General features: G+C 41.9%; 1 protein-coding gene across 1 annotated transcript; it reads left to right on the forward strand.

Moving 5' to 3' along the window:
- The first annotated feature begins 41,272 nt into the window (after positions 1 to 41,272).
- LOC127655020 (myosin-IIIb-like) lies at positions 41,273 to 89,537 on the forward strand. Its single transcript, XM_052142612.1, has 9 exons — positions 41,273 to 41,316; positions 41,593 to 41,629; positions 43,107 to 43,169; positions 64,020 to 64,203; positions 64,760 to 64,894; positions 80,147 to 80,251; positions 80,744 to 80,843; positions 81,689 to 81,765; positions 89,388 to 89,537. Exons 1-9 carry the CDS (start codon positions 41,310 to 41,312, stop codon positions 89,535 to 89,537), a joined length of 858 nt encoding a protein of 285 aa, XP_051998572.1. The 5' UTR covers positions 41,273 to 41,309.
- Positions 89,538 to 144,179: the final 54,642 nt, after the last annotated feature.

Below are 144,179 nucleotides of genomic sequence, written 5' to 3' on the forward strand. Positions count from 1 at the left end.
TCATTCTCTCTTTTTTTTTAAATATATATATAATATTTTCTAAACAGAAGAGAAAAATAGAACAACATTCACTGCACACTGCCTAACTGATTCTATCTCCTAACAGAGGAAAGAAAGTTTTGACAGGGTGTGTGAAACACACAGAAACAGAATCGCTCTGAAAAAAGAGTTTCTGACGACACCTGGTGACGTATCCATTTATAGCCTGGCCTCAGGTGCATCTAATGATTACATCAACCGAGGCTATAAATTCCGGTCAATGTTCATTGACGTGTTCCACACATTATTTCAGATCGGCTCACAGCGAAAGCTGTTCCCCGTAGCGCTTAGCAGCGCAACATCAAAGTGAAGCCTTTTGTAAAGGGAACTTGTGTTTCTGCAAGAAGGGACAAAGTGCGACAAATTGCCGACCTTTTGTGTGTGTATATGTGCAAACAGACATATCTCATGACTTGTGTTGTCACACCCATGACCCATTAGAGGGTATAAAATACAAATACAGTTTTTGTTTTGCAGATCTGTCTACATTTGTATATCAAAATGTTCTTTGCTTGAGCTCTAATAAAAGCCATTCTTTGAAGCCCTTCATGCTCAGCCTCTTGTGTCTTCTGGTTTAAGAGAAACATCACTCTGCTCCAAAACCTGTCCTCCAAACAGTTCCAATTTTCGACTCATCAGTCCCACAGAACATTCTCCCAATAGCTTAGAGGTTCATCGAGGTGTGTTTAGACTTAATGTTCTTCTGGGTTTGCAATGGTTTTCACCTCACCACTCTTCCATGGATGGCATTTTTTGCCAGTGTCCTTCTGCTACACACCAGAGCATGTGAGTGGTGTGACACTCTGCTCAATAAACTGCTCCATGCGTGTGTGCTCCACTCAACCACTCGTAGCCCAAACAAACGTTCCGCGCATGTACCACTCATGCTCACTTGTAAAAAAGCATTCACTCAAATCCCGCTCTGACATTAAATTTATCTGGTTCCAACCACATACACAGAGGGTAGCTACAGTGGCCCGAGCAACTACCCCTTTGACCACATGGGCTGAGGTGCCCCTCTGGGTGAAATATAGACTAAAGGCCAACATTTATTAAATTATCAAATGCTTGGTAATGTACACATCTGAAATTATGTGATTGTATTGTTGTGTTTTAGTATATAAAATGTTGCTGTTTATTATTAACTGGTTTACAACTGCTGTTAGATAATCGGGTCGTCCAGACCTTCATTATCATTTATAATCAGTCAAATATTTCTCTGTTAGCACATATGTCATTGAACATCTTCAAATAATGCCATAACATTTGTTTCAGTTCAAATGACCTTTATTTACTTTCAAGAAGTCATCAAACATTTTTTACAAGTGATAAAATATCACTTGTAAAAACCGTGCATTGGCACTGAAACTGGCACAAAAATTTGCTGTTCAAACTGGACCGAGTGATACAACCGACCCAGAAAACCACAATCCGTTGTTTGGGTCTTTTATGGCAATAATGTAAACATGGACTTATACCAGGAAAAATATTACAGGTAAAAGTGAAATTACAGACTTTGGGTCTGTAAATTAATATGAGCAATTTCTCATCCTAATTTTGTGTTCAGTTTTATAGGGTGTATTAATATATCCAGATAAGAGCAGTGAATGTTTTTCTGTTTTTCAGTGTTGTTGTTTTATTAATATTCTCTACAATTTTATAGGCTATGTACAAATGAAATGCAATCTAAAGGACTATCGTTAGTTATATAATTATGATGTTACAGTGCGGGAAAAAAGTATTTGATCCCCTGCTGATATTGTACGTTTGCTCACTGACAAACAAATGATCAGTCTATAATTTTAATGGTAGGTTTATTTGAACAGTGAGAGACAGAATAACAACAAAACACATGTCAAAAATGTTATAAATTTAATTGCATTTTAATGAGGGAAATAAGTATTCAACCCATCTGCAAAATATGACTTAGTACTTGGTGGCAAAACCCTTGTTGGCAATCACAGAGGTCAGACATTTCTTGTAGTTGGCCACAAGGTTTGCACACATTTCAGGAGGGATTTTGTCCCACTCCTACCTGCAGATGTTCTCCAAGTCATTAAGGTTTCGAGGCTGACGTTTGGCAACTCGAACCTTCAGATCCCTCCTCAGATTTTCTATGGGATTAAGGTCTGGAGAAGGGCTAGGCCACTCAAGGACCTTAATGTGCTTCTTCTTGAGCCACTCCTTTGTTGCCTTGGCCGTGGGTTTTGGGTCATTGTCATTCTGGAATACCCATCCATGACCCATTTTCAATGCCCTGGCTGAGGGAAGGAGGTTCTCACCCAAGATTTGAAGGTACATGTCCCCGTCCATCGTCCCTTTGATGCAGTGAAGTTGTCCTGTCCCCTTAGCAGAAAAACACCCCCAAAGCATAATGTTTCCACCTCCATATTTGATGGTGGGGATGGTGTTCTTGGGGTCATAGGCAGCATTCCACCTCCTCCAAACACGGCAGGTTGAGTTGATGCTAAAGAGCTCGATTTTGGTCTCATCTGACCACAACACTTTCACCCAGTTCTCCTCTGAATCATTCAGATGTACATTGGCAAACTTCAGACGGGCCTGTACATGTGCTTTCTTGAGCAGGGGGACCTTGATTCGTAACACCAAATGAGTTTAAAAAAATGTAAACAGCACAAGGGTTAATACATGTTCGTGGTCCTATTGTGCATGATTAATCAGTTAATGTAATTCCATTGAAAACATTTTTTTAACATATAGCAGAGGGGGAATATTTGGGAAACATGTTTGAAGATTTTTCTATTTGGTGAAAAATTACATATGTGACCGATCACGGAAAGTAGGGACACAAGTCGGTTTTGGGGCATTTTGAGTTATTCACAGATTCTGAAAGTGTAGTCTCCAAGCTTTCCAACGATTTGTAACACATGGAAATCTGACAATATTTGGAGAAGTTGTGGCCATTTGAAGGTAGGCACTCAAAAAAGCTAAAAGGGGAGAAAACGGCCTCAAAAGATTGTGCAGTTCTCACCTCTCTCTGCTGCTGGGAGTGACAATAGGGCTCATTTACATCTCATTTAGATAAGCCATACCCCTGTAAAGCTCCCCTGTAAACATGGACTAAACATGAGATAACGTGTACGTGTTCTTAGAATGAACAAAAAACGACAAACTTTGATGTTTATGGAAACTCACCCCATAAGAAACAGAAAAGTATTCTTGCAGATCTCGTTGCCTCCAATGAAATAAGTCGCTCGGGCACACTTTCTCTTTGTCGGGTCTTCTTTGTGGATGTAACCATCTCCGAAGTTTGCACTGTGCGCCTGTTTGCCTCTAAATGTCCAATAATTCGCATGACGCCAGTCCGATACATTCTTCCTCGTCTTCATCTTCGCTCAGTTGTAGATTAGGGATATTATTCAGTCTTATCATGCCACTTTCATCGCCGCTCAGATCGCCTTTCAGAATCAGTGAACGCTTGTTCATAAGCATCCGGCTTGTCGAAGAAGTACTTCAAAACATTTTCGTTGTAATGGCCACGGTTCAGCTCGTCTCGCGACATTCTTTGCGGCGCCCATCTTCATTGAATTTTGATATCAGATAGAGCCGGCTAGAGCTGCATAATAAGTAGCCACGCTGTTAGGGGCGGGGGCAAAAGCGCCGGCGCTATTCAGTACGGAAATACACACAGACAATGACACGCCCTACTGCATGCTAGAATCTCCGAAAAACAAGCCGATTTCAACCTCAAAATGTACGCTTTTAAATATACCAATACTGTTATCTCAAACATGGAGAGGCTTCTTCATGATCTCAACTAACAGATTCTGCAAAAAAGCGGAAATCACCAATTTTGGAAAAAAACACTTGTTTCTCATTTTGCTCACAAGTTGTGCTGCCGACTTGTGTCACTGGTTTCCGTGACGGGTCACATATTTCAACTTTCAATTATTTATGGCTGGTAAAGTCAAAACATTACAAAGTGAAAATATTGTCACTTTAATTAAAGCCGATGTTACGGCAACATTTTCTTTATTCTTTGCTCTGAGCTAGAAAGAAGTTTGAAACAGCTGAGCAATGGTATAATGTTTATGAAGAGATTCAGACACCAGCTATGCCGCTGGGAGAGAAGTTTAGAAACCTGGGTTCCCTGAAAGGAGGAAACGGGATGCTGCATCAGAAGCTGCTATGGGAGCTCTTACTTGGGGCGATGACCTTGAAACCATATGCCATCAAGCCAACGTGATTGCCTGGTGGTGCTTGGCGCCTTAACAGCGAAAGATCAGTAGTGTGGCACAGCTACAGTGTCTCGTTCTCTCTTTTCAAGAACCGCAGTTACACTCGTAACTGAGACGTTCCCTTTCAAGTCGGTCACTGGCAAGCTGTTTCAAACCACACAAACTCAAAAACAGATTTTGGCCAGATTTTGTCCAAAAAATTATGTCACAATTGCTCTTTCATTATTGTCGCTAGAAGTACTATATATTGGCACTTTAACAATGAATCGTAAGTTTGTTTTCTCTCTGCAGTCTCTGTTAGTTCATGACCCTCAGTGGACAGCCCCTCGTCTACTGCAGCTCCCAGAAAAATACAACACCATCTTCCAGTACTACCACAGGAAATCCTGTACCAACTGCGGCAAGACCCCCAAAGACCTGTGTCTTGTGTGTGGAGCATTCATCTGTCTCAAGGGTCACTGCTGTAAGCAGCAAGGTGTCTGTGAGTGTTTACTGGTGAGTATGCTGTTTACAGTACCAGTTCAAGTCTGAATGACCCAACCTGGTCTCATAGAACCACGTCACTATACCTGCATTTTTCCAAAATAATTTTTACGTGGCTTGTTGTAGGTATCGCGGCAGTTTTCCTGTGAAATGAACACTAGAGGTGCTACAACAATGACTTTTATTCCAGTTCACACAAATCACAAGTAAAATTATCAGTTCATGAACACTTCATTGCCCTGTTCTTCACACAATGCTATCGTATGACATCGAAACACTTTTACTATAGCACATGACTTGTATGGTGATACATTTTAGCAGGGTTTTTCCTGGCTCAAAATAAGGCAGAGGTGGTACCATCCTGATCATGTGCACACATGCACTTGTACCATGCCTTCCACCGGCTGAAGCAAACACTTACAAGCAACATATTTTAGGTGTTCTAATAACTAGATGATTGAAGAAAGTGACAATTATCAATTTATAGAATATTTAATTAAAAAAGCTAACCTGATCAACATTAAATTAATTAAATTCAACATAACAGCTAATGTGTTCATTTATAGCTAACAAACAGCAAACTTGATTAACCTCTTAAACCGATAATAAGATCATCTCTGATCTCTGGTATGTGGGTGGGTATGGTGGGAAGGGACAATGTGTAGAGACCAATCGGCCACTGTTTTACAGCTTTAATTGGACTGATGGCTTAGATTGACAGGTCTTGTTTTACCATGCACACAACTGAAACAGTGCTGGATCTTATTACTTGTTACTTATTCTATGTAATTATGTTTCTGGTTTATTGTGGCATTTACAAATGTAAGTAGTTCTTGGATTCAGTAAAACCCTCAGATCACTTGTTTGGAGAGTTTTTGGACTTTTGATCAAATAACTTGCATTGAGATAACAATACAACATTTTGCCCAGATACAGCTGACATGATTTTAATCATCATGTCGAGCATGAATAAATAAACTGCATCACTTTCTCAGCAGTGTTGTAACATAAGAGCCTCCAAATATAGAGAGGTACATGTTTGCATTTTTGAGAAAATCAAGATTATGTGTGGTTAGTAATTTTTATATCACTGAAATAAGGTCATTAACCATATAATAGATTTTGTAGACTCCAGTTTTCACTCACAAAATAAACTTTTGTGGGACACTTTTTGTGTTAGAAAGGCCGTATCGGATCACACACTTCTTCTGAGGTAAATTCACAGCGTGTCTTCTTCCCAAAACAATAATGAGCTCAAACGGGAAAGACTGTACCTCTCGTTGGTTTCATACGTATTACACAATCAGAGAATATTTATTTTTGATTTAAATTGGTTAATTTAAAAGTAGACAATTTAAGACTTTCTATAGACATATTTTTGATGTCTGCGAAGCAAATATACGCTGAGTTTCGGTTCATTTTCATGACGCCCTCCAGACAGAAGTTTACAGAGACCGAGATGGCAGAAAGCGCATCCTGTATGATAAATAAAATATATATTTTACAAAACCACAACGTTTTGTTGTTAATGTGAGTGTACACAAATAAAAGTAAACCCTTTATAGTTTCGAATGATGTCTTACTCTTATCTGGATGACCAAAAATTACGGAGTATTTCTTTCTGCTGTTATCAGGGGAAAAGTCAGGTTATCGCGCCAGCGCCTCCGGTGACCACAGAGGATTGACTATGTTATCAATATAAAAAAACAAGTCAAACAGGAGCAATTAAAATATTGAATTTTGGGGGCATTTCCTGCACGATGCTATGTTGAGCCAACGCCTGATTAGCTTGCTTGTTGTTAAGCTTAATGGAGGGCTATTGCCTAAGTTCTGCTGGCTCTATGGAGATTTTTTTATAGAGGTTTAATTTCATAGCAGTGGCAAACAGTGTCGAAGTTTAGGGCAAACAATATCCTTACCTGGCTGTCACAAATGAAGGCTGGTCAGGTAGACTTCGATGTTGTGTGGAGGCTGTGACAAAGAATGTCAAAGAGGGGGAGGGGCAGGGGATTGCGTGGTCTCACAGAATTACAATTTAAATGCAGATGTTGGGCACACATTTAATTGAGAATTGATGCCAAGACCCAAATTTAAATAAAAACTAAAATGTAAATTAAAAAATAAGAAATGACTTGCAAAAAGGTCACTTATCTAGTAAAAGAGGGCAGGTGCTTGAGCACCACTTGGGGTCTCTATCTGTGCACGTGACTGCCTGCCTGAGTTTCATTGACAGTCGAGGCGGCATGAAATTTGCCCGAGGCGGCCGCCTTATAATTCTCTATGCAGGAAAAACCCTGCATTTTAATGTTTGCAGTACATAAACAACTACATTTACAAGCTTGTTGAAGTGTGATCAAATTGCGCAGTTGCTCAACTGATAGAGCACTGCACTTGTGATGTAGAGGACTGGGGTACGAGTCCTGAAGAGCATGCAAGTGGACACGTGAGATGAAAGAGTAATAGTGGCAACATAAAGCCTTCAACAACTGTGTTTTTCATGTCACTTTTATGACATTATTGGTTAGGTTTAGGGTAGGGAGGTAGATTTAGTTGGTTTAAAACTCGATAGATAGAGCATTACCTAGAGAACATTAACTGTATTTTAGCAGAACATAGTGGACATTTTAGCTTTCAGCTGCTGCGATATGTGTAATGAACCATGAAATATAATTTCGAAAAAATTCATAATTTTTATGGCATTAGGCTGGAATGACCACTATACTGATGATGATAACTGTTTATAATCTGTAGCACTCTCAGCACTGTGGAGCGGCGACGGGTATTTTCCTCCTGATAAACGCCTCTGTCATCATAATCATCCGAGGCCATCGCTTCTGTCTGTGAGGGTCTGTGTAACTGGATGCTCATGGAGAGGAGGATAGAGACCTACGGTACACTTACACCTTTCTGACACACCTTTTCATGCTATGATGCTCAGACGCTGGCTCTAGATTTCAGTCTGGGGATATTACTAAAATATATTTTAAGTCTTGATTTTTGGATGCCTTGCTCAGATCTAAACCCTAGCATTTTAAGGCATCATAGGTCATGTTTACATCTGGTGTTAAGATGAATTTAGACTAGGGTTGCTCCGATACCGACATTTTGGCTTCTGTACAATACCAGCCCTGGTACCTTGGTATCGATACTATAATCAACAAATAAAAAGCCTCAGATATTTGATGAATTACACAGAAATGACTTGATTAAAAGAACTGCATAAAGTCTAACAGATACAAATTATTCGTTTTCCATTAAAAAAATTCTGGATTCCATGTTAAAGGTTTTAATTAAATGTTATGATCAAATGGTGTTTAATAAAATTGATACATATGCCTTTAATCAAATATAAATATTTATATATATATAAATGTCCACTATTTTCTGCTAAAATACAGTTAATGTTCTCTAGGTAATGCTCTATCTATCGAGTTTGAAACCAACTAAATCTACCTCCCTACCCTAAACCTAACCAATAATGTCATAAAAGTGACACGAAAAACACAATTGTTGAAGGCTTTATGTTGCCACTATTACTCTTTCATCTCATGTGTCGACTTGCATGCTCTTCAGGACTCGTACCCCAGTTTTTACATCACAAGTGCTGTAAGTGCTTGCGCAACTGATATACATATATATATATATATTTTTTTTTTATTATTGCAAATTTATTTTTGGTAAATTAAAATGCTGCACAACAGAGCTTCACAGTATTAATTAAAACATTCATGAAAAACAATCTGATTACATGTGGTACTTGTCACGAATTGCAGACAACGAAGGCAGACGAAGGTTGAGGATCCAAATGCAGCTTTCTTTATTATAAACAAAACACAAAGGAAAACCCTCAATGGGGAAATAAACATGAACAGAGAACTAGGGCAGGGAACACAGACCAGGCTAACTACATTAACAAACATTCAACGATAGACAAGGACTGAACCAAAAACCGGGGTATAAATCAGGGCTGCCAACTCTCACGCATTGGCCGTGAGACACACGCATTTGATTGGTTTCACATGCTCACACCCCCGATTTCTCACGCTTAAGTGTCAACACGGTCGGTCAAATGCCTGAAAGATGAGTTTATCTATGATCTACCTGTTGAGCCACTCGTGATCGACTAGTTATGCTTTCGGTGAGGGCGTTCAAGAGCGCCCCGCCCTGTCTGTGGAATTTGCGACATTTTCTCACATGCGATCGATCGCTACTTCACAAGCCATCCCAGGCGCATTTTCCCTCGCATTTCCCCCCGGCTGCATGTAAGTATTTATTTTTATATTTATTTATATTTATTAAATATATGCTTGAGTATTTATGCTCTTAAACTTTATAACGTTTGCTTATTCGTTTTATGTGAGTTCAGTTGTTATATTAAAGGCATTTTCGAGAGCTTTGTGAATTGTGACCCTGCACAAAACCAGACTAACGTTGCACGTGTATGAACTTGATTTACCAAAAATCGCCTTTAAAGTTGTTCATTTATGTTCAGCGATTGTGCTGCATTCACTTACAAAAATAAATGTTTTATATATTTACGGTAGGAAATTTACAAAATATCTTCATCACATGTATAACTTGATTTACCAAAAATTGCCTTTACATTTGTTCATTTATGTTGGCAATTGTGCTGCATTCACTTACAAAAATAAATTTTTCATATATTTACAGTAGGAAATTTACAAAATATCTTCGTGGAACATGATCTTTACTTAATATCCTAATGATTTTTGGCATAAAAGAAAAATCTATAATTTTTACCCATATGATGTATTGTTGGCTATTTCCACAAATACCCGTGCGGCTCATGACTGGTTTTGTGGTCCAGGCCAGGGTCACATTTTAGTAAGGGCTATATACATGCTGTAAATGATACATTAGTGTATGTATTAAACATGATCATTTAAATTCCTGAAGGTTTCAAGTATGCCCCGCAATAAGGCAAGGCCAGGAGAAAAGAGGAGTAAAGACATTTTGTTTTTTTTTACTGAAAGATCAGCCACAGCAAAAAAGAGCCACGCAACAGACAGGACAGCCCGAACGACAGACCGAACGACAGACAGAAGAGCAACAGACAGAACAGCGACAGACAGAACAGCGACAGCCAGAACAGCGACAGACAGAACAGCGACAGACAGAACAGCGACAGATAGATTTGCTTGTTGCTGATTCTGATTTAGAACAAAGACAGACAGAACGACAGGCAGAAAACCACCAACAGCAGCAGCCCGAGCAGAGGTCGAAGATTAGAGCCTTGTGTGGAGCTGCAACGTATAGATGCACATTCAAGAATGAGTGGACCACAAAATGGCCATTCATCACTAAAGGTAGCCTCAGCACACATTACTGGTGTTCTGTATGTCGTGTGGAAAACACATGTTGCCACCAGGGTGTTTCAGATATTTTGCGACATGTTAAGACCAAGGGCCACCAGGAAAAAGAACGGGCCATTGAAACCACCACTAAAATTGACAGATTTTCAATGTCCGCTCCCTCAGTTGGTTGGATGTCAGACCAAGAGGCTAAGGTATGCTATGTGTCATGGATGGTCCTGTCAAGGTTCAAGAGTTTTGTGTAATATACTGTTCTGTCATGGTTTATAGTTTTGACTAATTTACCATCTTGTTTAGGTTTTGTATTTCTGTGTTCTATTTCACAGTCAGGTTTTCTTAGTTTTATCTCCATCTCCATCTTAATTGCCCATTGTGTTCACCTGTGCCCTGTTGGCTCTGGTGTCTATTTAAACTCACTTTTTTTCTTACAGACAAGAAGGGCTGAGGTTAAAATGACAGCAACATTAGTTCAGCACAATGTGCCACTTGCGTTGACTGACCACCTGGGCCCTCTTCTGAAGGAGTGTTTCAAGGATTCCAAAACAGCCCAGGAGTACAAGTGTGCCAGAACCAAGAGTTCATGTATAGTTAACGAAGCACTGGCGCCACATTTCATGAGTGAGTTGGTGGTACAAATGAGGGAAGGGCCATACACCCTCATTACAGATGGATCCAATGACACAGGTATTTCCCAAACTATTGGACATGATGATGTTTTTCTCCTTCTCCATAATAATCAGGCATGATATAGTTTTTTAAACATGTATATAAGAAGATGGAAGGCTTTATATGCTTACATGCTGTCATTGCAGGAGTAGAGAAGATGAACCCCCTGACTGTCCGGATGTTTATGAAAGATAAGGTTGACCACCGCTTCCTGGAGATGTGTACTACTAGCGGTGTAGCGTGGCCACATAAGGGGATGTTTTATATTTGGTTCAATGACTTTAAACTAATTATGTTTGTCATTAATGCCTATTTGTTATATTGCTTTCCCCTGTAATCTGTCATTCCCCTCAGCTGTTGTGTGTTGTTCCCCGATCTCTGTTCACGCGAGATCTTCGCGTGAATTCGTCTTACGTGTTTTCCTGCCACGTATTCAGGAAGTTACTTTCAGTTTCTATTTAAAGAACCGCTATGCCGATAAACGGGGCTCATTTGCGAGTACGCTCACTACAAACCCGTTCATTCACGTTGGATTACTTTGGTGACCTACCTGGAAGCGCTGGGACGCCGTTCCTCCTGGAGGTATTTCGTTTGGCTCGTTGCCAGGATTACCTTTTTATCAGAGGACATTGGTTTATCATCAAATTCATCACTCCATCACTAGATCGATCCCAAGGACCCTACAAACACCCGGTGAGACTGATCCGATCACTGTAAATAACTCTGCGCACTCTGGACTTCACTATTACATGTACATACACCTTGTGTTGTTATTATTGTAAATATTGTTTATGTTGTAAATACACTGGGTTTATTGGTATTTACATCTGTGTTGATATATTTATTTTTTCCATTCTTTTACACTTATCAATAGAAACAGTACGGTAGATCCCAATATTAGTGTAAACTCCTCTTTTATATATTGGAGAGTGTTACATAGTGGTGGCCCGTACGGGGACGTGCTGTTTCTATTTATTGATAGTGTTTTTTGTGTTCATGAATATGGAAGACATGACACAAGCAAATGGAGGAAGAATGAATGTAAATACTGATGAAATTGAGACTGATGTGAATGAGTTAAGGTGTAGCTCGGTTGAGACTGAGGATGCTGATTTCACTGCGGGCCCGTTTGTTACCAGACGTAACCCGACAGATGAAATAGCATCTATTCTTAGTTCTTTGTATAACTCTGATGAAGATGCTGATGATGATGATGATGAAAAAGAAATGGTTAATATAAATGTTGTACAGACAATGCAGATGGAGATCGATAAACTTAAGGTGGATTTATTGGCTCTAAATGTAAAAATACAACATAATGAACAGGAATTACAACAGTCTGTAGAGAGTTCCCTGAATAGGGAAACTAGTTTCCGGGAGTCAGTGGACGCTAGCTTAGCAGACTTAGAAGATCATTTTCAGAGGTCTGTAGAGAAGTTGGAGAGAGCGGTGGTTGATTGTTTCCTGCGGAGAGATGCTAGATGGGAAAATCAAATGAAAAAAATAAGATTCACCAGTACCCCATCTCGATCTCAAGTACAGACTTTTTACCCTGCCTCTTCCCCAGCTACAGCTAATGTCTTAAATACTCCCGTACCAGCTACCAGACGTAAAGTCCCCCCGGTTAACAGAGACAACATTACCTATGACGTCACTGCTGGAGCACAAGTAACTAACCTGGCTCACCCTTCATGTATGCCCAGTATGTCATCTTTCTGTGGGAAACCTCCTATCCGCCTGGAATTTCCTTCCTTCGGTGAGTCTAGCGAGACATCCGACGTACTTCATTTCGTCGAACAGGTCGAAAATTATCTGGCCATTAGACCCCTACCTAGTGTGGAGCTCATTGGCACCCTGAGTACAGTGCTCAAAGGACCCGCTTTAAGCTGGTGGAAGGCAGAAAAAAACAAGGTAACAGATTGGCAATCTTTCAAAGATGCTTTTATGTCTGCTTTTCTCCCAGATGATTACCTCACTGAGGTAGAGGACAAGTTAAGATCTCTGGTGCAGCAACCCAATCAGCGTTTGAGAGATTTCGCCTATGATTACCGAGCCCTCTGCCTCAAATGGAAGCCAGCTATCACTGAAGAGGAGATGGTGAGCTGCATTCTTAACAACATCAACACAAGGGTTGCGGGTTGTCTGAGAGGGACGGTTAAATCAGTGGAACAGCTGGTGAAGGTGGGTTCGATGGTAGAGAAGGACTGGATTGGAGCAAAAGATTACTGGCAGAAAGTGAGTAAATTGCACAGCAAAGAAACCACAAATAAAAGACCACCTGAACGCCATACCTCAAAAAATCTAGCAGGGGTATCCATTGCTCAACACCACCCAATGACCTCCCTTCTACTAGTGCCAGTAACTATAAAAGGACGAGAGGTGAAGGCGGTACTGGATACGGGGAGCACATACACCCTTATTCAGGAAAGCCTGTGGAGACAATTAGGAGGGGAAACAAAACCTGACACTCCCGGCCTTCTTCAACAGTTCATTATGGCTGATGGAAAAATGCACCAGGCGATTAACAAGAGATCAGTCTGTTATGAGTGGCATGACAAGGTATGCAGGTTGGACACCTATGTTATGAAGGATGCTCACCTGGCCTTTCCCCTTATAGCTGGTCTGGACTTCCTGAGAGCCGCTGATGCCATAGTGGACGTGGGACACTGGAGATATGGTCTGAAAATGGGCAAAGGATATGATTATCATCCATTCCTAACTGCACTTATAAATCCAATGCTGTCTTCACATCTGATGGGTGAAAGTTTAGGCACGACTGCTGCTGCTGTGAGTCTATATTATGCCTTACCACGAAACCTGGAATCCACCCACACATGTCTTACCCACACAAGTTGTTCCCAGCTGGGACTCCGACAATCAGGATGAATTAAAAAGGCTGACGGAAAATTGGCCTCATACCACCTCTCAAGTCCTGGGAAAAACGTCTGTGGAACAACACAAAATTATACTTTCTGACGAAATGCCCTTGAGATCCAGAGCTTATAGGGTCTCTCCATTCAAGAGGAAGATTATTGATGCACAAGTAGAACAAATGCTACGAGACCATATCATCGAGCCTTCTTTCTCTCCTTGGTCATCACCTGTGGTCCTGGTCCCCAAACCTGATGGGTCCTACAGGTTCTGTGTGGACAATAGGAGGCTGAATAGTAAAACCATCCCTGACGCTTATCCAATGCCAATCATCCACGACATCTTGGAGTCCATGGAAGGCGCCTCCTGGTTCAGCACATTGGATTTGCAGTCAGGGTACTGGCAGGTTGAGATGGAGGAAAGTAGCAAAGCCAAAACAGCCTTCATCACCTCCCAAGGACTATTCCAATTCTGCTCCATGCCATATGGATTACGGAATGCCACTGCCACCTTCCAGAGGCTGATGGAGAAGGTCCTAGCAGAGTTGAGAGGGAAGTTTTGCTTTGTCTATATTGATGACATCATAATCTATTCAAGGTCTTTATCAGAACATGTCCAACACCTGAACACCATTCTACAGAGACTAAACCAAGCTTCACTTACACTAAATATGAAGAAGTGTCACTTCTTTAAGAAACAGCTGAAGTTTCTTGGACATATAGTCTCAGAGAAAGGGGTGGAGGTCGACCCTGAAAAGACCCGAGCGGTAGCTGAATATCCTCCTCCCAAAGACATTAAAGCCCTCCAACGCTTCTTGGGATTAGCCGGGTGGTACCACAAGTTCATTCCCCATTTTGCCCACATCACAGCTCCCTTAAACAATCTAAAAAAGAAAGGAGTTAAGTGGGATTGGACTCCTGAGTGCCAAACCAGCCTTGAAAACATCAAACAGCTGTTACAAGACCCACCTGTATTGATGCAGCCTGACCTCAGTCAACCGTTCCAGGTTCATACAGACGCCAGTGAGGTGGGCTTAGGAGCCATCATTACCCATCACACTCCAGAGGGGGAACGGGTAATAGCTTACGCATCACGAACATTGCGTGGACCTGAACTGAATTATTCTACGGCTGAAAAAGAGTGTCTGGCGGTGGTCTGGGCAGTGGAAAAGTGGAAACATTACCTGGAAGGAAGACACTTTGACATCTATAGTGACCATGCTGCCTTAACTTGGGCCTTCAACAGTCCTAAAACCTCCTCTCGGCTGACCCGGTGGACTCTTCGGTTGCAGCAATTCATCTTCCAAGTACATCACAGAAGAGGATGTCTGAACCTGGGACCAGATGCCTTGTCACGAGTCTGTGAAGCTCCTGAAAGTGAAGGTGTGCCCTGTCTAGCCATAATAAAACCAAAATGTGCCTCTGACATACCCCACACGTTACAGGAAATCTCACAAGCACAAAGTCATGACAATACGGTGTCTCTCCTCCAACTGGCCCAAAAAACCAGAAAGGTTCAGGAAAACCAAATAACCTTTGAGGTCCACCAGGGGGTGCTATATCGCCGAGTTCCTGTCAAGAACAATGGAAATAAATTCCAACTGGTTGTTCCTCAGGCATTAATTCCTGGTTTCTTGCACTACGTACATGATAACCCACTGGGAGGACATCTGGGACGACTAAAAACACTGTTGAGGCTCTTGGAGGTGGCGTGGTGGCCAACTGACCGTAAGGATGTCTGGGAGTACGTAAAAGGATGTGAAACATGTCAAAAATACAAACATGACAATACAAAACCCAGCGGTTTCTTACAGCATACACAAGTGACAGAACCAGGTCACACTTGGGGGATGGATTTCATGGGACCTTTCCCGACCAGTAAGAAACGAAACGCTTACTTACTGGTGTTTGTGGATTATTACACCAAATGGGTAGAGTTGTTTCCCCTTCGAGACAGTAAGACCCCTAAGATTGTCAAAATTCTCAGGGAAGAGATCTTTACCTGATGGGGGGTCCCAAAATATCTCATCTCGGACAGGGGGGCCCAATTCACCTCCAATGTGCTTGCTGAGCTCTGCAAATCCTGGGGAAGTATTCAGAAACTCACAACCAGTTATCACCCTCAGACAAACCTGACAGAGAGAGTTAACAGGACGTTAAAAACAATGATTGCGTCATATGTGGGACAACATCATGAGAGATGGGACCAGTGGTTGCCTGAATTAAGGTTTGCCATCAACACCGCACATCAGGAAACTACAGGTAGAGCACCTGCTGAATTAATGATGGGCAGACAGCTACATGGTCCCCTGGAGAGGTTGATCCTCAAAAACCCCACTCCTGACCAGACCTCGTATAACCTAATTGATAGACAGAACACCATGGCAGAGGAGGTAAAGCTTCGAGTAGGAGTGCAACAATCTAGACAAGCTAGATACTACAATGCCCGACGGAAAGATGCGCAGTTCCAGCCAGGAGATCTAGTCTGGGTTAGAACTCACCCTCTCTCGTCTGCCTCCAATAAATACTCTGCTAAGCTAGCGCTCAAATGGGAGGGACCAGCTGAAATAATAAAAAAAATGGGGCCAATAAATTACACCGTTCGCTGGGGAGACCCATGTAAAACAGACATTTTAAATGTGGTTAACCTGAAACGCTGGTACGGACGATCTCCTCCTATGCCGAAGGCTGGGGGGGGGATCTATGTAGCGTGGCCACATAAGGGGATGTTTTATATTTGGTTCAATGACTTTAAACTAATTATGTTTGTCATTAATGCCTATTTGTTATATTGCTTTCCCCTGTAATCTGTCATTCCCCTCAGCTGTTGTGTGTTGTTCCCCGATCTCTGTTCACGCGAGATCTTCGCGTGAATTCGTCTTACGTGTTTTCCTGCCACGTATTCAGGAAGTTACTTTCGGTTTCTATTTAAAGAACCGCTATGCCGATAAACAGGGCTCATTTGCGAGTACGCTCACTACAAACCCGTTCATTCACGTTGGATTACTTTGGTGACCTACCTGGAAGCGCTGGGACGCCGTTCCTCCCGGAGGTATTTCGTTTGGCTCGTTGCCAGGATTACCTTTTTATCAGAGGACATTGGTTTGTCATCAAATTCATCACTCCATCACTAGATCGATCCCAAGGACCCTACAAACACCCGGTGAGACTGATCTGATCACTGTAAATAACTCTGCGCACTCTGGACTTCACTATTACATGTACATACACCTTGTGTTGTTATTATTGTAAATATTGTTTATGTTGTAAATACACTGGGTTTATTGGTATTTACATCTGTGTTGATATATTTATTTGTTCCATTCTTTTACACTTATCAATAGAAACAGTACGGTAGATCCCAATATTAGTGTAAACTCCTCTTTTATATATTGGAGAGTGTTACAGCGGAACAAGGTGTGGGACAGCAGACATCATCTTCAGCAAGATAAATGCCACCTTAGCAGATAGATGCCACCTTAGCAGAAAAGGCTATCCCATGGCAAAACTGCGTTGGTCTGTCTGTGGACAATGCTGTTGTGAACATGGGTTCAAAGAATTCCATCGCCTCCAGAATCCTGAAAGAACACTCCAGTATTTACGTTCATGGTTGCCCATGTCATATAGTCCACAACACCGCTAAAAGAGCTGGGATGGGATTTTTGGATGTGAGTATAGGCCTAATTGTACTTTACATACAACTTTATTTTTGTCAACTGATTACATGCATTAACTGAATGTTTACGGTCTGATTCATATATTGCAGGTGTCCAAATTTGATCTGGAGGACTTGGTAGTTGATGTTGGCTACTGGTTCAAGGGTAGCACAAACAGAAAGGGGTACTTGACAGGTATGCACTTTTGACAGTACCAATTATAATATTGAAATGTTTTTGAATACATATGATTTATAATGAAATGTCTGTGACAGAATTTTGTGAGCTCCATGAGGCGGAGTATATGGAGATCCTCATGCATGTCTCCGTTCGTTGGTTAAGTCTGGAATGCTGTCTGACCCGGATTCTGAGGCTATATGAACCTCTGGCCAGCTACTTCAAATCTGCTAGTATGATCCCTCATACTATTTTCATTATGCAGCTACTACAAGTATCACAGAATTGTTAACTGTACACTTGTGATATTGACAACCTTGTTTTTTTTATTTTTTATTATTCAAGATGATAGTCAGGTGAGGTTCAGGAGACTTCAGAAGGCGTTCTCTGACCCCATGACGGAGGTGTACTTACTTTTCTTCCAGGCCACCCTACCAGTATTCACCTCATTCAACCTTCTGCTCCACAGAGAACAGTCCTCAATATTTTTGTTACACGATGAGGTACAATGGGAGGGTGGGATATGCTTCTGCTGTTGTGTTTTTTGTTTTTGTTTTTTTGCTGCTTCTGGGAGCTTATGCAAATTTCACCCACTGTTTTATACCTGTAAATGTCTGTGTTTTAGATGATGAACTTCATTCGCAAGCTGTGCGCCAAGTTCATGGTGCCTACAGCGCTGAAGGAAGACAAACAATTCTTGCTTTTTAAAGAAAAGGCAAACCATTTGCCAGGTCAGTGTTTGATCATTAACTATCATAATTTAATTCTTCTAATTTTACAAGTGATGAGATCAGACTACAGGGGAACCCCATGTCATGCTTTGCCTTGTACCTAGCCTTAGCCTGGTAAAGTTGTCCTAGTTTTTTGGGCTAACCAGAAGCTCAGTGTTAAAGGATCCATCCATTGATCCACATCTTCCATTAACACTGACCTTCTGGTTAGCCCAAAAACATTGGACTTCATGCCTAGTGTCATGCTGTTGTATGATCAGCATGACACAGCATTTCTGTTAACATGATTTGTTGTATCTGTGACGGGAAGAAAGCTGAATATTGGATTCACCACCAGGGTGAAGCTCAACAAGCTACTGGATGATGGAGACATCACGCCAGAGCAGATGGAGCAATTCCATGAAGCTGCCTTGGCATTTCTGACCTATGCTGTGGACTATGCTCTAAAAAAGCTGCCCCTACAAGAGCCACTGCTCAAGCACGCAAAGTTTGTTGATTTTCAGCAGAGATTGGAATGCGGTGTAGAAGATGCCCTTTACTTTGTTGAGAGGTTAGGTTATTTTTTCAGCAATTTATGCTTGTTATCTGACATTAAATACCCTGATTTTAATACAAAGGCATTAACACCAGAATTTCGACTCTAAGCACATGAGCCCATTCCTAAGTGGCTTCTTTTTTTTTTAAAAGATCTTATTTGCTCCTTTTGGTTGATGACTAATATATATATATATATATATATATATATATATATATATATATATATATATATATATATATATATCGCTTTTAAATTAGGTTTCCCAACCTGCTCCCCTACCATGGGTCTCAGGAGTATAACCAACTCAGTGACGAGTTCCTGGAATACCAGACTATACCAATACCACACCTGCAGGTTCCAGAGGAAATTGAGATGGAGAGCTTCTGGGCTGAAATGGCTAGCCTAAAACATAAGGTAAGAATTATTCTTTACCAAAAACACAGTGGAAATAGTTTTTTGTTTTTTTTTGTAAAAGTATGCTGTAGGTTGATGTTAATCAATTTGTTCTATTTAGATAAAATCATGCCTCTATAGTGCTTTAAAATTATGTGTGTGTGTCTATAGGATATACTGTATATACAAAGGATCATATAGATGCATGCATTTTGTTTTAATAGACAGAATTAATTATGCATCAACCTATACTTATCTATCAACGGCAAAAAAGAAATAAAACAAAACAAAAACAATACTACTTGAGAGCTTATTTCCACTGTGTTCTTGGCTCATTCTTCACAGGTGACAGGTGTAGGCCTGTTCCCGAGGCTTGCCACCATAGCAAAGATTGTCCTGGTGCTACCCCATTCAAATGCTGATGTGGAGAGAGTGTTTTCTGTGGTGGGACTCAACAAGACAAAGACCAGGAACAGCCTTGCCCTGGATGGCACCCTGTCATCAATAATGACAATAAAAATGGCTGGCCTGGAGCCCTGCTTCAAGTGGGAGCCCCCCCCCTCCAGCAATCATCAAGGCCTCTAAGAAGGCCACAGTTCAGTACAACAAGGCACACAGATCTTAAATACAATGTTCACACAGTGGTTAAACTTATTGTATTTAAGTTGTTATTAGCTGCATGTAGTTTGTGAATGTTAAAATAACATGGCCTTTATTCCAAAGTAAACATGCACAAAAGGAGCCATGCTGTGTCTTTTGTTTTGCTGGTGGTATTTTTCTGCTGGACCTTGTGGTGGGGAAAGGCCTTGATTGAAGAATGAATTTCCCTCACTGCCTAATCTAATGAGGTTTGGTCTTTGGCCACCAGTCCCCCTGGTGTCCATAAATGGTTATTTCTATTTATTTAGTTTTGAAGGATTAGAATTTATGTAAATCAGTGGTTCTCATTCTTTAGAATTTCAGTGGTCCTAGTAGATCCCTTTGGTAGACCAATGTTAATTTAAGTTTGGGACCCTGGTTCCTACACGTAGAACCTGTGTGTGTGTGTGTGTGTGTGTGTGTGTGTGTGTGTGTGTGTGTGTGTGTGTGTGTGTGTGTTTTATTATAATTTATTTTATTTTTTGCTGTACGGTAATGATGCTGAATGAGCCAAACAAATTTCGGTTGGCCCCACCAAATCTCACTCCAAGGTTTTTTGAAAAGTTGGCAGCCCTGATAAATACATGAACAAGGGACAAAGGGGCCAATGAACAAACAGAACTCAAAACAAGATAACGAGATGACAAACAGAAGCAAATGGCAAACTAATGAGGACAGGTGAAAACAATGACAGAAAACACGAACGCTAACAAGAAGACTGTGGAGCTACAAAAGGGACAAAAGTGAAAACTATGGAATAACAAAAGGGACAAAAATGGAAAACAAAGGGGCAACGGTAAAACAAGACAAGGTCATACATAACAGTACTAGGCCGCTTTGTGATATTGCTTACAGATGATAATAATAATAATAATAATAAAACAACCATTTAATATTAGATAATTGTTATTATGAGTATTATTGCTACTTTTTGAATATACATTTTTATTCAGTAGTTATATTTTTCTTTCTTCAATTTCACGCATCTGGTTGAATAGAGCTTTCATTTAAGCAATAATTTTATTTTGACAGACCTTTGAGTTCATGTTTTTGACTGGTTAGTTTTATCAAGCTTCCCATTAATGCTGGGATAATCCCGTCATGACTCTGGAGCTGAAATCTCCGAGCCGCACACGAGGAGTTCATTTAAGTGTTAACAGCTGTTTATACACTAAACACACTGCATGAAAATCAAGCACCAGTAGTGTGTGTTGAGTTTGTTTGAGTGTGTGAGCATGTGTGCGCGTGTGCGACTGTTCGTGAAGCAGATGACAGAGCAGAGCGGCACATCTTGTTCATTCTGTAGCATTCAGCGCATGTATAATATTTAATTAAATTACATCCTTCTGCTGTTTAATAATCACACTTGGCCATATCCAGAGGTTTTTTTATTTTATTTTCAAATTGTTATTGATTTCATCTAAAAACTCTCATATCATTTTGCTAATGACAGCATACTGTAATACGGTACCGAAATCAGCAACAAGATGATATCATACAATTTAAATTTTTTTTGGTATCGCAATACTTCGTTAGTACCAGTAAACAGCACAAACATGAGAGTAAAATGTGCATACTTCGCATCTGTTTCACTGCATGTTGATCAGACACACAGAATAATTTAAGTTCTTGTGCATGTGTATACTGTATTTTCCAAAAATAAATATACAGACCACTTTATTAAGTACTCCTCTACATTTACTTATTCATGTGATTATCTAATCAGCCAATCATGTGGTAGCAGTGCAATGCATAAAACCATGCATATATGGGTCAGGAGCTTGATAATGCGGGAAGGAAATGTGATCTTAGTGATTTCGAACATGGCATGATATTTGTATTTTGTTTATTTTTTTCGTCATTTCAAAATAAGAGTCCATTATGTGTTTTTGGCTTGTTTATACTAAAAAAGTCTTGTGTTATGCACAAGATGGGGGATTTTGATTGGAAAAAAAAAAGACTTTATTTATTTTGGACTCTTTGTCTTTGCCTGCCATGGTAAAGAACGTCAAAGAATATTTTTGACATTCTATAAATAGATTTTACAAACTATCGTCCCATTAATGGGTTATCGACCTTTCCTACCACCTTAGTTATCGTATCAGCAAAATCCACTATCGGTCAACCTCTAACATGTACATGCACAAGCTTTACAAACCTTCTACAGTGTGCCTGATAACAACATGCAGTAACAGATGACAATCACACACACCTAAAGCTCAGGAAATTCATGTATATCAGGTTTATATACAGATTAAATGCAAGGATAGTTAGGAGAATTTTGTATGTATTTTTTCTTCCTTTACTTTTTTGCACTTTATTATCATGCAGTAATACATTGACAAAGTGATTGTTTGATGTCTTGAAATTAGAGACCTTCCCCTCGAAATCTGAACCCAAGTGGTCAAAAGAAAAACATATTATGACCAGGTATAAATGGTTATGTGTCTTGCCTGTCCACTTGTGATCAGATCAGCCTTGAGATGCAAACAGGGCCTATGTAGATGGTGGGACATCTCACTAGGGTTTCGAACAGAGAAGAACTACAGTTGTTTGTATCTTTCTTTTTGTAACTACTTTTTTTATAGGCTGTTTACAATTGAACCTGCCTGCTTTCACCTTTTTGTCCATTTTTTTTTTCTCATTATGGTAATAAGTCTGAGCCCTTTTGAGTTTCCAGTTGTTCTCAATGGTAACAAATACTAAAATGTTGTATCAGTGCGGGATGATTTATTAAATCATACTTTTGTCAGTAATGTGTTTTTTTTTTTTTTTTGCATTATAGGAATGAGAATATGTAGGGGTAATTGTGCTTGATTGTGATAAAATAATTGCAAAAAATCTGAATGGTCATAAAAAAGGTTGCATTTCCTTTATGCTAAATATTATTTAAATATTTAAATATTATTACTTTGTTTTGATTTTTGGGTGATCATTTTTTTGACAGGTTTTGAGAGATTTACTCAACTATAGCATTCAAAATATTTGACTGCTGTCACTCAAAGTCTTACCTATTCAATATTTACTTTATTCTAATTACATGACAATGCCAAGACTATTTGGTCCATAGGTGGCAGTGTTTCATCAGTTGGATCCTCAAAGCTGTTAAATTCTAAGACAGAGCAGTTTAAGACCATTCTATTGGAATTACATATCTACAAGGAGCCTAAACTCTCCTTCTTTAGGAATTTGTGGACTAAGTTTTCTCTTGTTAAATGTTGTTGAAAGACATAATTTATGTTTCAATATACTTTTTGATGCACACATCACCCAGATATTGAATTTCCAATCCTGTCCTGATCTAATATTTTCCTGAGAAAAGTATGTACATTTCTATTTTCTGTTTTCTACAGCTTTGAAACTCAGCCAGATTCTGTTTAGATGCTTTAAAACCTTGACAACAAAAGAAAAAAATTATTTCTCAAAAACAAAATGTGTGGTCCTCTTCACAAATAGACCTTTAGTGAAAGTTAGATTACTCGTTTAGTGTAAAAAAAAAAAAGTGGTGTTCCCCAATTCTCTGTCAATGGACCTTTGCCAATTGTGACATTCATAGCATTAGATAGGGCATTATGCACAATATAATATTTTAAAATACATTCAATTGGATCACATGAAAATCTAAATATTACTGCCCAGTCCAGGCATGGATATTTACAGTAAAGTATGGTGTACTTTCTTTTTATTTTATTCAGCTTTTCTGTCGGGGCATGGTTTAGTTTTAGTATGTCCTGTTTTCATTGTTGCCCCATTCAAATTTAAAAATCAAGTTTCACATTAATATAATATCTCCAGTTTGATTTTTATTCGTTTCTGCAATATATCTTAATATGGATTTTCTGGCATTACATTGAGAGCTTTTGAAATTTTTGAAAATATTTTGAAAATTGTATTTAATTGTATATATTTTTTATTTAATTGACCAATTTAAATGCAGTACTGTTTCCCTTATGATATTTTTGTATGTGGTTTTGATTGTGAGCCACAATCAAAATAACATTAGAGCCCATTCTGAAAATCATATTTAATGCAATTATATGGACACATGTAACCCAACTATGTTGAGGGCATTTTTTTCTTACTTTGTTTCCTTCTTTAAGACTTACATGCACCCACAATACCATACACACATATTCAGACACTCAAATTCAACAAAAACGGCATGTTTGGTTTGTATTGATCAGTTTGATTTGATAGATATTGTTATTATTGCTGCAATCATGCCATGCTGGAGGAAGGAGTTTTTTTCAGTGCACTTGAAGTCTTGATTTCGTGCATGCTGCTGTTTTTTTGTTTGTTTATTTTTGTTTTCCCTTTCAGCACTCTGCTTTTTCTTCCTGCCCACTTTGTATAGACAGACATTTTTGATCAATGTGCTGGTGGATAATGGATGTGTATGCTGGTGTGTTCTCCTGCGGTGAATGCGTAAGGCAGTTCAGTAATACAGTACATTACTGTAGGTGCTGATTTAGACTCTTTGATGTCATCTCTGAAGGGGTGACATTTAATGACATTTAATGCAAAATGTAACATATGTGAATAAAATATACAGATGCTCTGATGTGCCTTTGTTTGTTTGTTGATGTGCCTTGACATTTTTTCTCCAGATATTTTGCTTTTGTGAATAATCCACAGATTAAAATATGTTCTGCTCTGCTGGATATGCAAAGATGTTGATCAAATCATATTATCCCACTTCATGCCCAAAGTACAAGGGATGTAACACCATAGGCATTGAGGAACCACCATAGGGGTAACCTACCCCAATTTTGAGATTAGTAGTTACACCATTCCTCAGAATTTTCAGACTAAGGGACAAAGAGTGCATCGCTAGCACCTCTGTAGTGATGGATCTCTGACTTGTTTTCTCTTTTTTTCTTATTACTTAAGGTACATGTATGTAATCTGAGGAGCAACTGAGGGTCTGTATATCAGGAATGCAATAACAAATATTGTTCATTTAGCCCATCTCCCACAGAACATTCATTTTTATTTTAATCTATTTATTACATAATCTGCTATACCATAACCACTTGATTTTACTTTATACTTCATGTTACTCCCATTTACCGACCTTTCCTTGACTGCCTTTTATGTGTGCATGTGCCTTGTGAGGGTATGTGGAAACAACTAAGATATGGGAGTGTGACAACCTTCAGAGAACAGAGTGTTCTTCTGTCTGAATGCGTGTACATTGTCATGCCCTAGTTAGAGGAGTATAAAACACAGCTGTTATTTTTCAAACTTTTTTATATCAATTTAAACCAGTGCTTTCTTGAGATTCAATAAAAGCAATAATTTTTTTAGTCCTTCATCCATGGTTGTCTGTGTCCTTTATGGTTTAAGACAAAATATCACTCTAATCCAACATTATTTGCGTAGAACTGGATAGAAGATGGTGAACTGAGGGAACCTGGGCAGAACTCACTCTGAAAGATGATGGTTTCTAGATACAGCCATAAATCCCTAGGGTGCTGAGAAACTGAAGTTGCTGAATGGTTTACGGCCTACGACGCATACAGTGTGTGAGTTGGTGACAGTATTACCGAGTTTCATCTCTATCGAATTAGTAAAAAGGGGACAGAGAAGCCAGTGGCATCAGGCCCGGGGATGAAGGGACCTGATCTCTCCTTAAAAGAGATACAAACATTATGTGTAGAACAGGTGCTAAAAGCCATAAGTCTAAAAGAAATTGAGAAAAAAAATGTTTGTTGACAATGTCCTGCAAAAATGTAGGTGAAGGGTGGACAGCTCCAGAGATTAAACAAACATACAAGAAGAGGCCAAAAGGGGTTTTTAATAAGAAAACTCAGTTAAACCCACCACACAAGCCTTTATATCCCATGTACAAGCTACAAAAAATTATGCGAATGGGGAAAAATGATAATACTGACTGTTATAATGGAGATCACAGGTGAAGGATCTAAAAGGAGCTTAAAGTATTTAATAAAATGAACAAAGTACAGATTAACAGGATAAACACAGGAACAAAATAAACATCCACAATGGGATAAACACAGGAACAGAGAAAATATGAACAAAGTTTGTCTCCATATGTGACATCTCTAAACTCACCAGGGTGTCATCGTCATTGTTATGATTCTCTGTTGTTTGCCTTGTGTTTTGCCCCTGTCATCTGTTTCCCATGGACTACACTTCCCATAATTCCCTGCCCTCATCCATGAGACCAACTGGTCCTCAGTATCCTCTGTGGGTGTGGCTTGGGAGGCACTTAAGGCAGTTCTTAGGGGTCGGATCATACAGTATGCCTCATTCATCAAAAAATCCAAAACACGAGAACTTGTGGAGAATTAAAAGTGCAGAGGAAGTGCTGAAGCACCAAATGTCGTCTGATGGCCTCAGAGAATTGTCTCGATTGAAATACAGATATAATATTTTTTTTTTATATAAGGTGGATTTTTGGCTATTCAGGGCAAGATAGTCATACTTTGAGTTGGGGACAAACAGGGAAGCTTTTGACTAGATATATAAATCAAAGAGAATCTTTTTCTACCATTCCATCAGTGAAATGTGCTGATGGTGAACTTTTTATCTCATCCATTGATAATAATGCTTTTAAAGAATTATATTTTGATCTTTACCGTTCCACGTTTTTGTCTTCTGATGAAGATATTGGGGGGGTATATATGTTGTTGTGGAGCGGAGCGGGGCGGGGATGGGCTGGAATGTCGCACTCCCGGTCCCCAATCGGCCTGATGGGGTGCACGAGGGATAAAGGCGGCCGGTGACGACGGTTCGAGAGAGAATTACGGCATGTCCGTCATGTGTGTGTTTATGTTTGTGTGTTTTGGTTTAAGTTTAATTAAACATCATTTATATTGCATATATAGGGCAGTCTGTCTCTCTGAGAGCTGTCTCTGTATGGGTGCGGCCAGACAGTTAATGCAGCTCTTATGCTGATCTGATAGCGGGATGTGTCCCTCGCGTTCACTTACTGAATGACATCTTTTAAAAGACGAAAACAAGTGGCTTGTGTATTTCGACGGCAAAGTAGTAGAAGGCTTTTAGAAGAGAGATGAATTGCTGACTTGAAGAAATTTCTTAGGAATGGTGTTTGTGTGCCCGTTTTTACACCAGACAGCTTCACGCATAAAAGGCCAGGGCTTAAACACCATAGCCAATTCTGAAGTTATTGTAGAAAGGTTTCAACTAGGTTGTGTAGAAGGACACTCCCATAACATCAGCTTAGTGATGCAATGTCAAGTGTAATGAATCGTAAGTGAACAAAAGACAATAGTAGGGAGTGTTTTAACTTGAAAGTAAATAACAGCATGTTTGTTTATGTTTAGATGAAGAAAATGAATGTATAAAGTGAGTATACAGTTTCTCATAAAGTAAAAATGCATCACCTCAGATATTTTGCACCATTCCTGTCAGTGTGGAAACCTTGTGCACATGCTAAAACTGACAGACTTTTGACTTGAAATGGAAGTGCACTGAAGTCAGTTAAGTGAATAAGTGTATTCCGAGCTCTTGTGTTGACAAATTAACTGTACTGTGAAAGTAGACAGAACTTCTACATTCTTCATATCTACAGTAGATGGATCATGTAAGTGACAATTTTTGGATTAAAACTGTGAATTTCTGTCGAAACGTAAACTGTGAGTAGACTGTGGTGTGACATTTTTGCCAGTCAGTGATGCAGATTGCAGACAATATTCTTGTGCTTTGTGTTTGAACCATGTGGTCAAAATAACTTTTTGATGAAGTCACTTCATTAAATACGATGTCAGAAGATCAAGCCATTATTTGTATTGGAAACGGCACTCTACATCAACTTCTACACAACTTCTGATCAAAACCAAGCACTGTAGAATAAAATGTTTTATAAATAAACTTGGTTCGTTTGACCAAATATGTCAAACAATGTAACTGTACGTTATGTATCCTGTCAGTCTGATCAGTATTGGGTGAATTGGCAAAGTGAGACTTTTTGAAAATGTTCATTTCCTGGTACTTTTAATTATGATCCAAATGCCAAATAACCTGACATCATACTTTTATATAGCACTTAGGATGTCTCCTACCTAAACACAAGAAAGGAGAGATTAATGCTAAATACAGGATGATGATCCTTTGAAAACCCTCTTTTGACCAAAAAACTGATTTTTTCAGACAATACCACTAAAGTGGGACATTTAATTTAGGCTTACATAAAGATGAAAAAAACATTAAAAATCTTAAATTTAACAAATTTAAGTTGTTAATTCTCCTTAAAATATCCATTATGATTAACCATTTGTTGTGTTTTTAACCATTAGTACAACAATTTTGTGAACAGAAAAAAAGATCCTTCTGAACAAGATGAATGCAGTTCAGTATTTGAAAATAATATAATTTTGATTGCATGCATATCCACAACAAAGGTGCAGGTGCTCAACTCAAACAAATCATCAAAAAAGGGAAAACAGGATACAGGGTTGTGAGTTATAACAATGACAAATGACAAACCCTGGTTTACAGCCAAACTCAGAAGGTTAAGGTTTGATAAGGAAGAGGCCTTCAGGAGTAAGGACTAAGACAGATTTAAAGAGGCGAAGTACAAGTTTAGCAAGGTGGTGAAAGAGGCTAAATGACGGTACTCTGAGAAGCTCCAACACCAGCTCTCAGCCAACGACTCTGTGTCTGTCTGGAAAGGGCTCAGGCAGATCACCAACTACAAGCCTAAAGCCCCCCAGGCCATCAACGACTGACACCTAGCCAACGACCTGAATGAGTTCTACTGCCGCTTTGAAAGACAAAGTCCTGTAACCATTCCCCACTCCACCTCCCAACAAAGGGCCAGTCCTGAAACCATCCCCCACGACACCTTCCAACAGCTCCAGCTACAGTGCATCACCTCCACCTCCCCCACCTCAGCAGGGGCCTGGGCACCCCACCAATGCTCACATTAAATGTACCCCCCTCCACCCCCACCCACCTCAGTGATGACTCTTTCCATCCATGAGAGGGACATCAACAAACTCTTCAGGAGACATAAAGCTGCTGGACCAGATGCTGTCTCCCCATCCAGCTTGAAGCACTGCGCTGATCAGCTGTCTCCATTGTTCACAGACATTTTCAACACCTCACTGGAGACATGTTACGTGCCAGCCTGCTTCAAGTCCTCAACTATCATCCCTGTTCCCAAGAAGTCAAGGACCACAGGACTTAACGACTTCAGACCCGTCGCCCTGACCTCTGTGGTTATGAAGTCCTTTGAGCGCCTTGTGCTTTCACACCTCAAAGACATCACCGACCCCCTCCTGGACCCCCTGCAGTTTGTATACAGAACCAACAGGTCTGTAGACGATGCAGTCAACTTCGCCCTCCACTACATCCTCCAGTTTGTGGATTTCAGCTCTGCCTTTAACACCATCATCCCGGCTCTGCTCCAGGAGAAGCTCTCACAGCTAAGTGTGCCTGACTCCACCTGCAGGTGGATCATTGACTTCCTGTCTGACAGGAAGCAGCATGTGAAGCTGGGGAAACACATCTCCCACTCACAGACCATTAGCACTGGATCCCCCCAGGGCTGCGTTCTTTCTCCTCTGCTCTTCTCCCTGTACACTAACAACTGCACCTCCAATCACCAGTCCGTCAAGCTTCTGAAGTTTGCGGACGACACCTCCCTCATCTGATGGTGACGAGTCCGCCTACAGGTGGGAGGCTGACCACCTGGTGACCTGGTGCAATCAAAACAACCTTGAGCTCAATGCTCTAAAGACATTGGAGATGGTTGTGGACTTCAAGAAGAACTCAGCCTCACCTGCACCTGCCCCCACCACCCTCTGTGACTCCACAATCGACACTGTGGAGTCTTTCCGCTTCCTGGGAACTATCATCTCCCAGGACCTCAAGTGGGAGCTGAACATCAGCTCCCTCATCAAGAAAGCACAACAGAGAATGTACTTCCTGTGACAGCTGAAGAAATTCAACCTGCCAAAGACAATGATGGTGCACTTCTACACAGCCATCATCGAGTCCGTCCTCACATCCTCCATCACTATCTGGTACGCTGCTACTACTGCCAAGGACAAGGGCAGACTGCAGCGTGTCATCCAGTCTGCAGAGAAGGTGATTGGCTGCAATCTGCCGCCGCTCCAGGACCTGTACACCTCAAGGACCCTGAAGCATGCTGGAAAGATTGTGACTGATCTCTCCCACCCCGGCCACAATCTCTTTGAGACACTCCCCTCTGGCAGAAGGCTGTGGTCCATCAGGACAAAAACCTCACACCACAAGAACAGTTTCTTCCCATCCGCCACTTGCCTTATCAACAAGGCCCGGTACCCACCCTGACACTCTCCACACTCCACCTCTGGCTCTACATGCCACTGTACTTACTCTGCTGCTCTTTTATTTAAATTTTTATTCTTACTTTTAATATATATTGTGTGGACATATTTATATTTATATTGCTTATATTTTAATACTTGATTTTTATATTTCGAGAATGTGTGACACACGCCTACAACACCAAAACCAATTCCTTGTATGCGTAAAAAACATAGTTGGCAATAAAGCTTTTTCTGATTCTGATTAATTTGTGTGAAGATTTGAAGATTTTTGGCCGATACCGATTTTAACAGACTATTGTCTGATACGGATATTTTGCCTCTTACGTTAATTTGTCATCAGATCACTTTTTTGCTCAGAAATTATGTTTTAAAACTGCACAAAGAGGTAAAAAAAAGGTTTTTATTGTTCTAAAAGAAATAATTTCTATTAAAAATGGATTTGATCTGTTGAACACAAGGCAGGCCAGAATTTTAAAGAGAGGCAAAATGAGAAAAAAAATAAAAGATAAAAAAAATTAAGAATTTTCTTTTTATTAAATAAAGAAATATCAAAGCACAATGAATGATGTGATGTTTTTTGAACTTCTAAAACAGTTAAGCATTTCTGTTTTTGCTGTTCAAAACAACAGATCTCTACATGTACATACTATAGATGATAAAACATCAGAAATTCATATTATGCATATGTTGGGCAATTCCATGAAAACGTCAACCAGATCATGGAAAAATAAAAGTTCTATTGTGTTATAATGGGTAATGCCACACACGCACACTGCTAGATGACGCCACTTGCTTACATAATGCTGACTGAATCGCTGAATGCAGTCTAAACTCACTGAGCACTAGGGCTGGGTGTCACCTTGCACCTCATGTTACATATTGCAATACACATGTCACGATTTGATATATTGCGATACATCATAATTTGATTAAACTATGAATCAATTCCAATTTCAATTCCAATTGATTTGGGTAAATTTCAGTTACAGTATATACTGATGTCTGATGAAGAGCATGTTGGTCAAAACTTCACGATTTTGTCTCTTTGTGAGATCATTAAATTGATTTGGAAGTAACAGTGTGCCAACTTTGTTGTTACAATCTTATCTCAAACAGTCATGTAGCCTTAATGGGTACCATACCAATTTTAAAGTTTTCTGGTTTAAAAGCATTTTGGATGGTTTTACTTTTACCTTATCATGTATAAGTAAGTGCCGCTTTCACAACTGTCATGTCTATAACAATGGTTTTTCCTCTTCAAAGTGAGAACGAGAATGATTAAAAATTTTATATTACGTATTCTTAGGAGTACCAACCCTTCTCCATTATGTGGCTTTCATTATTTCTGGATTGTGCCGAATTAAAAGAGTTTTAAGAAAGTTTGATGATAATTAATTATTAATAAACCATTGTTGTCTGCACTTTGCTTAAAACCAATTTGCCGATGGTTTAAATTCGGTCAATAAATATCGGCTGCAGATACATCAGTGCATCCCTAATGCTGTCCCACTTTACCAGTATCACCTGGTTCCACTTTGCCAATATTCCTCTAGTAAAGTGAGACAGAGAAAAAACTTATTCTATAGAAAATATTAACAAATTATTTGGAAGTACTCTTAAGCCTATATTTTCTGGTACACTTTCACATCATAGATTGTTAAATGAACATTTAGTCAACTTGTACTTAAAAATGTTTTTTTTTTTTTACATTAACTTAAGATTTAGCTCAGATATGTCAATGTCATTTACTTATTATACTGGATATACTGGGGATCATGTTTAGCTGTCCCTCTTTGCCCCATTTACCCTAATTCACAGATGCACATTTATCACACAAAATGCTGAGAATAATAAGTGTCAGTGACAGTTTATTCATGATGACATTTCTTTTCCCAAGTGGTATTGTTATATTTTAGCCTAAAATGAGTCATCACTCTACTGTAAATGACTAAGCATGAAGGATGCATGATGAAAGCTGATGAAGGGTGTATTTTCAATTGCACAGTCTTAATAGGTGCTGCCAGTCATTGCCATTCAAACATTTGTGGCTACTGTCATTGAGTTCCACACAGCGATTTTCAATGGTGTCCTTGTGTTTTGATTTGCTATCACTTTTAACTCTGAAACCGTAGCAGCAATTAATTTGCTGAGGTTTGGTGACTGACAGCACACTGTTAAAGGCTGTTTTGTTCTCTCTCTCTCAAGAGGGTTAACTAGAGACTAAGGTCTAAATCTGTTCAAGTTCATCCAGGCCAAGAAAGAATATAATGACCCCTTTCTGTAATGATTAGTTTCAGAAGAAATATATGAGTTCCGGAGAAGTTAATAGTGAATACATCACTCAGTTTTCTGATGGAAATACATTTTTCTTTTGTGTTATAATGGATCACACATTTAGAACAACATACACTGCATTAGATTTGCAGCTCTCTCAGTTTCCTCCTGCGTGTATTATTCAATTGTGTTATGGCTCAATGTTCAATGATGTCGTGCTGAGGCCCAGAAACCAAACCCCTGTAAACATGCTTGTGTGCTGAATGGAAAGTGGGTTGGCTGCACATTAGCTGCCTAGCGACACACTGACCAATACACCGCCTATATTTTGCATGACCTCATATTTTATTAGCTTACAAACTGGATTTGTTTGGACTGTTGTAGTTGTTTTTATCACGCTTTGTAATGACACAGTGAATATTTTGATGCCACATGTATTCCAGCTTCTGCAGCAGGTATCATTATTTATCATCATTCTTTGAGAATTTATTAATACAGTATGTGCAGTTCTACCAATAGTTGAGTTTACTAGTTAATGGAGTACAGACACTCAATGTGTGAATTTCACACAAAAAAAACATGTATCAGGTCACATTACACCTTTAAATAATATATATACATATAAAATAAATTAATAATGATTTGAATAAAAAAAATAAGCCTTTTTTAAGGACATTAATTTCGGACATTAAGATTTTTTTGCATTGTGTTTGCATTCTTTCCATGACAGTAAAGCACATTTTGGGTGTTTCTTCAATTTCTGCAACTTTTTGCTTGTTAAGTGCACTTTTTTGTCTTGTAAATATTTTTTTAACATTTTCAGTGTACTGTGTATATATATATATATATATATATATATATATATATATATATATATATATACACACACAATATAAAAATTCTACATTCTATCAATTAATATTATATCATCAAATTGCATATATAACAGTGATATAAGCTGTCACTGTTTGAGTTTATGGTACATTCATTTTTATAGCAAGCACTAGGATGGTACTGTCTCTTTAAGAGTTCAAAGAACTCCGAGAGAGAGCAGTCTCTTGGTTTCATTACCACATCTGTACTCTGTGTGATTAAAATAATTGTTTCTTTTTATTTGATCAAAAACTGAACTGAACAGAAAGGATATTAAAAGATAAGTGGCTGAAAGTGGAGTGCCTGTATCTCATCTTTGATGGACACACATTACACGGAAAAGATATTCAGTTTTAATCTTACATAAAAACCTTTTTTTTTTAACAAAACGAGGCGATTTTTTTCATTTACCGTAATTTCCGGACTATTGAGCGCACCTGAATATAAGCCGCACCCACTGATTTTTAAATAAAATATTATTTTGAACATAAATAAGCCGCACCTGTCTATAAGCCGCAGGTGCCTACCGGTACATTGAAACAAATGAACTTTACTCAGGCTTTAACGAAACACGGCTTGTAACAAAAATAAATAGGCTTTAACAAAACACAGTGTGGCAGCGGGGGCGTGGTCAAGCGCCCGTCCGGGAGAGAAAAGCGGTAAGGGCGCTTACACCTGAGCTAAATTATGTCTAACACCGGTGTCTAATTTCAGTAAGCATGGGGAGAGCGGCATAAAAAGGCAGCAGCCACAGAGCTGAGAGAGTGACACACGTCAGTCTAGTGTTGGCACATAGAAGAATTGAGAAACTTTATAAAATTGATTGTAAACATTGCTGTGGCCATTAAAAGCCTTACCTGGAACATTCAATTCAATTCAATTCAATTAAATTTTATTTGTATAGCGCCTTTCACAACACACATCGTTTCAAAGCAGCTTCACAGAACATCAGCATTAACAGACGACAAAAACTGCAACGTCCATAAAGTCGATTAATCATCATTGTGTAATTTAGACAAAATTTGATTTTAATGGTTTAAAAATAATTAAATGATAATTATATTAACTCTTTCCCTTCCAAACACGGAATTTTCCGGGTTTTATGAAAAAGCTTCCGCCAAACACGGAATTTTCCTGGTATCCGTGTTTTAGGTGGAATACGGTAAGAAAGACCCGCACGCATGTTTTGAAAGAGTACGCAACTCTTTGATCAAAGAAACAGACTGCGATCGTCTTAAACGTAAGTGGGGTTTTGAGAATGTAGCTCAAAATGTAGATAGAAATGCCTTTTTCTCAGCTTTTTGTCCGAAATGTTGTTTTTGACAAAGCCTACCTTTAATGCCTTAATGGCATTAAAAATAACAAATGAAGATAAAATAAAATCGTTTTTTATTTGCCTAAAAGCAGAGGCTCAGATCTTTATTTTGATATATAGCATCTTCATATATTCATGGAATTAAATATTCTATGGGCCATTAAAGTTTTGCTGAAAATCGTCAAAAACCCTGGCGGTGGCTGGCAACTTTTTTTTTTTTTTTTTAAAACGCTGGCGGGAAAGAGTTAATAACCCCAGTGAGCAAGCCGTAGGCTGACTGTGGCAAGGAACACAAAACTCCATAAGATGTAGATTAATGGAGAAAAATAACATTGGGAGAAACCAGACTCACAGTGGGGGCCAGTTCCCTCTGGCTAACATTATGAATGTAATGTAAATATTAATTATGTATAGGTAAAATCATGTTTTAAAATTATTAAACTAAGTGTTAAGGTGTCAGTGAGTAAAAATCGATTGTGTTTGAACTGTAAGATTAATGACCAAAGTCTTTGAAGTCCATCTAGATTAATTGTAGAGGTTCATAGATGCAAGTGTCCCTGTCAATTGGCCGATCGAAGGCTTTTGTGGGCAATAGTTAGTCTATGCATTCCATTTCACGATCGTAGTCCATCAATCGACCGCATTTAGTCATCATCATTCAGCGACATGTAGCAGTGGAGTCCAACATGAAGCAGGAATGGTGCTGGATCCAGCCGGTTCTGGTGACCTCAGGATAGGAGTCCCGAGGTTGAGACAGGGAAACAAATAAAAAGATGTAAGCGTAGATGCCATTCAATTTATTGCAGAGTTTGAGATCATGCTCAATGTTTCTAGTTCCGGCAGACTCAACTAAAGCAGCCTAAGTGTGGGATAAATTAGGTGTATGCCTGGCTAAATAGATGAGTCTTTAGTCTAGACTTAAACTGAGAGAGTGTGTCTGCATCTCGAACAGTGTTTGGGAGATTATTCCATAGTTTAGGAGCCAAATATGAAAAGGATCTTCCTCCTTTTGTGGATTTTGATATTCTAGGAACTATTAATAGGCCAGAATTTTGCGATCTTAATGAACGTGTTGGAATATAGCGTGTTAGAAGATCACTTAAGTACTGTGGAGCTAGACCATTCAAAGCTTTGTACGTAGATAACAGAATTTTAAAATCAATACTGAAATTTAACAGGTAGCCAATGTAGCGATGATAAAATGGGGCTAATATGATCATATTTCTTGGTTCTCGTCAGCACTCTGGCTGCTGCATTTTGAACCAATTGAAGTTTATTTATTGATCTTGCTGGACATCCTCCCAGTAATGCATTACAATAATCTAGTCTTGAGGTCATGAACGCATGAATTAGTTTTTCGGCATCAGCAACCGAGAGCATGTGCCTTAATTTAGCAATATTTCTTAGGTGGAAGAATGCTGTTCTACAAACATTTGTAATTTGATTTTCAAAGGACAGATTTGTATCAAATATAACACCTAAGTTCTTTGCTGTTGAAGATGATGTAACGGTACATCCATCTAGAGTCAAATTATATTTTAGTGGCTTATTTTTAGAGCTTTTTGGTCCAATAATTAGAACCTCTGTTTTGTCAGAATTGAGTAGAAGGAAATTTCTGGCCATCCAATCTTTTATTTCATTGATACACTCTGTTAATTTTGATAAACATCAAGTGCCCTGCTGAAAACTGTCACACTGGTGCCCGTGTGACAGTTTTCCCAAGGAGGACACGTGAAGCAGGGCACTTGAAATTAGACACCAGTGTTAGACATAATTTAGCGCAGGTGTAAGCGCCCTTACAGCTTTTCTCTCCCAGACGGGCGCTTGACCACGCCCCCGCTGCCACACACGGCTTGTAATAAAACATTTGCAGTAAACAGTAGCCTAACAAGAAAGTCATTGGTCACTATCTTCCTCGTCCTGTGCACTGAATCCACTGAAGTCATCTCCTTCGGTGTCGAGTTGAATAGCCTCAGATTTAGTTGTCTTTTTGCACTGAGTCAATTCCTCACGCTGCTGTTTCCAACATCTTATCATCGACTCATTAAGACCAAGCTCCCGTGCAGCAGCTCTATTTCATTTTCCAACAGCCAGATCAATCGCCTTCAACTTGAAAGCAGCATCATATGCGTTTCTCAATGTCTTTGCCATGGTGAGGGTGACAAAATTACTACCGTAATCAGAATGATGGGAAGTTTGAGCGCGCTCGATTTAATCTAAACAGTAAACAAAAAAGTTGTTTTGACCTTACCCCGTTCGGCAATGTCATTGGTCTAATGAAAGCTTCACGCCGCCAAAAAACTGAGCACGTCACAGAATGTTTTTTTTTTGTTTTTTTTTATAAAATTTGAAAGCGGGAAAAATCCATATATTAGCCGCGTCATTGTATAAGCCGCGAGGTTCAAAGCGTGGGGAAAAAGTTGCGGCTTATAGTCCGGAAATTACGGTATTTATTTCTAAAAGTTTAATTCAAGCACCTTAAGCACTTCCAGGACTGTGTCCCTGCAAACAATGTAGAAAAAAGTGACAGAGAGATTTTGATGTTTGATGGGGTCATTTTATTTATGATCACATGGACAATAAACAATTTTACAAATTTAGAAATATCAGGCTCGATTTTCATGAGTGCAACATGTGCAATATTTTATAAAATTCTTATGAGAGCACTAATTCCAAGTGCAATTTTTGTGCCAGCACAAAGAGCAATGGGTGTGGGTGGGAGTGTTTGTGCTACTGTGGGTGTATTGTATGTTAATGAATTGGTGCAATTTGCTATTTTTCTGAGAAATAGGTCATTGAACTAATGCCTCCTACAGACGTTTGATTGTGGTAACATTCATATTACACAACTGTCTGTCATAGAAGTCATAGGGTTTACAAATTACACAAGGAATCAGCGACGGGGTGAACATATTACAAAACATTTCAAAATTGACGAATCCCTGACGACTCTACCTAGACTCCAAATTACGTTTCACAACGGAGTACACACGAGAAGTGATACGAGATACAAAAACAAATGCATGGTCATATGCTATGCATTTCAGAATATGATGTGTATATTTTTAATCGCCTAAAGGCATCATATATTTTATTGGTTACAATATGAAAAAGTACCTCCTACTGAAAAATCTACCTGTTTGCTTACCTGACTGTCCAAAATAATTGGCAATTTCTCTTCAACTCTTTCTCCACACGGTTGTGGTTCAGTTCAGATGAAACATGAAATCTCCTGCCAGTGTTCCACTAATCCTCCATTTTTTCGGTCCAATGAGACTTTTTAGACCGCAGCCATGCTAGTTGATGTTCTGTTGCAGGTACATTAGGACTCCAACCACTGAAACTTCCCGTGCCCTGTTTCTTGCTCTCTCATTGGCTGTAGGTCAACAGTTGCAGTTGTATGCAGTCCAAACACATTTCACATTGTGTGATTTAGAATGACTGGTCTAGATATTTAACATTCTAGATATCTCGCTGACATCGGCAACGCATCGGCGCTTCTCTCAGATCGCGTCTTAAAAAGTGGATTATCAAATTGTGTCCCTGACGATCATTGTTGTAGCCGTTTTATGAAACAAATATTTCTGAGATTTGTATTAAACTATCTTTAGGTCATGGTTTATTTTGTAATTATTAGGGCCCGTGCACCGATGATGCGAGGACCCTATTGTTCTACTAGGCTTTTATTATTATTATTATATACAGTAATAGCATTTTTGAGGGCCTAAACATACACATAAACTCATGAAACTTTGCACACGTATCAGGAGTGGTGAAAATTTACATCTGATATGGCTTTCAGAATAGGAGTGGAAAAATGGCTCGATAGCGCCACCTACAAAGTGAGTTTTACTCTACGTTTCACCTACATGTACGAATATTGGTACAAATGTGTAGCATGCCAATGCCTACAAAAATTTCTCTTGGATCCATGCCATAAACTCAACAGGAAGTCAGTAATTTAGATTTTTCTCTTAAAATTTTGCTCAGTTTTTGCCATTTCCAGGCCTCATACTTTAACAAACTCCTCCTAGAGATTTAATCAGATCTAATTTATATTTGGTTATTCTAAATTGCAAAGCTTTTGAGTTTTCACAGTACGGAGTGGCTGTGACGGTCTGACAAAGTTTGATGTTTCAAACAGGAAAGTTAACTCATACAGGAAGTATGAGAACAGGAAGTTGTTATAACTCATACATACAATGTCCAAACTGCCACAAACTTCACATGTTTGGTAATAGTCCCAGCCTGAATACATCTACGTGCCAATATTCAGTTATAGTCATAGTGCCACCTACTGGCAACAGCAAAATTCCAAATCTTGTACTTTAACAAATTCCTCCCAGAAAGTTTATCAGATCAACATTATATTTAGTCAGTCTTAATCTAACAGCCTTGGTGACGTTAAATTAAGAAGCTTTTGAGCTTTCATGAAGGGTGTGTCCGTGGCGGCCTGACAAAATTCGATGTGGAACAAATCATATTTGAGTTCTAAACATGCTCGAAAGATCATGAAATTTTACACACACCTCAAAAGTTGGTAAAATGTACGTCTGATACAGGTTTTAGAATTAGGTGTTGCAAAATGGCTTGATAGCGCCACCTACAAAGTTTCAATATAGCAGCCCTCATGCCATGTTTCACTTACACGTAAGAAAATTGGTAGGCAACATGTCAACACATACAAAAAAAAGTATCTTTCAGCCATGTCCTAAACCCAACAGGAAGTTAGCCATTGTGATTTTTCTTTTACATTTTTTCTCAGTTTTTGCCATTTCTAGGCCTTGTACTTTAACAAACTCCTCCTAGAGATTAAATTAGATCAACATCATATTCTGTCAGTCTAATCTAAAGGCCTTTACAATACTAAATTACGAAGCTTTTGCGTTTTCTTTGAACGGTGTGTCCGTGGCGTAATTTGATGTTTTGCCATGAAAGAGGAAGTTGTTGTAACTCAAACAAACAATGCTCCAGACTTCACATGTTTGATAACAGTCCTGGCCTGAATACACCTAAATAACAATATTAAGTTATAGTCATAGCACCACCTACTGGCAACAGGAAGTGACATGTTTTGATGTATAGTTATAAAAGTTGTATTTGTTGTGAAGTTGCCTGAGAAAAATGCATTGTCTTAAATATCTGCTGTGATGTAAGATTTTGTCAGGCTAAATGTCAGTATCATTATTCTGATGTTATTTCCATATCTTTGATAAAATGTGTTGTGAAATGAAAAGCCTTTACCTCCTTAACTCTCCTGTTCTCTCAAAATTACATACAAATACATGACGTGAAGACTGAAATACATTATAACAAAAAGGTGCTAAAAAGTGCTACAAAAATGTAATGCCGTTCCCCTGGCACAGCAGCCCCAACGTGCACCAGGGTGCAAGGGCCCGTTCATCACTTCTTGCAGCTTTAATTATTATCATTATTGTTGTTATTATTTATTTGTAATTTTTATGTTATCGTAAAGTCGCTGCAAAACGGGTCAGTCAAAGAAGTTAGACAGAGTAAAATGTTGGATTTGGTATTATTGTTTTGACCACTTCGTTATTTTGATTATATATATATTTGATTATATATTTTATATGAAGTGTGATTTGAATTTAGAATTATTTTTGTTTTAATTTTTCATGTTTCAATAAATTAATTAGATTTTTCTTTGTTTTCTTCAAACCTAAATTGACACATACTTCATCTCTAGAATTCAGTTGACTTGGTTATCAAGTATGCTAACTTTTGAAGAAAAATATTGTTTGGTGCAAATTTTAGGTGTGGTGGAAATGACGGCAGAACTTCGGTATGGTCTTACTTTTTGCAAAATGTATAGACTACATCTTATAATAAGAATTGAAATGGTTTATGTTTATGTCACTCATTGTTTAGATTATTTTAGTTTTAAACATGCAATAATTTGTATTTTTAAAATTGATTTTCATTGTTTATTTTTTTTGAATGTCTGTGTCTTGCACAAGACTAAAACTGTCAAATCTATAAGGTATCTGAAAAGTACCACAAATAAATGACGAAGGCTTGGTAAAAACTTTGGTTACAATTTACAAACAATTTAGTTTTAATGTGACCTTCATATAACCAAACAAAAAAAAGTTTAAATATGTTTTTTTTTTAATAAACAAACCCCTGGGATAGGAAAGTGCCCAAAAGTTGAAGAACCACCATGATATGGAGGAGTAAGTGTGCCATGTTATGGAGTATGAAAGATATAAAATATATTAATTAATTTATTTAAGATTTATTTAGTAATATGGCAAAAAATATGGTTAGTAATATGGTTTTTTTTTCTTCCTCATTCTCAATGATGATTCTCATGAAATTTTCATGAATGCAATACAGTAGTTTTACTTTTGGCATAGCAGTAATACAAATTTGGGAGGATATGTGCTTTATTTTTATCAAAGAACGCCACAATGCAAAAACTGTCTTTGTGGTCCTAAAAAAAGACTATAATGTGTGTTAAAGTTTAGTGGGAAATATGACCCAGACAATGTTCTTGACAGGTTTTGTGAGATTTACTCGAACAGGCCTAATAGTTCCTATAGATTATACATTTCTTTTTATTCTCTCCCACCCCTGCATAATATCATGCCATGTGACTTGTGTAATGTCAGGCTGTTTGTAAGTATACAGTGTTTTGTTGCACCTGTGATTGAGCTGTCAGGTGCTCTGGTATTGGTCATGTGTATGCACTGCTTCCTCTTAGAAGTCCTCACACAGGAACTTATCAAATTCTAGTGAATTATTAACCTCAGGATAGCTAGCAAGGCTTGAAAATCACTTTGTATATGTCAGAAAACAGCTATGGCAGGTAGGTGTTCCCTAAAATATTGTTTTGAATAGTTAAAAAATTAGTGCAATCTAAGTCCGCAAAGAAAGAAATAGGTGGATGTGTTTACAGGTGATGTGCTGGTGATCCAGTGTGCTGTGATAGGTTATTTGTTACAGACCGGTTAAAGCAGAGTTAAAGCATCAAGACAGAGCTAGTGTAGGCTAACCACGATCAGTTGTTCTGTTATCTAATATTTAATAAATGACAGATAATAAAGGTAGAAATCAATGACCAATATTTTCAATATTCTTACAGGACAAGCCAGTGGAAGAACTGATGCAGTAAAAGACAGGTAATTTGGATTTTATTCAAAAATCATTCATCATCTTGACCATTTAGAGAGTCTTCTCTTTAGCTTGAGAAAAAACCTACATAACTTTACACCTCTGTTATTTTAAAGGAATATATAATAACAAGTTAAGCTCAATCGACAGCATTTGTGGCATAATGCCGATTATGACAAAATTGAATTTCGACTCGTCCCTCCTTTTCTTTAAAATACAATTGCAAAAATCTGGGTTATAGTGAGGCACTTCCAATGGCAGTGATCTGTAAATGATAAAATACTTACAGTTTCAAAAGTATAGCCACAAGACTAAAACAATGTGTGTGTTAACATGATTTTAGTGTCATAATATCACATACAAACCTTTTCTGTGTAAAGTTATATCCAATAAAGAAATTGTCACAGCTAAAATAATATAAAAGTTTTAAATGAAGAATTATTCTAAATGCTTTTATAAAGTATTAAGCTTCACATTTCTGCATTTAAACCCCCTAAAATTGGCCCCTATTCACTTCCATTGTAAGTGTCTCACTGTAACATTATTATTCATTTTTTATTTTATTTTTTAAATAAACATCGTTCCACAAATCCTTAATTTAGTAATTTAATTTGATCCCAGAATATTCCTTTAAGGGATTGGCCTAAATCATACTCATAACATTGGATATTAGTTCACTTATTTATGGTTGCATTAGAGAAAATTATCACAGCAAGTGATATTTATTTTAAAGAAAGACAGCACAAGTGCACTTTTCAAGAAAAATATTTCACAAAAAGGTGCTTTTTAGATTTTAAATGGTGAAAGATGATATAGATGTTCTGTTTATATTATCTGAATGTCATTAACAAATTAAAAAAGTTAGCAAATCATGAAACCAAGTGGCATCTGCAAACAAATTATAATAGTGGCTTTCTCAGAACTAACTTCACTTTTCTGAGCCATTTTTGTCATTACTATATAGTAATTGTTGTGTTTTTGCGTTTTTTTCTCTCTTAAAAGAGTAACCACAGCTGTACAGTATAGTTCATCACATTTTATATATATATATATATATATATATATATATATATATATATATATATATATATATACGTATGTGTAAATACAAAAACAAATGTGTTATATACAATAGCAAGTTATATATAATATATGCAAGGGAATGCATGGCAGAAGAGGTAGGGTTTTTGGATAAACATTTTTTTTTTTTAAATATATATATATATATATATATATATATATAGAGAGAGAGAGCGAGAGAGAGAGAGAGAGAGAGAGAGAGAGAGAGAGAGAGAGAGAGAGAGAGAGAGACACTAAGCTTATATGGACTTATTAATAGAAAGGAAAGGTAGAAATTACACCTGAGTGTAGTGAACCATATGTGTATGTATGGATCCAATTAAAGCTCATGGTAAGTGTGTGTGTTATGCTTGACTGAGGGGGCTAACTAACCCTGAGATATGTGTGTTTTTACCCTGTGCCCAGAGGGCTGGATAACTCTGAGGAAACAGACAAGAAAGAGTTTTATCACCTCCACGGCAGAATATGGTGAGAGACAGACTGTGGTTCTTCAATGTGTCAACAATGAATCATACTGTACACAACTGAAGAACACACATCTCTGCAATATAGACTGTCTATAAATGTGCATGTCTGATGAGACTAGGTTAGACTAGGTCAGACAGAGTTGACTGGTCTTGCTTCTAAATACAGCGTTCACTAGTCACATTTGGCTGGTAGACAGCAAAGTCCCTTGCATCCCCTTAACAGGATTACAGCGGACAGGAGGATTGTGTACTTCATCCCTGAATTAAGTCATGCTGCAGTGTATGTGAGAGAGGAGGTCAGAAAATCAGATTATCTTGTAAAACATTCTTTCTCTCTGCCTTTGCTGTCAACTCTAATTTCACATACATGCTTACCTGACCAATACTGTCACGCTTCTCTAGACCAGTTCCAGAAATTAGCACTCCATGTACTGACTGGTTAGAGATGTGGTCAATTGAAAGTTATGCTCAGTTAGCCTGCTTTTCTATTTCTGAGTTAAGGTGTAGTTTCATGTCAAATCTCTCCTCAACAAGCCAAACAATTTTAGGTAACAATTTGGGATATGCACTAAAGTGTAATACTCAGGGTTTGTTCAGATCACTAACTCTAAGTACAGTATGAGCAAAAGTAATAGTGATGATTCCCTTAGCAAACATCTACATTTAAGTAACTACTTGTTACTCATTTTTACATGAATTTTGTGAACGTTTGTCAAAATTATTTTTGCAGATTTAAAGAAAATCTTAAAATTAGCCACTGAAAGTTAGTTTATTTATTGGGTGATGTTTTACATTAATAAGTGGTTTCCAAATGTATTATTAATCATTTATATGAGATTATAACAAAATAAATAAAAAGGGCAACTTTCATGCAATACTTGCCAAATAGTGAACCATTTTACCACACATGTTTAAATGCTTAATACATATACTTAATTATACCTATATTAATAAATTCATGATTTATGTCACAATGCAGCAAAATGGGGGATTATGTCATTTTGCTTCTGTCTACTTTGTGTTTATATTCATTACTTTAATGGCTTGACTCACTTGTATAGTCACTTTCCTGGTTTTACCTTGTCCTAGTTACCAAAAGTCCTCTGCAAAAACACTTTGCTTATTCACAGCAAATATTATATATTAAAGCCATATGACCATTAAACCACTCTGAACTTTGTGCACTGCTTTCTAATATTGGCAACTCTTTAATAAATGCTTCATATGTGTCCACTTTATGTTAAGGTGCATTCATAGCTTATTAATGTTGAATAAGTGTTATTAAGCATTTATAAAAGTATGTGAAATGGTTCACTATTTGGCAAGTGTTGCATGGAAGTCACTCTTTTTTTATGCATTTTGTTATAACTGAATAACAATTATTTATAATCCATTTATAAATTACTTAACAAATGTGACATTCATGCAAAGTGTTACCATTTATGGTTTAGGCTGTGTATGGTGAATACAGAATGTGACCAGTGTGTACACATGCAGTATTAGAGCATGAGATACAGCATTAGCCTGTGCTGTACTGCCGTGCTGGGCTTTTTTCACTCTGGTCCTGCTTCAGTGGTTTCCAATCCCCATGAGAATGAATATAAGCCATAGCAACACAGTCTGTTAATGCAGAGGAACAGTGTCATCCTCTCATAGCTCAGTACACAGGGATGTTTTAATGGCATGAATCTGATGTTTGTATCCAGGGTTTTGCAAATGCATGCACATTTAAGCACCAGTTTTCTTTTGCTATATGGTGGTGTGGATTTTTCTGGTCTTGATCATTGGCTGTGATGTGTCATATCAAAATGTTTCTACCATCTATATCTTAATAGTTTATCCATGAGATATGTATACATTCTATCTCATAGGTTATTGCGTATTACTTCTACTACTACTACTACAACTACTAGTGCTAATAATAATGTGTTCATAGATCATCTAGCTTAAAATATTGATCATGCCATCAGGTACTGTATTATTATGAATGGACTCTGTAAAACATAATCTGTTACTTATTAACAGATCATCTGTGAATATAAGTGATTATGGAGAACTAAACAAGATTGGAGATGCTCAGGTCACATGACTAAAACAATTCACAAACAATTCCTCCCACTGCACCTGTTAGTATTTGTATGACTAACTGTCTACCTTATACATCTCTTTTATGACTAGCTCCATCTGGCTTAATTAATATTTAAAACAGGATCATATTACACATTACAACCTAATGAATAATTCACAGTGGCTGATTAGAATGATTTAGGCTTGTAGCATTGACAAACCCTCACAAACATTTCAGCAACTTGTTAGGAAGGTCTATCAAATTCAGGTATGTCCTTTATTTTTAATCCATGTGTATTTGCATATTTACTGCTTATTATTTAACCATTTTAATCTATTATTAAGGCTCCACTTCTGAAATTTGAGGAAAACATGTTGGAATTGCTTATGATTCATGCTGGTGACCTTTTGTACTGGATTTGCATATGGTTATATTATATCACATTTTTGGTTATTTAACAAAGTTTTGCATGATTCTCAGTGTGACTCAGCACTTGTAAAGACTGTGGTGTCTTATAATATTTATATAAATATTATTTCTAATGGATAATGTTTTTCTTTGAAGTTTCTAACTTATTTAAATATGATAGAACTTTTGACTGATCTTTGAAATGAGTTTAAATGAGTGTTGGCTAATCTAATAGAGTTAAACTGACTCACCGCGTATGTAGGGTGAGGTGTGTAGAGGTGAGGGTATATCAGAGAGTGTGAATGCAAATATGGAGACGAACAGATCAGTTGATACTTACTAACAATTCAACCCTCCACACTGACAGATGCTTCAGTGACTTTTATAAAATAACAACCTTTAATGTTAATGTATGGAAATACCTTCTTTCATAGTTAGTTCGTTATGCTTTAAAATAATGCTTTACAATAAGGTTTCATTTGTTTACATTATTTAACGCATTAGGTATCATGAACTAACAATGAACAATATATATATTTTTAAAGCATTTATTAATCCTTGTGAATGTTAGTTAATAAAAAATACAATAGTTCATTGTTAGTTCATGTTCACTCATAGTGCATTAACTAATGTTATAAAACTTTTGATTTTAAAAATGATTTATACAGTATGTTGAAATTATCATTAACTAAGATTAATAAATGCTGTATTGTTCATTGTTAGTTAATGTTAACTAATGTTGGTAACTAATGTTAACAAATAGAACCTCCATGGGGCAGTGGTGGCTCAGTGGTTGAGGCTCAGGGTTACTGACCAGAAAGTTGGGGGTTCAAGCCCCAGTACCACCAAGATGCCACTGTTGGGCCCTTGAGCAAGGCACTTAACTCCAGGTTGCTCCAGGGGCATTGTCCCTGTAATAAGTGCACTGTAAGTCGCTTTGAATAAAAGCATCTGCCAAATGTAAATGTAGAACCTTTTTGTAAAGTTTCTACTGATAAGAGAGTAAAACGAATATTGCCAAATTCTTCCAATTGTCAGTCATGCACAGTTTTAGCATTCCAATGTACAGTTTTATCTTGGCAAATATTCACATTATTTAATTTTAATTTTGACATTCTTGATTATATATATTTTCTTGAATTTAATTCCATTATAATTTGATTTCCTTAAATTCAAATTTGAATTACAACCCTGCATTCTTTTTGCCACCTCAATTGAAATTCAGTTCAAATTCAGGATTTAAATTGGAATTGAATTTCAATTCTGAATAGTGCACTACTAAGGCTGTCGAATAGAAATTATACATTTAAATTGTTGTTGAATTTAAGAAAGAAATGCACATTTGAATGATAAAAAAGTACTTTGAATTTCGATTCAAATCGCATTGTTGAGCTAAAAAAGGCTCGATGCTGCGTGACATATACAGTTTAATAGAACATGTCATGGTCCTGTCACTCTGTCAGTTTGGGTTTTAGTCTGAGAGGACCATGGCATTATCATCATTCACATTCCCTCGACATCATTATATTCGACTATCATGGGTGCTGAGGCACGGTATTAAGTGATGCCGCCGGTCGGAGAGACGCTTGCGGGCTATCTCTCGCCAGGCTCGGCATCATCACTTAAGAAGCCCTCTCTCCCCTCAAAGCCTTGTAGGACATCCTCCACTTTAGTGGGAAGGGCTTATCAAGCAGCAGGTCAGGCTGGTGCTGCTCTGCACACTATGCTGTTTTACAGGCATACGAGGCTGACCTCCTGGACGACCTGAGTGTGGGTTCTGCGCTTGACGAGCAAGCCTCAGACCCGCCTCGGTCCTGTTTGAAGGGAGGCTCAAAAGCAAAGAGTGGCGAGTCGTGCTCCTCCTCCCAGGGATTGGGGACAGTCTCGCCGCCCTCGCCAGCCCCGAAGCAAGACCTCAGGACTATAATTTCTAGTAAGAGCGCCTAGATTAGGGGATAGCTCCCCACGGGACGGGGCGCGTGCTTCACTTCACCCCTCCCGGTACCCCCTCGAAGCCCCTCCATTCCCGCCACCTCTCGGGGTTTCGGGTGGCAGAGGCTTCCGTCAAAATTGGGTGTTTTCGCTGTTCCTGCATTTTATTCAGGATGCGAAACACTCGACAACCTCTCAACAGGAAGTGTTAAAATATAATACCCATCTCAGAGATCCTGGCAGTGTGGAAACTTCTGCCAGATATATTCTTTTCTGTGGGTCTTATAAGGGCGTCAGGATTTAATTCATTCGCCGCTTTTCCGTGTTTCAACGGCGTGTTCTCACTACCGTAAACAGGATTTCTTTTTTATGTAAAAAAAAAAAATACGAAAATCTCCTGGTTAAAGGGGCCATGGTATGTGTTACCCTTCCAGAGAGAGAGTTATTACACTAAATACTTCCCGTTTCCCATGGAGGGTGAGGGGTGGCGTCTGGCTTAGATCTTAAAGCTTGAACTGCCAGTGGGTGTTCAAGTCCTAGATGATGCCTATCAAGACGGTCGTGTCTCAAGCCCTACAACTCGTTTGGCTGGTCACCATCGATCTATACTTCATTTAGAAGTTCTGCCACAACATGGAATGTTCCTGAGGTTCGCTTCCAGGGGCAAAGTCTTCCAGTGTCAGGCTCTTTCATTCGGCCTAGCCCTTTTTACAATGCATGATGTAGCGCTGGCTCCTTGCGACTCCGGGGCATCTGCATTCTGAATTATGTAGACGACTGGCTGATCCTAGCGCAGTTCCAGGAACTGGTAGTTCAGCACAGGGACATCGTCTTAGCTCATCTGTTTCTCTGGGGTTGAGGCTCAACGCCAAGAAAAGCGTCCTCTCTCCCACTCAGAACACTGTCTATCGGGGCATCGTATGGAGTTCAATCACAATGCGGGCACAACTGTCTCCCGCTAGGATTGAGTCCATTCAGATCACCCTGAGCAAAGCCAGGCTAGGTCAAGGTGGCACTGTTATCAGTATCAACGATTTCCAAGTCTCAGGGCGACCGCGTCCTCGGTGATCCCTCTGCTCATGAGACCATTTTTGTTGTGGCCCAAAGCCAGGGGATTTCTTCCAAGGGCCAAAACCCCTAGGCTAATAAGGGTTATGCGCCTCAGGCTTCGTTCCCTTTCTATGTGGTTCAGACCCCGGTTTTCTGCCTTGGGTCCCACTCTTGTTGTCGCAGGCTGCTAACGACAGACGCCTCCCTGACGGGCGGGGTAGCGGCCTTAAGTGGTCGTCCAGCTTGAGGGGATAGGAGGGTCATCAACTCAGTTGTCACAGTCACTGTCTCGGGTTGATGGCTGTATTTCTGGCCCTAAAATACCTCCTCCTGAGGCTGCCATGTCTTAATCGGGGGGACAATACAGTGGTAGCCTCTTACATAAATCATTTCTGACGCGTCGGATTCTCCTTAGGGCCCAGAGCAAGCTCCTGTCACTCAGGTCAGTTATATCACTGGATGCCCGTATATGGGAGCAGATTTACTGTCCAGACAGAAAATACCAACGGGGGAGTTAAGAACTCCACCCTAAGGTAGTAATTGCCCAGAGTTCACCAGCAAGGGTTTTTGCCTCTTACTGATAGCGCTGGCCGAACAGGGCTTGGTTCTCTGAGCTAATTTCTTCCCTCGACAGCTCGCCTTGGATTGTGGAATCTTTCATGTTTGGCCCCTAAGGGTACCAACTGAGGAACACAGTGCTTTCTCCTGAGGTTATCGAGACCTTTTTAAATGCCAGGCTTTTTCCACTTGGAATAAGTTTGGGTGAGATCTTAGGGCAGAAGAGGACCTCTTCGCCTCTATGAATAGCGCAATGTTTCCTCTACTTCTCCCTGAAATCACCCAGCCCCCTTGGGTCTGGACGTTAAGACACATAAATGACCCAAGATGCGTCTGTATGCGTTTCTTTCCCCGGTTTCTCTGCTCCCGGGAGTCTTGGCAATGTTCACCAGCAAGGGTCTTGTCTCCTATTAATGGCGCTGCGCTGGCCGAACAGGATATGTTTCTTGGAGTTAATATCTCTCCTCGATGGCTCGCCTTGGGCGATTCCGAACAGGGAGGACCTTCTCATCCCTGGCCCGAATTGTGAAACCTTTCATGTCTGGCCCCTAAGGGTTCCAAATGAGGTTCACAGGGTTTTCTCTTGAAGTTATTGAGACCATTTCGAGTGCTAGGGCTCCCTCCACTTAGAACTGATCTGGGTAGATTTTTCAGGGCAGAAGAGGACCTCTTCGCTTCTGTGATAGCGCAATGTCTCCTCTACTGCTCCCCGAGTGGCCCAGTCCCGTCCCCCCCCGATCGTGGTGACGCATACATAGCACAAATGCGCCTATATTACAGAACCAGCTAACTGCCAGTTTGCTTCAGTTCTGGATTTTCTGTAGAAAGAACTTTCAGCGGGCACTTGCCTCGCCACTGCCAGGTTCTATGTGGCCACTGCGGTTTGCCACGGCTTGGTGGGCAGGGTGCCCTCTAAGAGGCATCCTTGTTTAGAGTTTGCCCCAGCTATGACCAAAAGCATTCTTTGCACCCTCACTTTGGGTGAGGGACATTATTGCCCGGGCCTACGAGGCACGCGGTCAAGCTTCGCCAGTAGGTTTTAGGGCGCACTCTACCAGAGGGCTCTCCTCCTCTAAAACCTTGGCTAGAGGTCTCCCTCTGCAGCAAGTTTGTGATGCGGCAGGTTGTCCTCTCCACACACATTCATTAGACTTTTATAGTTTGGATGTTCTGCACTCCGGGCTCTTACGCCCTTCAGTTGACATCTCAGCTCATGCCTGAACAAGTTTGTGATGCGGCAGGCTGGTCCTCTCCGCACACATTCATCAAAATTTAATGGTTTAGATGTTTATGCTACTCCGGGCTCTTATGCCCTTAAGTCGACATCTCAATCTCATGTCTGAGATCTCTCGTGTTTTTGTGAGTACACTGCACAACCGTAGGGGTTCGGACAGCCCCCAGTGCGGCGGTGTGGGTATTGCGTTCCCCATAGCGCTTAGCAAAAACGCAGCATCATAGTGAAGCTTTTTGTAAAGGGAACGTCTCGGGTTACATGTGTAACCCTTGTTCCCTGAAAAAAGCGGAACGAGATGCTCCGCTTCTTTGCTGCACTGGGACGTCCCAGGACTGCTCCTCAAAAAGAAGTATCTTACGACACCTGGTGACGCATCCATTTTTAGCCTGGCCTCAGGTGCATCTAATGATTACATCAGCCGAGGCTATAAATTCCGGTCAATGTTCATTGACGTGTTACACACATATTCACAGCTCGGTCACAACTACGATTGTTCCCCATAGCGCTTAGCAAAAGCGCAGCATCTCGTTCCGCTTTTTTCAGGGAACAAGGGTTACACATGTAACCCGAGAGGTTTTATACATCCATCTTTGCAGCAGTATCAGTGTCATCATAAATTACAATAAGAGTGTAATTGGTGCATATTAGGCTGCGAATAGTATGTTAGCGTATTAGCGTCATGAATTCAGTATATAACCAAGACTGCACATTTTCTACTGCATATACACTCAGTGAGCACTTTATTAGGAACACCTGCACACCTACTTATTAATGTGATTATCTAATCAGCCAATCATGTGGCTGCAGTGCAATGCATAAAATCATACTGATATGGGTCAGGAGCTTCAGTTAATGGTCACATCAACCATCAGAATGGGGAAAAATGTGATCTCAGTAATTTGGACCGTGGCATGATTGTTGGTGCCAGATGGACTGGTTTGAGTGTTTCTGTAACTGCTGATCTCCTGGGATTTTCACACACAAAAGTCTCTAGAATTTACCCAGAATGGTGCCAAAAACATCCAGTGATCGGCAGTTCTGCTGACAGAAACAACTTGTTGATGAGAGAGGTCAAAAGAGAATGGCCAGAATGGTTTGAGCTGACAAAAAGTCTACAGTAAATCAGATAACTGCTCTGTACAATTGTAGTGAGCAGAATAACATCTCAAAATGCACAACATGTTGAACCTTGAGGCGAATGGGCTACAACAGTAGAAGACCACGTTGGGTTCCACTTCTGTCAGCCAAGAACAGAAAACAGAGGCTTCATAAAGGATCAAAAGCTTGATGTCTGTTCTGTTTAGTTGTGTGATCTACCAAATGTTTGTTTCTTCCTGAAACAGCACATTAGTCAGAATTCAGGTGCACTCTGAACATTTCCAGCTAACAAATGGGCAGTATGAAACATTAATCTCATAAGGCACATTACAGCATCCATCAGTCTGATATTTGGAACTACTCATAACTCTGTGTGCAGGGCTCAGTGCCCCCATGGGCACTACACCATTTACCTTTTCTGCTTCAGCCTGACCTCAAAATAAATGCTTACCTCCTACAGGAGGCTGTGCCAAAATTCATCATATGGATCTGATATATTAGACCCTGTAACAGTGTTATTGTTTATTTAAAAAAATCTTTTGAAGGTAAAAATTAAATGCAAGCAAGTATCACCATCTCTTGCAGTATATGAAACTTTTTTCTTCATCTTGCAATTTTTTATACCTCTACAACAGGGATTGGACCACTTTTGGCACCATTTGTGTTGGGGGTTCAAATTTGACAAGACTGAATGAATGAGATGGGTGGGTGATTGGTTGTTGATCTACAATGAACATTACATGGGTGGAACACCATTTATTTTAACTGTTAAACTTAACTTTGACTTATGGTGAAGATGCACTTTTCAATGTTTTTCCAATGTTGAAATACTTGAAAAATATATCCCAGTTTAATATGCATACTAATATGCAGCTAAACGTAAGCTGTTTGTAGGTGGACTTCCTGAAAAGTGTAAACACTGTGGCACATCTAGCATAATTGGCTCAACTAATGGCGTTAGTTTTGGGCTGGATTTTCTATTAGGCCAAACAGTGAAAGATGGGGGAAGTGACTGTAATGACTTGAGGAAGCAGACAAGGGGTTGGATCCAAGCGCGGTTTATTTGTAAACAATAATCAGGAAAACACAGGAACAAAGGAAGAGACCATGATGGGCAAACTAAACTCAAACACAAAATGAAACACAGGAGCAAAGAAAAGTCCACAATGGGAAAATCAAACTAAAACACGAAATGACACACGGCTGGGAGAACAAACACGAAGGGCAGGTAACAAGGGCTAAGGCACGACAAGAAACCATACACGACATATAACCATACAACGAACGACAAGGGAAAAGGAAAACAACAGGGTTTAAATACACAAAGACACAATAAAGACTAAACGAGACACAGGTGAGAACAATGATGAGTGCTGGCAGAGATGAGTGCCGGGATAGTGGGAAATGTAGTTTTTTTACACGGACAGTGAGACTCAGGGCGGACAACAGGGAAAACGTGACATGGAACGGATCGGTGACGGGTGAAACGGAAAACACGGAGCAAACCACACGGAAACATGACATAAACGTGATGGGTGAAACATAGAACCTAGGGTAGACAACACAGGAACGTGACATAGCCCCCCCTCAAAAGGACCGGATTCCAGACGGTCCTAAGAAGAAACAGAATAGAAAAAATAAACAAATGTTCAAGGAGAGGGGGGCTAGACAAGGGGGAAAACAGACAGACCAAAGGGGCCACAAGGGACACAAAGACAGACTAAGGAGGCACAAGGGACACAGAGACAGAGTAAGGAGGCACAAGGAACAATTAGGCAGTCCATGGGGGAAAAAGGGGCAATTAGGCAGTCCACGGGGGCACAAGGGGCAATTAGGCAGTCCACGGGGGCACAAGGGGCAATTAGGCAGTCCACGGGGGCATAGAGGGCAAGAAGGCAGTCCAAGGAGATGTGTGAAGGGAACCGGGTCAGGTGGCCTGGGGGGCGTCCACAGGGTAGGGATAGGCTTAGGATGCCAGGGAGGTATCGACCAAGCAGGGACAAGTTTAGGTGGTCTGGGAGCTGGCCACAAGGCAAGGGCCGGTTCAGGGGGCCTGGGAGGTGGCCACAGGACAGGGACAGGTCGAGGAGGCCTGGTAGACGGCCACAAGACAGGGACAGGTCTAGGAGGCCTGGGAGGCGGCCATCAGTCAGGGACAGGTCCAGGAGGCCAGGGAGGCGTCCACAGGGTAGGGATAGGCTTAGGAGGCCAGGGAGGTATCGACCGGGCAGGGACAGGTTTAGGTGGGCTGGGAGATGGCCGTAGAGCAGGGGCCGGTTCAGGGGGCCTGGGAGGAGGGCATCGGACAGGGACAGGTCCTGGAGGCGGAGCTGAGAGGGGCTCTGGAGACGAAGCTGAGGGAGGCTCTGGAAGCTCAGGAGGCGGAGCTGAGGGAGGCTCTGGAGGCGGAGCTGAGGGGGCCTCTGGAGGCTCCGGAGGCGGAGCTGAGGAAGGCGGAGCCGAGGATGGCTCGGAAGGCCCAGGAGGCGGGGCCGAGGAAGGTGGCGCCGTAAGAGGCTTTAGGGGCGGAGACCTGGAAGGCTCTGGAGGCGGAGCCGTAGGAGGCTCGGGAGGTGGAGCTCTAGAAGGCTCGAGGGGCGGACCTCTAGAAGGCTCTGGAGTCTCTGTGAGCAGAGCCATAGGAGGCTCTGGAGGCGGAGCCGTAGGAGGCTCTGGGGGCGGAGCCAAGGGAAGTTCAGGAGGTGCAGCTAAGGGTACCTCAGGAGGCAGAGCCGAGGAAGGCCTAGGAGACAAGGTCGAGGAAGGCGGAGCAGAGGATGGCTCGGAAGGCAGAGCCGTGGGAGGCTCTGGAGGCTGAGCCGAGGAAGGCTCAGGAGGCGGGGCCGAGGAAGGTGGCGCCGTAGGAGGCTTTAGAGGCGGAGACCTGGAAGGCTCTGGAGGTGGAGCCGAGGGAGTTGGCGCCGTAGGAGGTTTCAGAGGCGGAGACCTGGAAGGCTCTGGAGTCCATTGGTGGGTCGTTCGTTCTGTAATGACTTGAGGAAGCAGACAAGGGGTTGGATCCAAGCGCGGTTTATTTGTAAACAATAATCAGGAAAACACAGGAACAAAGGAAGAGACCACGATGGGCAAACTAAACTCAAACACAAAATGAAACACAGGAGCAAAGAAAAGTCCACAATGGGAAAATCAAACTAAAACACGAAATGACACACGGCTGGGAGAACAAACACGAAGGGCAGGTAACAAGGGCTAAGGCACGACAAGAAACCATACACGACATATAACCATACAACGAACGACAAGGGAAAAGGAAAACAACAGGGTTTAAATACACAAAGACACAATAAAGACTAAACGAGACACAGGTGAGAACAATGATGAGTGCTGGCAGAGATGAGTGCCGGGGATAGTGGGAAATGTAGTTTTTTACACGGACAGTGAGACTCAGGGCGGACAACAGGGAAAATGTGACATGGAAGCTACTGTTTATGCTTTATGTGTGTTTTAGCTGGGAATCAAAGCCATGACTTTGGCTTTGCTTACACAATACTCTAAGAGTTATGCTACAGGAGCTTACTATTTTTTTTTTCATTTTACAATAACCTTTATGCTTTACCACTTGAAGTCATTCCATTCCATTACTTTAAAACAAAACTCCTTGTTTATCATCACCCAGCAGACTGGACAGGCATCAGTCCCCTGGTACCTTTGCAGTCCCTGTCCATTTTATCTCTCTCCATACCACTCTAGATTGCACTCAGGAATTCAGTTGGGGTGATGGTTTTTTTGGACATCTGAACTCTCAGTGATAAATGAGACGGTGGTAGTCTGGAGGTAGATGACAGAGTTGATCTCTGTTAAATCCAATCGTGTTGAGCTGATTGTAGCTTCTTAGAGCACAGTGACGTGAAAGTGCTATCTGAATCCATCAACTAATACTCTTGAGTGCTAGTGCAGTTGGGAAGCAGACAGCTCTCTCTCTGAGAAAATAAATGTAGAACCTTTTTGTCTTTACTTTTACCAAAACTATTATTTTTGTCCTGGCTGGAGCACTATGATGAAATATTTTATACTCTTGTGTGTTTGACGCTGAAGGGATGAGTCAGAGAAAAGTTGCTTTCTCCATGTAAGTACTTGTGTACTGTTGTGATCGCTGTCACGATTACCTGTTGTCTGCCCTGTGTTTATGTCATATCACGTTTATGTCATGTTTCCTTGTCTGCTCCGTGTTTTCCACTTCACCCGTCACCGTTCGCGCTCCATGTCGTGTTTTCCTTGTTGTTCGCCCCGTGTTTCACTGTCCTTGTCTAAACTACATTTCCCACAATTCCCGGACTTCCTCTCTGCCTGCACTCATCATTGTTTTCACCTGTGCCTCGTTCAGTCTCCACTTTGTCTGTGTATTTAAACCCTGGTTCTTTGTTCAGTCTTTGTCGATCGTTGTTGAATGTTACCGTTTCATGTTCATGCCTCTGTCAGTGTGTGCTACCTCTTTTCGCGTTCGTTCGTTCGTTCGTTCGTTCGTTCGTTCGTTCGTTCGTTCGTTCGTTAGTTCGTTCGTTACGTTCGTTCGTTCGTTTCGTTCGTTGCGTTCGTTCGTTCGTTCGTTGATTGCGTTCGTTCGTTACGTTCGTTCGTTGCGTTCGTTCGTTCGTTCGTTCGTTGCGTTCGTTGCTTCGTTACGTTGCTTCGTTCGTTGCGTTGCGTTCGTTCGTTGCTTCGTTACGTTCGTTCGTTCGTTGCGTTCGTTCGTTCGTTCGTTCGTTGTTCGTTCGTTGCGTTCGTTTCGTTGATTCGTTCGTTGATTCGTTGCGTTCGTTGCTTCGTTACGTTCGTTCGTTCGTTACGTTGCTCGTTCGTTCGTTCGATTCGTTCGTTGCTCGTTCGTTAGATTCGTTCGTTCGTTCGTTCGTTCGTTCGTTCGTTCGTTCGTTCGTTCGTTCGTTCGTTCGTTCGTTGATTACCCTGCTGTTCGTGGATGTTAGTCAACTCGTGTTCACCCGTGTGTGAGTTTGTGTTTGTTTACTTTCCCCTCATAGACCTTTTATTTGCTCCAGTGTTTGTTTAATGTTGATATCGTGTATGGTTTCTTGTCATGCCTTTGCCCCGGTTTCCTGCCCATCGTGTTTGTTCTCCTAGCTGTGTGTTCTGTTGTTTGATAGTTAGTTTTTCCCATCGTGGACTTTCCTTTGTGTTTACCTTTTTGTTAATATATATATTAAACTGCGTTTGGATCCTAACCTTCTGTCTGCCGTCCCCTGATTACCCACACCGTGACAGAACGATCGACCACACATGGATCCAGCAGCCTATTCGGCGAATTATCGGCTCCTTTGCCTCAAGCAGGGGGACCGCCCTTTGAAGGACCACATCCAGGACTTCCTTCACCTGGCAAGCGTCTCTGACTTCCCGGACCCAATCCTGGTGAGCTTCTTCAGGGGCAATCTGAACGCCTCACTGAGGGAGCGGTTGCCACCGGCAACGCACGAGTGGACTCTCTGCGGCTTCATAGAGGTGACTTTGCGGGTCGGTGGATCGCCGTTAACCGTGGGCGACGCTGAGGAGGACCCTACCTCTCCTCCCTCAGTGGTGACTCTCCCCAGTCGCCCATGGCGCTTCTTGTCATGCCACCCCCATCTGTAAGCGAGCTCCCCTCCTTGCCAGTCGCCCTCCACAAGCCAGCGCGGTCCACTTCGTCTGCCTGGAGGAGGAGAAGACGGGCTTCTGCCTCCCGGCCCACGCCTGCCCCGGTCTGCGAGCCAGACCCCTCGCCTGCCCCGGTCTGCGAGCCAGACCCCTCGCCTGCACCGGTCTGCGAGCCAGAGCCCACGCCTGTCACCGTGAGCGAGCCAGAGCCTACGCATGTCATGGTGAGCGAGCCTGCGCCCACGCCCACGCCAGCCACGGCCAGCGAGCCTGAGGCCACGCTGACCAGGAACAGCATCCCAGCTCTTCCCAGGAAGAGGAGAAGGGGAAAGGTCTCTGCTCTCCAGCCTCCGCCTGCCGCAGCCCCGTGCCCTAAACCCCTCTTGGCTCTGCCCTCTGCGTCCAGTGAGCCCAAGCCCACGCATGCCACGGCCAACCAGCCAGAGCCTGATGCCCCAAATGTCAGAGAGCCAGCGCCAGTAGCCTCGACCGTTCCTAAGCCAGCGCCTGTAGCCTCGACCGTCCCTGAGCCAGCGCCTGTAGCCTCGACCGTCCCTGAGCCAGCGCCTGTAGCCTCGACCGTCCCTGAGCCAGCGCCTGTAGCCTCGACCGTCCCTGAGCCAGCGCCTGTAGCCTCGACCGTCCCTGAGCCAGCGCCTGTAGCCTCGACCGTCCCTGAGCCAGCGCCTGTAGCCTCGACCGTCCCTGAGCCAGCGCCTGTAGCCTCGACCGTCCCTGAGCCAGCGCCTGTAGCCTCGACCGTCCCTGAGCCAGCGCCTGTAGCCTCGACCGTCCCTGAGCCAGCGCCTGTAGCCTCGACCGTCCCTGAGCCAGCGCCAGCAGCCATGACCGTCCAAGGGCCAATGCCCGTAGCCAGGACCGTCCAACAGCTTCCGCCTCCCGAGCTTTCCAGAGCTCCGCCTCCCGAGCTTCCCAGGGCTCCACCTCTCAAGCCTCTCGAGCCTTCCAGGGCTCCGCCTCTCAGGCCTCTCGAGTCTTCCAGAGCTCCACCTCTCAAGCCTTCCAGGGCTCCGCCCCTCGAGCCTTCCAGGGCTTCGCCTCTCGAGTCTTCCAGGGCTCCGCCCCTCAAGCCTCTCGAGTCTTCCACTGCCTTTCTCCCCGGGCCTCCTACGGCTCCACCTCCCGAGCCTCCTACGGCTCTGCTCCCAGGGACTCCTACGGCTCTCGCCCGTGTTTCACTGTCCTTGTCTAAACTACATTTCCCACAATTCCCGGCCTTCCTCTCTGCCTGCACTCATCATTGTTTTCACCTGTGCCTCGTTCAGTCTCCACTTTGTCCGTGTATTTAAACCCTGGTTCTTTGTTCAGTCTTTGTCGATCGTTGTTGAATGTTACCGTTTCACGTTCATGCCTCTGTCAGTGTGTGCTACCTCTTTTCGTGTTCGTTCGTTCGAGGATTACCCTGCTGTTCTTGGATGTTAGTCAACTCGTGTTCACTCGTGTGTGAGTTTGTGTTTGTTTACTTTTCCCCTCGTGGACCTTTTATTTGCTCCAGTGTTTGTTTAATGTTGATATCGTGTATGGTTTCTTGTCATGCCTTTGCCCCGGTTTCCTGCCCATCGTGTTTGTTCTCCTAGCTGTGTGTTCTGTTGTTTGATAGTTAGTTTTTCCCATCGTGGACTTTCCTTTGTGTTTACCTTTTTGTTAATATATATTAAACTGCGTTTGGATCCTAACCTTCTGTCTGCCGTCCCCTGATTACCCACACCGTGACAATCGCACTGTGCTTTTAACCTGTCAGTCTTTTTCGATGCATCAATATCTTCATTAGAGCAATATCGATATTGATTCTTAAATCCCAAGATCAAACTTTAACTCTGCGCAACTTCAAATTTCATGCCATGAGACTAAAAATGTTTGTGATTAGCCACTAGCTGGTTAATGTTCTGATTTCACTCACCACTGATTGAGTAGTATATTGGCAAATAAGTTCAGCATCCTTTCACTGTGTAATGAGATAAAAGGTTTGGTTTGACTCATTCCGTGTAATGTGTCCAAAGACGAGAGCCATTTGCCATTGAATAAAGTCTCTTTTATATACTTTCTGTTCTTTACTTTTAATTGTTGATCAAAAACAATAAAACATAAACATTTCATTATAATCGGGAATAGCACGGATGAAGTAAAGAAGCCATCCAAGTCCTCTCTTGTAGATATGCACTTATTTACAGATGCTCTTCACAGAACTGCCGTATTTTCTAAAGAGACGGTACCAATATTTAGCACGTGTTCTATCAATGTAAATACTTATAAATAGTATACATTATGTATTAAACAATACACATATAAAAAAATATATATTTTTTGCAATATAAAATCAAATTTGTGCAGATTTTAAAAGCTTAAATGTGACCAAAATTATTGTTATTTTTATAAATATTTTTTTCATATACCTATATAGAAGGTCCCCTGTGTAATTAACAGCATTAGCTGGGAGAGAATGTATTTCATACTTAAGCAAAAATGACATTATAACTGAAATTTATCCATATGACTCGATAATGAATCGAGTGAAATTCAAATCGAGTCAGGAAATCTGTATCAATAACCAGCCCTACTTGGGAAAGTGTGTTTAGATTCAACCTGTCGGATCACTAGCTTTTTGTTTGTGTAATTGAATTGTCATACTTAAAAAGTCTGCCAAATGAATAAATGTAAATGTAAAAAGTGTGGTCTGCCACAAAGCTCAGTCTCAGGTCCTTTTTTGTTTTCCTGCTATATGCTTGCTCTTTGAGATATTATAAGGACTCGTGGCATTAGCTTTCTTTGTTATACATACAATGCACAGACCTGAAATGGCAGTTATAAATCTGGTATTGTTGCATGTTCATGACCTGTAATGTTGAACATCTGTTACGTTCCCGTGTTGTCTGCCCCGTGTTTTCTGTTTCACTCATCACTGATCACGCTCCATGTCACGTTTTCCTTGTTGTCCGCTCCGTGTTTCACTTGTCTTTGTCAAAAAACTACAATTCCCACAATTCCCGGCCTCCCTCGCTGCCTGCACTCATCATTGTTCTCACCTGTGTCTCGTTCAGTCTTCATTGTGTCTGTGTATTTAAACCCTGTTGTTTTCCTTTTCTTTGTCATTCGTTGTATGGCTACCCGTCGTTTCATGTTGATGAATATTGTTATGGATGTTTCACCCGTGTCTCGCTGTTCCTGTTTATGCCTTGTTTCCCCAGTTCGTGTTCCTTTAAGGTTTTCTGGTTTCTAATGTTTACATTCTTGTTTATCCCCTCGTGGATGTTTTATTTTGTTCCCAGTGTTTTGTTTCCTCTGTGTTTTCTTGTTAATCTGAGCAATAAAGCCGCAAATAGATCCAACCTCTTGTCTGCCGCCTCCTGCACCATAACAGAAAAGAATGACCACAAATGGATCTAGCGGTGCAACTTGCAAACTACCAGCTGCTCAGCCTGAAGCAAAAGGACCATCCAGTGGAAGACCACATCCGTGACTTCCTCAACCTGGCGAATATCTCGGACTTCCCGGACTCATCCCTGGTGGTCTTCTTCAGGGGCAACTTACATAGTTCGCTGCAGGAGCGGTTGCCACCGGCGACGCGCGGCTGGACTCCCGTGACTACATGGAGGCGACTTTACTGGTCTGCGGCTCGCCGTTCACTGTGGACGTCGTTGAGGAGGACCCTGCTACTCCTCCCATAGTGGTGATTCTCCAGTCGTCCATGGCACTTCCTGTCACGCCAGCCCCACCTGTCAGCGAGCTAACCCCCACGCCTGTCGTTGTCCCTGAGCTAGCGCAGTCAACTTCGTCCGCCCGGAGGAGGAAGAGAAGACGGGCTTCCGCCTCCCAGCCCACGCCTGCCCCGGTCTGCGAGCCTGAGCCCTCGTCAGCCACGGTCAGCGAGCCTGAGCCCACGTCAGCCACGGTCAGTGAGCCTGATGCCACGCCAACCACGCACAGCGTTCCAGCGTCGCCAGTCTCATCCGCCCGGAGGAAGAGGAGAAGGGGAAAGTCCTCTGCCCTCCAGCCTCCGCCTCCCGCAGCTCTGTCCCCAGAACCCCCCGTGGCTCTGCCCTCAGTGTCCAGCGGACCCAAGCTCACGCATACCATGGTAACCAGCCAGAGCCTGTAGCCTCGACCGTCCCAAAGCCAGCGCCTGTAGCCTCGGCCGAGCCAGCGGCAGTGGCCATGACCGTCCAAGAGCCAGTGCCAGTAGCCATGACAGTCGAAGAGCCAGCGCCTCCCGAGCCTTCCAGGGCTCCGTCTCTCAAGCCTCCCAGGGTTCCTCCTCCCGAGCCTCCCAGGGCTCCGCCTCTCAAGTCTCCCGAGCCTCCCAGGGCTCCTCCTCTCGAGCCTCCCGAGCCTCCCAGGGCTCCGCCTCTCAAGTCTCTTGAGCCTCCCAGGGCTCCACCTCTCGAGCCTCCCAGGGCTCCGCCTCTCGAGCCTCCCAGGGCTCCGCCTCCTGAGCCTCCCAGGGCTCCGCCTCTCGAGCCTCCCGAGCCTTCTAGGGCTCCGCCTCCCGAGCCTCCCAGGGCTCCGCCTCTCAAGTCTCTTGAGCCTCCCAGGGCTCCGCCTATTGAGCCTTCCAGGGCTCCACCTCTCGAGCCTTCCAGGGCTCCGCCTCCCGAGTCTCCTAGGGCTCCGCCTCCTGAGCCTCTGGAGCCCCCCTCAGCTCCGCCTCCGAAGCCTCCCTCGGCTACGCCTTCAGAGCCTTCAGAGCCCTCGCCTCCCTCAGCTCCACCTCCAGAGCCTCCCTCGGCTCCGCCTCTAGAGACTCCTTCGGCTCCACCTCCTGAGCCTCCCTCAGCTCCGCCTTCTGAGCCTCCCTCTGCACAGCATACGCCTTCACGGCGCCGCCTCCCAAGCCTTCTACGGCTCCGCCTCCAAAGTCCTCCTTGGCTCCGCCCACCACGGTTCCGCCTCCTGGTCCACCCAAGGCCTTACCACCTGAGTCTGCCATGGCTCAACTTGCCTCTGCTCCGCACACAGTGTCTCCCACAGCTCTGCCTGCCTCTGCTCCGCCCCAGGGTCTCCTGCGGCATTGCCTACGCCTCCTTCGGCGCCGCCACCCAAGTCTTCGACTGCTCCGCCTCAGAAGTCCAACTTGGCTCCGCCAGCTCCCCCAGTGGCCACTCCTCCTCCCAGGCCCCCTGAACCAGCCCCTGCCCTATGGCCACCTCCTAGGCCACCTAAACCTGTCCCTGTCCTGTGGCCACCTCCCAGACCTCCTGAACCGGTCCTTGCCTCGTGGCCACCTCCCTGGCCTCCTAAACCTGTTCCTACCCAGTGGAGGCCCCCCAGGCCACCTGACCCTGACCCCGTCTCACACCCCCATAGACTGCCTGCCTGCCCTCTCGGCCTCCCTGGTCTACCTGTCGGCCCCTTGTGCCTCCGTGGACTGCCTGTCTGCCCTCTTGGCCTGCCTGTCCGCCCCTTGTGCCCCCGTGGACTGCCTAATTGCCCCTTTTGCCCCCATGGACTGCCTAATTGTCCCTTGTGCCTCCTTGGACTGTCTCTGTGTCCCTTGTGCCCCCTTTTGTCTGTCTGTGTTCCCCCGGGTCTACCCCTCACTCCTTGGACTTTTTGTTTTTGTTGTTTTTGTGGGTTTTCTTTTTTGTAGGACCATCTGGAATCTGGTCCTTTTGAGGGGGGGTTATGTTACGTTCCCGTGTTGTCTGCCCCGTGTTTTCTGTTTCACTCATCACTGATCACGCTCCATGTCACGTTTTCCTTGTTCTCCGCTCCGTGTTTCACTTGTCTTTGTCAAAAAACTACAATTCCCACAATTCCCGGCCTCCCTCAATGCCTGCACTCATCATTGTTCTCACCTGTGTCTCGTTCAGTCTTCATTGTGTCTGTGTATTTAAACCCTGTTGTTTTCCTTTTCTTTGTCGTTCGTTGTATGGTTACCCGTCGTTTCATGTTGATGAATATTGTTATGGATGTTTCACCCATGTGTCGCTGTTCCTGTTTATGCCTTGTTTCCCCCAGTTCGTGTTCCTTTAAGGTTTTCTGGTTTCTAATGTTTACATTCTTGTTTATCCCCTCGTGGATGTTTTATTTTGTTCCCAGTGTTTTGTTTCCTCTGTGTTTTCTTGTTAATCTGAGCAATAAAGCCGCAAATAGATCCAACCTCTTGTCTGCCTCCTCCTGCACCATAACAACATCCAGTATCTGAACCCACAATACAAAGTGCCTACATCAGATGCCTTCATTTACAAACAAGGTGTATTTCCAAAGGCACATATTATGCCTGTTTCTGGTCAAAGTCTGGACAATTCTTGATGTGCTCCATAAGTAAATATGCAACTCAAGTTTTTTTTGTGATAGTAGGCGAAAGTGATAAAACACTGATAAATGTGGCACCTATTAGAGCATATTAGGCTTACAGCATTACTTGATCTGTGCTTTAAATTATGTTTAACCCTTGACATTAAGCAAAGAGAAAATCACTGTAATCTCTAGAGATAGACTAGCTTTCTGGCATCCCACCAGATAATTTTTTTTTAAATTCTTATTATCAAATACTGACGTCAAGCAAAAGTCAATATTTCAGTTTTATGAAACTTGGAAATCTTGTTGTTAAAGATGTGTCTGATTAAGCAGTTTACAAGCAAAGCAAAAGTTTGTCTTAATATACATTACCAGTCAAAATTCTGGACACACTTTATTATTCCTATTTACCACATTTTAGAATAATAGTAAAATCATAAACATTTTGAAGAATGGTAATTATGTAGTGATCAAAAATGTTAATCAGAACTTTTATAATTGAGTTTCTTCAAATTAGCAAGCCTTGCAAGTTCAAATGTGTCCAAGCTTTGGACTGGTAGTGTATATATAAAAAATTATGAGGAATTAGCACACAGCTTTGAATTAATGTATTTGTATTTTGGGTTTGTATTGTTCAGGAGGTCTCTCTATGGGCTGTACCCATACAAGTCAAGCATGATCGGTCTAGAGTCACTGGCAGATCCATCTGCTGAATGGGACATCATGGAAACCATTGGGAAAGGAACCTATGGCAAAGTCTACAAAGTCATCAACAAGAAAGATGGAAGTCAAGCAGCCGTCAAAGTTCTGGATCCCATTAATGTGAGTCACTGTTGGGCTTAATGCTATTTTTATGTGTGACACCTCTTCACTGTTTAACATATTATAATTGTTTCCTCTTCCTGATGTATGCACATTGAAAATGATCTCCATGCATTTTACCCTTATTTTGTACCTGGGTTGTTCCTGAGAGTCTTAAACCTTAATTTATTTGATACATCAAAAGATTCTAAAGTGGGTCACTGTGTACTCTTCAGCAATTAAGTCGCTAAGACTGAATTGTGAAAAAAAGTAGGCCTACTGTAAACACAAGTAACCTTTGCCTCCACATTAATTTAAGTGGCTTAATACTCTCACAACCACTTACCATGACTTCTATACTAAAACAAAAACAGAAAAGAAATTTCTTTCTTTTCTTCTGCTGTCCTTTGGCTTTTCTCAGAAACCCAGTCACACTAACAGATTAAGCAGATGTTCTTCCCTAACTTCCCCTGCAGTTATTTTCTGTTTGTAGCACTATTGATTTTGAAAAAACAAATAATAATAATAATAACAACAATAATAATAATTAATGCAATTGTGATGATGGTTTTGTCAGGATGTGGATGAGGAGATTGAGGCAGAGTACAACATCCTGCGCTCGCTGACAAACCATCCCAATGTGGTCAAGTTCTTTGGCATGTTCTACAAAGCAGACGAGCTCTCAGGAGGACAGCTGTGGCTTGTTCTGGAGGTGAGATTTAGCATTAGACAGATAATCGCATTATTGGTGTTAAACACCCCATGAAATAATGTTTTAGTTTTTTTGCTGTTAGTTGCTAATGTCATCCTAAAAGTTGACAAAATAAACTTCTAGAAGTCTGCATATGTGAACAAAGCAACAACAATTGTGTTTGTCAAAGCATTTCATGCTGTGGATTCAAACGATCCTGCTCATTAGAGTCATTCATTCAGGAATGGGACTACACTGCACACTCTGTGTTTCGCACTGTAGATTCAAAAGAATTGGCTCATTAGACACTGCACGCACTACGTATCGTACTGTAGATTCAAAAGAACTGGCTCATTAGAGTCATTCATTCGGGAATTGGACTACACTGGTAGCACTGTGTTTTATGTTGTTGATTCAAAATAACTGGCTCAAAATAGTAATTTGTTCTGGAATTGGACTACACTGGTAGCCAGGCCCGGACTGGCCATCGGGAGCACCGGGAGAATTCCCGCTGGCCTGGCGACTAAGTTGGCCTGCTGCCAGCCAGCATTTTTTTTTTTATTCTTTTTTTTTATTATTATTATTATTTTATATTACTACCTTTACCAGTGATCATTTTTGAATTCGTCATTCAATAAAATTATTATTAATATTAATAACAATAATAATAAAAAAAAAATCTTGAATCTGTTAGTCTTGACTGGCAAGGCTACGATTCGACTTTACGCCTCAGACAAACGGTTAAACAGAAAATGCGAGCAGCACCTGATGATGGAGAGAAAACGGCCAGGTGGAGCAGAGAGGGAAAGGACAAAAAAAAGAAAGCACTCCAAGAAGCAGCAAAATGTTGCAAAATTACTGACCTGTTCAGGGCTTCAAGTGCAGGTCAGTTTCATCTGTAAATACTGTACTTTTTTCTTCGTTAACTTAGTATTGAACTGCTAGAAAATGTAAGCGGTAGCGCCCGTCTAACGTTACATTCGTGGGGAAATCAAAACAAATGAGTGCACACAGAAAACTCACAGAAGAAATGTACTGAGGTAAAAATTCTAATTGTTGTTTTTTTTATTTATAACATATGATTTAATTTAACATAACACAACTAAGGGAGCTGTTTTGCTGAATATTATCATGATTGAAAATGTTACATTGAATTTATTGTTCAATAAACAAGTAGCGTAGTTAATATTTATTATTAAGTTACTTACATTTTAGACACAAACCATATTGTGGCAGCGGGGGCGTGGTCAAGCGCCCGTCCGGGAGAGAGAAGCGGTAAGGGCGCTCACACCTGGGCCAAATTATGACTAACACCTGTCTCTAATTGCAGTAGAGCGAGGAGAGCGGTTAAAAAGCCAGCAGCCTCAGAGCAGAGGGAAGACGACCGTGCAAGCCAACCCAGTGCGCTTGTGTCTTTGTGTGAACTAGTGTGTAAATTATTGTGAGACATACGGCAATTAAAGCCTTACCTTTTGTTGAAACCTTCGTTTCCTGTCCTGCTTCCGTGAGAGTTTCACACTGGTGCCGAAACCGGGAGAATTAATAATGGAACAGAGTCAGCCCCATAGAGTCCTCCCAGCTGGCTGAAGTCCTCCAGTCCCTCGCGACACTCCACCAGAGCCACCAACAATCCCTGCTTGAGCTCCGGCAAGACCAGGATCGCCGTTTTTTGAAATCATGCGGGCTCAAGCAGAGGACCGGCACGCCATCCGAGCCTCCTCAGCCAGGAGGCCGCTCCAGCCGCAGCCGCGACCCCGGACACCAGCGCCACATTGCCCCCACCAGCGTTACAGAAGATGGGGCGGCGGATCGACCCAGAGGCCTTCATCGACCTCTTCGAGAGGACGGCGGAGATTTGGGGTGGCCCCAAGACCAGTGGGCAGCCCGGTTAGTCCCTCTCCTGTCCGGGAAGCACAACTCGCGGCCCAACAACTGCCGGCAACCAGCCTCCTGGCTTACAACGACCTGCGAAAAGCCATCCTGCAACGGGTTGGTCGGTCCCCAAGAAAGTCGCCAACTCTTCCGGGCCTTAAAACTTGAGGAATCCGACCGCCCGTTTGCGTTAGCCCAACGGCTCCGTGATGCGTGTCGGAGGTGGCTGCTTGCGCGGGACCGCGGCGTCGAGGAGCTCGTCGACCAGGTGGTACTGGAGCAGTTTGTCCAGCGTTTGCCCCGGAAGACGGCCGAGTGGGTCCAGTGCCACCGCCCGGCGTCGCTGGAGGAAGCCGTCCGGCTCGCGGAGGACCACATGGCGGCGATTCCTAGGGCGGATGAGCCCTCTCTGTCTGTCTCCCCTTCCCCTGTGTCTTCCCCTGTTTTTTTCCCTCCCTCTTCCCTCTCGCTCTGCTCTCTCCCCAGGGTCCGTTCCTGCCCCCCGCAGGCGTGGAGCGTTCAGCGCCCAGCTCCCCGGTCTTGGGAACACCCACCAAGCCCTTCTCCATCCTTCAGCCGCTCTCCTCCTCAGGTGGGAGCCCGCCAGCTGCAGGTGCGGCCGCAGCGTCTGGGCCGGTCTGCTGGAGGTGCGGGGACCCGGACCACTTCCGGGATCAGTGTCCGCTGATGGAAATAGGGCGGTGGTACGGGTCGCCGATGTTCCACAGACTGCCCCGATCGAGCTGGAGCGTGTCGGATTCGGTAAGAATCCAGGGGTACATACCAAGCTTTGTTGGATATCGGCTGTAACCAGACCACCATCCACCAACGCTTGGTTCAACCCGAGGCTTTGGGCTCAGCTAAACTGGTGAGGGTAAGGTGTGTACACGGGATATTCACAAATATCCCGTGGTGACTCTGGCGATCAAATTCAGGGAGAAAAACATAGTGTAGAGGCAGCGGTTAGTCCCCGCCTCACCCATCCGCTAATTTTGGAGTACGGATTGGCCGAATTTTAGAAAGTTATTGGAGGGAGTTTGTGCGGATGGGTCCTGCTCGAAAGTGAAGGGGTGTGTGATGTGCGATGCTTTGGCGGGAGGCGGAGCCAGGGCCGTCCTCGACTGCTCGAGTGACGTGGGAAGGGCGAGGTGGACGCCCTCCTCTCCGGGAATTCCGGAGGGGACTTCCCTTGGAGCAGTCGCGGGATGATACCCTTAAGCACGCCTTTGACCAAGTGAGAGTAATCGATGGTCAACAACTCCGGCCGGTGTCGCCGTCTCATATCCGTATTTTTCAGCTGATCAAGGATCGCTTATACAGGGTGACGCAGGACGCCCAAACAAAAGAGGAAGTAACACAATTATTGATTCCACGGAGCCGTCGGGAAATGGTTTTCCAGGCGGCTCACTATAATCCTATGGCCGGTCACCTAGGGGAACGAAAAACACTTCTCCGTCTAATAGCCCGTTTCTATTGGCGGGCATTGGCGGTGACGTCCGCAGGTGGTGTGCGGCGTGCGCTGAATGTCAGCTGGTAAACCCACCGCCACCCCAAAAGCGCCTTTGCGCCCTCTACCATTAATCGAGGTCCCCTTCGAAAGAATTGGGATGGACCTCGTCGGGCCATTAGAACGGTCAGCACGCGGACATCGCTTTGTGTTAGTCCTAGTGGATTACGCGACGCGATATCCGGAAGCAGTGCCTCTGAGCAACATCTCCGCGACGTAGTGTTGCAGGGGCACTCTTCAAGATAATCTCCCGGTGGGGATTCGAAAGAAATCCTCACCGATCAAGGCACAACTTTTATGTCACGGACACTTCGCGAACTTTACGAGCTCTTGGGCATTAAATCGATTCAGCACTAGCGCTTACCATCCTCAGACAGATGGCCTAGTGGAACGGTTTAATAAAACGCTCAAGAACATGATTCAGTAAATTCGCGCACGATGACGCTAGAAATTGGGATAAGTGGCTAGACCCCTGTTGTTTGCGGTACGAGAGGTCCCGCAAGCCTCCACCGGTTCTCCCCGCTTGAGCTGCTGTACGGGCGACGCCCCGCGGTGTCCTCGATGTCATCCGCGAAGCATGGGAGGAGGGACCTTCTAACAGTAAAAATGAAATTCAAATCGTTCTTGATCTTAGAGCAAAACTCCACACACTGGGGCTGACTAACACAGGAGAATTTGCTCCAAGCTCAAGAACGCCAACGCCGGCTGTATGACAGGGGTGCTCGGCTCACGGAATTTGCACCGGAGACAAAGTACTCAGTATTACTCCCAACATCGAGCTCTAAATTACTCGCTAAGTGGCAAGGACCCTTTGAGGTCACACGACCAGTGGGGATCTCGATTATGAGGTTATACTGCACCGATAGAGGGGCGCGTCAAATTTATCACCTCAACCTCCTGAAATTATGGAGGGAGGAGGCGGCCTCTGTGACGTTGGCCACGGTAGTTCGGACAGGGCGGAGCTCGGACCGGAGATAAACAAAGACTACAATCTCAACACTCCGGTCACTTGTGGAGACCAACTCTCACCGCTGCAGCTCGCAGAGGTTTCTGAGTTACAAAAAGAGTTTGCGGACGTGTTTTCCCTCTCCGGGCCGTACAAACCTCATACAGCACCACATCGAGACCGAGCCGGGCGCGGTGGTGCGTTGCCGCCTTATCGCTACCCGAACATAGAAAGAAAATCGTTCGGGAAGAATTAGATGCAATGCTTGATATGGGCGTAATAGAGGAATCCCACAGTGATTGGTCCAGCCCGGTTGTTCTTGTTCCCAAGAGTGATGGGTCGGTTCGGTTCTGTGTGGATTACAGAAAAGTCAACGCGGTGTCTAAATTTGACGCGTACCCAATGCCCGTGTTGATGAACTGCTCGATCGGTTAGGTACTGCTCGATTTTACTCGACCCTGGATTTAACAAAGGGTTATTGGCAGATCCCCTTGACACCAATGTCCCGCGAGAAAACAGCCTTCACCACGCCGTTTGGATTACACCAATTTGTGACGCTTCCTTTCGGTTTGTTTGGGGCACCAGCCACGTTCCAGCGACTCATGGATCGGATCCTCAGACCGCGATACGCGCACGCCGCTGCCTATTTAGATGACATTATCATCTATAGCAATGATTGGCAGCGGCACATGCAACATCTGAGGGCCGTCCTGAGATCGCTGCGGCGGGCGGGCTCACAGCAAACCCTAAGAAGTGCTGCGGTTGAGCGTGTGGAGGTACGGTATCTGGGGTTCCACTTGGGTCATGGCCAGGTGCGTCCCCAAATTGAAAAGACTGCGGCGATTGCGACTTGCCCTAGACCTAAGACCAAAAAGGGGTGAGGCAGTTCCTGGGGCTGGCTGGCTATTACAGAAGATTTGTGCCTAATTATTCGGACGCCACCAGCCCGCTGACTGACCTCACTAAAAAGGGGCTCCAGATCCGGTCCAATGGTCGGAGCAGTGCCAACAGGCGTTCACGCAGATTAAAGCTGCACTTTGTGGGGGCCGCTTTTGCATGCACCTGACTTTTCTCTCCCTTTTCTATTGCAGACGGACGCTTCAGACAGAGGGCTGGGGGCGTACTCTGCAGGTGGTGGAGGGGAGGAGCCCGGTGCTGTACATTAGCCGGAAGCTCTCCTTAAGGGAGACTAAGTACAGCACCGTGGAAAAGGAGTGTCTGGCCATCAAGTGGGCGGTCCTCACCCTCCGATACTACCTGCTGGGGCGGGCCTTCACCCTCTGTTCGGATCATGCCCCACTCCAGTGGCTCCACCGCATGAAGGATGCTAATGCCCGGATCACCCGTTGGTATCTGGCTCTCCAGCCTTTTAAGTTCAAGGTGGTCCACAGACCGGGGTGCAGATGGCTGCCGCCGACTTCCTCTCCAGAAATGGGGGAGTGGTAGGCAGGTCGGATGACGCCCGGCCTGAGTCGGGCGGTGGGGGTATGTGGCAGCGGGGCGTGGTCAAGCGCCCGTCCGGAGAGAGAAGCGGTAAGGCGCTCACACCTGGGCCAAATTATGACTAACACCTGTCTCTAATTGCAGTAGAGCGAGGAGAGCGGTTAAAAAGCCAGCAGCCTCAGAGCAGAGGGAAGACGACCGTGCAAGCCAACCCAGTGCGCTTGTGTCTTTGTGTGAACTAGTGTGTAAATTATTGTGAGACATACGGCAATTAAAGCCTTACCTTTTTGTCGAAACCTTCGTTTCCTGTCCTGCTTCCCGTGAGAGTTTCACACATATTAACTGTTTTTGTTCTATTTCACCGACTAAAATAGTTCCAAAGGAAAGCTACATCAGCGCGGTGTTTTGTTACTGAATGATTCAGCGTTTGGAACAAATCTTTTGTATGAATGACTCACTAATTAAGACGGTCACTTGCTGCCACCTATTGGCGGTTTAGTTTAATGTTAAGTATTGCATTTTTTTTTATATTCAAACATTTATTTAAAACATCAATCTCATAACATTATTTATTGCAGTTGTAATTGCAGTGCACATTTTTTAATTTGATGGGTAATAGCCCTATAGTGTCTTATTATTATAACTGAATTTATTGATCAAATGTAACAACCTTCTCACTGATGCTCACTGATCATGTCATTGGACTGGGCTACAAATTTTTGTTGACATTGTCTGTGACACAAGTAGCCTGTGAAAGAAGCTTCTCCACACTGAAGCTTGTGAAGAACAGACTTAGGACCGCTATTAATCAGGAACACCTTGAGGCTTTCATGTTAATGTCAACAGAGAGGGAGATACTTGTTGGAATTGACATTAACAACATTATTGATAAAGTTGCTGAGAGCAGCGAAGTCTTACGCAACCTGCTGACCTTCTAAGCTAACATTTTTGTTTAACCTCTCTTCTGCAGTTTATATACACTTATGAGTGAGAAGTAGAGAGGTAGAAACATCTTTGGACTTCTAGAGTAAATGCTTGTATGTTCATATGTGCAGACCCATTTTATATTAGGACTGCTTTACTTCTAGGTTGGTTGTTTATGTTTTTATGTTATGGTCATACTGTGAAATAAATGTAATTTAGGGGGGAAAAAAACAAGGTTGTCCGTGTTTTTAAATTTTATTTGGGTGCATAGGATGGCCTGGATGGGTGTAGGATTTCCCGACCTGAAATTGTGTCCCAGTCCGGCCCTGCTGGTAGCGCTGTATGTTTCGCACTGTAGATTCAGAAGAACCGGCTCAAATAGTAATTTGTACAGGAATCAGACTACACTGGTCGTGCTGTATGTTTCATGCTGTAGATTCAAAAGAACTGGCTCAAAATTGTAATTTGTATAGCAATCAGGCTACACTGGTTGTGCTGTATGATTCACACTGTAGACTCAAAAGAACCGGCTCAAAAGAGTCCTTTGTTCGGGAATTGGACTACATGTCATGTGTGATTTGCACTGTAGATTCAAAATAACTACCTCAAAAGAGTCATTTGTACGGGAATCAGACAACACTGGTTGCGCTGTATGTTTCACGCTGTAGATTCAAAAGAACCTGCTCAAAAAGAGTAATCTGTATGGAAATCGGACTACACTGGTCAAGCTGTGTGTTTCGTGCTGTAGATTAAATAAAACTGGCTAATTAGAATAATTTGTTAGTGAATCCGACAACACTGGCCTCGCTGTGTTTCACACTGTCGATTCAAAAGGCCAGCTCAAAAGAGTCATTTATAAAGGAATTGGACTCCACTTAATTTGCTGTGTGTTTCACGCTGTAGATTAAAAAGGCCAGCTCAAAAGAGTCATTTATAAAGGAATTGGACTCCACTTCATTTGCTGTGTGTTTCACGCTGTTGTTTCAACTTAACCGGCTCATTAGAGTCATTTGGGAACTGGACTACACTGCATGCACTGTGTTTTGAGCTGTCGATTCAACAGCACCGTCTCATTAGAATAATTCGTTCAGGAATCCGACTAAACTGGTCTCGCTGTGTGTTTAACTTTCTAGATTCAAAAGGACCAGCTAAAAAGAGTAATTTGTTCAGGAATCGTAATACACTGGAAGCGATGAATGTTTCTCATTGTAGATTCAAAAGAACCGACTCTTCTGAGTAATTGGACTACACTGGTCGCACTGTATGTTTCATGCTGTATGCTTCATTTAGTAGAGAGGCAGCGCTGCCACTGAATTGCACTGCAAGAAACACAGTCAGAGTATTTTAGAATGGTGTTCCATCTGCATGGTGTAAAATAGCACATTCAGGAACAGTTAACAGAACTAAAGGATATCCAAAATCATATAGTTCCGGTTCCCAACCCCAGTCAAAACAAAAAACGTCTAGGTTACGTATGTAACCTCTGTTCCCCGATGGAGGGAACGAGCCGTTGTGTCAGAAAAGCGACACTAGGGGTCTGTCACTCAGCTCCTCCGCTGAACTGCAGACCGTTTTGAGAGAAAGGGCCCTGAGTCCAGCTGAATCTAGTGGCTCGAAGGGGGGTCTCTGGAAGCCCGTGAGGACGATCGAGAGATCCCAGGAGGGAAACAGATTAGGCCTGTAGGGAGTTAGCCTCCGGGCACCTTTTAGGAACCTGATAATTAAGTCGTGCTTACCAAGAGACTTGCCGTCTATCGTGTCGTGGTGAGCCGCGATGGCGGCGACAAACACCTTGAGGGTGGAGGGGGACAGCCTCCTCTCCAGCCTCTCCTGTAGAAACACGGGCACTGACCTAACCGCGCACCTCTGTGGGTCTTCAGCCTGGGAAGAACACCAATTTGCGAACAAGCGCCACTTTAGGGCATAAAGATGCCTGGTAGAGGGGGTTCTGGCTTGGTTGATAGTATCTATGACGGTCGATGGTAGACCGGCTAGATCTTCGCATCCCGTCCAAGGGCCAGACGTGGAGGTTCCAGAGGTCTGGGTGCGGGTGCCAGAGCGTGCCCCGTCCCTGAGAAAGGAGGTCCTTCCTCAGGGGAATTCGCCAGGGAGGGGCTGTCGCGAGAAGCGTGAGGTCCGAGAACCAAGTCCGGGTGGGCCAGTAGGGGGCCACCAGAATGACTTGCTCTTCATCCTCCATGACCTTACACAGCACCTGTGCAAGAAGGCTCACTGGGGGAAATGCGTACTTGCGCAGCGCCGCGGGCCAGCTGTGTGCCAAAGCGTCTGCCCCGAGGGGAGCCACTGTCCGGGCATACCAGAGCGGGAAGTGGAAGGTTTCCTGAGAGGAAAACAGGTCTACCTGGGTCTTGCCGAACCGGTCCCAGATCAGCTGGACCGACTGGGGGTGGAGCCTCCACTCTCCGCTGGGCAAGCGTTGTCGTGACAGCGCATCTGCTATCACATTGAGGTTGCCGGGGAGGTGAGTGGCGCGCAGTGACTTGAGTCGCTGCTGACTCCAAAGGAGGAGACGACGGGCGAGCTGTGACATGTGGAGGGAGCGTACTCCGCCATGGCGATTTATGTAGGCTACCACTGTGGTGCTGTCTGTCCTGACTAGGACATGTTTGTCTCGAATTAACGGGAGAAACTTCCTCAGGGCAAAGAAAACAGCCAGCAGCTCTTGGCAGTTGATGTGCCAACGCAGCGGGGCCCGGTTCCAAGAGCCTGCGGCTGCGTGCCCATTGCATACGGTGCCCCAACCCAGTTTGGAGGTGTCAGTTGTGACCAGGATGCATCGGGACACCTGCTGCAAGGGTACTCCTGCCCGTAGAAAGCAGAGGTCTGTCCAGGGTTTGAAGGTTTGGCGGCAGGCGGTGGTGACTTTCACTCTGTGCGTGCCGCGGAGGATGCCATATGCCCCAGGAGCTTTTGGAAACGTTTTAGAGGGACCACAGTGCCTGGCTTGAAGGAAGCGAGGCACTCCAGCACTGACTGTGCACGCTCGTTGGAGAGACGTGCTGTCATTGAGACTGAGTCCAACTCCAAGCCGAGAAAAGAGATGCTCTGAGCTTGCTCTTTTCCCAGTTGACCTGAAGCCCCAAGTGGCTGAGGTGCCTGAGCACCTGGTCTCTGTGCGCACATAGTAACACTCGCGAGGGGGCCAGGATGAGCCAGTCGTATTCTCTGAGCAGGGCAAGTGCTGCCTCTGCGACTTTTGTGAAGACGCGAGGGGACAGAGACAGGCCGAAGGGGAGGTACTGATACGTCTGACCATCGAACGCGAACCGTAGAAAGGGTCGGTGTCGAGGCCGGATCAAGACGTGAAAGTACGCGTCCTTCAGGTCTACCGCTGCGAACCAATCTAGATGCCGGACGCCAGATAGAGAATTTGTTTCTGGGTGAGCATTTTGAACGGTTTGGACAGAGCCCGGTTGAAAACTCGCAGGTCCAAGATCGGTCGTAAGCCGCCGCCTTTCTTGGGTACAACAAAGTAAGGGCTGTAGAAACCCTTCTTCATTTCAGTTGGAGGGACAGGCTCTATCGCGTCCTTGATTAGAAGAGAGGCGATTTCTTCGCGCAGGGACTGGGCATGTTCGCCGTATACTGCGAAAAAATGGACGCGCACGAAGGGGGGCGGAGGCCTGGCAAACTGAATTGCGTAACTGAGTCGAATGGTCCGGTGCAGCCAGCGTGACTGGTTGGGCAGTGAGAGCCACACCTCTAAACTCCGTGCTAGGGGTTACCAAGGGGACAAGTATTTTGGACGTACCCGGCGGGGCTTCGCAGCGGGGCGGAACAGGTAATGCGGCGTCAGGAGGCAGTGAAGCATCCCGAGGCTCTGGTGCTGAGAATAGACTCTAAGCACTTACCTTGCTCCACGCACCCGGCAGGGGGCGGGTTCATGACTGAGGAGGAGGTCTGGTGTTGGCGTCCTATGACTCGTCTGAACCGGCCGGCCGGGGAACAGTCGTGGGGCTTAGGGCGGGGGCACCGCGTTCAGGAAGCCGGGACTGTTGAGATCTGGAAGCAAAGTGCAGTGAGAACGGTAATTGCGGGCCAGATGACCCAGAGACTAAGGAAATAGCTCTTTTATTGAGAATTTGGGTACCGCAGCCCATGTTAGGGGTACGGCAAATGAAAAAACACAAGATTCTCCTCCCGTCCCTCCACCGGGGGATGGCGCGGTCTTACCACCTCCGGAGCTAACGTCTTGGACTCTGGGTGGACTGTCTCAGGGGCGCCTGGGATCCTTCTGGGTCCTCAAGGGGGTTTGTGTGACAGGGGGCGTGCGCTTCCTGCGGGTTGCTCGACGCTGGGGCTGAGAGCTGGGACCGAAGCAGAAGGTTTCCTGGCCGCGGGGGGAAGCCCTCGGCGAGCAGACGGGGCATGGCCCGGGGCGGCAGGTTTGCAGCGGGGCATGATGTGTGAGATGACCTCCGTCTGCTTCTTCACCGTGGAGAACTGCTGGGCGAAGTCCTCGACAGTGTCGCCGAAGAGGCCAAACTGGGAGACAGGGGTGTTGAGGAAGCGAGTCTTGTCAGCTTCACGCATCTCGAACAGGTTCAGCCATAGTTGACGCTCCTGGGCCACGAGCGTGGCCATCGCCTGCCCGAGCACCTGTGCTGTGACCTTCGTCGTTTCCTGCAGCGTGTCGGGATCAGGGCCACCCCTGTGCATGTTTCTGAGTGCCTTGGCTTGGTGGACCTGCAGGAGAGCCATGGCATGCAGGGCGGAAGCAGCGCGTCCAGCGGCACTGTAGGCCTTTGCGGTCAGCAAGGATGTTGCTCTATAGGGCCGGGAGGGGAGTACAGGGCGGCCCTGCCAGTTGGTAGGGTTTCTGGGGCATAAGTGGAGCGCAACTGCCCTATCCACCTGGGGAATCGCCTGTATCCGTGGCGCATTCCGCCGTCGAGGGTGGCGAGGGCGGATGAGCAGGTGGCGGTGTGACGAGTGGAGAGGGGAGCTCATCATAAACTTCCGGGAAAATCGGGACTGGTGGGCGGTGAGGCTGTGAGCGGGGCCCAGACCCCAGGAACCAGTCGTCCAGCCGTGATGGCTGTGGGGAGCATGGGGGATTCCAATCCAAGCCCACGCTAGTGGCTGCCGAGGGAAGCATGTCGGTCATCTGCGCGTTGGCCTCATCAAGCGGCAGCCCAGGGGAGTCCTTAGCGTCAGACACCGCGCCCTCCGATGCAGCGGCGAGCTCATCTACTTCGGTCTCAAGAGGATAGGCAGACTGGCTGTAAGGCGAGTCACTGTTGCCTCGAGCATGGACGGGAGTCAATGAGGGGGCGTACCCGGTGGAGCTGCACCCGCTGCCATCCCCAAATCGCCTCCATCGCCAACCGCATTGTCCTCAATCCCGTGGGAAGGAGGAGCAATGCGGGGGGCGGCTGGAGTGGCTTGCTTACGGTTGTAAGCAAGCCGCGACTGCAACGTTGTCATGGCAAGGCAAGGCAAGGCAAGTTTATTTATATAGCACATTTCATACACAATGGTAATTCAAAGTGCTTTACATAGAAGAGATTAAAATAAGAATAAAAAAATAAGAATAATTGAAACAGTTTAGAATAAAATAAAATACAGTACAAACAGTCGGACACACAGTGGCACAGTGCTCATTCAGTAAAAGCACAGCTAAACAGATGTGTTTTGAGTCTGGATTTGAATGTGACTAATGTAGGAGCACATCTGATCTCTTCTGGAAGCTGGTTCCAGCTGCGGCTGGCATAATAGCTAAAAGCAGACTCTCCTTGCTTAGAGTGAACACTTGGTATTTCTAGCTGATGTGATCCTAATGATCTGAGTGATCTGTTGGGTTTATATTCAGTGAGCATATCTGCAATATATTGAGGTCCTAGCCCATTGAGTGATTTATATACCAGTAATAATACTTTAAAATCAATTCTAAATGTAACTGGGAGCCAGTGTAAAGACCTGAGGACTGGTGTGATATGTTCATATTTTCTGGTTCTGCTCAGAATCCTGGCAGCAGCGTTCTGTATGAGCTGCAACTGTCTTATGGTCTTTTTGGGAAGGCCAGTGAGGAGTCCATTACAATAATCCACCCTGCTGGTGATGAAGGCATGCACAAGTTTCTCTAGGTCTTGACTGGAAACAAAGCATCTAATTCTTGCAATATTTTTCAGATGATAGTATGCTGATTTAGTTATTGCTTTGACATGACTACTGAACTCTAGAGACACACCAAGATTCCTGACTTGATTTTTAGTTGTATGACCCCTAGCGTCAAGGTATGCATTCACCTTGAGAACGTCATCTTTGTTTCCAAACACAATGACTTCAGTTTTGTCTTTGTTTAACTGAAGAAAGTTTTGGCACATCCAACTGTTTAATTCATCAATGCATTGGCACAGGGATTCAATGGGGCTGTAATCGTTAGGTGATAGGGCTAAGTAGATCTGTGTGTCGTCTGCATAGCTGTGGTAAGCAATTTGGTTCTTTCTCGTTATTTGGCTCATTGGGAGCATATACAGGTTGAATAGGAGTGGCGCAAGAATTGAGCCTTGAGGGACTCCGCATGTCATGGACGTCCACTCAGACTTATGGTCTCCTATACTCACATAATAACCTCTCCCTTCTAAGTATGACCTGAACCATTTTAGGACCATCCCAGAAAGCCCCACCCAGTTTTCCAGCCTGTCAAGAAGTATGTTGTGATCAACAGTGTCAAATGCAGCACTGAGGTCGAATAGTACCAGTACTGATAATTTGCCTGTATCAGTATTTAAGCGAATATCGTTTATTATCTTTATGAGCGCTGTCTCTGTGATGCGATCGGAAACCAGATTGAAAATTGTCAAAGTATCCATTTGAGTTCAAGAATTTGTTCAGCTGATTGAAGACAACTTTTTCAATGATCTTGCCTATGAAAGGCAGATTTGAGATCGGTCTATAGTTGCTTAATATGGTCTTATCCAGATTGCTCTTTTTCAAGAGGGGCTTGACAACTGCAGTTTTCAGGGAGTTTGGAAAACTCCCAGAGAGAAGTGAGGAGTTTATCACTTCTAGGAGATCTGTTTCTAAACAGTTGAACACACTTTTGAAAAAAGATGTGGGAAGTGCATCAAGGGCGCAGGTTGATGTTTTAAGGTGCTGTACGGTTTCTTCCAAAATTTTGCCATCGATTTCTTTGAAATCAGACATAGTAACTACTTTCTCAGGTTGTGGTTTGATTTGTCTGACCCCAGCACAACTCAAGGATGTGCTGATCACCTTTCTGATATTATTGATTTTTTCAGAGAAGAAAGAAGCAAACTCCCTGCACTTGCTGTCTGAGAGCATTTCACTGGGAATCTGGCTTGGGGGGTTTGTCAGTCTCTCTACAGTCCCAAAAAGAGTGTGTGTGTTGTTTAAGTTGCTGTTTATAATATTCGAGAAGAAAGTCTGTCTAGCTTTGCCTAGTTCCATATTAAAAGCATGGATGCTGTCTTTGTAGATGTTATAATGGACTACAAGTTTTGTCTTCCGCCACATGCGCTCTGCTTTTCTGCATTGTCTTTTCATATTTTGCACTGTTGTTGAGTATCTCCAAGGTGCTTTTTGTCTGCCACTCTTCTTCCTGACTTTCACAGGAGCAATATCATCAATTACACTTTTAACTTTTGAGTTAAAAGAATCAAGGAGTAAATCAACAGAGTCAGCAGATATACTTGATGTTAAAGATATAGCCTTCATAAATAGTACACTTCATAAATAGTACATCATGTTCATGTTCTCGCAGTGATAACATGAACCATCCACAAACACGTGTGATCGCTACCCAGACACACGAGAAACGCCTGTGGCCGTCTGAAGCGGAGAGCACTCTACCGCATCCAGGAACAACACGGGGGCGGAAAGGCATCTTTATAAAGATGCGTCCTTAAAAGGACGTTCAACGCCGCTGTGTTTTTGCTCTTTTCGAGGAAATTACTCTTTTAATAAAATCACTCTTTTATGAAAAACTCGTAAGTGTTTTTTTATCTGCGCTGTCGAAGTGCCCAGGTTCAAGAATGCACAGCTGTGCACGAAGGAGAAAGCCGCTGTTGTGCGTTGTAAGGTCCAACAGCATGCAGAGCATCAGAGGAATAGCAGGAACTTGGTGTGTAACTCGCAGCAACTGCAAACACGACCATCGGCTCTGAAGAAATTTTCTGAATGAACTCCCGTATTCGCCCCGCTTAAATACCTGTATGTCCGGGGGCGGGATATGCAAATACCGTCTGCCAACTTCTCATTGGCCTTTTTTCATAGAACAGAGGTATATATCGGCGCTCAAGAGAGACCCCTAGTGTCGCTTCTCTGACACAACGTGGAGAGAGCGACAGAAGGGAAACATGCTGCCTCAGATAAATTATTTCAATGGTTTAACGTGTTTGAATGAAACTGTGCCATTGTTGTTTTGACAATACACTAAAGCACATATCATGATTGAAAAGTGGTGTGTTTCGTAGTATATAAATCACAAATTTGCTAAAATCTTACTAATGTAGCTCCTGTTGTTTGGTTCCCCTCTTCTCAGTAACTGCAACTCTTTTTTTCCTCATTACTCCCTTCTATGTGTGTGTGTGTTTAGTTATGTAATGGAGGTTCAGTTACTGACCTGATAAAGGGTTTGCTGATGAGGGAAAAACATCTGGAGGAGCCCATCATCGCCTTCATCCTGTATGGAGCGCTTCTGGTGAGACAGACACACACACACGCACATGCACACACACGCGCATTCACGCACACACAAACACACATGCGCACTAACTTTATGTATCTTGTATTTTCTTTCAAATGTATTTGTAAAGCATTTTGAATTGTCATTGTGTATAAAATGTGCAATATAAATAAACTTGCCTTGCCTAAAACACACACAAATGCTCATGCACAAACTCTTTTGAGTATAACTTTTTCACAGATATTAACTTTATCCTACCCTGAACTGCATCCAACATCAATTCATCCATCCAACATTACCAAACAGACACACACACACACACAGGTAATCTGCCCAGCACAGGGAATTCTGCCTCAGCTCTCTGATCATGCCAAAGCATATATTTTGTGCTGTGATAGTGAAGAGAGCGAGAGAATCCAGTTGTAGGCTTCAGGGGACAATCCCAGAGGCAGTCTGACCCTCCGGACCTCAACAACTGATTCAAGTTTTTCTGACCTTTTTTTTCAGGGTCTCCAGCATCTCCACAACAACAGAATCATCCACCGTGATGTGAAGGGCAACAACATCCTCCTCACCACAGATGGTGGAGTCAAACTTGTGGACTTTGGTAATGGCTGACAGTTTTTCTCCACTGAGAGAAACATAGAAAAAAGCATGGTACCATTACAAAAAAGTTATATGGTGATATCATGGTCCAGTAATGTTGTCAGATGTTGATAACATAGTACTTTGCAGCCTGATCTCATGAAAATTATTCTTTTATAATAATTTAGCATTTAATTTGTTGACAACACATGAGAAATACAGTATATTATTATAATGTGGATAAACATCATCATATATTGTTATTGTGTACAAATTACAATGAGCTGAATACTAATGATTTATGTAATGCTAATGTTTATATAATGTTTAATGCTACTAAATTGAGGCGGCGAATCAGAGTAACAGTTCTAGCCGCTCAGGCATGTGACTGCTTTATCAAACTCACCCTCACACACCCTGAGCTTCGCCTGTGATAAAAGGGTTAAATGGTGTTTTGCATGTCAAGTGTGTGTGAGCGGTAAGGGGTGTGTGCGGCCATTGATTCTTGTCTGCCCGGGGCATGTTTACCTTATGTGTGTGCGTGCGTGCGTGCGTGCGTGCGTATGTGCGAGAGAAGTGGAATCCGGCTGAGAATTCAAACGACCTTGTCACATAATACTAATGAACGCTAGTCACCCTCTCCCTGCCCTCATGTCACGACAGATTACTTGCCACCTGCTACGTCTGAATTTGTTTGGTTGTTTTATTTTGTTATTTCTACTTGGAAAATACTAGTAAATGTATTGATCTGTGTACATTTTTGCATGAAGTACAAATAATGAAAATGATCTACAAAAAAAAAAAACTTGTGAAAAGAAGTTGAACTAAGCTATGATTGTAAAACATGAGAACTTTTCTCTTTTGCAGGTGTCTCAGCTCAGCTGACGAGTGCCCGTCTGCGCAGAAATACATCTGTGGGAACCCCGTTCTGGATGGCACCTGAGGTCTGCTCTTATATTACCTCACTCCCTTTCTTTATTTATACATTTCCCTCTTTTGCTATGTGTAAAGTTATTCAATGGAAAGGAGGAGGCGAGAACCGGCTTTTCAATATAAATAATAGTTTTAATGATAAACTTAAAAGACAACACAAACACACACGACGGACATGTCCGCTAACGATCTCTCTCTCCCGCACGGCCCTCTGCAGTCAGCCTTTAAACCTCATGGGAGGCATAATTAGCCTAATACGAGACCGGGTGTGTAGTATCACGACCCGGCCCCGCCCTCCGCCCTGTCACATTCCTCCCTAGTTCTCTCAGGCTGGGCAGCCCCCGGCCTGACGTACATCCCCCCCCTCTTTCCCTGGGGGGAGGGCGCGCCTTCCGCGCTGTCTGCCGACAGGTCATCCCCATCTACCTGGACGAGGGAGGGGACAAGGGGAGGGAAACAGAAATAATTAAAATGGGGGGTACTTCCTGTAACAGTGTAGTACCCCCCAAAAAACTGTAAAATTTAAAAGAGGATAAAGGCCAACGCAGAGCGACAGTGAGAGAGAGAGAGAGAGGAGAGAGAGATGAAAAAAAAAAACTCTTACTCGCCAGTTCTCCGATACGCCGCAGCTTGTTCCTCGGCCACTCCTCCACCCTTTATCGGACGATAACCGCGCCTCTCTGGGCGGATCCGAGGCAGTCCTCCAGCCCCTGCCGGACGGAACACCCTGCCGCGTTCTCGGGGAACAGAAGGGGTCTCCCCCGCCCCTGGCAGCAGTCCTCTCGCTCCAGGCGGTCGCCAGTGAGCCCCTCCCCGCTCGCGGTAGGTGGTCTTAAACCCCGCCGCGTTTCAGCGGCCGGTAGGTGACTCCTGCGCCCCTGGCAGCGGCCCTGCCGCTCCAGGCGGTCGGCTAGGAGCCCCTTCTCCCCTCGCGGTCGTCGGCCATCGTCCTCGTTCAGGCGGCTGGGCTCCTCGTCCCCCGGCAGATGGGCGCGGCTGCTCCATTGGGGTGGACGGTAGTGGCGAGAACTCTACTACGGCGTATCCCTCCTCCTTCCCGGGCTTCGGCACCAGTGTAACGTGATCAATGAAAAGGAGGAGGCGAGAACCAGCTTGACGATATAAATCATATTTTAATGAGAAACTCAAAAGACAACATAAACACACATGACGGACATGTCCGCTAACGATCTCTCTCTCCCGCACGGCCCTCTACAGTCAGCCTTTAAACCTCAAGGAGGCATAATTAGCCTAATACGGGACCGGTGTGTAGTATCAAGACCCGGCCCCGCCCTCCGCCCTGCCACACTATGCAATACGCCTCTCTTGATAAACTACAATAAAATCCTATTCTTAAAGGAATGTTTACCCAAAAATGAAAACTCTTTATCATTTGCTCAACTCTTTGTTGTTTCACACCCGTATGACTTTATATCCTGCCTGCTGTTTTGCATACAATGCAATTTAATAAAAATATTAATTCAATTCTAATATGGTGCATAAAAATGCATTGTTGCAGGTTTAACATTGACATTCAATCATATTAAACTTCATCGGTTCTCGCATCTCCGTACTCTCGCAGAGGGGAAGATTATCATTAAATAACGGCTTAACACCTTAAGCTCTGCTGCATATTTTGGCTGCCAATTTTTCACACAAATTTAAAAGCACAGCTTACACACATACTGTGGATTAATTGCAAAGCATTGGTCTCATTTTACAGAAATCCCACAAATAAAACTAAATAAATAAATAAAAAGATTCCAATAATTAAAAAATGATAAGGTATATGTTTGCAATCCTATGATGAACATATATTTATTTATTCATTCTGTCTTTGAAAGTCTGTGATTTAGGATCTGTTTGCTAAATGTCCCTGCGAAAGTGAATCCAGCCATGGATTGGCAACAAGTACTAATGTAGGTAAAAAAAAAAGGTCTCTGTTTCATGATGACATACATCAATCACTATGTTAGTGTGTTACTGTATGTATCTGCTTTTTAATATTTTCCTATCGGACGGTTCCTTTTAAAACCACTTCTAAATGGCAAAGTTGAAACTCCTGTTTTAGCACAGCGGTTGATTGACAGGGTAGTGCTTCACTGCTGCGTGGATGCATACAGGACATATCAGAGTTTACACCTCAAATGCGATCTGGTCACATGCGTTTTTGACCAGATTCCTATGAAGTTTTTGTGATCCGATCACAAAATGGTTTAGAACCCATTTAGACCTGTATTTATGGCTGACCACATGTGATTGGGTCAGCTGATACACATCTTAATACCAGGTGGAAACGGGTCTAAAACACAAGATTCAGATCAAAAATGCAGGTGCCATTAGAAAAACTTCTCTAATTTAGTGCCATTTGAAAAACTTTTATTGTCATAGTTCTACATCATTACCACAAGGTGGCGCTCTTATTTTTATTTTATGTAACAAAAATGCTGGATTTATTTTATAAAAGTGATGGAGTATAGATTCCAAGCTTTCAAATGGTACCACATATAAATTATGTATCCGGGGACCACATTTAAAGTTTTTACACACTTCTGACTCCACAGAGTTTAAGAGTTAAAATTTCATCCTGTTTCTCATATAGCTTCAGAAGTCTTGCAATATAGAGCTATTATGGTGCTTTTATGTCATTTTGGAGCTTAAAGGCACGGTCACATTTACCTTTGCATGGTGACATTTTGTGGCAGTCATCTCAATAGGAATCTGCGCAATCGTTAATTTTAGCAAAGAAAGATTTCCCCTTGCGATTATCACGTGCAGTTTGGTGAATTTTGACAGGCGAATTCGCCATATTGACCGATAGGAAGTTGCTTGCTTTGGAAATGTCCTCTGTGTGGGCGGTGTTTCGTACACAGCTACACGAAATATTCACAATGGACAGGAATATCATATTAGTGGCGAGTTTCTTTTTAACTTCACTCTCACGGAGTATAAAGTGCTGCATTTAAAAGAGGCTGCTTGGCAATTTGTGTTTTGCTGGTTTCACATGCACTCAACGTCCGGGCATGCCTTCTTCCCCTGCAGAATTTTGGCATGCAAAGATAAATGTGACCACGCCTTAACACCCCCAGTCTATTTACTATCATTGTATGGAAAAAAATTGCTTGGACATTGTATTGAATTTCTCTCTATGTGTTCCATGATGGTGAATAAATCATGACAGAATTTTGGGATGCATTACTCCTATATGACCAAACCTGATTAAACTTATTATTATTATTTTTCTCCTAAAAGCCATTTTAGTCATTGTAGTTTTACTCACTGAAGCAAATTCTGTTTCTTTAATGTTTGAGTTGCTTCAGGATAGTTTACTATTCTGTACAGATCTATGAAAATGTATATATATTGCTCAGTTTACACAACTTAAATGTGTGTGACTGAATTCTGAGTGTGTGTGTGTGGATCATGGAAAGGTTAATAGCTGAGTGCCGCTCCTCTGTGAGTGTGAAATAAAGTGAGGTGATGGGGCCAGTGTGGGAGGCCCCTCAGGGCCAATTAAAATACAATCTAAATTAAATGCTTGGCAGTATGACGATTGGTCACAGTATTACTGACACGTGACTGAACACTGGAGGGCAACATAATTGTTGCGATTATTTACAGTCCAGTTATGATTAAACTTCACAAATATTGGTAAGCTGGAGCTAAAATAACATTTTAAAATGAATGAATTAATTAATTTGACACTTATATTTCACTTTTCTGACAGATGAGTTTCATTTATAAAAATGAGTTTTATATAGAAAATGGAAAGGTTAAATTCACTAACGTTAACGAATGGAACCTTATTGTAATGTGTTACCAAGATATCTTAATATTCCTTTAGATTCTTATTTAGAACAATATTTCCTTTTTGTATCTTCATTTTGAATGCCCTTTTATGATTAAATCCCAGAGATATGTTGCTCTCAGTGAGGCTACGTCAAAAAATTATGACATTTGTTTTTCAATGGTCGAAAACCAAATGTGGGTCCAATAAAGCTAGTTCCCCTTCTGTCACTCACTTCGACGTTGTGTCGAAGAAGCGACACTAGGGGTCTCTGTTGAGCACCGAATATACCTCTGAACTATGAAAAAAGGCCTGCATGGAGAGCACCCCTCTCTGCTCGTCATAAAGCCCCTCGCTCATCCGCTCTCACAACCCTCGACGGCGGAGCGGCCCACGGGTACATGGCGATTCCCCAGGTGGATAGGTTGGTTGCGATCCACCTGTGCCCCGAGAACGCCGCCAACTGGTGGGGTCGCCCTGTACTCCCCTCCAAGGCCTGTAGCATGACGTCATCATTGACCGCTAAAGCCTACAGCGCCACCGGACAGGCCGCTTCTGCCCTGCATGCATTGGCCCTCCTGCAAGTCCACCAGGTCAAGGCACTTAAAGATCTGCACGAGGGTATTCCTGATCCCGACGTACTGCAGGAACTGCGCTCAGCGACCGACCTTGCCCTCAGGGCCATGAAGGCGCAGTCACTCGAGCAGGAGATGGCCACACTCGTGGTTCAGGAACGTCATCTGTGGCTGAACGTGGTCGAGATGCGCAAAATGGACAAGACACGCTTCCTCAACGCCCCTGTCTCCCAGTTAGGCCTATTCGGCGACACCGTCGAGGACTTCGACCAGCAGTTCTCCGCGGTGAAAAAACAGACGGAGGCCATCTCACACATCCTGCCCTGCTGCAAACCTGCCGCCACGGGCTAAGCCCCTTCTGCGCGCCGAGGGCGTCCCCCTGCGGCTAGAAAACATGATCAGCCTCAACCCAGGCCCAGCTCTCAGCCCCAGCATCGAGCACCCCGTAGGAAGCGCACGTCTCACAGACCTCCTCGAGGACCCAGAAGGCTCCCAGGCGTTCCTGAGACGTTCGACCCAGAGACCGAGATGCTCGCTCCGGAGCTGGTAAGAAGACCATTCAGTCCCCTGGTGGAGGGCCAGGAGGAGAATCTTTATTTGAAGTTATTTCATTTGCCGCACTCCTCCGGGGCTGCGGTACCCACGTTCTCAATAAAAGAGCGATTTCCTTTGTCTCTGGGTCACCTGGCCCACAAATGCCGTTCTCATGGCACTCTGCTGCCAGACCTCGACAGTCCCCTGGACGCGGACCCCCCGCCTCCAGCCAAGCCACGACTGTCCCCTGGCCAGCTGGTTTTGATGAGTCTAGAGGACGCCGATGCTGGACCTCCTCCTAAGTCACTAACCTTCGAGTCTTTTCTCAGCATCAGAGCCTCTGGACGCACTTTCGTCTCCCGACACCGTACTACCTGCTCCGCCCCGGTGCGAAGCCCTGCCAGGTACATCCAAAATAATTGTCCCTTTAGTGCCCCTAGCACGGAGCTTGGATGCGTGGCTTTCACTTCTCAAGCCATCTCGCTGGCTGGCCAGGACCATCCGACTCTGTTACGCAATTCAGTTTGACAGGCCCCCGCCCCCGTCATGGTACGCTCCTGCCACATGTCACAACTGGCCCATCATCTCCTCCTTTGCAGACAGCATCAACAGCCTGGAGTTGCTGACTCAAGTCGCTGCGTGCCACTCACATCCCTGGCAACCTCAATATGGTAGCGGACGCGCTGTCACGACTTGCCCAGTGGAGAGTGAAGGCTTTACCCCCAGTCGGTCCAGCTGATTTGGGAACGGTTCGGCAAGGCTCAAGTACACCTGTTTGCCTCCCGAGAGACCTCCCACTGCCCGCTCTGGTATGCCCGAACAGAGGCTCCCCTCGGAGCAGACACAATGGCACACAGCAGGCCCACGGGGCTAAGCAAGTACGCATTTCCCCCAGTGAGCCTTCTTGCACAGGTGCTATGCAAGGTCAGGGAGGATGAGGAACAAGTCACTCTAGTGGCTCCCTATCGGCCCACCCAGGCTTGGTTCTCGGACCTCATACTCCTTGCGACAGCCCTCTCTGGCGATTCCTCTGAGGTAAGACCTTCTTTCTCAGGGACGGGGCACGCTCTGGCATCCGCACCCAGACCTCTGGAACCTCTACGTCTGGCCCCTGGACGGGATGCGGAAGATCTAGCTGATCTACCACCTACTGTTGTAGACACGATCAACCAAGCCAGAGTCTCCTCTACCAGGCAACTTTACGCCCTCAAGTGGCACGCGAATTGGTGTTCTTCTCGGGGCGAATACCCACAAAGGTGTGCAGTCAGGTCAGTGCTCTCATTTCTGCAGGAGAGGCTGCAGTGCGCTTTTTTCTTCCAGGAGAGCCCACTCACTCAGCTCCCTGGATGACTCCTCCCTAGCCCTGTGGGTCCGCAATTCAGTGGAGGAATTCACCGATCCAATTCACTGCGGGTACTCAAATCTACCCTGTACTGGAATAGGTGCTCCGCAGGTTAGGGCTCCTACATGGACATGGCCTGTGTGTATTTTCCGCAGTATGGTCTCCTTACAAGTGGACCCGCGTCTCCCTTGGGCAGTTCCCGCTGCCCCCCGGTTTGCCGTGTCTGTAGCAACTCCTCCCTCCGAAGAGGCGGGATCTACCACTGCGCCACTTCCCACATGTGACCTAAAAGCCCATGTGGTGTATTTCGCCACTTGTACCTCCCCCTCTCTGGGCGGGTGTTGTCTCCGCAGGGTCTTTACCCCCTGAAAGAATAGGAAACTGGGTAAGACCCCTTCTCACAATGCGTGTAAGGGCCCCAGCCGTTTTGCTCTATGCGAGAAACATAGAGAGAAAAGAGGCCCGGCTAGGCTCGGCCAGTTCCCATGTTGGCAAGCTTCGCCTTGTTCCCCTGTCTAGGGTAACTAGAAGGGATTCCGCCGACTTTATTGGGCAATGGGGAAGGGTACGTGCAGTGTGATGCAGCTGGTCATTTTGGCACATCAAGTACCTGCCCGCTCCTGTGTCAGCAGTACACGTACACGGCTCAGCGCATGGCTTGATTTAAAACGAACCCCTAGTGTCGCTTCTTCGACACAACGTCGAAGTGAGCGACAGACGGGGAAGGTCTAGTTTACGGATGTAACCTCCATTCCCTGATGGAGGGAACCAGACGCTGTGTCCTTCCAGCCACGTCGCTGAGCTGAGCCACTGTTGTGGCCGGACCATTTCCGGCTCCTCAGAAAAATCCTGAATGAAACAGATGCATTTCTCCGCCTATATACCCGTATGTCCGGGGGCGGGACATGCAAATTCTGTCTGCCAACTTCTTATTGTCCCTTTTTCATAGTTCAGAGGTATATTTGGCGCTCAAGAGAGACCCTTAGTGTCGCTTCTTCGACACAACATCTCGTTCCCTCCATCAGGGAATGGAGGTTACATCCGTAACCTAGACATTTTTCTTGTCCAAAAAAACAATGTTCTGAACTAGTGTTTAAACTAGAAAAATACCACTATTTATTGACATAACTACAATAATGTCAAAATATAAACTTTCGAGAGTACAAATGTACATAGTTATTTTGAGGAGATTACTTAAGTCTTTTTCTAGGACAAACATCTAGGAAACTACACTTATTCAAAAGTCACATTTGCTTTCCATTCAATCTCATTGTCATGTTGGAGAAACAACTGAGAGACTAAAGAGATCTCATCTGTGATTTTAGTCACACTGACAGTGGGTGAATGTCATTGTTGTTGAGTGTGACACATGTGTGTGTACCTCTTTGTGTACAGGTGATAGCATGTGAACAGCAGTATGATTACTCATATGACGCCCGCTGTGATGTCTGGTCTCTGGGCATCACTGCCATTGAGCTGGCAGACGGAGACCCACCCCTAGCGGAGATGCACCCGGTCAAAGCGCTCTTCAAAATACCACGGTGAGACACCAGGAGGGGCTATACACACACACACACACACACCATACACACAGGCAGTGGCAGCACCAGAGATTTTCGGTTGCAGGTGCAATGGGGATGCTTAACATATATATATATATATATGTAAACGTTTTCAACACAAGGGCTATAGATACAACATACATAAGCCTGCCAATGTAAACCTCTGAAAATAATATTGCACACAATTCTGTCACAGTCGAGCCCTGAATACAACGGAGCAGCAAACAGCAGCAACAAAAGACAACAGATGTGCACGCTTCGGCCTAAAATGCTCGCGAAATCACGAAATCACACAGCCAGTTACCAACATTAGTCTAATGAAATTTGTAACAGCCAACAGAGGGGAAAATCAAGCACTTACCATAGATGTCTTCACAACAAAACAATACGCCTGTTGCTGTGATTGAGTGCGAAGGCATCAATGATGTTGTCACAGTCAAGGGTCCTCGTTCTCTCCGTGTCTATAGCCAAAAGTGCCAGATTACTGGTCCTAGTGTCTCCACTGCTGTTCCTCAGGTAGTTTTTTACAAGGTTCAGGCAAGAAAAACTGCGTTCACAGCTCACTGATGTGACAGGAAGTGTCAGGGCTATGCATATTAACTTATACAGGTCCATAAATGCATCTTTATATGGCCGCATTAAGGATAGGAACTCCTGTGTGCAATGGATAGCATGTCCCTGTTCTTCCTTCCTTTGCAGAAGCCACCGCACCTGATAGAGCTCTGCTGACAGGTTTTCCTCACTGACACCATAGTGTCGGGCCATGGGCAGCAGAAGTTGTTTGTCCAAAAACGATGTGTGTTTTGGGCTGAGAGTTGGTACACCTCTCAGTATGTAATTTGTCTCTGTTGAAAAGCGCCGATTCATTTCCACCATCAACCTGTCTATAACTGGATAGAAAGAGTGCGTTTTCATGTCATCGGTGTTGTCTGTCTGAGTTCTCTCTATCGGGGCCTCCACAATAAAATCTTCCAGGTGTCGAGTTTTCTGGGTCTGCCTTTTCTCGCGTGAAGTATGTGTTGTGCCTGTTTGCATACAGAGTCTCTGCTTGTTGTTGTATTTCTTTCCACTTAGTATCTGTGCGCTTTTCTGATAGAGCATTAATTACAGACTGGGCCAAATCCTCTGCCGCAACGAGGTCAAAATCGGGGGCCTGTAACTGATCTGACATGAACTTTGTTGTTCTAAATAAATCCTCAAACATGTTGAGATGCAAAACAAACTTCTCATCGATGATGGCACTAATGGCTCTTGCCTCTGCCCTCTGATGTGCGTTTGACTGAGTGATGACATCACGCAGAGTGGCTCGCAGAGCGGGGAGAGTTTTCTTGATGGCGCAGATCGCATTATAGTGGCAAGCCCAGCGAGTATCGCACAGTCTCTTGAGTTCCACTGTTTGTGCTGTCGGGACAAGCTCTTTTGGTTTTCTCATGAATAGATCGTGCACCACGGATCCAGAAAAAAACTTGTAGAGCATTTGTATTGTCTCAAAAAACTCTGCTGCAGCGCTGACATTATGTACACAGTCCACTAGCACTTAATTCAGCTTGTGTGCGTGGCAATGTATATAGATGGCTTGCGGCACCTCCTTTCTGAATTTTTCCTGCACACCATTATTACATCCTGATATCACGGATGCTCCGTCGTAGCATTGACCAACACAGCGATGTATATCAATGTTACACTGACTGAGTGTGTGTTTGAGTCTGCAACCAATCCATCTGCGGCAGTAAAATGCAAAAACTCCTCATGCACTTCCCCTGACTCTGGCTGCAAATACCGCACGATAACAGAAATCTGCTCTTTTTTACTCGTATCTTTACTCTCATCCACCAAAACAGCAAAGCACTCGGCATCACTCACCTCATCACTTATCTTCTTTCTTATAATTTCTGCCATTACAGCAAATATCTCATTTTGAATTTCATGATGAGTGTATCTGGCGTTTGATGGGTTAGAAGCTAACTTTTTGTCCACTGTTGAATCAAACTTAGCAATGACATCCAGCAGCTCATGGAAGCTTCCCTTGTTGTGTGACTCCTCACCATCTCTGTGGCCTCGCTGTGCGATGCCCTGGCAGGCTGTGAAGCGCAGGCTCTCCACCACAGCTTTCATGTATTTTCTGTTCTCAATAACTAACGCAGAATGTCCCTTATCAAGCATGTTTGCTATTTTAGATCCGCTTGACTCTTTTTGCTTGAACTCACTCCATCCTTCCATTGCAAATTTGTGCCCCATACTTTCATGATGGCTCTTCAGAGATGCTGATGCTTTCCGCCAGTTGTTAAATCCGTTGCTGGTAAATGTTGGCTCTAAATGAAATCCGTGCCCTCGTTTCAAAAAATGCCTACACGCAAAACAAAATGCTGCATCTTTGGCCACGCTGTATTCCAGCCATGAATACTGATCCATCCAACTTTTGTTAAAACTTCTCTGCTGATTCCCAAATTGCCATGTGGGGTATTTTAGAAGGACTGGCCTCCTTGGGCCCTCCTGAGGATGGCTGCTAATATCACCTGCTGCAGCACAAACCGTAACGTTAGCATCCTCCATGGAAGTCGCCGGCGATTCTCCTTCATCTTCATCCCCAGGATTTTCTTGTTCCTGGGGCTCTGTGACGACGAGCAGTGTGTCTGCACCTTCACAGTCGCGTTTTCCTTGTGACTCGGAAGAACGTGGACGTTTAGGGAGCAAAAAACGATCCATTGTGGTCATGTGGTGTATGTTTTACTGTGCTAAATTTCCAAACTAAAACAAGCTGCAATCACAAACGTTAAGGTCAAACGTTCAGCGGGAGCTGCGCCCATTGGCCAAAGATGATCACAGGCTGCGCATTATTTTAAACTAAATATATATATTTTTAATTATTATTTATTCCCATTTTTAACAACATGAAAAAGACTATTCAAACATGACATTAAAATATAAATATAAAAAATTACAAACATTTCTTGGGGGTGCTGGGAAAAGTGGGAGAGAGCTATGAGTTTACCATGAAATAGAGAGAGACAGACAGGAAATAACCTTGCATCGGTATTGCTTTTTGACTATTTAATAAACAGTCAGCAGAATTTAATAAACAAGTATTTAAAATTAAAGACAGATTATGGAAATTTTACTCCTAAGAAGGGATGGGAATCGTGAAGAATTTAACAATTCAGATTTTGATTCCTTAACTGTTCCATTAATTATTGTTTTAGTACTTTTGAGGAAGAAACATTTGGAAATTAGAAAAGTAGTTTTTATTGTATTTAATGCTTTCAGCAGCCTGTTACCAAATTATAAGGTTATTTCATATTTAAACATTACATATTCTTGCAAAAGGTTTTTACACAGATATTATAATGAAGATATTGTATTTATTTATTTTATTTCTGTTTATAAAACACCACTAATTACGACATAACTAATATGAATATTTAACTGACATGAATACAATAACGACTTCGTAACGTGCCATTTTTGCAGCTCAGTTTTTATTTACGTATGTTGCACTTGTATAGTATTTGGATTATATGGATATGCTGTAGTAAATGCAAAGCTTTTATTTGAAAAGACTAAGAGAAATCCTGTTTTCCATGATATAACTCCTTAATAGACCATTGATGATCATCTGACCTTGCATCATCTTTACGATCAAAACAATATCACCCAGAATGCATTGTGGTGATGTCCTTTGATTGTATTTTACATTTGTGATTAGCTGCCCTCTCTTCCTCCATTGTCATGTAGATGAGTCTGACAGTCATGTTATCTGCTGCGCTCCAGGCCTGCAGGGGAAAAGCTACTCACTTTCAGGACGCTAGCAGTGTTACACACACACACACACACACACACTTTATGACTCTGAAACTACAGCGGTTAGCTCTTCTAGTCTAGAGAGACACAAAAATATGTTCGAAATAGCATACTACCATAGTACTCTTACCATTTCATATCTATAATCAGCATAAATAGTAAAGCTGCGGACACACGGCAACTAACAGTATATTATGTCACAATTGAGAGCTTTTGGTTTTAATAAAAAATATATATCACCAATAACATTATATTAAAAATGTTAAAAAAAAATATTTCCAGAAACAAAATAACATAGCAGTTTTGAAATATGGATTGTGAAATGTCTTTGCATGAGCTTGCATTTCTGACCTGCCGCGTTGAAATGCGCATGAATTATGCACACATGTGTCATGTCATGTTCACTATTGTCTTTTGTTTTTGTTGAAGTTTAGTTTAGTTCCTGTTTCCTGTTTGGTTTTTGTAGTCCTTTGTAGTTTCATTTTACGATTGGTTTTCCCCTGATTAGTTCTCATTCCCTGATTGTCTCCCCAGGTGTTCCTCATTCCCTTGTTTGTTCCTTTGTGCATTTAAGCCCTTAGTTTCCCTGTATCCTTTGTTAGTTCTTGCATGTTTTGGTATGCTCTGTGCCAGATTTCCTGAGTTTTCTTTATGTTTATTAAATAAACTGCTGCACTTAGATCCTCATTATCTGCCTGCTTCGTCACAGAAGAACTAACCACCATTATGGATCTAGCAGCCATCAGAATTCTCCTCCTCAGGCAAGAGGACCGTCCAGTTGAGGATCACGTTCGTGAGTGTTTAGAGCTGGCAAATTTAGTGGACTGCCCAGAATTTTCCTTGGTGGTTTTCTTCAGAGCAGGTCTCATTAGTTCACTAAAGGAGCTGTTGCCTCTGGCGGATCCTCACTGGACTCTCCTCGAGTTCGTGGAGGAGACTCTACGAGTTAGCGGCTCGCCGTTCACTGTGGGTGTAGAGGAGGAGGGCTTAACCCTGGGAGGCGGAGCCTTCGACGTCCCGGGCCTCCCACGGCTCCGCCTTCAGAACTTTTCATGGCGCCTTCCACCGCTCCGCCCACACAGCCTGCCATGAATCTGCCTTCCACGGCTCCGCCTTCCACGGCTCTGCCCCCTGAGCCTTCCACAGCTCCGCCTTCCATGGCTCCATCTCCCAGACCTCCCAGGGCTCCGCCTTCCACAGCACTGCCTTCCATGTCTCTCTTTCCCGGGCCTTACACGGCTACACCCCCTGAGCCTTCCACATCTCCGCCTTCCATGGCTCCGTCTCCCGGGCCTTCCACCACTCCGCCAACACCGCCTTCCAGGAATCTGTCTTCCACGGCTCCGCCCCCAGAGCCTTCCACAGCTCCGCCTTCCACAGCTCCGCCTTCCATGGCTCCATCTTCCGGGCCTCCCAGGGCTCCGCCTTCCACAGCACTGCCTTCCATGGCTCCAACTCCCGAGCCTCCCAGGCCTCCCGACCCAGTCCCTGTCCTGTGGCCTCCTCCCAGGCCTCCCGACCCAGTCCCTGTCCTGTGGCCTCCTCCCAGGCCTCCCGACCCAGTCCCTGTCCTGTGGCCTCCTCCCAGGCGTCCCGACCCAGTCCCTGTTCTGTGGCCTCCTCCCAGGCCTCCCGACCCAGTCCCTGTTCTGTGGCCTCCTCCCAGGCCTCCCGACCCTGCTCCCGTCCTGTGGCCTCCTCCCAGGGCCCCTGACCCTGTTCCCGTCCTGTGGCCTCCTCCCAGGGCCCCTGACCCTGTTCCCGTCCTGTGGCCTCCTCCCAGGGCCCCTGACCCTGTTCCCATCCTGTGGCCTCCTCCCAGGCCTCCTGACCCTGTTCCCATCCTGTGGCCTGTTTGCCCCTTGTGCCCCCTTGGACTGCCTGTTTGCCCCTTGTGCACACTTGGACTGCCTGTTTGCCCCTTGTGCCCCTTTGGACAATTTGTTTTTTGTTTTTCTTTTTTTTGGAGCATCTGGAATCCGCTCCTTAAAGCGGGGGCTCTGTCATGTTCACTGTTGTCTTTGTTTTTGTGCTTTTATGTTTAGTTTAGTTCCTGTTTCCTGTTTGGTTTTTGTAGTCCTTTTGTAGTTTCATTTTACGATTGGTTTTCCCCTGATTAGTTCTCATTCCCTGATTGTCTACCCAGGTGTTCCTCATTCCCTTGTTTGTTCCTTTGTGCATTTAAGCCCTTAGTTTCCCTGTATCCTTTGTTAGTTCTTGCATGTTTTGGCATGCTCTGTGCCAGGTTTCCCGTGTTTTTCTTTATTCTGAGTTTTCTATGTTTATTAAATAAACTGCTGCACTTAGATCCTCATTCTGTGCCTGCTTCGTCACACGTCAATTATTGACCAAATAAAACCACCAGCTTGTTAGTCATAAGCATTAAAACAGTGATATGAAAAAAATAAGGTTTATATATAATTAATACATTAATTGAATAAAGTTTATAATACTTTTTTTTTTTCTGTGTGTAATAAAAATAAATACTTAACCAAATTAAATGAAATCCGAAAATAATTCAGTGTGTGTTCTAGTGTTTAGAACTGCAAAAACAGGAGTGCAAAAAATGGCTTCAAATTGCAAAAAATCTTTCTTCAGTGATCATGTTATTTTTTATTTATTTTTAGTTTTTTTGTCTTGTAATATTAATGATTATATTTCATTGTGGCTCTTTTAAAAATGTGGCCTGTAATGTGCTCTATTTGTCCAATCCATCAATACAAGACAACAATTCAACAAAATAGCTTTTGTACGATTTATACCTCTTTGTAGATTTTTTTAAAACATATCTAAAGCAAAACCGATATCGGATCAGAATCAGCATATATAAATAGGTCATCTGTCTATTCTATGTTTAAAGAAAATTATCATATTTTTCACAGTATACAAACTGCTAAAACTTCACAAATTTCTATATTGTACACTATTTAATATGTTTAATTCAGTCAGTATATTAAAATGCATTTTAAAGTTAATTTTCAGTCGAACAATAATTCGTCCTTTTTTTAAAGCTGTCAAAGTTAATCCGTCAATCATGTGATTCATATTAAAAGTGTTCTTAAATGCAATTAACAAATTTACTCTTAATAAATCATAGACCAGCATATACACTGGTGAAACAGGGCGGAACCTTAGCGATGTGTCTGCCTGGAGTCATTACACTAATGGCACTTTTCCACCGCACGTTACGGTTCGACTCGCCTCAACCCTACTCACTTTACTTTTCTGAGTGTGCATTTCCATTGCAGTTTAGTGCCATCACAACGTGGGTGGGATTAGGCTGATCGTCATAGTTGCGCCGCCTCTACTGCCGTGACATCATTTTAAACACAACACAAACATTACTGATCAAAACAATAACATGACCGCTAGCTGTTAGCTACTAGCTCATTGTGCTGCATAAAGCAGTTGTTGCATGGTGATTTTACACAAGTGTATCAGTTAAAATGGCCTGGTTGTTTTTGAGTCAAGCTTCCAGTAGCTGGTCAACTAAATAAAGTGAAGCTTTCATTCAGAATATAGAGTTAACATAACAAAACATACAATCTTCCATGGTGGATCAATGCAAGTCCAGGGCACTCTCCCTTCCATTGCGCGCCGGTTTAGCTTGCGTCCATTTGGTCGAACCACTTCCACTTTTCCTTGATAGTTCTATGGTAACTTTTACGTTTTTTTTTTCTTTTCCCTATACTGTTGGTAGGTCCGGTGGTAGCCATGTGCGGCCAACAGCTGATACACTTCCTGAGCGACTTTTTCGTTTCGCTCATCGCTAATGAGTGGACCGTCTGCACATCGTTTATTGACCATGCCGTGGTTTTGCACACAGCTATTTCTTTTTTCACAATTTGAAAGTCACATGAACAAATGATACTGTTATCGCTGTTGCTAACTTTAAAACTAGCGGGTTGATATCATGTGTCGGAAATCCAGTGATGCTGGTAGGGACGATTCTCCCTGACCAATCAGTGAACTGCAGGATTTTGAAGTCACATTTAGTATCGGCTCGGCTCGCTTGGAACATCGACTGAGGTGGTACTAAAAAAGTATCAGGTACCAGGTATTATCCACAGTGGAAAACCCCAAAAAAGTTATCCGAGTTGAGTTGAGCTGTATCGTGCACAAGTTAATTCAATTAGTTAACCTCCCACTTAGACTTTGGAAAACGCTTAATGTTACTTGAATTGGTAAAAATTTAGTGCATCTTTATAGTGTGGAAGGATTTGTTTGAAAAATTTTAATAAAGCATTATATTGTTTTATTTTCAAAGAAGGAAATAAGTACATTTTGACAGGAAAATAAATATAAATTGCGATTAACTATGAAAAATTATGTGATTAAACTTAATCGGCTGACAGAAATTTAGTCAGAAATAAGGCCAGTATAACTGGTAACCCTAACTGTCCAAATAAACATGCCGAATAAGTGGTGCCATGTTATAATTTATATATAAAAATATATATGCTTATTTTGCATTTTAAGTATCATGTAAACATTTCTTAACTTTTGGCAATCTGTTTAAATAATGAGTCAAGAAAGGGATGTTAAAATCACGGTTAAACCTGTGGTTCATTTGTCATATTGCAAATGAAGAGTAAAGTTGTGTGCATAGCATTGTAGGATACACAAAGTAATGCACATTTTGGTAAATGCAGTTATACAGATATTCCATGCACACAACAAATGTGCATACTATGTTATTTCGAACATTTAAATTTTAAATCAACAAAACCAACCTCCCTAGATGTCATAAGATAGGATTGTGTGAGTAACAGAGCGAAAAGTACGTTTATTAACTGATAATTTGCCTTTTTACTCATGATTTGTGTGAAAGTGAATAAAAGTAATTGTTGTTGTAGCGCCTCAAGTGTTCATTTCACAAGTAAACTGCCACAATAATATTTTGTTTTTTACCTATAGTAACGTGATTCTATCAGACCAGGCTGGTAAGATCTGTTTATTTGTGCTGGTGTTGTGACTGTGCTTTAATGCTGCTTCAGGTTTAGATTATGAATGCTGGATATGAGAAATTATAATGTTAGAATATTGTGCATTTGTAGGCCCATTTGTCATATTTTGTCATTTATGCCTCAGTGCAATAATCATGAATAGTATCTACAACTTAATGACATCTTTAAAATTATGTGCATGCCCTCCTTCTTCACGGACCTGTCTCTCTCTATTTTTTCTCGTACTCTCTTCCATCAATTTGTATTACTCTCTCTCTTTCTCTCTCTCTCTCTTCTATCTCCCTTTATTTTTTTCCAAATGAAATGAGATATTTGGGTGAAGGCACATAAATCAGATGCTCGGGACCTTTAGCACGGCGGCAGGTGAATAAATCAGTGTTCGTGTGTGTACTGAAGTGTGAAATTATTCTGTTAACATGTCATCTGTCCGGGGTGGTGTTCCCACCATCCGCTTCTCGGACAGAGAGAGATTACGAGGGGGCATGGAGCGATCAGAGCCTGTCAGTTTGAAATGTTTGACTTCTATTGAAGGACATCAGAGAGACGTGAATAACATATTACACACAAGGCTGCAATATCCCCAGCCTGAATACAGTACAATTATTACAGCTGGGGTTTTTAATCAAGACTAAATCGATTATATTTACTAGAAATCATCAAAGCCTGAAATAGTTGAGGTTTAAAGTGGACTGTATTTAATCTAAAACAGCTAATAAACTTTTAGGTTTGTGTTGTATCCTTGACAGATTTTACTTTGTTTAAAGCCGACGTGTCTAATTTTTTGAATGTTAAAATACTCTGATAACCATAGTAGATCCCATACTATAAGAAAGCCATTTGTTGGTTGGTTTCCCCAACAAGTGTACACAGCATTAATAACTAGAATAAACCTGCCTGCACCAGCATGGGAATTCAAATTGGTATAAGCTGGTCAGTTCAGCAAGGAAACTTGTACATCAAATCAAACAAACAATGATCAGACAGGTTCATTATGAAAGACATCCCTTCAAAATATTCTGAAAAGAGCATGCACACAAGACTTCACAGAACATCTTCACTAAACTCAGTTAGCAGAGGCACAGATAGGTAACACTTTAAATAACTAGTCATGAAAATCATGCCTTAGTCTTTCTTTAGTTTGTCTTGAGGCCACCAGTGTGTAAGCCAAAGGTGACTGTAACAAGGAACCTAAAACTCCATAAGATATTAGTTATTTGAAATAAATAAATAAATGACCCTGTATAAAGTCAGTTTATAGTTAGTTATTATTAAATTAATTATTTAAAAATTGTTGCTTCTACATTGTTATTACAGTAATAGAGCAGCGTTTCTCAAACTGTGGTCCGCGGACCCCCTGGGTCCTTTTCAAATAGCCAGGGGGTCTGTGGAAAATCCCTGAATTGTGAACATTGTTTAGCAATGTTTTAATCAAATAAGCAATAAAAAAGCAGCTTAAAAATAACTCAACATAAAGCGATTAAGAACAAAGTTTAGAACAATATATATATGATGATCATGATGGCGCCGCAGATGGCTGCCTCGGTGTGGAGCTCTCCAATTCTTTTGTTGTTTTTGTTTGTATGTCCTGTGTTTAGCAATCTTTTACCAGTCAGTTTTACCATGGACGAACTGCTGAACATTCGGCAGCACATACCAGATAATCTTTTCCCGGTTTTTGAATATTCAGACGTTTTGGTGGACATTTTAGTTGGAGACGCTGCTGTGTTGTTTAGACGCGCTACGAGACGCAAGCGAGTGAGACGAGCTGGCGCGCTGGATAAACTCCGTCAGCGCGGCGTTCGAACAGCACTGCCGAGCATTCATCTCGCGAATCTCCACTCTCTTCCCAACAAAACTGACGAACTACATTTACATTTACATTTATGCATTTGGCAGACGCTTTTATCCAAAGCGACTTACAGTGCACTTATTACAGGGACAATCCCCCCGGAGCAACCTGGAGTTAAGTGCCTTGCTCAAGGACACAATGGTGGTGGCTGTGGGGATCGAACCAGCAACCTTCTGCTTAGCAGTGCAGTGCTTTAGCCCACTACGCCACCACGCCACCATCATTAAAATCAACTACATCTCCTCACACATAATAATAAGGACTTTTCAAACTCTGCTGCACTGTGCTTTACTGAAACCTGGCTGAGTGAAGCCATTCCGGACAGCGCATTACATCTGCCAGGCTTCCAGCTGTTCAGAGCGGATCGCATCGCGGAGTTAACGGGGAAAACGAGAGGCGGTGGAACATGCTTTTACATCAACGAAAGTTGGTGTACAGATGTAACAACATTAAAGAGGATGTGCTGCCCTAATCTGGAAGCGCTCTTTATTAACTGTAAGCCGTTCTACTCACCGCGGGAGTTTTCTTCGTTTATTTTGGTGAGTGTTTACATTCCTCCAAACGCATCTGGGAACTTAGCGCTGCAACAGCTGGCTGATCAAATCACAGACACAGAACAACAATACCCGGACTTATTCTTGGGGACTTTAACAAAAAAAATCTCACATGCGAACTACCCAAATATAGACAGCACATTACATGCCCCACCAGAGACAGGAATATATTGGATCACTGCTATACAACATTAAAGGATGCATATCGCTCTGTCCCACGTGCAGCTTTGGGACTCTCTGATCACTGTCTGGTTCATCTTCTCCCGTCCTACAGGCAGAAATTAAAATCAACAAAGCCAGTTGTAAGGACTGTAAGGAGATGGACTAATGAAGCAGAGTTGGAACTACAAGCCTGCTTTGACTGCACTGATTGGAGTGTTTTTGAAGCTGCAGCTACAGACCTGAACGAGCTCACAGATACTGTTACATCGTACATCAGTTTCTGTGAGGATATGTGCATCCCTACTAGGACATTTTTATCATTGAACAATGATAAACCATGGTTCACAGGAAAACTCAGACAGCTTCGTCATGCCAAAGAGGAGGCTTACAGGGGTGGGGATAGAGTCTTGAATAATCAGGCCAGGAACACACTGAATAGGGAAATCAGAGTGGCTAAAAGAAGCTACTCTGAGAAGCTGAAAAACAAGTTTTAAGCTAACGACCCTGCATCAGTGTGGAGTGGCCTGAAACAACTTACTAATTACAGGACTCCTACCCCCAACCCTGTGGCGGACCAACGACTGGCTGACGACCTGAATGTGTTTTATTGCAGATTTGAAAGGCCCAATTTCACACCCCACATGCACTCGGACCTTCATTTCACACAACCATTAACACCTCCTACCCCCTCCTGATACACTACCTGCACTCAAGATCTGTGAGGACGATGTGTGCCGTGTCTTTCGGAAGCAAAGGTCAAGGAAGGCTCCAGGTCCAGATGGCACCTCACCAGCGTGCCTTCGTTCCTGTGCTAACCAACTGGCCCCCATCTTCACTCAGATCTTCAATAGATCACTGGAGCAGTGTGAAGTCCCATGCTGCTTCAAACGCTCCGTTACTATCCCCGTCCCTAAGAAACCTAAAATCACAGGACTTAATGACTACAGACCTGTCACCCTGACATCTGTGGTCATGAAGTCATTTGAGAGACTGGTGTTGGCCCACCTGAAGGACATCACTGGACCCTTTCTGGACCCCCTTCAATTTGCTTATCGAGCAAACAGGTCTGTGGATGATGCAGTCAACATGGGTTTGCATCACGTTCTGCAACAACTGGACAGACCGGGGACATACGTAAGGATCCTTTTTGTGGAACATGCTCGGCTTTCAACACAATCATACCAGATATACTCCGGACTAAGTTAAACCAACTCCCTGTTCCCACCTCTACCTGTCAGTGGATTACCAGCTTTCTGACGGACAGGCAGCAGCTTGTGAGGCAGGGAAAATTAACTTCCACCACCTGTACCATCAGCACTGGTGCCCCCCAGGGATGTGTGCTCTCCCCACTACTCTTCTCCCTGTACACCAATGACTGCACCACCAAGGACCCCTCTGTCAAGCTCCTGAAGTTTGCAGACGACACCACTGTCATCGGCCTCATCCGAGATGATGATGAGTCTGCATATAGAAAGGAGGTTGAACGGCTGGCTTTCTGGTGCAGTCAAAACAACCTGAAGCTGAACACGCTCAAAACAGTGGAGATGATTGTGGACTTTAGGAGGAACACCCCATCATTGTCCCCCCTCACCATTCTAAGCAGCACTGTGGCAGCAGTGGAGTCATTCAGGTTCCTGGGCACTACCATCTCACAGGACCTGAAGTGGGAGATACACATCGACTCCATTGTGAAAAAGGCCCAGCAGAGGTTGTACTCCCTTCGCCAGCTGAGGAAGTTCAACCTGCCACCAGTGCTGCTGAAACAGTTCTACTCAGCAGTCATTGAGTCTGTCCTCTGCACTTCAATAACTGTCTGGTTTGGTGCAGCTACGAAATCAGACATCAGAAGACTACAAAGGACAGTTCGGTCTGCTGAGAGGATTATTGGTTGCCCCCTGCCCCCCCTTCAAGAACTATACACTTCCAGAGTGAGGAAAAAGGCTGGTAAAATCACTCTGGACACCACTCACCCTGCCCACTACCTTTTTGAACTGTTGCCTTCTGGCGGGCGCTTCAGAGCTCTGAACACCAGAACCGTCAGACACAGGAACAGTTTTTTCCCTCAGGCCATCCATCTAATGAACAATTAAATTGCCCCATTAAGCAATAATTATGTGCAATACACAGTTTAATTTTAATTTATATTATCCAACATATCCACTTCTGCCATTACTTACATTGCTCTGTACATAATATACAGTTTTTTGTTCTTTATATACAGATTGTATTAGATTTGCACTACGTGTGTGTATGTGGGTATGTATGAAGGTGAGTGTATGTACGTATATGTATAATTATTTATATTGTGAGAACATGTTCTTTTTTGTTTTTAATTACCTATGTCTTGCTGCTGTTTTTGGTATTGTTTGTATTGTTGTAGACTGGAAGCTCCTGTCACCAAGACAAATTCCTTGTATGTGTAAGCATACTTGGCAATAAAGCTGATTCTGAATCTGATTCTGATATAGTGGCCCCACAGCCACTACTGTCCTTGAGCAAGGCACTTAACTCCAGATTGCTCCAGGGGGATTGTCCCTGTAATAAGTGCACTGTAAGTCGCTTTGGATAAAAGTGTCTGCCAAATGCATAAATGTAAATGTAAATATAAAAAAAAAAATATTGAATTAGGGGTTATGTACGGAAGCGTATTGCATTCACTTGAGAAAAAAAAATCTACTCTGTTTTTCTGAATTAACGAGTTAATTATCTCAGAATTACGAGATAATTTTTCATGGAAAAAAGTTTTTGCTCTGTTTTTCTGAATTAACGACTTAATTATCTCAGAATTATGAGATCATTTTTCATAAAAAAAATATTTTGTTCTGTTTTTCTGAATTAATGAGATCCCTCAAAATCCTGCCAGGAGCTCTATTTTAGCTGGATTGCATGGAAGTAAACATGTCCCGCCTTTCAAGTTTAATCCGGTTTTATTTTACTTTGGGTCTGAGACATTGGGAGATACTACGGAGCCCCCGAAGTGACCTGTGCAAAAAAAAATCTAAGAGACTTTCGGCGTCGCACGAGAAACTATCGCGTGCGCACGAGATACTTCAGCGTCGCGCACGCGTTACAGTTTCCGTGTGTGTATAGCTCTTTTCCGATTAGCGTCATTGCCATCATTCATTTACTCAAAGATACTGAGAGCATGGATGCGCATGAATTTATAGAGATATATTTTAAACTTGGCCTTCAATACAAAGACATTACTGTCTATGACATTTGTAATACTGTCATGGCTGAGACACGCTTTGATCTTCCAAAGGACACTAATCAAGCAATAGACTTGTACTTGCAATTAACACTAGAACTACCGGAATTCTATAACTACTAGAATGGCCATAGTGGTCATTCTGACCGTTCATACTAGACTGTACCAAAATGTCATGTCATATTTACATTCGAAACTTCTATTGAGGTTTTAGAACGAAGCTTCTAATGTCTGTCGTCATATTTTATGGCGTCATCACCCTAAAAATGTATTGCATAAAATAGAATAATATGGATTAAATGGAGCGCCAAGCGAACGCAGATAGTCCTACATAATACAATCTTTTTTTGTAATATATAATAGTGCTAGACTATACACATACATAGGCCTATATATATTATATATTAGCTGCTAGACTGCCCCGGAAGGTGCGTGCCTCGCTTTGTGTACAGCAAGTTTTTTCCACCACAGTGAAAAGGGTTTTGAAAGTCTAAACGCCAACAAACATGGATTGAGGCGGAATACTTCGTTAGATAAAAACATGTTGTGAATTTTGGAAATTATTACATCTATCCTTTTTCAAAACATGTTGACTTTTGGACTTTACAACGCTCTGGAGTTATTGGAAATTGGAAACAATCCTATGCAGCCACCACTGGAATCAAAATCCATGAATAAATGAATCTGTTATATTAATAATAAACACCAGGACATGAAATTTTAATTCTAATGAATGTGAAAATGTATTAGTTCATCGACAACCACAGAACTTGCTATTGTTGCTAATTACAGATACAAATTTGATTATTTATATTAAAATTATTCTCTTTGTAAAATAAAAACAAATCAGTGGAAAAAACTTGCTGTACACAAAGCGAGGCACGCACCTTCCGGGTCAGTCTAGCAGCCAATATATATAATATATATAGGCCTATGTATGTGTATAGTCTAGCACTATTATATATCACAAAAAAAAGATTGTATTATGTAGGACTATCTGCGTTCGCTTGGCGCTCCATTTAATCCATATTATTCTATTTTATGCAATACATTTTTAGGGTGATGACGCCATAAAATATGACGACAGACATTAGAAGCTTCGTTCTAAAACCTCAATAGAAGTTTCGAATGTAAATATGACATGACATTTTGGTACAGTCTAGTATGAACGGTCAGAATGACCACTATGGCCATTCTAGTAGTTATAGAATTCCGGTAGTTCTAGTGTTAATTGCAAGTACAAGTCTATTGCTTGATTAGTGTCCTTTGGAAGATCAAAGCGTGTCTCAGCCATGACAGTATTACAAATGTCATAGACAGTAATGTCTTTGTATTGAAGGCCAAGTTTAAAATATATCTCTATAAATTCATGCGCATCCATGCTCTCAGTATCTTTGAGTAAATGAATGATGGCAATGACGCAATCGGAAACTGTAACGCGTGCGCAGGCGAAAGTATCTCGTGCGCACGCGATAGTTTCTCGTGCGCGCGCGAAAGTCTCTTAGATTTTTTTTTGCACAGGTCACTTCGGGGGCTCCGTAGTATCTCCCAATGTCTCAGACCCAAAGTAAAATAAAACTGGATTAAACTTGAAAGGCGGGACATGTTTACTTCCATGCAATCCAGCTAAAATAGAGCTCCTGGCAGGATTTTGAGGGATCTCATTAATTCAGAAAAACAGAACAAAATATTTTTTTTATGAAAAATGATCTCATAATTCTGAGATAATTAACTCGTTGATTCAGAAAAACAGAGCAAAAACTTTTTTCCATGAAAAATTATCTTGTAATTCTGAGATAATTAACTCGTTAATTCAGAAAAACAGTAGATTTTGTTTTCTCAAGTGAATGCAATACGCTTCCGTAGTTATGAAAGGGGTCCGTGTTTAATAAAAGTTTAAGAAACCCTGCAATAAAGGATATACAAATAGTACATTATTCAGTTATATTTACTGAAGTAAAATATATATTGTTGTTTAATATGTAAAAAGATGTAAAATCCATGATTTCACCTTATCATTTATGGTTAAAATGTATATTATGTTAAAAAAGAGAATAAATGTACTTTTACAGTAAACTATTGTTGACATGTTTGGTAAAAAAACAATAACTGGGCATTCCTACATCAAGATACTGTAGATCATGTGTTTTAAGTTAATATAAGTATATGTTCAGATCCACTAGTTCTCAATCCTTACATGCAGATGAATGAAAATGACACTTTCATGGATGGATTCAGATGAAGAGACTGGAGAGAGAAGTGTTTTATTTGAAGCACTTAAACTTTCCATGTTCCCTGTCTTCATCATGTGCCCAGACTGGCATGTCTATACATTAATGAGCCAAAACATTATGACCACACACAGTTAAAGTGAATAACGTTGATCATCTCCTAACAAGGCCGCATGTCATGTTAAATGTAGGAGAAATAGGAAGGTGTAAAGACCTGAGGGACTTTGACATGGCCAAATTGTTATGGCCAGACAACTGGGTCAGAGCCTCTGTAAAATGACAAGACTTGTGGAGTGCTTCCAGTCAGCATTGGTGAATACCTACTAACAGTGGTCCTAGAAGGGACAAACCACAAACCGGCTATCCAAGGCTCATCGATTTGTGAGGGCAATGAAGGCTATCCCATCTGGTCTGAACCGGCAGAAGGTCTACTGTGGCACAAGTGACAGAAAATTTCAATGATGGTTACAGTAGGAATGTGTTACAACACACAGTGTATCAGAGTGCCTATGATGACCGCTGTCCACCCTGGAAAGTGCTTACATGCGAGAACTGGAACTGGACCTTGGAGCAATGGAAAAAGGTCACTTGGTCTGATGTGTTTTCTTTTGTTTTCAGTACAGCTGTGTGCCCAGGAAGTGATGGCACCAAGATGCACTGTGGGAAGACGACAAGCTGGTGGAGGGAGTGTGATGCTCTGGGCAATATTCAGCCATTTATGTGGACGTCAATTTGACACGTGCCACCTACCTAAACATCATTGCAGACCAGGTACACCCCTTCATGGCAATGGTATTCCCTGATGGCAGTGGCATCTTTCTGCAGGATAATGCGCCCTGCCACACAGCACACATTGTTTGGTAATGGTTTGAGGAACATGATGAAGAGGTTAAGGTGTTGCCCTCGCCTCCAAATTCCCCAGATCTCAATTCGATTGAGCATCTGTGAGATGTGCTGGACCAACAAATCCAATCCACGGCGGCTCCACCTCGCAACTTACAGGACTTGAAGCATCTGCTGCTAATGTGTTGGTGCCAGATACCACAGGACACCTTCAGGGGTCTTGTAGAGTCCATGCCTCGGTGGGTCGTGATATTTTTTCAGTATGTGGAGGACCAACAGTATTTTAGGCAGGTGGTCATAATGTTTTGGCTCATCAGTGTAAATACTGATATTGTCCAGAGTTTTTGGAACTGGTAATATTTATGGACCCTTTTATTACAGACAACAATGACATGACAAATTTCTACTACAGCTGCGATGAGGTTTCTAAAACAGCTGCTAAGGGAGCGACATTAATTTGCCGTATTTCTCTCTTCTAACTGCCGTAATCAATTGCTCTATATTTTTGTCCTCTTTTGGAAAGTCATGGAAACTTTATAGTTTATATTGTTTTTGCGCTTGGAACAAATGGGAACACAAAAATGATATTTGCCTTGGTCTCCTATTCACCACTTTAGAAATAAATCCTGATTTTGTTTACTTCCAAAGCCGGAAATGTGAAGGGTCTATTTAGCAAAACTGAAAAAATTATACTTTGGAGCTAAGCATTCTGTGGTAACAGCTGTGTCATTACTTGTAGACTATATTTTAACTTTTAACATTGCAATGTACTGTACAGAATCATTTAAATTGACAACTTACAGTATCATCATTCTTTCAGATTGCACAAAGTGCAGTTTCTATGTTTAGCTGGTGGCATACGGCATGTTTGGGCTTTGACTTTGTCTGCATTTCCGTTTGCCCACATATCATCTGCTGGCCTTTAAGTGGATGAGAAATTGTGAGAGTCTTTTATATGTGGCAGATTAGTATTGACAAAATGTCTGCTGTGTCATCTATCATGAGAGAGCAGTGCGGCCACAAAGCTTGTCTTTTGTGTATCTATCTTTACATACTGCAGCGGCTGCTTTCACTGAACACAGCACCATATCTGTGTGTTTTTGTGTGCTTGCGTTTAAGTGTGTGAATGTCCATCCATCCATCCATCGTCAACCGCTTATCCTGTGTACAGGGTCGCGGGGGTGTGTGAATGTGTGTGTGAAAAATCTTTGTTCTGTCACTGAGATTCTGTTTTTTGCCTTCTATAGGGCAGATGATGATCTACCTTTTCACATTATGCTGTAATTAACTAAATGAAAATATATTTACAGTACATTTGAAGTTTTTAATAAAAAATTGAAAATATATTTTAATAATATTTTTTACATTGTGAAATTAATGTCATGGCAATTAAGCTCATTTTCTCAGTCCTTATTACCGTAATGCGACTGGGTGTTTTTCTATAGTTCTCATTATTCTCAGTGGTGGTTCTCATTAAATTCACATTACTTTAATAAAGTATTTTTTACCATACACTGAAAAAAGTGGTAACCTGCAAATCGGTAGGACTATATACAGGTGAAACTCGAAAAATTAGAATATCGTGCAAAAGTTCATTAATTTCAGTAATTCAACTTAAAAGGTGAAACTAATATATTATATAGACTCATTACAAGCAAAGTAAGATATTTCAAGCCTTTATTTGATATAATTATGGCTTACAGCTTATGAAAACCCCAAATTCAGAATCTCAGAAAATTAGAATATTGTGAAAAGGTTCAGTATTGTAGGCTCAAAGTGTCACACTCTAATCAGCTAAACACCTGCAAAGGGTTCCTGAGCCTTTAAATGGTCTCTCAGTCTGGTTCAGTTGAATTCACAATCATGGGGAAGACTGCTGACCTGACAGTTGTGCAGAAAACCATCATTGACACCCTCCACAAGGAGGGAAAGCCTCAAAAGGTAATTGCAAAAGAAGTTGGATGTTCTTAAAGTGCTGTATCAAAGCACATTAATAGAAAGTTAAGTGGAAGGGAAAAGTGTGGAAGAAAAAGGTGCACAAGCAGCAGGGATGACCGTAGCCTGGAGAGGATTGTCAGGAAAAGGCCATTCAAATGTGTGGGGGAGCTTCACAAGGAGTGGACTGAGGCTGGAGTTACTGCATCAAGAGCCACCACACACAGACGGGTCCTGGACATGGTCTTCAAATGTCAAACGTCTTACCTGGGCTAAAGAAAAAAAGAACTGGTCTGTTGCTCAGTGATCCAAAGTCCTCTTTTCTGATGAGAGCAAATTTTGCATCTCATTTGGAAACCAAGGTCCCAGAGTCTGGAGGAAGAATGGAGAGGCACACAATCCAAGATGCTTGAAGTCCAGTGTGAAGTTTCCACAGTCTGTGTTGGTTTGGGGAGCCATGTCATCGGCTGGTGTTGGTCCACTGTGCTTTATTAAGTCCAGAGTCAACGCAGCCGTCTACCGGGACATTTTAGAGCACTTCATGCTTCCTTCAGCAGACAAGCTTTATGGAGATGCTGACTTCATTTTCCAGCAGGACTTGGCACCTGCCCACACTGCCAAAAGTACCAAAACCTGGTTCAATGACCATGGTATTACTGTGCTTGATTGGCCAGCAAACTCGCCTGACCTGAACCCCATAGAGAATCTATGGGGCATTGCTAAGAGAAAGATGAGAGACATGAGACCAAACAATGGAGAAGAGCTGAAGGCCGCTATTGAAGCATCTTGGTCTTCCATAACACCTCAGCAGTGCCACAGGCTGATAGCATCCATGCCATGCCGCATTGAGGCAGTAATTAATGCAAAAGGGGCCCAAACCAAGTACTGAGTACATATGCATGATTATACTTTTCAGAGGGCCGACATTTCTGTATTTAAAATCCTTTTTTTTATTGATTTCATGTAATATTCTAATTTTCTGAGATTCTGAATTTGGGGTTTTCATAAGCTGTAAGCCATAATCATCAAAATTATATCAAATAAAGGCTTGAAATATCTTACTTTGCTTGTAATGAGTCTATATAATATATTAGTTTCACCTTTTAAGTTGAATTACTGAAATTAATGAACTTTTGCACGATATTCTAATTTTTCGAGTTTCACCTGTATGTATATATATATATATATATATATATATATATATATATATATAATTTTTTTTGTAACCTTGTTAGGTAAATCTGTTAGATCAAATAACATTTTTGAATTAAATAAAACCAGATAATTATTTAGACTTAAATACTTGATAGCACCACAGACCCATTGTGGAATGGAAATAACATGTTAATGCACAAACAATATTAAAGGGGTCATGACATGAGAAACCAAATTTGCCTTGATCTTTTGGTATATAAGAGGTCTTTGTATCATTAAAACGTCCTGCAAGTTTAATATTTTAAGACGTCCTCCCCATTCTAAACGAATCATTTATTTAATCAAGCTCAAAATACAGCTCGTTCTGGATTCATGGTTAGAAGTGACGTGACGGTTAGAAGTGACGTACCAGCGTTTGCATATGACCGCCTCAAAGATAAGTCCGTGCCGACTATTCTGGGAACAACGACGATGCAAACTGTAAGTAATCTATTTTAAACTTTAAACTACTTTTTAAAGCGCAATTTCATTCATTATGAATAATCACAGTGTTTTTACTTAGTTTACTTGCATATTGTTCTGGCTGGGGGCATCAATAATTGATACATAGGCACTGACGTTAGCCAATCATAACAGTGGGCGTTAACACTGAAGTCTTAAATGGAAAACGCCCCAAAACAGACTGTTTGAATCAGAGGATGAGAAACAGGGTGGGAAAAGGTCATACATCACTAGATTTTAAAAGTTTTTCTTAAAAAAAATATATTAATACTATAATTGCACCTAAGGGAACATAATAATACAATAAAAAACCCATGTCATGACCCCTTTAATGGCCCTAAAATAAGTGATATATATATATATATATATATATATATATATATATATATATATATATATATATATATATATATATATATACAGTGGGTACGGAAAGTATTCAGACCCCCTTACATTTTTTACTCTTTGTTATATTGCAGCCATTTGCTAAAATCATTTAAGTTTATTTTCTTTCCTCATTATTGTACACACAGCACCCCATATTGACAGAAAAACACAGAATTGTTGACATTTTTGCACATTTATTAAAAAAGAAAAACTGAAATATCGCATGGTCCTAAGTATTCAGACCCTTTGTTCAGTATTTAGTAGAAGCACCCTTTTGATCTAATACAGCCATGAGTCTTTTTGGGAAAGATGCAACAAGTTTTTCACATCTGGATTTGGGTATCCTCTGCCATTCCTCCTTGCAGATCCTCTCCAGTTCTGTCAGGTTGGATGGTAAAAGTTGGTGGACAGCCATTTTCAGGTCTCAATGGGGTTTAAGTCAGGGCTCTGGCTGGGCCATTCAAGAACAGTCACGGAGTTGTTGTGAAGCCACTCCTTTGTTATTTTAGCGGTGTGCTTAGGGTCATTGTCTTGTTGGAAGGTGAACCTTCGGCCCAGTCTGAGGTCCAGAGCACTCTGGAGAAGGTTTTCGATCCAGGATATCCCTGTACTTGGCCGCATTCATCTTTCCCTCGATTGCAACCAGTCGTCCTGTCCCTGCAGCTGAAAAACACCCCCACAGCATGACGCTGCCACCACCATGCTTCACTGTTGAGACTGTATTGGACAGGTGATGAGCAGTGCCTGGTTTTCTCCACACATACCGCTTAGAATTAAGGCCAAAAGTTCTATCTTGGTCTCATCAGACCAGATAATCTTATTTATCACCATCTTGGAGTCCTTCAGGTGTTTTTTAGCAAACTCCATGCGGGCTTTCATGTGTCTTGCACTGAGGAGAGGCTTCTGTCGGGCCACTCTGCCATAAAGCCCCGACTGGTGGATGGCTGCAGTGATGGTTGACTTACTACAACTTTCTCCCATCTCCCGACTGCATCTCTGGAGCTCAGCCACAGTGATCTTTGGGTTCTTCTTTACCTCTCTCACCAAGGCTCTTCTCCCCCGATAGCTCAGTTTGGCCGGATGGCCAGCTCTAGGAAGGGTTCTGGTCGTCCCAAACGTCTTCCATTTAAGGATTATGGAGGCCACTGTGCTCTTATGAACCTTAAGGGCAGCAGAAATTTTTTGTAACCTTGGCCAGATCTGTGCCTTGCCACAATTCTGTCTCTGAGCTCTTCAGGCAGTTCCTTTGACCTCATGATTCTCATTTGCTCTGACATGCACTGTGAGCTCTAAGGTCTTATATAGACAGGTGTGTGGCTTTCCTAATCAAGTCCAATCAGTATAATCAAACACAGCTGGACTCAATTGAAGGTGTAGAACCATCTCAAGGATGATCAGAAGAAATGGACAGCACCCGAGTTAAATATATGAGTGTCACAGCAAAGGGTCTGAATACTTAGGACCATGTGATATTTCAGTTTTTCTTTTTTAATAAATGTGCAAAAATGTCAACAATTCTGTGTTTTTCTGTCAATATGGGGTGCTGTGTGTACAATAATGAGGAAAAAAAATGAACTTAAATGATTTTAGCAAATGGCTGCAATATAACAAAGAGTGAAAAATTTAAGGGGTCTGAATACTTTCCGTACCCACTGTATATATATATATATATATATATATATATATATATATATATATATATATGTATATATATATATATATATGTATATATATATTTTTTAGGCTTTTGATTTTGGGGGAAATATGAGCCAGACATTTTCTTGACAGTTTTTCCACCCTTGTATGTGTTTGTCCATGTACTTGATTGCATGTATATTAATTTCATCCCCCTCTGTGTTTGTCTCTTGCTTGTCATCTACAGCGTAACAAACTGAAGTTATGAGCAATATGGCTGACAGCATAACTGTTAGAGATTAGCGGCTCTGTGGCTAGATTAGAATAAACCTATCATGTTTACATCCTGTTTGAGTGCGCTCACAAACACCCAATGAGGGCCAGTATCATGGCAGAATTTACCAAGCACAATAAGACTGCCTTCAGCGATGCTGCCTTCACTTTGTTATGTATAAGCAGCTCTCTAGAGCACTGCAACATCAAGGCGAACGAGTGGCTGCAGGCGTGCATTATATTTTGCATTGAAGGAGTCTGTTATTTTCCTTTGATCTGTTCTTCAGAGAGGACTAGCTGTCTGAATATCTATCAAAGCAGCGAGTGACTTGGAGCAGCCCAGAATGACAGATAATGGGGTAAAAAAAAAATAAAACTGTATTTAGCTGGGGTTGATTTATATGCCTGATACTTTTTTCTTGATGATAGTTTCTGATGAAAAACGTTTTTTAAGTAGAATGACTTCGACCTGCACCGCTCTTTATGTGTGTTTGAGCCTTTAATCTAGCCAAAACCAGATTAAGAGTAATTGAGGAAAAGAAGGAAATCTTAAAGCAGAAGTAGAAGGAATATAAATAGAAAGATGAGAGGCCCACACTCATATCTGCCTCAAAATTACAGCATCCAACAATGAGACTGTGGTGATGGGGGCGTGGCCGTGTGTCTGTTTGCAGGAGAGAGTGAGTGGTGTGGCTCGTCAAGCTGGTTGACATGATTTCTAACAGCTGTCATTACAGTGATAGTGGAGAGAGCCCTTAAAACAGCTGAACACAGTGGAGAAGGGAGAGAGAGAACGCGTGTGCAGCTTTAGCATCTGTGTTGAATCTATTGAGTATTTGTGAAGAAGTTTGTTTATATTAGGAGTGTTGATTATTCAACAGAGTGAAAACATTGGAAAGAGGGGAAAATAAAAGCCTTTCCTCATTTCCATACACAAAACCTGATGGGGTGTCACAGAGACACTTCATCGTGAATATAAACAGACACTAAACAGGTTAATGTTCCCCTTTCTATTCTCGTAGTGGTGCTTTATCAAGTCAAGTCAAGTGGTTTTTATTGTCGTTTCAACCATATACAGTTAGTACAGTACACAGCGAAACGAGACAACGTTCCTCCAGGACCATGGTGCTACATAAAAAAAACATATGACAAACCCAAACCACATGAGACTACACAGACTAAATAGCATACCTATATAAAGTGCACGTGCAAACGTGTGCAAAATGTATGGGATAGTACAATAAATTACTAACAATGAACAGGACAATAGACACACAGTAAGAGACAGTGCAGCGCCGACCAGTAGACAGTAATGTAAAAGATGACTAATGTAGATGTTTCTAAAAATGCCAAATGTAAACATAACATACTATGAGATAGTGTTCTATGGACATAGCAGTTATTGAGGTAGCAGCCAGTTATAAAGTGACAAAATGAAAGTGCAACTCAGGACATGTGTTTGTGTGTCAAACCAGTCTCTGAGTATTGAGGAGTCTGATGGCTTGGGGGGAAGAAGCTGAAACACAGTCTGGCCATGAGGGCCCGAATGCTTCAGTACCTCTTGCCCGATGGCAGGAGGGTGAAGAGTTTGTGTGAGGGGTCGTCCACAATGCTGGTTGCTTTGCGGATGCAGTGTTTTTGTAAATGTCTTTTATGGAGTGAAGAGAGACCCTGATGATCTTCTCAGCTGTCCTCACTATCCTCTGCAGGGCTTTGTGGTCCGAAACGGTGCAAGTCCCGAACCAGGCAGTGATGCAGCTGCTCAGGATGCTCTCAATAGTCCCTCTATAGAATGTAGTGAGGATGGGGGGTGGGAGATTTGCTTTGCTCAGCCTTCAAAGAAAGTAGAGATGCTGCTGGGCATTCTTGGTAATAGAGCTGGTGTTGAGGGACCAGGTGAGGTCCTCCGCCAGGTGAACACCAAGGAATTTGGTGCTCTCGTCGATGTTCAGCGGAGAGTGGTCACTCTGTGCTCTCCTAAAGTCAACAACAATCTCTTTTGTTTTGTCGACATTCAGAGACAGGTTGTTGGCTCTTGTCAGGGACCAAGCAGTAAAGGCAAGGACACATGGTTGTTGTTAAGAAAGTTTTGGCTTTATTTAGCCAACTATGTCAATTAAAGTTTAAACAAAAAGTACTTAAAAGTGGGTCTTTTAACAAAACTGAGGTCAACATAACAAACCTGACCTCCCGAATGACACAAAAGGAGGGGGATATATACACAAAGGCTAGCCTACAGCAAACACAAAAGGCAGAAAACTTAACTTACTACAATTACCAAGACCCAAAATAAACCCAACAACTAACCATAAGAAATTACTAAACAAAACTACCAAAACCCAATATTAATCTAACCCAAACAAATTATCCACATGCTGCTGTGTTGTTAAGTATTTTGTAGTTCAGAGTCCCTCTGCCACTTCCTGTGGTGGTTCCTTCCACTTCCTGTGGTGGAGCATAAAAGGCAGTTTCAAACTCCAGCTCTCCTTTTGGCAGATGACTCAGCAGCAGGAGCATGTGGAGAAACAAAAGACTGGTATAACGCACTAAACAATTCTGATCAAATGAATACTATTATTAACCAAAATGCGTGCACTAAGATTGGAAATTTTAGCATAATTTATGAAAAGAATAAACATATCTAAAGAAAATGTGTTTGTGGTTATTTGTAAAAACAAAACCCATTACCACCACTTTAGATGCTGGCGGTTGATACGGCCATCACAGCTCTACACCAGTCCGTTAGCCGCTGCACCTCCTCTCTGTATGCTGACTCATCGTTCTTGCTGATGAGACCCACCACGGTCATGTCATCGGTGAACTTGATGTGATTCGAGCTGTGCATTGCTGCAGAGACGTGAGTCAGCAGAGTGAATAGCAGTGGACTTGAGCACACAGCCCTGGGGGGCCCCAGTGGTCAGTGTGGTGGTGGTGGTGGAGATGCTATCAACACAGGAGCACTGTGCCCACCTATATTGCCGTCTTCTGGGTGCTTTTGAATAGCATTTTTAGGTCATTTTAACAGTAGTAGTTGGATGATTAGGTTTAAGTGACGCCACAGAAAAGGCCCGAGTTTATTGCTGCTTTATAATAGGATAATCAATTTGGTGAAATCACTACCTAAATTAGAAAAAAATAAGACGCTGCTCCTGTTACTTAAAAGGTATTTATGAAATATTCTTGGTTTATTGAATAAAGGAAAACCTATCCAATATTGTGTACTGTCAGAGTACACTGCCTGGCCAAAATGATAAATAAATAAATTGCCATTTGGCTTTAAATAAGCAGATACCGAAGAGCCTATGATTGGATAATTACTGCAGTGATGTTTCTGAATGTTTCTGCTGGCAACAATTATTTGAACCCTAACTGATGCAGTGTGTAGCTTCTCATGTCAGAAGATGTATCCTGCAGTCATGGAAAAGATGTTACTGTGTTTCAGAAATTATTGGCCTGCATCAAGCAAAGAAAACAACTAAGGAGATTGCTGAAATTACTGGAATTGGGTTAAGAAATGTCCGATGCATTATTAAAACTTCTTGAAAAACTGTGAATGATTGTGATCGGAGATCACTAAAAAACTTGAAGTCACATTGTAAAAAATTGACAGTAGAACTCACGGCTATGTTTAATGGTGGAAGTGAGAGCACTTCCAATCATACAATGTGACGAGAACTTACAGAATTGGGACTGAATGGCTGTGTGGCCTCAAGAATGTCACTTGTTAGTGAGGCTAAGTGCTAGTGAGTGCTAGGGAGCATAAAGATTGGACTGTGGAGCAATTGATTAAGGTCATGTGGTCTGATGAGTTTTTACCAAATTTACTCTATTCCAAAGTGATGGGCGCATCAGGATATGAAGGGAAGTGCATGAAGCAATGCACCCATCATGCATAGTGCCCACTGTATAAGTCTCTGGAGGAAGTGTTATGATCTGGGGTTGCTTCAATTGGTCAGGTCTGTGTTCAACAACATTATGCTGCAATACACTACCTGACTACTATGCTGACAACCTGAAAGTACTGAATGTCCAGGTTATCCCATCAATGTATTTTTTCTTCCCTGATGGCACAGGGATATTCCAGGATGACAATGTTCTAAATATTATAGTATGCATTTTTTTTTTGGCCAGGCATTGAATGTACTGAATATGATGAACATACTTCTTGGCAGCTTAATATTTTTACATTCTTTAGGTATGCACTCACACTGAATATAGGAGGTCATCCAGGTATTTCTCTCCCACTGTTTTATAAATACTGCGGATTCGAACACCATACTCCATTGGAATACTTTTTTTTTTTTTTTATTAGTTTATTTGTCAGGGACAATGCAGCGCACATTATTACATACATAATTATCATAGGCAAAGCCATAACAAAATGTGTAAATCTGTTGCATAAAAGGTTTCTAGCCAATAGGCTAATTTGCAACCCCAGTCCCTGGTCAGGCCTTTCTAAAAAACATATACCTAAACATGGCGTAGATTACACATTCATAGGTCAAATACATTGACATTTTACATAATCCCGACCACATTACACAAAACAACACATCACATCCAGCACAGACAAAAATGACTCAATGTCCACATATTTGATTTTCTTTCAGCCAGTGTTTCTCCTTTCTATTAAATGTTTTCAGGTCAGTTTCTGTTTTTATTTCTGTTGGTAAATCATTACAAAAATGGGTCCCTATCACTGAAAAACTTGACTGGCCAAAAGTGGTTTTGTGCCCCTCTGCTATGCAGTTGCCACCCGCTGCTCTCCTAGTGGCAACTCTCCTTGTGTTTATTTTTGTCACAAAAGGACATAGTACGGCTGGAGCTAGATTATTTGTGCATTTAAAAATCAGCTTAAGAAAAGAAAACTTAATAAAACTATCAAAATCTAAAAGCTTGTATTTCTGTACAATTAAACAGTGATGCCACATAATTGGTTTCTGATCCATAATTTTCAGTGCTTGTTTGTATAATGATATGATGGGTTTGACTGTTGTCTGGGAGGCTTGGCCCGATATAGTAACACAATAAGATAAATGAGAGAGTATCATAGCATGAAAAAACAGCAAAGCTGCCTTGACAGGTATATGGTGCCTAATCATTCTAAAACAGTTTAGGTTTGTCCGGACAGTCTTACAGAGTTTATTAATGTGTATATTTTATTTGAGTTGGGAATCCAGAATAATACCTAAAAATCTAAATTCCTCAACTTCCTCTATTGCTTCTTGATCTATTTTAATAGTACATTTAGCTTTTCCTCTAATTGAGAAGCACATAGATACCGTCTTTTTGATATTAAGCGGCAGATGATTTTCTTTAAGCCATTGGGATATACCCTCCATTTCCTTGGTCAGGGTCTCTGCTACTATAGTTGGTATCCTAGCTGATGCATAAATTACTGTATCGTCAGCATACATTTGACAGTTGGCTGACTGACAGCATGTAGGTAAGTCGTTTATATATAGACTAAAGAGCAGAGGCCCCAAAATGGAGCCCTGTGGAATACCCATTGTGGATTGTAATGATGTTGAGAGTTCGGTGTTTATTTTAACACGTTGCTCTCTATGCTCCAGATATGAAGCAAACCAACCGATGGCATGTTCCGAGAAGTTGAAGGTAGTAAGTTTATTCAAGAGTATGTTGTGGTTCATGGTGTCAAAGGCCTTTTTTAGGTCTATAAACACAGCTCCCACAACATTACCCTTGTCCAGCTTACTCTTAATGTTCTCGGTAAGATAACAATTAGCCATTTCGGTAGAATACCCTGCTCTAAATCCAAACTGCTTGGAGTTGATAAGTTTATTACCTTCAAGATGTTCTACTAACTGTTCCATGATAATTTTCTCTAAAATTTTGGATAAAACCGGCAGTATTGAGATTGGCCTATAGTTGCTTACTTGGTTCTTTGCACCAACCTTGAAAATCGGTGTAATGATAGCCTGTTTCCAACTTTGTGGGAATTTGCCCACTCTGATGGAAAGCATCGTTTGGCATACTATATAGGCAAGGCAAGGCAAGGCAAGGCAAGTTTATTTATATAGCACATTTCATACACAATGGTAATTCAAAGTGCTTTACATAGAACAGATTAAAATAAGAATAAAAAATAAAAAATAAGAATAATTGAAACAGTTTAGAATATAGAATAAAATAAAATACAGTACAAACAGTCGGACACACAGTGGCACAGTGCTCATTCAGTAAATGCACAGCTAAACAGATGTGTTTTGAGTCTGGATTTGAATGTGACTACTGTAGGAGCACTGATCTCTTCTGGAAGCTGGTTCCAGCTGCGGCTGGCATAAAAGCTAAAAGCAGACTCTCCTTGCTTAGAGTGAACCCTTGGTATTTCTAGCTGATGTGATCCTAATGATCTGAGTGATCTGTTGGGTTTATATTCAGTGAGCATATCTGCAATATATTGAGGTCCTAGCCCATTGAGTGATTTATATACCAGTAATAATACTTTAAAATCAATCCTAAATGTAACCGGGAGCCAGTGTAAAGACCTGAGGACTGGTGTGATATGTTCATGTTTCCTGGTTCTGCTCAGAATCCTGGCAGCAGCGTTCTGTATGAGCTGCAACTGTCTTATGGTCTTTTTGGGAAGGCCAGTGAGGAGTCCATTACAATAATCCACCCTGCTGGTGATGAAAGCATGCACAAGTTTCTCTAGGTCTTGACTGGAAACAAAGCATCTAATTCTTGCAATATTTTTCAGATGATAGTATGCTGATTTAGTTATTGCTTTGACATACTAAGGTCTGACTGTAGAGACACACCAAGATTCCTGACTTGATTTTTAGTTGTTTGACACCTAGCGTCAAGGTATGCATTCACCTTGAGAACTTCATCTTTGTTTCCAAACACAATTAATTCAGTTTTGTCTTTGTTTAACTGAAGAAAGTTTTGGCACATCCAACTGTTAACTTCATCAATGCATTGGCACAGGGAGTCAATGGGGCTGTAATCGTTAGGTGATAGGGCTAAGTAGATCTGTGTGTCATCTGCATAGCTGTGGTAAGCAATTTGCTTCTTTCTCATTATTTGGCTCATTGGGAGCATATACAGGTTGAACAGGAGTGGCGCAAGAATTGAGCCTTGAGGGACTCCGCATGTCATGGACGTCCACTCAGACTTATGGTCTCCTATACTCACATAAAAACCTCTCCCTTCTAAGTATGACCTGAACCATTTTAGGACCATCCCAGAAAGCCCCACCCAGTTTTCCAGCTTGTCATTAAGTATGTTGTGATCAACAGTGTCAAATGCAGCACTGAGGTCGAGTAGTACCAGTACTGATAATTTGCCTGTATCCGTATTTAAGCGAATATCATTTATTATCTTTATGAGTGCGGTCTCTGTGCTGTGATGCGATAGTAGGGAAGTATGCATATTCGATCGCAGCCCAGCATAGTATTTGAACCCAGTACATAGGATTGGGACCCCCAAGATCCCTGACACAATTCACACACCATTTTTGTGATATAGAGTATTAGATGGTAATACCGTACAAGAGGAACACTATTATTGCTCAGAGGTTTTTATTTCATGGCTCAAGAGTTCTCACACAGTTTCAACTTTTCCCTCAGATGATTCTCCAAAAATTACCTTGGATAAATAATACAGGACATAAATGTGACAATTGTTGGCACACAGTAAGGGCATCGATCTATAGAATTAATATGAAGAGCATAGCTTGGATAATTTTATCTTGGATCAATTTGAGGAGAAATCTTACTAAAATCTCTGACTTTTGACTGCAGACTTTGCTATTTTCAACCTGGTTTCATAGAATCATGTTACTATTCATACATTTTTGCAAAAGACAGTTTACTGGTTAAATAAACAATAGAGGTGCTACAACAACAATGCCTTTTATTAACTTTCACACAAATGATGAGTGAAAAGGTAGATTATCAGTTCATAAACACTGGAGTTTTTTTAGTGCTCTTTCATTCAGTGGAGGCTTCTGTATTGTAGAAAACCTTGTCCTACAGTCACAAGATGTTTTATAGTAAGACGCATTTCCCAGCATTCCACCCTTAAAAGCTATGATGATGTTTTCGAACTGTATGTCACTTACAACTGTGTACAAACAAAGTTTGTGCTCTTGCAATGCCTGAGTTTCCTCACACCATAGCAGCCACTGAGAGCTGTTTGTGTGTTAATAGATGGGCATGTGAAACTGTGTGTGTGTGACTTAATAAATGGCTCTGTCTGAGTGTCGCTGACAGAGGGATTATTCGTTCTCATAACTCGGCTGCTCTGTGGACAGATGTTGCCTGCCAGACTCTCAGTGGGGCAGCTCGTTTGTCATCCAACAGGAGGCCAGGGCGTCCCTGGCCCACTTGATATGCCTTAAAGACTTAAACACTTACAACTCCACCTCACTGATATACAGTAGCACATCTGAGTTACGACCTACTCTACTAGAGAACTGAAGACACGTTGAACTGTTTCTCTGTAGCACAAACTAAAAGCTTTGATGGATAATGGGATTTGACATGCTTCAGTCACTGATAAAGGTGTTTTCTATGGCAAGCATCACCTTTACTATTGCTCATTCTGAGGGTAATGATTTGAGCAAATCCCTAATCCTATGGAAATCTAAAACAAACATAAAAATCCAGAAGTCACTTAAAATCAAATACAAAAATGCTGCTAAAACTTTGAAAGATATGGATACTAATGGATGGTTGGTAACACACTCACTAATTGGTGAGCATTGCATGAAACTCACCCTTTTTGTCATGTTGTTATAACTGCATCAATGCTTTATTATGCATTTGCATTTGTAAATGACTCATTAGTTGTTTAATAAACCCCTTTTAAACCCTTAACCAAAGGAACATTAATCTAATCTGAACTCTGTTATTAAATAAAAAAAAAATAAAATTATTACATTTGTGATGGTGATTGTACTGTACAAAAAAGTGGTGGAGAGAACACATTGATTATGAGAATGTGTAAGACTACAGAAGTGAAAGGATTGAATTTCTTATACTGGATACTAGAGGGTTTTTTCTGAATAGCAGCAATTGGCACAGTTCTGTACCTGAACTGAGTGTGAGTGTGTGTTCACGTGTTCAGATTTCCTTAAAAGTTAGAAGAAGATGAATGTGAACAGACATTTGTTTTAAACAAACACAGTTGTCCTAGTAGTTTTGTAATTAATTTACCAGTGAATTATATCAATACACATTTTTTTCCTCTCACTCATGCTTGTTCTTCCTCTTTGTGTATGTGTCTGCAGGAACCCGTCTCCTACACTTTGTCAGCCAGATCAGTGGTGCAGAAGTTTCAGTCACTTCATTGCTCAGTGAGTACAACAGCTTCATCTTTCACCTCTTTTTCTCTGTATGTTTAAGGGTAATTCTTAATTTGAGGGGAAGTCATATTGTGTTTTATGCAACCTGATCTCATAAAATCATGTTACTTGTGATGTCATGATACCAAAATTTCAGTAGTCGGTACCGATACCAGTGAAATTTCACAGTTTTCGATGCCATTTTCAATACCACTGCAAAAATATACTAATATGGCAATGTGCTATTAAGAGATACTCCTTTAGCCCATTTAGTTAAATTGAAATGTAAATAGTAAATTATAGAAATGCATGGTTTATTCAAGTGTTTCTCAATTAAGTATGCATTGCTTAAGTGTTTTTGATTAGGATTTCCATGTTTTAAAGTTTAATTTAATCATCCAAACTGTGTTTTTACTTTTAACAAGTAAAAAATAGAACTATTAATTTTCAACACACCAAGGCATTTTAGCTAAATGTTATTCAGTACAACAGCGCTCTTGCTTGCGATATATTGCTTTATGTTCTTAAATTTCATTTTTTATTTTGAATCATGCTTTTATTTTGATGTGTGGTTTTGCCGGAAGCTTCACTTTCTTCTTCTGATGTATCAGCATTTCACTACATGGCCCAGTGTGATTTTTAAATCGCAAATGCTGTGATTTATCTACATAAATATATAGTCTTCATGTGCTTCACAGTGGATTAGTGCTCTGACATCTCTCATAAAACACGAATGATTCACATAGTCTGTGGAGTTTCCAGTGTATGAGCGGTCTGCTTCACATATTCATTTAAAGCACATGCAGCTCATTCAGACTAAGATTGCAGCCTTTTGTGGTTTAATAATTACTTTTATTACCTTTCACACAATTTATGAGTATAATGAATATTACTTCATCAACACATTTTTACTATAGCTCATGACTTGTAAGGCAGTACAAGCTGCACTACAGAACTTTGGGCTATCTATTGACATCTGTGGTAGAAACCTAAATTTGCAAGTAATTTGCGGAGGAACATTTTATGTCAGTGTTTCAGCACTGATCTTCTAAGATTAATCTTATGATTTGAGATATTCACCTGGAGAGCTGCAGTCATAACATTTGTTTCTTATGTTGATATTATGTCATTCTATTGAACATTTATAATTGTGATATTAAGTCATTTTTATTTGTATAAATTTGTCACAACACACAGCTTTACAGAAAATCATGCATTAACAGAAAATGAAACTGTAATATCTATAACATCTTCGCCATCATTATGTAGTTTGATTATATATGATTGTAAATTGTGTATATAAATTAAACAGTTAAATAATAATTGTATTTAGAACACCTGTGAGCAAGCTGAAGGCGACTGTGGCAAGGAACACAAAATTCCATAAGATGATGGTTAATGGAGAAAAATTACTTTGGGAGAAACCAGACTCACTTTTGGGGCCAGTTCCCCTCTGGCTAACCAGCAAGAATATAATGCCAATATTACTTATTTGTGTGCAGTGCAAGTCATTCTTTAAAAATAGTTAACTAAGCGTTAATGGCCAGTGTTAAAAAAATTATTTTGTTAGAACTGTAAGATTAATGACTAATGTCTTTGAAGTTCTTTCTGGATTAACTGCAGAAGTTCACATTGATGTAATTGTCCTTTGTTAGTTGGCTGATGAAGTCTTTTGATGGTAATTAATTGGTAGTCTATGTATTCCATTTCAGGAGTGTAGTCCAACATTAGACCAAAGTGATGCAGGCAGAGATCAGTAAGGTGTTTAACCGGCAGGTCATATCGGTGAGGTAAATCCTAAATCCAAGGTTCAGGCAGTGGCATATGAATTATCCCATGTCTTATGATTGGAGTTGGCATCACTTCATCCTCTGAAGTCCATCGTAATAGACCGAAGTGATGTCTGGCTGGCACTGCCTGCATTTAGTCATCATCACTCAGAGGCATGAAGCAGTGGAGTTCGACACCAATCAGGTACAGAGCTGGGTCTGACCAGATGTGAATCCTGAGGTTGAGGCAGGGAAACAAATATATTAATATTGGCGTAGATTCCATTAAATTTTATGCAGAGTTATAGATCATGATAAATGTTTCTTGTTCCTGCAGATCTATCTAAAGTAGCCTAATTGTGAGTTGATGGATAAATCAGGTGTATGCCTGGCTAAATAGATGAGTCTTTAGTCTAGACTTAAACTGAGTGAGTGTGCCTGTGTCCCAAACAGTGTTAGGGAGACTATTCCATAGTTTAGGAGCCAAAGAGGAAAAGAATGTTACTCCTTTTGTGGATTTTGATATTCTGGAAACAATTAACAGGACAGAGTTTTGTGATTGTAATGAACATGATGGAATAATATAGAGTCAGAAGGTCACTGAAGTACTGCGGTGGTAGATCATTCAAAGATTTGTACGTAGTTAACAAAATATAAAATGAATACGCAATTTAACAGGTAGCCAATGCAATGATGATCAAATGGGGCTAATATGATAATATTTATTGGTTCTAATCAGCCCTCTGGTTGTTGAAATAAAAACTTATTTATTGAACCTACAGGACATCCTCCCAATAATGCATTACAATTATCTAGTCTTGAGGTCATGAACGTGTGAATACATTTTTCGGCATCAGCAACAGGGCATGTGCCCTAATTTAAGTGGAACAATGCTGTTCTACAAACATTGGAAATTTAAATTTCAAAGGACAGATTGGTATCAGATCTAAGATGTACGTCCATCGAGAGCATATTTTAGCGGCTTATTTTAAGAGGTTTTTGGTCCAATAATTAGTACCTCTGTTTTTTCGGAATTGAGTGGAAGGAAATTTATGGCCATCCAATCTTTGTGTGCATTGATACACTCTGCTAATTTGGAGAAATGTGAAATTTCGTCGGGTTTCATAGAAATATAAAATTGGGTATCGTCTGCATAACAGTGGAAACTTATTCCAAAGCAGAGGCCCTAAAACTGATCCCTGTGGCACTCCATACTTAACTTTAGTTTGATTTGACAATTCCTTGTTTACACAGACAAAGTGGTAGCAGTCTGATAAATAGGACCTGAACCATGCTAATGCAAATCCACAAATGCCAACATAATTCTCAAGCCTATTCAAGAGAATGTTGTGATCTATGGTGTCAAAGGCAGCAATAAGATCTAAAAGCACTAGAAGAGAAATGCAGCCATACTCAGATGATAAGAGCAAGTCCTTTTTAACTCTGATAAGTGCAGTCTCTGTACTGTGATTGGGCCTAAATCCTGACTTAAATTGTTCATATATACTCTTTCTTTGTATAAATGAACATAGTTGGGAAGATGCTACCTTTTCTAGTATTTATTACATAAATGGGAGATTTTAAATCGGTCTATAATTCTCCAGGATCAAGCTCTGACTTCTTAATAAGTGGTTTGATAACTGCCATTTTAAAGTTTATTGGGACATGTCCTAAGGAAAGTGAGGAGTTAATCATATTAAGAATGGGTTCTGAGATTACAGGGAATACCACTTTTAAGAGCTTAGTTGTTATTGGATCTAAAATACATGTTGTGGATTTTGATGTTTCGTTAAGTTTTGCTAGCTCATCATGACCTATGAGAGTGAAGGATTGAAGTTGTTCATGAGAACATTTAGAAGACTCTGTTTTCTGAGGTACAAATTTCAATTATATTTTTAATGATTTAAATTTTATCAGTAAATAATGAATTTAGTCATAACTATTGTGCTGTGATTGAATATCTGGTTCCGTCAATCCTATATTCCTAGCCAATTTAGCCACAGTACTGAATAAACACCTAGGATTGTTGTGGTTATTTTCTATGAGTTTGCTAAAATATGCTGACATGGCAGCTTTTATTGTCTGTACCTACAGATTTGTAGCTATTGTATTACTTGCTTTTCAGAAGATAAACAAGTGTTTTATCCATTACACATCATGTTTGTATTGTACAATTCATATTAGTTTAAGGTTTAGGGATGTCATAAAAAATCGATATATTGATTATTGCTCGGCATTTAAAGTAGAAGCCTGATTTGTGTGCTTTTCGATTCACTCAGTTGGCCTCCATTTAACAATCTGGCATAATAGCATTGGGAGACCACAAGAGGGTGATATACCATTTACTGAAGCCAGTCGAAGTACACACAAACACACACACACACACACACACACACACACACACACACACACACACAGGATGAGCTAGAGCAGCGCAGCAGATGGCGGGTGAAAGTTAGGAAGGTTTATTTACTTATTCAAGAATTAACAAAGTGATTTTGATGAGTTTATAGGTTAGTAAATAAAACTGGTGTAACTGTAACTGAATGATTAGAAATGGCAACTTTTATTATGCAATTTATCTGTATGTAGCCTTCAATAGGTCTTTCATTCAAGCTGTCAAACCTGTAGGGTATGCAGATCAGGTTTGGGGAAATGTATAATTAATTTCAATGATCGTAATCAATGATTAATCAGACGATTTGACCCGGATACCCATACACATTGTAAAAACACCCCAAAAAGGGCTTATATAGTCCAGGAGTCTGCTTCAAATATATATAGATAATTAAACACCACAAATTATAATTAATTAGGAATATACATTATATGCAGACAGGCTATATTAATTTAATTAGACCCTCAATGGAATTGACCCGTAGGCTACCGCAACCAGTCAGTTCGTCAGCGAACAGCTTTGCTAAATATTCCTGATCAATTCCCTTGAAGGTTTATTCTTAGTTATAAGCTCACTCATCAAAGCATGTTAACTTACTTTGATAATATCAGCTCGTAGCTTAAAATCGCACATTAAAGAGGCTTTGTTTTATGATCAGCACACACAGACAGTCAAGCATATAATTGGGTTTAATACAAGGAACTAGAATATATCACTACACTTGACAAACAGACACTTAACATGTAACATAAAATAAACATAAAATAAACATAAAATAAACAGAGTAGAAGCAATAAGGAAAATAAAGAGATTATTAAGGATAGCAACTTATTACAACAATTAACCCTTTGAAGCCAGCAAGGAAATTACACACTCTAACGCGTTTGAATTTCAGGTGAAATAATACTTGCATAAAGGAACTCTGTGTGTCACTGAGCAAGTCTGCACGTATGTCGGGTCCTCGTGGCGTCCTTTGAGATGGAGGATTTCGGTTCGGTGTTTCCAGAGCGTGGAGTTGAAACTCACTTGTTGAGAGAGAGTTGAAGTGTTGTTCCGAGAAGTTGCAATGTTCAGCAGAAGAGAAGAGAAAAATGTAAGATGGCTTGAAGAGATCCGGGAGAAGTCCAAGGGAGGTCCAGAAGTGAAGTAAGAGGAGAGGAGTTGAAAAGGAAGAGAGAGGAAGAAGATAAGAGCTAAGAGGAAGAACTAAGCTGTAAGGAGATGAGGGAAGTAAGAGAGATAAAGAGGACTAAGAGATAAGAGGAAGTGGGCGCAGCAATTTTATACCCTTAGAAAACATGTCCCACCTCTCATTGGCTCGACCAATGAGAAGGGTTTGGGTTCCAGGCGGGAATTTGGTTTATTGCTCTTTTGTTCTCACATTTCTCATTGCATGTGCAAGAAAGAAAACTAGGAAATATACTTGTAATACTAATATGTTGTTGTTATCGACATATCATGTACACAGTCATTTCAATCTTCGAAATACCAAGTTATAGAGACCAAATATGCCACACATATGATTTCGGGTAACCATGGTATGCAAAGTCTGAAACATTAACCCATTAGAGTTTGCAAGAAAACATAGATCAAGCACATTTAAGGGAAAATGTGAGATGGCACATTAGATACATGTCAATATTTTTATCACATGGATTATATATATATGTATATGGAATATATAGGATTAAAAAGTGTTCATTTCTCCTTCTCAGTAAGAATTGAGTGAGAATCAGCCCTGTCTGAGCATTCCTTTGGAGGTCGTAAAATTCTCCTTTCTTTGGGCAGGAGAATGATTCCTTTGTCCCGTCTCACTCATTTGCATGTTTCTGGCTGGGTCTATGACGGTAAGAGATTTTGGGCTGAATGACTCAAAAGATGGTGAAAACATAGCATAATATCATTCTACGGTGATCTTATATTTATTTTCCGCTAGGACAAGTTGTAAGGTTTAATTTGATACCAAGAAAGATGTACTTGGTACACTTAGACGTGGATATACACTGTTAGGCTATTAAATATAAGGCCTCTTATTAACTATAACAGGTTTTACTACACTACTAAACTACTTTCAACTAGTTTTGATCTATCACCAGACAAATAAACACACAGGGATTAAAACATATTTCATTAGACATACATTTCTAAGTTTAAAACTGAAAAACACACACACACACATTTTTACGTTCAAGATCTCACATGGTAAAGCACGCGGTGTGAGGCGAGTCATATGGGAAAGGGGGGGGCTTAGCAGTCACGAGGATTTCCTGTCAATAGTTCCTTGTCTCTTTGTCAATAGCGCATTGTGCTGTGGAGACTAGTCGGCGCTATTGCAGTAATTAGGGGAGTTTGAACAGTAAGTTCTTTATTGTTCGGGACCGGCTAAGTTAATGATTATCCTTCACTGATTCCTCCAGACGCTACAAACCACAAAAGACATACTTGTTACTGAAAATACATTCTGTAGGCTCTATGAAAGATAGGTATACACAATATATCATCCAGTTACACTAAATTAAGAGTAAAGAGTAAAAAAAGAGTAAATAATCTTTGTCCTTTGATAATGATTTGGGTCAAATTTCATGGAAAACTATGCCAGTTGAGCTCCGTGGCACTGCAGGATTTTGATGCTGAACGTTGGTAGTGTTTGCTTCAATCCCTAGGCTAGAAAGGGCTGGTAGGGATGGAATGTGGTGTGAGTTTTTGACGGTCTGAGACCAAAAATAGCAGTTAAACGGTTTGACAATTATTTTCACATTTGCTTATTATGCAACAGCACTGATGCAAAAAATGCATATCACATAACAATTGTCTAAACGTCAAAGTGGACATATTTCTTGAGGATATGTGAATGCTAAAGGAAGACCTATAATAAGAAAACATAAAAACACACACAAAAAAAAAATAAAATAAGAGGTAAAAAGAGACCTGCAATCTAGGGCACTTCGCTTATGCGCATCCCGAGCTTAGTGATGTCCTTCGATGTAACCGGAGTGCTTAAAAAGTGTGTAAATGTAAGATTATTGTGGGTGTACAACATGTAGTTTATGGCATTAAACAGTTTTTTCTTCTGCATCAGTTTATTAAAGCTATCAGTTGACTGTTAGACACCCCAACATAAAGAATCGGCAACAGACTCTATAAAATTCCTGTCCACAACACAATGCTTTAAATAATGAGGTTGATTTAAGATGCAACTTTTCAAAGTTTACTCGCGTATAGTAACTACACATGCAATGCACCATGCGCTGTCAGCACACTTAAACATTACAAAAAGTTGCATTCATCACTTTAAAAACTCTAAAAACAGCTAAAAATATTAAACATACTAGTTTGTTGTTGGAGGACTAGTGGAGCATCCTGTCACATTTGTAGGATGTGTTTCTTTCTATGTCTTCTGTCTTCATAATTTACATCCATCGTCTTCAGTCATTCATTTAAATGGTCACTAATAGCTGATTTAAGTCGCTTTTTTGGTTATATTTTGGAATTTGTGTGTTTAAGCTTCAGTTTCACGTGAATTGAAAGTTCACAATCAGATTGTGACACGGAGCACTCGACTCGTGGTGGGTCTGGTGGCGAATTCCTCCGCTAAATCTGCGGCCAGAGGGCTAGGGACGAAGAGCATCCAGGAAGCAAGAGCTTACTGGCTAAACTAGGAATGAAGGCACACTGGATCAGCTTGGTGAAGGGCGCAAGGTGCATGCGGAACACCCGTTCGGCGAGTTCTACCAGCTCTGACCTGACAAAACACGGGACAAGACCGTCTCAACTCTGAGGTTATAGAACCTAGCAAAGGTTTTGGTTGTTGCCCAGCTCACCGCTTTGCAGATGTCTGCTAAGGAGGTGCCACGGGCCAGTGCCCACCAGGATGCCACACTTTTAGTAGAGTGTGCTCAAACCCTCAAGGTTGGGGGGGGCATGGCCTGGGTGTGATAGGCTAGGGAAATTGCATCAACAACCCAATGAGCTAACCTCTGTTTGGAGAAGGCGTTCCCTTTCCGCCGTCCGCCAAAGCAGACAAAGAGCTGCTCAGAGCTTCTAAAGCCCTGCGTGCGGTCCATGTAGATACGCAAAACACGTACCGGACACAGCAATGAAGAGGCTGGGTCTGCCTCCTCCCGGGGCAGCGCTTGCAATTGGGTATCGAAGGAGAGGGCTTTGAGCTCGACTGATTTAAGTGGCTCGAAGGGGAGTCTCTGAAGGCCTGAGAGGACCACTGAGAGATCCCAGGAGGGGAACAGGCTTGGCCGGGAAGGGTTCAACCTCCGGGTGCCTCTAAGGTACCTGATAATCAAGTCGTGCTTACGAAGGGACTTGCCATCTACTGCGTCACGGTGGGCTGCGATAGCAGCAACATACACCTTCAAGGTGGAGGGGGACAGCCTACCCTCCAACCTCTCCTGCAGGAAAGAATGCACTGACCGAACTGCGTATCTCTGCGGGTCTGAGAAGAACACCAATTTGCGCACAGACGCCACTTGAGGGCATAAAGCTGCCTGGTAGAGGGAGCTCTGGCTTGGTTGATCGTTTCTACGACTGCAGGTGGTACACCGCTTAAGCTTTCCGTGTCCCATCCAGGGGCCAGATGTGGAGATTCCAGAGGTCTGGGTGTGGGTGCCAGAGGGTGCCCCGTCCCTGAGAAAGAAGGTCCTTCCTCAGGGGAATTTGCCAGGGAGGTGCTGTCGCAAGGAGCTTGAGATCCGAGAACCAGGTCCGGGTGGGCCAATAAGGAGCCACCAAGGTGACCTGTTCCTCATCCACCCTGACCTTGCACAGCACGTGAGCACTGACTGTGCATGCTTGGTTGTGAGTCTAACTCCAAACTGAGAAAAGAGATGATCTGAACCAGAGAGAGCATGTTTTTTTCCCAGTTGACCTGAAGCCCTAAATGGCTGAGATGCGCTAGCACCTGGTCCCTGTGGGCGCATAGTAACTCTCGAGAGTTTGTTAGAATGAGTCAGTCATTGAGGTAATTGAGTATGCGGATGCTCACTTCCTGTAGTGGGGCAAGGGCTGCCTCTGCAACCTTGGTGAAGACACGAGGGGACAGGGACAGGCCGAAGGGGAGGACCTTGTACTGGAGGGAGGACATATGCCTGCCCGTCAAACTCGAACAATAAGAAGGGTCAGTGTCGAGGCAGAATGGAGACGTGGATGTACGCGTCCTTCAGGTCTACTGCCGCAAACCAATCTTGATGACGAAAGCTGGCTAGAATTCACCTCTGTGCATTTTGAATGGGTGTGTGTGTGTAAAGTCTGGTTTAGAACTCGCAAGTTCAAGATTGGCCACAATCCATGCCTTTTTGGGCAAAAGGATGTCCCGAAGCTTGGGTGCTGAGAAAAAACTCAAAGCACTTACCTTGCTCCGCACACCCGGCAGGGCGCAGGTTGTAGACAGAGGAGGATGTCCTGTAGGGACTTCTTCGAGACTCGTCAGCGCTGGCCTGCTGTGGCTGTTGTTGGTTTGGCTGGAGCCCGGAGCCGGGGTACCAATTGTCAAGCCGCGAGTGTTGGGGGGAGGGGGGGTTCCAGTTTAGCCCAACGCTCACAATGGCCCGAGAATGCATGTCGGCCATCTGCGTGTCAGACAGGAGGGCTGGCCCGAGGATGGGAGTCCGGTCAGGGATGAGGCAAACTGGCAGTGAAGTGAGCTGCCATCATCCCGAACGTAGACGGAAGCAAACGAGCGTGCCGGGGTCCGGATGGTTCGTGGGGCTGTGCCCGGCGATACCGAGCCCGCTGACATCCCCAAATGGCCTCCAATCCCATGGGAAGAAGGAGCGACGCGGGTGGTGGCTGGAGTGGTTTTCGTTTTTTCGAAACAAAAGCCAGGACCGGAACGTTGCCACAGTCATGTCCTCACAGTAAGAAAATGAACCATCCACAAATGCTGCCTCAATGTGATCGCTACCCAGGCACACGAGGCAGCGTCTATGACCGTCAGATCTGGAGAGATACCGGCCACATCCAGGAACTACACAGCGGCAGAAGGGCATCTTTAAAAAGACGTGTCCTGAAAAGGACATTTAACGCTCGCTTGTGTATGTTGCTCTTTTACCAGAAAAAGAATAAACTCTTTTAGAGAAATCAACACTTTTAGGAGAGAAGCGCTGCCGAAGCGCCCAGGGGCAGATTCTGCACAGCGTGCAGAGATGAGACAGCCACTGGAATGCACCGTCAGATCCAACAGAAAGCTCTCTTGCAGAGGTGGGTGAATCAGTCATGACACACAGCTCGCTGATCACACAACCGCTCGGCTCCGAAGAAAAAATCTGTCTGACAGACGCTCGCCCGCTCCCCTTTATACCCGTATGTCCGGGGCCTGGACATTCAAATTCTGTCTGCCAATTTGACATTGGCATTTTCTCAAGTTCAGAGGTATGCGAGGCTCCTTGTGTCACTACAATCGACACAATATCGAGTGAGTGACAGAAGGGGAACTGAACTGGCCTTATTAGAATTCTCTGGCATCTAACTACCCAGTAAGTTAAACAGTGACTCAAAATCAAAAATCTTTCTGAAGTTTATGATTCAACTGTGAAACTGTACAAATATATAAAAGACACAATCACTAAATATAAAATTAGAAAATTATTGATTGACAATAAAATAAGGACAACCAAATTAAGAAAATATGCATCATAACATTCTCACATGTATCACACAATAAATTTAACATTGTATACTCACAAACATTGCGTCTAACAGATGCAAAGAAAGATTAAGGATGAGTCACATATAGAGGGCTACCACATTTTGCTGACTCACTGCAGTACTACTGAAACTTCCTGTTTCCTGAACTAACAGGTTGTCTGCGACTACTTTCAAAATTAAAGTCCTCAATAGAGTAGGCGTGTACAAAAATAATAAATCCTATGAGAAATCAAAATAAATTCAGTCCTGCACAGGAATAATCGCGTCATCCCTAATTCAATGCATACTCTTAAATATGTATACACTGTATATATATATAAGTCATTCAGAAAAAGCATTAGGGTTAATGTTTCATAAAAAGTGTACCCTTTCAGAAAATTACAGTTCTTACCTGCTCATCTGAAGCTTTCCTCACCATGAACGACAATTTAGGAACTTCGCCAAACAGTTAACAGTTAAACAGTTATCCAAAGACTGTTGTACCGTCACTGCTGTTCTGAAACTGCTGCATCTTTCCCAGCTGACACATACGTGACATTAGCTGGTCCTTCTTTTCTGTGCTTACAGATATGACATAAACAAACAAGGATGAATGATGTAAGCCTGTGATTTTGTGCCAAATCTGGCTTGAATGCTCAAAATATAAATTATTATTGTAAGCTTACCGTAGTGATTCGGGGAAAGACAAGTAAAGGATTTTGAATAATTTATTTTGTACTTGCACAATAATGGATGATAAAAAATCAACTGTTGTGCAGCTTAAATGTTTGCATTACCCAATCAACTACATTTACAAGCTAATTCATTAACAATATAGCTGCACACTAGCTCAACTAATAAAGCATTTAGGGTAGGGTAGATTAGATCATAGTTTCAGAGTAAGTTTCAGGTGGAAAAATATAGAGCCAAACTGGTTTAGATCTGGTTCAGCAATCCCAAGACACACACTATAAATGTTCTTTGTCAACTCAAGAGTTCACAAATGTAATGACTTTTGTAATAAATGCTTTACATTTTATAAAAAGGCCCAAAATACTTAATTCAACTAAAATACAATTACGCAGTATAACTAACAAGCAATGTCCACATATTCTTTGCCTCAAGCTAGATTTGTGCAGTGCCCCTCCAAAAAATTAAACCATTTAATATCCTGAAATGTACAATATGGCATGAACTGAAAAATGTATGCATTATAATAGAGAAATTAATAAGATTATGTTAATTATTGTAGCCTGGATAAGTGGTTGCCAAACTTTTGGTAACTAAAACCACTACTTAATGATAATAATCTTCTTAGATTGTCTGGATTTATGTAGATTGTGCAACCGTCACTGTGTGTCTAACTTTAAAAAGGTCATGACACTCTTTTTTATAATTGTATTATCTTCTCTGAGGTCCACCAAAACAGTTATAATGTATACATATATAGTAATTATATTTACTATCTCTGGCCCTCAGTCTGAAATGCTCAGTTTTAAGCTGTCTGGTCCTTTAAGACTTTAATGTAATTGCCCACTGTTGTGATTGGCTAACATCGTGCATCCCTTCCAATATAGCTATATTTGAAATAGAATATTAACAAACTCCACACTACATTTCAGGGTTAAAACATAGCATACACCCACACATTTTATCTGAATATATTAAACTGTTCACTCAAGTAGCACTATTAAATATACAGTCATGACATATGAAATACTCATGAATGAAATTTTTTACTTTTGGATTTGCAGTTACAGAACTACTTAAACCAGCCTGTCTTGCACCAACAATCATCCATGCGATGATCTAATCAGCCAATATATATATATATACACACACACACAAGAAAAAGTATGTGAACCCTTTGGAATTAGCTGGTTTTCTGCATTAATTGGACATATAATGTGATCTCATCTTCATCACAGTTACAAGTATAGACAAAAACAATGTGCTTAAGCTAACAACACACAAACAATTATAATCTTTCATGTCTTTATTGAACACATACCATTAAATATTCTGGAAAAAGTAAGTGAACCACTAGGATAAAGACATCAACAAAAGCCAATTAAATTCAGGAGTTGGCAAACCTGGCATCAGATTAATGAAACAAGGTTTGAGGTGTGAGTTAGAGATACTTTTACTTATAAAAAACACTCAAATATTTTGAGTTTGGTATTCACAGGAATCATCTGCTGATGTGCACTACACCTCAGAAGACCTACAATCAAGAATTGTTGCTTTTCATAAAGATGGAAAGGGTCACAAATTTATCTTGAAGAGCTTAGATATTCATCTGTCCACAGTTAGACAAATTGTCTATAAATAGAGACGATTTAGTACTGTGGCTACTCTCCCTAGAAGTGGCCGTCCAGCCAAGATGACTCAAAGGCACACCGCAGAATACACAATGACGTAAAAAAGAACCCTAAAGTAACAGCTAAATAATTGAAGGAATCATAGGAACTGGTTAACATCTCTGTTCATGAGTCTATTATATGGAAAACATTAAATTGGCATGTTGTCCATGGCAGAAGACCACGGAGAGAGCCGTTGATTTCCAATAAAAACTTTTCTGCGTGCCTGAAGTTTGCCAAAGACCACCTTAACACTGCACAATGCTACTGGGAAATTGTTTTGTGGACTAAGTGTTAGGAATATATTAGATCTATTCGTGATCTCCAATTCCCCGGTCCCGTCTTTCTATGTTCATGCCCAGTGAGGTGCAGTCGTGAGTCTGAGTCTCTGAAGACTTCGCGAAGGAAGCAGAAAGAACAACAACACACACCGTGTCTATATTCAATCTCCTTAATGTTTATTACAGCAAGCATGTTATTTATATTCTTCATAAGACAAAGAGACAAAGAACAGCCAATAGAAAAGTGACAACAAGGATCAAGGGGGAGAAACTGAGTACTTTGGAGTGACACAGGAACAGGACCTTATATAGATGCCCCAGACGTTCTGCCCTATGGCTGACCCTGTTCACCTCACGAAAATAAGTATGACCTGTTCAACTCACAAAAATATGTATGATTCACGGAATATGGAACATCATAAAGAGGAAGAGAGCAAAGAGGAACAGTCAGCAATTGCTAAATATATTGCTACTATACCATGCACACCCTGAGGTGTGTGGCGTGCATCTGGGGTCAACTGAACTGAACACACATACATAGAAAACAAAGACACACAGAGTAGAACAGCATGTACAATTTCATATTTCTCACACTAAGGAATCTAAGGTTGAATTATTTGGGAAGAACATGTAGCACTACATATTGGGTAAAAACAGAACTTACAACATGAAAACATCATCCCAACAGTGAAGTACGTTGGAGGGAGGATCATGATTTGGGGCTGCTTTGGGGCCTGGACGCTTGCCATCATCAAGGGAAAAATTTATTTCTAAGTTTATAAAGATATCCTACAGGACAATGTCAGGGTGGCTGTGCGCTAGCTGAAGCTCAGTAGAAGTTGAGTGATGCAACGGGACAATGACCCTAAACATCAAAGTAAATACACTACATAGGGATGCACCGAAATGAAAATTCTGGGCCGAAACCGAAGCCGAAAATCCAGGATGCACTTGGCCGAAACCGAAACCAAAATTTTTACCTATTTAAAAAAAAAAAAACAATGGTGTATAATTGTATTAATTTTATACTTTTTCATTAATTTCATGAATTTAATGAATCTGAATTGAAAAACTACAAACCAATAAAATAAATCACTCTTTTATTGAAAGTAACACCAAAATTGGACAAAAAATATATTAAAACTATATTAAATATTCTTCTTCTTTCAGTTCTGTAAAAATCTAATTTTACAGATTTTATTAACAATTATCCAAATAATGTAAAGTTTTAGAAAACTATTATATGAAAAACAACAGTCAAGTAATGAACTTAGCTAACATCTTTCAAAAAGTTTAAATATGCAACAGTAATTTTTATTAAAACAACAGGCAGAACACAGAATGGCAGAGGGCCTCTATTCCACTGATCTATATAATATATATATATAGTGTATATAATATACACTCACCTAAAGGATTATTAGGAACACCATACTAATACTGTGTTTGACCCCCTTACGCCTTCAGAACTGCCTTAATGGTACGTGGCATTGATTCAACAAGGTGCTGAAAGCATTCTTTAGAAATGTTGGCCCATATTGATAGGATAGCATCTTGCAGTTGATGGAGATTTGTGGGATGCACATCAAGGGCACGAAGCTCCCGTTCCACCACATCCCAAAGATGCTCTATTGGGTTGAGATCTGGTGACTGTGGAGGCCATTTTAGTACAGTGAACGCATTGTCATGTTCAAGAAACCAACTTGAAATGATTCGAGCTTTGTGACATGGTGCATTATCCTGCTGGAAGTAGCCATCAGAGGATGGGTACATGGTGGCCATAAAGGGATGGACATGGTCAGAAACAATGCTCAGGTAGGCCGTGGCATTTAAACGATGCCCAATTGGCACTAAGGGGCATAAAGTGTGCCAAGAAAACATCCCCCACACCATTACACCACCACCACCAGGCTGCACAGTGGTAACAAGGCATGATGGATCCATGTTCTCATTCTGTTTACGCCAAATTCTGACTCTACCATCTGAATGTCTCAACAGAAATCGAGACTCATCAGACCAGGCAACATTTTTCCAGTCTTCAACTGTCCAATTTTGGTGAGCTCTTGCAAATTGCAGCCTCTTTTTCCTATTTGTAGTGGAGATGAGTGGTACCCGGTGGGGTCTTCTGCTGTTGTAGCCCATCCGCCTCAAGGTTGTGCATGTTGTGGCTTCACAAATGGTCTCTCCTGTCAGAAAGCTCATCAAGAACATGAGATGCTGCACTGAACAGTCTCTCACTCTCTGAGCTGGTGCTTGGGCAGATAAATACCTGTGCGCAATCCGTGCAAGCAAAGGAAAGTGGTCTTTGTTTATGCGACCGTAGTCAAGAGGATTGTCGCTTCTGGCATAGTTCCGCTAGATACGCCTCAAGTTGTGGTGTAGCTGCACTAGTTGTGACACTTTCCTGTAGAATCTCTTGCTGTACTCTGTATATATATATATATATATATATATATATATATATATATATATCTTGACATTTCTGCTGAATAAACACTGCAGATCGCAAATTTGATGTCCTTATCAGAAACTTTGAAGAATTTCCACACCGCTGACATGATCGGCCTTTGTTTGGTAGCGCTGTGATAAGGGCTAGATCGATCCAGAGTGAAATCTGAGCACTGAGGGGCGGGGCGAGGAGGTATTTTCCGCTCATATTTTCTCTTTCAGACAAAAACCGAAAGTGCCATTTTCGGCCGAAAATTTTCGACGGCCGAAATTTCGGTGCATCCCTAACACTACAGAATGACTTTAAAAAAAAGTAAGTGTTGGAGTGGCCCTTTCAGAACACAGACCTTAACCAAATAGAGATGCTGTGGAATGACCTCAAGAGAGCCATTCATACCTTACATCCTAAGAATATGGCTGAGCTGAAGCAGTTCTGTAAGGAAGAATGGTCCAAAATTCCTGCGGAACACTGTGCAGGTCTCATCCGCAGCAAATGGAAAAGGTTGGTTGAGGTTATTGCTGCCAAAGGAGAATCAACCAGTTACTAAATCTAAGGGTTCACTTGTTTTTCCACAGCACTGTGAATGTTTAATGGGATGTGTTCCATAAAGACTTGAAAGATTATATATACTATATATTAGGGCTGTCGAGTTCACACGTTAATAACGCGCAATTAATTATACAAAAAATAACGCGTTAAAAAAATTTACGCATTTAATCGCATGCTTGTAGTACCACCTGTATACTCCAGAGGGCAGTAAGTGAAATTTCAGCTGTGTGAGCAACAAGTGTCAAGTAAAACTATATTTAACTTGACACAGTGACCTAAACATTTTATTTTTATGACACAACACACCCGAGACGCGACACAAGCATGTCTGACGCAGGTCATATGGTAGGGTGACCACCTGTCCCGCATTTTGCAGGACAGTCCCGAAATTGGAAGCTTTGTCCCGCATCCCGCAAGTCATAAGCAGTGTCCCGCATTTCAATTTTGTCTGTATAATTTGTTATCTTTATTATTATTTCGGCATCATTTTATTTCATCGTCCTTTAATTACAAAATCACTATAAAAAATAGTTAATAAGAAAACACTGAACATGCGCAGCGCAGCCTTTTTTTCTTGCCAGAGCGGGAAAACACTGAAAAAATAATAAAGAATTGGAGAAAATATATACATGGTTAAAACCAGTTAGAGGTGACCCTAAAAAAGGAGAGTGCGGGGTATGCCACCGAAGTTTCACGGACAGCTCTGCTGAAGCATTTCAGTGCCCCAAACATGACAGCTCTGATATCTTTGGCTTTGAGCATTCCTGTCACCAACGCATTCATGGAGAGGGTGTTTTCACTGATGACTGCTGCGTGGACAGAGACAAGGAACTGAGCATCTGTGGACCTCATCAAAAGTGAACTCTTGTTGAAAGTGAACCCCTACACCTGCCAAGAGTTCTACAGTCATAATGAATGAGAAGGCCCTACTCGAAGCAGCCAGATCAGACAAAATTTTTTTAATTCAAGATGCACTAAATCCGGTAAGAACGCATTTAATCTTTCTAGTCTTTAATAATGGAATTGATGTGCTTATTTGGAAATGTGCTTTTTAACGATTAGATTAGTATTTTCACTTCATTATATTTACATTGAGTAGGTCTGAGCTGTTAAAATTTGTTTGTATCGTAGAGCTTATGCCAAACTGAGTGACGTTCACAGTGCCGTCATTAACATCACTGCAAAAATACATCTAATATAAAATCAATATTTATTCACCTAGTACAATTATACTACTCAGTAATAATTCTCGTGTCCCGCATTGTCCCGCAAAATCAGGTCTGCTGACCTGCAACAGAGCAATAGCCAGGTGGTCACCCTATCGTATGGTCTTTACCTCACAAATATATAATTACCAACAAGGTTAAGGAGGTGTCCTTTAAACTGTTACACCGTTTTTGCCCAGTCAATCTTTATTTAAGATACATGCAATAGATCCACTTTGCTCCTTCTGTAATGCTTTAGATAAATCTGCCCCTCATCTTTTTTGGGAATGTGCCCACGCAGTAGTATTTTGGAGAATTTATTTAAAATATATAATTTAAATACTCTTTGTAGCTCCAACAACTCCAAAGCATTGAAAACCATTGCACTATGTAATGAATATAATGTATTGGCATTATTGTAAAATATATCTGTAGTATTGTATACTATGTATACCCCTGGCTTGTTTCTATTCTATTCATTGACGGGCTCTTAAATAAGCCCTCATAATAAATCTCCAACTGATTGAAAAATTAAATTGTGAAATGGATTGCTGTGAACTGTATGCCAATGATTGACTTATGATCAATAATATGGTAGTAAACAATACATTGTATTCTAAAGCCACTTTTATATTGTTTTATCAATGATTAACTCTTCTGCTACAAGAATGTAATGCATTTTAATTATCTGAATATTTTTTATTTTATATATATATATATACAAATTATATTTAAAGATAACTATGTATAATTATTTCATCATTAAGTATTGAATTATTGTTATATGAGGGGCTTTCTCAGCAAATATTTGTATATGCGATTATTCGCTATGAATTAATCGGGACACCGTGTAATTAATTCAATTAAAAATTGTAATCGATCTTTCTTTCAATTTCTATGGCTCTGTGTCTCGCTCAATCTCTACATCAGTGGAGAGGAAAAGCTGTTTCAGAGGCAGAGCCTCTATTTTTATTTAAAAAAAAAGGTTTTTTTGTAGATGAAATAACGTCCATCCATGAATGTTGAAAGAACATGTACTGTATTAAGAAAGGTATAGAATAGGCAATAACATGTGGGCATCTTGTTAAAAGGAAATGTATATTTGTCTGTTATGAGCATACAATTCTGAAAAAGTATTTGTGCACATTAGTCACATTTTGATGTAAAAAAAAAAAAAGGAGTTAACCCTAACAAAATATCAAACCAAATGTCATCTGCAAACTAAATCTGCTAGAGCTTTTCTCAGACCAAACTTCACTTTTCTGAGCCATTTTTGCTCAATAACTTTTAAGCAGCTGGTGTGGCAGTGATTTTTAGTGGATATATGAAGTCAATAAAAAGTTTGCACAGGTGTCCTAGCAGAGTAACCACAGGTGCAGTTCAACACATTCACTATGCACATGTTCCACTAAGTCCAAATATCTTATGTCTTAATTTTTAATGAATATACACTCACCTAAAGGATTATTAGGAACACCTGTTCAATTTCTCATTAATGCAATTATCTAATCAACCAATCACATGGCAGTTGCTTCAATGCATTTAGGGGTGTGGTCCTGGTCAAGACAATCTCCTGAACTCCAAACTTAATGTCAGAATGGGAAAGAAAGGTGATTTAAGAAATTTTGAGCGTGGCATGGTTGTTGGTGCCAGACGGGCCGGTCTGAGTATTTCACAATCTGCTCAGTTACTGGGATTGTCACGCACAACCATTTCTAGTGTTTACAAAGAATGGTGTGAAAAGGGAAAAACATCCAGTATGCGGCAGTCCTGTGGGCGAAAATGCCTTGTTGATGCTAGAGGTCAGAGGAGAATGGGCGGACTGATTCAAGCTGATAGAAGAGCAACTTTGCCTGAAATAACCACTCGTTACAACCGAGGTATGCAGCAAAGCATTTGTGAAGCCACAACACGCACAACCTTGAGGCGGATGGGCTACAACAGCAGAAGACCCCACCGGGTACCACTCATCTCCACTACAAATAGGAAAAAGAGGCTACAATTTGCAAGAGCTCACCAAAATTGGACAGTTGAAGACTGGAAAAATGTTGCCTGGTCTGATGAGTCTCGATTTCTGTTGAGACATTCAGATGGTAGAGTCAGAATTTGGCGTAAACAGAATGAGAACATGGATCCATCATGCCTTGTTACCACTGTGCAGGCTGCTGGTGGTGGTGTAATGGTGTGGGGGATGTTTTCTTGGCACACTTTAGGCCCCTTAGTGCCAATTGGGCATCGTTTAAATGCCACGGCCTACCTGAGCATTGTTTCTGACCATGTCCATCCCTTTATGGCCACCATGTAAACATCCTCTGATGGCTACTTCCAGCAGGATAATGCACCATGTCACAAAGCTCGAATCATTTCAAATTGGTTTCTTGAACATGACAAAGAGTTCACTGTACTAAAATGGTTGAATCAATGCCACGTAGAATTAAGGCAGTTCTGAAGGCGAAAGGGGGTCAAACACAGTATTAGTATGGTGTTCCTAATAATCCTTTAGGTGAGTGTATATATATATATATATATATTAGTGTTTTACAGTTTCAAACTTCACAAACACTACTTTTATTCAGTGATTTGCATTACTTTGAGTGGCTGTGGACTCAAAGGACCAGTCAGTGCTATTGTTTGATATCTGGACATATGTTTGATTTGATATTTATTTAAATAATATCTTACAATACATCCACTTTATCTTGACAAGCCAAATTATGACTTTTCCTGTATGATCAAAACGTGCAATTAAAACATTTATTTCCTGCAAGAGCTGCTCAGATATACAGTCCTAATCCTGTCAGAGAGACTGTAAATAAAAGAGCCATTGCATCAGCTCTGTGAAAGCAATGAAAGTTTCAAATGAAAACATCAGTGAGAGAGAAAGAGATTGTGTCTGCAGCAGGAGGGCTGTGAAAGTTAATGGACTCATTTATTTGTGTTTGTTTTTTATTTGCACATGCAATCTGACAAACAAATGACTGGTGTGTTGTAGCGGTTGAAGGTCTGGGCTGGTAACCTGAAGATGGTTAATTAATAAACAATCACCATAGAGCGCAATAGTGCCATGAACCAAACCAACCAGCTCCGAGATGAATTACAACATAACAAACTTTGATATGAAGCAGAGAAGTATTTAAAAATCAGACAAAAAGACAAAGGTGCAAGGCGTGTGTACTTAACGTCTTTAATGAGGGAATGACCTACAATCACATGAAGCATTGTTATTGATGTAATCAATTTTAAAACACAAAGAAATATGAAAATAATGATTTAAAGTTGTTGATTAAAAGTATAAAAACACTTTAAAGTACATTGCAAAATATTCAGATATATTCAAATATAGTAGTTTTAGAGTGCAGTGAGAACAATTCAATTGCATCATTTTGTCAGCACCAGCGCTCAAACCCAGAGTGTGCCGCTGGCAACCCAGAGCACTAACCGCTATGCTATGGAGCTGTGTGGATCCAAACTGCAGAGAATCACAAGAGGCAGGACTTTAGGGAAAACAAAGCTGTCTTGATGTTCTTCTTGAATAAACACAATAGATCAATCATCAAAAAGCAGGGCTGAAGAAAGTACAGATCCTCAATAGCTTGATGTTGGCAAAACATATCCAAAAGCATAGAACAAACTTCCCAAACAAGAAGGTCAAAAGATATTGGAGAAAGTCTGTCAATGTAATCAAAAGTAGGTCAAATGGGAACAAGCATTTACATAAGATCTGCCCAAACAAAAGAACTTCAAGACTGAGCAATCAAAGATACAATCAAAAGCAGGGCTTATATATACACATACACACTCACACTAACAAGCCAGGCACAGGTGATATCATTAAGCTAATAATGAACAGGAAATTAGGAGGAAGTTGTGAAAGGACTTGTGCTCTAGGTTCCCCTCTGCTAGACAGACCGTGGTGTGACACATTTACAGTATGTCATGGAAGTGGGCGGTCACTGCAGAGCTCTTTTGGTGCACTCTGTTGGCCGTGATTCTCTGATTGATGGATCTTTCTCTTCAGGATCATGGGTAGTGTAGATCTTCACTAATAAACATGATTTTTAAAAGTAACAGACTGATGGTTTCAACAGAAGCATACCATTGATGAACCACCACAGATATCAGGGTAGATCTACCTTAAAATGTTTACAAGTTATTGATAAAGATCTATTA

The sequence above is a fragment of the Xyrauchen texanus genome, chromosome 14, assembly GCF_025860055.1.
Source record: "Xyrauchen texanus isolate HMW12.3.18 chromosome 14, RBS_HiC_50CHRs, whole genome shotgun sequence".
Lineage (NCBI taxonomy): Eukaryota > Metazoa > Chordata > Actinopteri > Cypriniformes > Catostomidae > Xyrauchen > Xyrauchen texanus.

Coding starts and splice junctions, on each gene's coding strand:
- LOC127655020 (XM_052142612.1), top strand. Junction 64,204..64,759: donor AAGTTCTGGATCCCATTAAT/GTGAGTCACTGT, acceptor TGGTTTTGTCAG/GATGTGGATGAGGAGATTGA. Junction 80,844..81,688: donor AGTCAAACTTGTGGACTTTG/GTAATGGCTGAC, acceptor TCTCTTTTGCAG/GTGTCTCAGCTCAGCTGACG.